General features: G+C 36.0%; 17 protein-coding genes across 17 annotated transcripts; 7 read left to right on the forward strand and 10 right to left on the reverse strand.

Moving 5' to 3' along the window:
* The first annotated feature begins 14414 nt into the window (after positions 1-14414).
* M406DRAFT_320852 (uncharacterized protein) lies at positions 14415-15176 on the forward strand. The gene has a single exon (XM_040919443.1). It carries the CDS (start codon positions 14815-14817, stop codon positions 15007-15009), a length of 195 nt encoding a protein of 64 aa, XP_040779328.1. The 5' UTR covers positions 14415-14814; the 3' UTR covers positions 15010-15176.
* A 3341-nt stretch (positions 15177-18517) lies between these two features.
* On the forward strand, positions 18518-20793 carry M406DRAFT_250781 (uncharacterized protein; the record flags this gene model as incomplete). Its single annotated transcript, XM_040916719.1, has 4 exons — positions 18518-18730; positions 18799-19298; positions 19349-19701; positions 19760-20793. Coding segments are annotated over 4 exons (2100 nt in total), but the record flags the coding sequence as incomplete, so codon positions are not given.
* A 182-nt stretch (positions 20794-20975) lies between these two features.
* Positions 20976-23359, forward strand: M406DRAFT_336893 (uncharacterized protein; the record flags this gene model as incomplete). The annotated part of the gene is made up of 7 exons (XM_040921193.1): positions 20976-21045; positions 21200-21357; positions 21406-21906; positions 21952-22155; positions 22201-22588; positions 22772-23034; positions 23102-23359. The coding sequence occupies 7 exons, from the start codon at positions 20976-20978 to the stop codon at positions 23357-23359; spliced, it is 1842 nt and encodes a 613-aa protein (XP_040779330.1).
* A 1083-nt stretch (positions 23360-24442) lies between these two features.
* M406DRAFT_71408 (uncharacterized protein) lies at positions 24443-25280 on the reverse strand (the record flags this gene model as incomplete). The annotated part of the gene is made up of 5 exons (XM_040925429.1): positions 24443-24481; positions 24522-24615; positions 24819-24996; positions 25105-25139; positions 25228-25280. The coding sequence occupies 5 exons, from the start codon at positions 25278-25280 to the stop codon at positions 24443-24445; spliced, it is 399 nt and encodes a 132-aa protein (XP_040779331.1).
* An 825-nt stretch (positions 25281-26105) lies between these two features.
* Positions 26106-26494, forward strand: M406DRAFT_71409 (uncharacterized protein; the record flags this gene model as incomplete). Its single annotated transcript, XM_040925430.1, has 2 exons — positions 26106-26379; positions 26442-26494. The coding sequence occupies 2 exons, from the start codon at positions 26106-26108 to the stop codon at positions 26492-26494; spliced, it is 327 nt and encodes a 108-aa protein (XP_040779332.1).
* Positions 26495-28306: 1812 nt separating this feature from the next.
* On the reverse strand, positions 28307-29809 carry M406DRAFT_272867 (uncharacterized protein; the record flags this gene model as incomplete). Its single annotated transcript, XM_040918164.1, has 3 exons — positions 29707-29809; positions 29290-29643; positions 28307-29236 (listed from the first exon to the last, which is right to left on the reverse strand). Coding segments are annotated over exons 2-3 (1260 nt in total), but the record flags the coding sequence as incomplete, so codon positions are not given.
* A 555-nt stretch (positions 29810-30364) lies between these two features.
* On the reverse strand, positions 30365-30610 carry M406DRAFT_320853 (uncharacterized protein). The gene has a single exon (XM_040919444.1). The coding sequence runs from the start codon at positions 30576-30578 to the stop codon at positions 30372-30374; it is 207 nt and encodes a 68-aa protein (XP_040779334.1). The 5' UTR covers positions 30579-30610; the 3' UTR covers positions 30365-30371.
* A 160-nt stretch (positions 30611-30770) lies between these two features.
* Positions 30771-31292, reverse strand: M406DRAFT_71411 (uncharacterized protein; the record flags this gene model as incomplete). Its single annotated transcript, XM_040925431.1, has 1 exon — positions 30771-31292. One exon carries the CDS (start codon positions 31290-31292, stop codon positions 30771-30773), a length of 522 nt encoding a protein of 173 aa, XP_040779335.1.
* Positions 31293-32801: 1509 nt separating this feature from the next.
* On the reverse strand, positions 32802-33014 carry M406DRAFT_235052 (uncharacterized protein; the record flags this gene model as incomplete). The annotated part of the gene is made up of 1 exon (XM_040916009.1): positions 32802-33014. A coding segment is annotated over one exon (213 nt), but the record flags the coding sequence as incomplete, so codon positions are not given.
* Positions 33015-34833: 1819 nt separating this feature from the next.
* On the forward strand, positions 34834-35103 carry M406DRAFT_250026 (uncharacterized protein; the record flags this gene model as incomplete). The annotated part of the gene is made up of 1 exon (XM_040916665.1): positions 34834-35103. A coding segment is annotated over one exon (270 nt), but the record flags the coding sequence as incomplete, so codon positions are not given.
* Positions 35104-39685: 4582 nt separating this feature from the next.
* M406DRAFT_249898 (uncharacterized protein) lies at positions 39686-40009 on the reverse strand (the record flags this gene model as incomplete). The annotated part of the gene is made up of 2 exons (XM_040916648.1): positions 39686-39784; positions 39818-40009. Coding segments are annotated over 2 exons (291 nt in total), but the record flags the coding sequence as incomplete, so codon positions are not given.
* Positions 40010-42428: 2419 nt separating this feature from the next.
* On the forward strand, positions 42429-42584 carry M406DRAFT_250811 (uncharacterized protein; the record flags this gene model as incomplete). Its single annotated transcript, XM_040916722.1, has 1 exon — positions 42429-42584. A coding segment is annotated over one exon (156 nt), but the record flags the coding sequence as incomplete, so codon positions are not given.
* A 3354-nt stretch (positions 42585-45938) lies between these two features.
* M406DRAFT_251514 (uncharacterized protein) lies at positions 45939-46142 on the reverse strand (the record flags this gene model as incomplete). Its single annotated transcript, XM_040916769.1, has 1 exon — positions 45939-46142. A coding segment is annotated over one exon (204 nt), but the record flags the coding sequence as incomplete, so codon positions are not given.
* Positions 46143-53724: 7582 nt separating this feature from the next.
* On the forward strand, positions 53725-54543 carry M406DRAFT_320855 (uncharacterized protein; the record flags this gene model as incomplete). The annotated part of the gene is made up of 2 exons (XM_040919445.1): positions 53725-54122; positions 54355-54543. Coding segments are annotated over exons 1-2 (215 nt in total), but the record flags the coding sequence as incomplete, so codon positions are not given.
* Positions 54544-54967: 424 nt separating this feature from the next.
* M406DRAFT_56103 (uncharacterized protein) lies at positions 54968-56062 on the reverse strand (the record flags this gene model as incomplete). Its single annotated transcript, XM_040924567.1, has 1 exon — positions 54968-56062. A coding segment is annotated over exon 1 (334 nt), but the record flags the coding sequence as incomplete, so codon positions are not given.
* Positions 56063-84396: 28334 nt separating this feature from the next.
* M406DRAFT_249556 (uncharacterized protein) lies at positions 84397-84552 on the reverse strand (the record flags this gene model as incomplete). Its single annotated transcript, XM_040916620.1, has 1 exon — positions 84397-84552. A coding segment is annotated over one exon (156 nt), but the record flags the coding sequence as incomplete, so codon positions are not given.
* An 8470-nt stretch (positions 84553-93022) lies between these two features.
* On the reverse strand, positions 93023-93253 carry M406DRAFT_250664 (uncharacterized protein; the record flags this gene model as incomplete). Its single annotated transcript, XM_040916713.1, has 1 exon — positions 93023-93253. A coding segment is annotated over one exon (231 nt), but the record flags the coding sequence as incomplete, so codon positions are not given.
* Positions 93254-144179: the final 50926 nt, after the last annotated feature.

The following is a 144179-nucleotide window of genomic DNA, read 5'->3' on the forward strand; positions in this document are numbered from 1 at the left end:
CTTGAAAGCTTTTACTATTACTATAAGCTTCTGATTAGGAATCTTATAGTTAACTTCTGAGCTGTTTAACTTCTTTGAAAAATTGCTTATAATCCTTAGATACTCTTAGTTGTCTTGCTAATCAAGTTGTTCTCCGAATATATATTCCGATACATTAGTTTTAATTTTAAAGGATTTGTAGAAGTTTGCTTTATACAGAATTAGCTCTGAAATAATATATCTGATAATCTTATTAAAAGCTTCTTATACTTTAGAAATCTATTTAAAAAGCTGCTTCTTCTTAATAAGATTCGTAAGAAGATATACAATTCAGCTGTAGCTTTTAATAAACTGCTTAGAAAAGTTAATATATCCAAGGAAAGATCTAACATCTCTAATATTTCTGAGAACTAGCTAATTTCTAATAGCTTTTATCTTATCTTTCTGTAGCTTAATGCATTCTAACTTGATTATAAATTCGAAATAGTTAACTTTTTGTATATAAAAGTAGCTTTTTGCGGATTTTACAAGAAGTTTCGCATCTTAAAGCATTTACAATACTGTTTCCACATGCTCCTTATACTTCTTCAGCATTTGAGAATAAATAAGAATATTATTAAGATATATAATAACGAACTAATTCAAATGCTTATATAGAATATAATTAATTATTTCTTAGAATAAAGCTAGAGTATTCGTTAAACTGAAGAATATAATTAAATATTTATAATATTCATAGTATATTCTAAAAGCAATCTTTCATTTCTCTTTTTCTTTTATTTTAATCAGATTATAAGCTCCTTTCAAATCCAGAGCTGTAAATCACTATACTTCTTATAATCTATCTTACAGTTTCTTAATAAGTAGCAACAGATATCAGTTCTTGATTGTAATATTATTAAGTTGCTTATAATTAATATATAGCCTGAGCTTACTATTTTTCTTAAATATAAATAGAATAAGATATTCTGCTAATAATTGCAATAATTATATATATTTCTTTTTAAGATTCTTATCAAAATACTCCTCGAGTACTTCTAGCTATGCTTTATCTAATCTATAGATAGGAAAGAACTTGGGCTATTTTCCCTTTTGTAGTGAAATCTTGTAATTGTATGAGCTGTATTCTAGCAATTCTGTATCCAATTCCTTCTGAAATAATTTCTTGAATTTGTAATATTCTTGTAGTATGCTTGCAAGTATTAGTTCTAATTCATATGCTATTTCTGCTATCTGGAGGAATAGTAGGTACTGTTAAGCATGCTTTTTTTCGTTTATTGTTTTTAATGATGTTTTTGAAAGCTTTGAGCGTTTGCTTCGGGCTGGATTAATTATTCGAGAGCTTGGTTTCGAGGTTTTTCTTGTATGAGTTTATAATTCACATTCTGAAGCTTTTCTTTATTACTCTGAAGCGAACCAACTTGCTGAGAGTCTTATTTCCGTTGTTTTGCTAACCTGTTAGCGCTCTAGCACTATTTGAATTCGCTTATCACTAGATCCTTCTTTTTAAACTGCTAGCTCTGCTAGTTTGAAAGTATGTATGAAACTGTTTGAAGCTTCTTTTCTTGAATATTCTTCAATAACTAGCTTCGATCCTGCGCTATTAATTGCAACTATCTCTCTAGATATAGCTTGTTCTCATGAAATCTAGCTAGTAATCCAATTGATTCGAGAATTATGCTCCTTAAGCTATGAAAGTTCTATAATCAGCTCATGCTATGCTATATCCATAATATTAAAGAAAACTCTGATTACATATTCTTGGATTAAGACAGATAGATGATTAGTCTTCTTATCGATTACTTCTTGATTGTATGCAACAGATTATTCTTCTATAGTGCTAAGAATATATGAATGCTTCTTTTATTTCCATTGTAGTTATGCTTAATTAATAATGTATAGGAATACAAAGTTTCTCTGAGCGCCACTATTCAATAGTATGCTATACTTGTATTCTTGAATATATATATCAAGCTTAATATAAGCATAGTTTGCTTTAAAAGCTTTATATAAAAATTGTTTCAGTTTAATTATTTGCAGTTTCTTTATAAGCAATTCTATTCTTTTGAAATTATTAAGAGCTGCTTATTCTTCTTCTAAGCTTGCTTTGCTGCTTCTTAAGCAAGCTTTTTAGCTTGCTTTTGCTTATATCATCGTTATTTCTAATCTTTCTTCTATTAATGCTAATTGCAAACTTTATTATTAATATAAATCATATAAAGCATCGTTCTACATTACTATCATTCTATTTTCTTATTTATATATTATCTGGAGTAGTTATCTGATAATTCTATATATGCATTATTATGCTACCTGTTAAGAACTTCCCTGAAGCAAAGTTCTTATTCTTCAATAGCTTGAAGAATTTGTTCTAATTCTCTAATGGAGAACTATTCATGCTGCATTTTTTCCGAGAAATGCATTTTGCAGCTATAATAGATACAAGAGATCTATGCTAGCTTGTAATATAGATTGTAAAGTAAGCTAATTCAAGGGTTCTCATTTTGTTGCATTTTGATGTTTTGCAAGAGGATATAAGTAAAGAGCTTCTCTAGCTCTATTCTATAGACGAGATGTTCAATCCATGTTATTTCCTTGTTCCACCTAATGCTGAAGGAGAACCTTTCTCTTCAAGCTTCTGTAGGATTGTTGGGTTCGTTGTTCATGTAAGACTCTAGTGAATCGTTAAGTTGTTTATCCTAGCTTGATTCTTCTGTTATCTGAGAAGTATTCTTAGCATTGTTCAAGTATTTGTATCAGTAGCTAAGAGAATACTATTCCTTATTCATATCTCTGATTATAGTACTTAGCATAGATAATAAGAAATAATAAAGAATATTATTGCTAAATCCTTCTTCCAACACTTAGATGCTTTATTCAGTAATATTAAAGCAGTTCGAGTTATTGCTGCTTGCAGTTGTATTAAGCATATATACTCGCTCTGCTATCGCTATCTGCTTATAATGCCTAGATTTCTGAGAAAACTATTCTGAATCTTCCTTACTCGAGAGATGTATTAAGCAGTTATTATTATAACAGAATATCTAGCTGAGATTTCTGTAATCAATAGAGTCTAATACTTGCTTCAAGAGAATGTTTTTGCTTAGTTGATTGGGTTTCTATTGCTAAGCAACATTCACTTAGCGCTCTTTCTGAACTAATTGCTATTTATTCTTTCGAAATTAATAGCAATTGCATGCTATATATTCCTATTTGTTGCAGTTATAGCAAGTAATACTGTTTCTCTTGCTATACTGCTTATTAGCTGTATTAAGCTCTATGGAATCAGCATATATAATACTGCTCTGAGCTGTACTGCTTTATTAATTGCTATTTTTATATTGAAGTTTCTTGCTTGTATTAGCTGAAAATCTTCAAGTCTAGCTTTCTCTCTTCTTAAACTTTTCTATTTGTTATTTGTATAGATGATTATTGATACGAATTGCTTGATTGGAGAATATTGCAAAGTTTTCTAGCTAATTCTGCTTGAAGATCTCATTCTTAATATTATTCTTGAGTTTCTTATAATAATATTTCATAAGATTCTTATCTTTCTACAGAAGTCTTGCTAAGAATTGCTTGAATCTAATTATATAGATAGAAGCTAACTTGGTCTGCTTAAGATTCATAAGCTGCTGAGCTATAATGCATTCTTTATTAAGATTATTAAAAGTTTTCTTCAGAGCTTTTTCAAAGCTTGCAAAGAAATCGAATATATTCTTAATACTCTGGATATATATATCGGAATTATTCTAATACTTCAAATAATTATATAAAGAAAGCTTGTATTAGATAAGAGCATTCTTTTCGAAATAAGTCCCTGCAAGAATAATTTTCTTAGATTTCTTAGTAAACTGAGTTGCATAATATAAAAAGTATGCTTTATAGTAAGTAAGAAATTCATGCAGTATTTTTTAATTGCTATTATACATAGCAAGCTTATTCATCTTATATACCTTTTCAATATTACTAGTAATCATAAAGATAAACTGCGCCTGCTAAGCTTATTAAGCTAGCTAAGCTTGTTAATTAGCAATAATAATGCTTTGAGCCTGCTATTAATTGCGCAGATTCTGAATATGCTAAATAAGCTAATATATCTAATTAATCAGTTCTTTCTGAATAGAAGCATATAAGAACAAAGAGATTTCTTGAGAAGCTATCATATTCCGTATTGCTCAAGAAGTAATACTAAACTGTTCTTAAACAAGAATTATCAAAATGTAATAAGCACTGCAGCAATCCGAAGATTTCAAAATATACAAGAGATTTATGCTAACAAGAGCAGTATCAAAGTATCAAGTTCTTAAATATGAAACTGTACAAGTTCTGATAAGCAATGCAAGTATTCACTGCTTTTGGAGCTACTCAGTATATAAGACTGAATACTTAGATTGATAACTGAAGAGCTATGTACTGAATCTATCTAATGGCAATGAACGTGTGATTATATATTCAGCTCTTCAGTATGGCTCGTTGGGGTTGCTGGCGAGCTTAGCGATTCAAGGTGTGAGGCTCGCTGGGATTGCTGGCGAGCTTAGCAATCCTCCCTTCTTTACAATCCTAACCCTGGATTACGTAATCCTGCCGGGTATCCGATGTTGGGTTGTGACACCTGGTCCCTTTGTTAGCGGAGCCTGTTCTGTGACCTGCATGTTGGATGAGTCATAACAAATAGCTAAGAAATCTGCTATTATAGCTAGAGATTTTTCTTTTAAGAGTTTTAATTGGAATTCTATGAATTTGAAAAGCTTTGTAATAAACTAATTAGGTTTTCTAGTGTTGTGGTGGCCAGGGTGGTAGTCCGTGGGACGTGGAGTACAGTGGGTCAAGGGTTCTCATACATATAAAGGATACCACCCACTTTTCAAATTCTTTAGCTATAAGCAACAATGAAGCATCCTTTCTCTTCTTTTCAATTTTGAACCCTTTGGACAGGTCTAAGACAGGTTTTTCACCCTGTTCTTGCGCCCGTGTGGCCTTAGTTTGCTGTCCTCATCTGTACAGGCACGCTTGGGTTGCACGAGCCCTTGCCCATTGCTTCGGCAGCTGTTTGTCCCTTTTTCTTTCGAGGGCGACGGCGCCCTAGTTCTGGTTCACTGGAGAGTAAGATTTCTGAGATTCCTGGGTTTCAGTTTGGAGCAGAGCAATTGTTTTAAGTGCTAGTTTCTTTTCTTTTCCAATACTCAGCTATTTTTTCCTAAGCATTTTTGATATTTTTCTGTAATTTTCATGAATTCTTGCTTGCTAAGTAATCTTTCCATTTGATAAGATATTCCCTTATGCTATTTATACTTCTATGCTTGAGAATCTTCTCTATCTTATATTCTAGTTCATCATTTTCTATTTCTGCTGTATTATTTGCTAATATTTTCCATACTGCTAGTTCTAGCAGTAAAATATGGAAAACTGAGTATATTCTCATCTTATAAGATAATACTAACTTATAATTAACTGAGAAAATTTATTGCAAGATTCTGAATAATTCTAACTTCTTATAATCGAATTTGTTGCTAGATTTAATTGTTTTAATATTTTTTCGAAGTAAGTAAATCTTGTTTCTCTTCTATGGAATTAATCTCTTAATCCTTTTAGAATTTGTATATTGTATCATTTATTCCTAAATAAATTGTAATTCTAACTAGAATTCCTTCTAAACTTTCTTAATCTTCTTAATTCTTTTATCTACAGCTTCTGTATTTACTTCTAGCAATACTTTGTAATAAGCTATTAGATTATATTTATAAAGTATAAAGAATAATAATTTCTTTATTATACTTATATCTGTACTATTATAAGCAAACTATATAAAAAGCAATAAATTAATCTAATTATTCTATTTCTGATTAATATAGTATTGAAAATACTATTCAACAATCTAATTCATTCTTTCTATCTATTCATCTGTTTGTAAGTAAAATACTATAAATATTCTATAGTATATTCTAAGCTATTTCATAAGCAAAGTTTAAAACTTTGAATTGAATTTTCTGTTTCTATTAGAGATTACTTCTTCTAGCATACTATAATTAGCAATAATTATTCTAAGGAATGTATATACAAATTCTTCTGCTATACTACTTTTCTTATAGAGAAGAAAATAAGCATACTTGCTTAGTCTGCAAACTACTATTAGAATGCTATTATATTATACTTTAATTAAGAATTTTTATAAGAAAAATAGCTTAATAATAAAATTTAGATTAATAAATTGCTAAATAGTTATAAGTATTAATAAGAAGTATAGTAGTTTATAAAGCTTATATCTTTCTGCTTTATTTTTCTTATAGCTATTGTATTATTATAGAATATTCTTAATTCTTTTTCTAAGGCTTAATAAGCTTTAATATCTTCTAATATATTTATAGATTATCTTAACTCTCTAATATTCATATACTGATGCATTATATATATTCTTAATATAATTATCTTATTTATTTAGAATTATTGATTCTGAATTCTTTTCTAAGAATTCAATTCTAAAAGCAGCATTTAGCTCTTTATATGCATTAATAAGATTCTCTAACTTATTTTAAGCAAAGATATTCTATATATCTAAGAAATCTATATTTCAATAATCTAATCTTCTGCTAAAAGCATCTGCTTATTCATTTTCTAAGCTCTTGCAGTATATAATTCTAAAATCAAACTGTAAAAGAAATTCTATCTATCTAACTTATTACTTATTCAAAACTTTAATCATTATAAATATAATCAGATTCTTATAATCCGAGTAAACTATAATCAGATGCTATATACTAATAAGATAATATTATTATTTCTCAAAAGTCTTTACTATTGCTATAAGTTTCTAATCTGGGATTTTATAATTAACTTCTAAGCTATTCAACTTTCTTGAAAAGTTGCTTACAATTCTTAAGCGCTCTTAATCATCTTGCTAACTAAGTTATTCCCTAAATATATATTCCAATATATCAGTTTCAATTTTAAAAGATTTATAAGAATCTGCTTTATATAGAATTAGTTCTAAGATAATATACTTAATAATCTTATTGAAAGCTTCTTATGCTTTGAAAGTTTATTTGAAAAGCTGCTTCTTTTTAGTAAGATTTATAAGAGAATATATAATCTAGCTATAGTTTTTAATAAACTGCTTGTAGAAATTAATATATTCAAGAAAAGATCTAATATTTCTAATATTCCTGGGAATTAGCTAATTTCTAACAGCTTTTATCTTATCTTTCTATAGCTTAATACATTCTAGCTTAATTATGAATCCGAGATAATTAACTTTTTATATATAAAAATAGCTTTTTGCAAGTTTTATAAGAAATTTTGCATTTTGAAGCATTTGCAATACTATTTTTATATATTCCTTATATTCCTTCAGTATTCAAGAATAAATAAGAATATTATTAAAATATATAATAATAAATTAATCTAGATGCTTATATAGAATATAATTAATCATTTCTTGAAATAAAGCTAAAGCATTCATTAAACTGAAAAGCATAATTAAATATTCGTAATATCTATAGCATATTCTGAAAGTAGTTTTTTATTCTTCTTCTTCCTTTATTCTAATTAGATTGTAAGCTTCTTTCAAGTTTAGAGCTGTAAACTACTATACTTCTTATAATCTATTTTACAATTCCTTAATAAGTAGCAATAGATATTAGTTTTTAATTATAATATTATTAAGTTATCTATAATCAATATATAGCTTGAGCTTGCTATTCTTTTTAAATATAAACAGAATAAGATATTCTGCTAATAATTGCAATAATTATATATATTTCTTCTTAAGATTCTTATTAAAATACTTTCTAAATATTTCTAATTATATCTTATTTAGTTTATAAATAGAAAAGAACTTAGGCTGTTTTCCTTCTTATAATAGAATTTCGTAATTATATAAGCTATATTCTGATAATCCTGTATTTAATTCTTCTTAGAATAATTTCTTGAATTTGTAATATTCTTATAGTATGCTTGCAAGTATTAGTTCTGATTCATATACTGTTTCTGCTATCTGGAGGAACAGTAGATACTGTTAAGCATGCTTCTTTTCATCTATTGTTTTTGATAGCGTTTTTGAAAGCCTTGAGTATTCACTCCAAGCCGAACTGATCGCTCAAGAGCCTGATTTCGAGGTTTTTCTCGTATGAATCCACAATTTATATTCTGAAGCTTTTCTTTATTGCTCCAGAGCAGACTAACTTGCTAAGAATCTCGCTTCTATTGTTTTGCTAATCTGTTGATACTCTAGCATTATTTAAGTCTGCTTATTACTAGATCCTTCTTCTTGAGCTGCTAGCTCTGCTAGCTTGGAGATATATATAAAGTTATTTAAAGCTTTTTTTTCCGAGTATTCTTCAATAACTAACTTTCATCCTACATCGTTGATTGCAACTATTTCTCTAAGTATAGCTTATTTCCATGAGATCTAGCTAGTAATTCAATTGATTCGAGAATTGTACTCCTTAAGCTATAAAAGCTCTATAATTAGCTTATACTATGCTATATTCATAATATTAAAGAAAACTCTGATCATATATTCTTGAATTAAGACAAGTAAATAATCAGTCTCCTTATTGATTACTTCTTAGTTATATGCAACAGATTATTCTTTTATAATGCTGAAAGTATATAGCTGCTTCTTCTATTTCTATTGTAGTTATACTTAATTAATAATATATGGAAATATAAAGTTTCTCTAAGTATTACTATCCAATAATGCGCTATACTTATATTCTTAAATGTATATATTAAGCTTGATATAAGCATAATCTGCTTTAAAAGCTTTATATAGAAACTATTCCAGTCTGATTATCTGCAATTCCTTTACAAGCAATCCTATCCTTTTGAAATTATTGAAAACTATTTATTCTTCTTCTAAGCTTGCTTTGCTGCCTCTTAAGCAAGCTTTTTAGCTTGCTTTTGCTCGTATTATCATTATTCTTAATCTTTTTTCTATTAATGCTAGTTACAAATCTTATTATTAATATAAATTATACAGAGTATCATTCTATATTGCTACTATTCTATTTTCTTATTCATGCATTGCCTAAAGCAGTTATCTAGTAGCTCAATATATGCATTATTATGCTATCTATTAAGAACTTCTCTAAAGCGAAGCTCTTGCTTCTTAATAGCTTAAAGAATTTATTCTAATTCTCTAATAAGAAACTATTTATATTATATCTTTTCTAAGAAATATACTCTGCAGCTATAATAAGCATAGAAGATCCATGCTAGCTTGTAGTATAGATTGTAAAGTAAGCTGATTCGAAAATCTTCATCTTATTATACCTTAATATTTTGCAAGAGAATGCAGATAAAGAGCTTCTCTAGCTCTATTCCATAAACGAGATATTTAATTCATATTATTCTCTTATTCCATTCAATGCTGAAGGGAAATCTTTCTTTCTGAACTTCTGTAAAGCTATCGGGTTCGCTATTTACAGAAGATTCTAGTAAATTGCTAAGTTATTTATTCTAGCTTAATTCTTCTGTTATTTAAAAAATATTTTCAGTATTATCTAAGTATTTATATTAATAGCTAAGAGAATACTATTCCTTATTTATATTCCGAGTTATAATGCTTAGTATAAATAATAAGAAATAATAAAGAATATTATTACTAAGTTCTTCCTTTAATACTTAAATGCTTTATTTAGTAATATTGAAATAATTCAAGTTGCTGCTACTTATAATTATGCTAAGCGTATACTCTTGCTCTTTTATTACTATCTGCTTATAGCGCCTAGATTTCTAAAAGAACTATTCTAAGCCTTTCTTACTTAAGAAGTATATTAAGCAGTTATTATTATAGCAGAATATCCAGCTAAGATTTCTATAATTAATAGAATTCAATACTTGCTTCAAGAGAATGTTTTTGCTTAATTGATTAGATTTCTATTGCTAAGCAATATTTACTTAACATTCTTTCTGAATTAGTTGCTATTTGTTCTTTCGAAATTAATAGCAGTTGTATAATATATATTCCTATTTATTGCAGTTATAGTAAGTAATATTATTTCTCTTGCTATACTGCTTATTAGCTGTATTAAGTTTTATAGAATTAGTATATATAGTGCTGCTCTAAGCTATACTGCTATATTAATTATTATTTTTATATTAAAGTTTTTTGCTTATATTAGCTAGAAATCTTCAAATCTAGCTTTCTTTCTTTCTGAATTTCTTTATTTATTATTTATACAAACAATTATTAATGCAGATTGCTTAATTAGAGAATATTACAAAATTCTCTAGCTAATTCTGCTTAAAAATCTTATTCTTAATATTATTCTTAAATTTCTTATAATAATATTTTATAAGATTTTTATTCTTCTATAGAAATCTTGCTAAGAATTGCTTAAATCTAATTATATAAGCAGAAGCTAACTTAGTCTGCTTAAGATTCATAAGTTGCTAAGCTATAATACATTCTTTATTAAAATTGCTAAAGATTTCTTTAAAAGCTTTTTTAAAGCTTTTAAAGAAATTAAATATATTCTTAATATTCTAAATATATATATTGGAATTATTCTAATGCTTCAAGTAATTATATAGAGAAAGCTTGTATTAAATAAGAATATTCTTTTTAAAATGAGTTCTTATAAGAATAGTTTTCTTAGATTCCTTAGTAAACTGAGTTGCATAATTGTAATGAGCACTGCAGCAATCCGAAGATTCCTAAGTACACGAAGAGTTTTATGCTAACAAGAGCGGTGCCAAGTACAGGCCTTGAATACGGAACACAACTGAGTAACTGTGCAAGTGTTCACTGCCTTTGGGGCTATCAGAGTAAGAGAGTAATCTGATACTTAGATTGACAACTGAAGAGCTATGTACTGTATCTATCTAATGGTAATGAACATGTTCTTATATATCCGGCTCTTCAGTATGGCTTACCTTGGCTCACTACTGATTCAGGTGATCCAGGTTCACTGGATCATCTAATGATCCAGTGATCCATCCCTGTCGTAACCCTAACCCTGAGTTGTGTAATCAATGTTTTAGTCAGAACGTTGGGTTCTTGACACCTGGTCCTTGTTACTCGTGACCTGTTCCGTGACCTGCATGTTGGATGGGTCATAACAATAATGCAAAAAGTATGCTCTGCAGTAGATAAGAAATTCATATAGTATCTTTTAATTGCTATTATATATAGCAAGCTTATTCATTTTGTATACTTTCTCAGTATTACTAATAATTATAAAGATAAACTATATCTGCTAAGCTTATTAAGCTAGCTAAGCTTGCTAATTAGTAATAGTAGCACTCTAAGTTTGCTATTAGTTGCACAGATCCTAAATATGCTGAATAAGCTAGTATATCTGATTAATTAGTTCTTTCTAAGTAGAAGCATATAAGAATAAAGAGAATTTCTGAAAAGCTATTGTATTTCATATTGCTTAAGAGAATAATACTGAACTATTCTTGAACAAAAATTATTAAAATATAATAAGTATTGCAGTAATTCGAAGATTCCAAAGTATATAAAGAATTTATACTAACAAGAGCAGTACTAAGTATAAGCTTTGAATATAGAAATACAATGAATAATTGTACAAATATTCACTGCTTTTGAAGCTATTAGAGTAAGAGAGTAATCTAATACTTAGATTAATAACTGAAGAGCTATATACTGAATCTATCTAATGGTAATGAATGTATAGTTATATATCCTGCTCTTCAGTATGAATCGCTGGAATCGCTGGCGAGCTTAGCGATCCAAGGTATAAGGCTCGCTGGGATCGTTAGCGAGCTTAGCGATCCAAGGTATGAGGCTCGCTGGGATTGCTGGCGAGCCTAGCGATCCTCCCTTCTTAACAACCCTAACTCTGGGTTATGTAATTCTGCCTGGTGTCCGGCGTTGGATCGTAACACCTGGTCCCTTTGTTGGCGGGGCCTATCCTGTAACCTGCATGTTGAATGAGTTATAACAAATTGGATTAATTTGTTATTTCTTATATAGTTTGCTTATAATAATATAGATATAAGTATAATAAAGAAATTGCTATTCTTTGCATTTTATAAATATAATTTAATAGCTTATTATAAAATACTGCTAGAAGTAGATATAAAAGCTGCAAATAAGAAAGTTAAGAAAATTAAGAAAGTTTAGAAAGAATTTCAATTAGAATTATAATTTATTCAGAAATAAATAATATAATATACAAATTCTAAAAGAATTGAAAAACTAATTCTATAGAAGAAAAATAAAGCTTATCTACTTTAGAAAAATATTAAAATAACTAAGCTTAATAATAAACTTAATTATAAGAAGTTAGAATTATTTAAAATCTTGCAATAAATTTCTTTAATTAATTATAAACTAATATTATTTTATAAAATAAAAATATATTTAGTTTTTTATATCTTATTATTAGAACTAGCAATATAGAAAATATTAATAAATAATATAGCAGAAATAGAAAATAATAAATTAGAATATAAGATTGAAAAGATTTTCAAATATAAAAGTATAAATAATATATAAGAATATCTTATTAAATAAAAAGATTATTTAGCAAGTAAGAATTTATAGGAATTATAAGAAAATATTGAAAATATTTAAGAAAAAATAGCTAAGTATTAAAAGAAAAAAACTAGTATCTAAAATGATTACTTTACTTCGAACTGAAATCTAGAAGCTTCAGAAGCTTTACTCTTTAGAAAACTAAACTAGTTTATTATATTATTCTCTATATTCACAAAATTCCAATTAAATCTTTTAAGAAAGAAATCTGTACTAGCAATAGCAGATCTCTTAGCTATTACAAACTATATCTCAGCAGCAGCATAAGCTCGCTTAGCCTTAGCTTCTTCTGCTTTCAAGTATTTCAAATCTTAAAGATTTATTAACTTATAACAAATAGTTTACGCTATCTTTTCCCTTTATATTCTCTTTTAAGCTTGCATGCAGCTAATCTTTATATTAAGAATCCAGTACTTCTTCTCGAAATCTTTAATCTCATTTTCTAGTTTTTGATACTAAGAAGAGATATAAAGGAGATTTAACGAATTTATTAATTCAAGAATATTACATTTGAAATGCTAATAATGTATATATTCAGCATAATAAGAAGAATTCTCAGAAAATATTTAATAAAACTTTAGATTTTATATATTACAGAAAGAATAAGAAATTATATTAACAGTCTTAGAAAGAATAATAGAATAAAGAAATTTCTTCTATTTTAATTTATTAGAATAAGAATTAAAAGATTTCAGTTTTTCAACTCTACTGAATATTTTAATTAGAAAAGCATAATAATGCAATAAGGAAATAATAGAAAACTTATAGAAGATTATTAGAAATAATAATTAATAAAAGAATGATAATATTATAATTTATTCAGTATGCAGATTATAACAGAGAAGTAGCATATTATTCAGAAGCAAATTCTTCAATGCTAGAAATGCAATACTAGCTTATAAAAGAATATAAATTAGAATTATATAACTAGAATTAGAATTATAATAATTATATAATTAAAGAAATTAATAATTAATTCTATTAACTAATTAAAGAAATTAATAATCAACTCTATCAACTCATACTAAAAAGCTGAATATATAAGAATATATTCATTATTACTAGATAAACTATCAGAATATAGCTCTTCAGTTATCAATCTAAGTATTTATTTATTATATACTTGAATAGCTCTAAAGGCGAATGATTAGTACTTATACGGATTACTCAGTTATATTTCTGTATTTAGTAAATTCTATTTTGATACTGCTCTTGTTAGCATAAACTCTTTGTATACTTTAGATCTTCGGATATTGCAGTGCGCTTATTACACCTTTTCAATTTTGTTCTTGTACTCAGCAAGAATTAGTCTTGATACAATCAGAGATCTACTAGCTATCTCTTCAAGCCTGTTTTCTGCTTATGTTATTGTGATTTCGCTTAGCTTTCGTATCAGGTGTTCTAATAATTTTCTTATACAAATCAATGATTTGAATTAGAACTAATTAGATAACTAATAAAGATATAACAAAATTTTCTATACGAAACCTATAATAATTTTTAATAGCTATAAAATGGATTTTTTTTTTTCAGTCTTATACATAGTAAAATACAAATTTTTTGAAATTTTGTTAGTATTATAACTCATCCAACATACAAGTCAAGAAACAGGCCAAAGGCTACGGAACGGATAAAGAAACCAGGCGGCTAGATCCAACACTAGGCGGTGGCCTCAAAGACGGTGAGGGCACGCGCTCTAGCGTTTAATTGTTGCGTGCGAGATATGTTTTTGTCCAATGACGTTGGCGGCTTCGAACGATCCGCCCCTGTAGCCCCTAACCCTGGGCTACGTAATCCTTGTCTACATCGGGTCCCTTCATGGAGTGAGCTGAGTCAGCAGGGAGGATGCAGCAATTTTATATCCCCTCATTTCCCCAACTACCAGCCAGCCCCTTGCTTTTACACCACCACCGCAACCACCACATTACAACATCTCTACCACACAACGAAGAACCTTCTCCTACCTTGCGTTCGGGCTGGTGCAAGCCGGTGCTCACAACCACATCATTCTACAGGCTTCTACTCGAGCGCCCACGGCCGCCGAAAGACCCTGGATGTGTTCTCTCGCGTGAAACTGGATCTTGCGGTGCTACACAGGGTAGGAAGAGACGATTTGTTGTGCGCCCTCTTGTTTCCATCCCTTCTGGCCTATCTTTTCCCCATCACGCCTACCATTCCCATCAATCCTGGATCGACGCGTCGACGCTCTCAATCGGAGTCAAGGCTGCTCCTCTCGATTTCAGAATACATCTAAGAGAAGAAAGCCTGGGCGGGTGGGATCTTCTGGGCCCCTTTTCCTTGTCCCTCTTCTATCTCCATACGCATCTATGCTAATTTCTCGCAAGCGCTCTACATCGCAGTATTCTCTCTCTTCTGCTCCGCTCAGCCCGTATCAATATGTCGCACCTCGGCAGCTCTACGGCATCACCATCGCCGTCACCACCAGCCCATGCTGGTTCCTCGACGCAGCCCAACTCGCCTCGTTCGCCTCGTTCTTCATATGCAAGACCAACCAGTCCTGACTCCGTTGTTCAACATAACGATCCTCTGTCTCCACCGCCGCCATCTCAGGATGATCTGGATGCCTGCTCCACCTCTTCAGGGGCAGCATCCTCGAAGAGCTCTGATCTTCACGATGCTGATCTCCACCCGACCTGGCCACGGCCGCAGGATTTGAATATAACAGTTTCTGCAACGGCGAACTGGAAAGAATACAATCTAATCCAGCTCGAGCTCGATATGCACTGGCGTCCCAAGGTAAACTGTGCCTTCTTCAGGATCCACGCGCCAATCCTGTTTCCGGAACCCCCCCCCCCCCCAAGACCGGGGCCAAGCGCCGTCATAATCCCGATGATGGCGACGGCGGAGCCCAGAGAAGGTCAAGGATCTTCATCTACATCCACCCTGAACGAATCCGTGCTCTCTCTATCGCCTCGCACGAGCGGATATCCGGGCAGGATGTCCTATCTTTTACGTGGGAGCTGTCTGAGCCCCCCGTCCTCGTAGCGCCGCAGCCGTCGATGGGCACCTATGTCCATTTCGTTCCCCGGCCAGACAGCCGATCACCACAACAGCGGAATACTGCCTTTCGTTCTCTGGCAAGCCAGAAGCAGTTTACCCTTGTCGCTAATTTTCCGCTGAGAAAACTCAAACTCAGCATCGAGCAGCTAGAAATGCTCTGCAATGCAGCCACGCCAACACAGGTTCCACCAGAACCTAAGATAGGAGGACTCTGTAGTCTTGCCAAGTTCAACGATACAGCCAGCCTTTACTGGGGCCTTGGGGCCCACGTCATCGAGGGACAGAGTTTACTTACTACAGCCACGTCAGAAGATATCGAGAGACCACCCCCACCCGATTATTTCGATGTCCAAGGCCAGCCAGTTTCTAACGCTCATGCGCTGACATCCGGTACGTCTTCCATACGCAGTTTGTACTGTTGGGGTTATTGCTTGTCTATCTTCTCATTATTTGGTTTGGCCAGATGTTCCTGGTAAAAAACGCCTTCGCACCGACAGCAGCGGCTCCAGCGGTTCCTATACCCGAGGAACCCCAGACGAGGACGGCAAGCAGGACTCGACTGTCGATCCCACCATGCGCGCCCTCATCGCCCAGCTCGAGCAACGCCTTCAACAGCGATTCGATGCCTCTCTGGCCGTGCTTCGAGACGACTTTACCAAGCTGCGGGCTGAGGTCATGTCCCAGCTGGATGAGCTGCGGGGTGAGCTGACTAGCGGGCTAGATGCTGAGGAGGAAGCAAGAAACTTGGATATTGCTGAGACAGAGGAAAGTATCATGCGCCGAATCAGCGAGGCCCAGGTAGCTATCATCTTTGATGAGGCACCAAGAGCTACCCTGTCGTTCCCGGATAGATGGTAGATATGAGGTGGAAACCTGGCTGATGAGAGCCTCTGGATCGGGGTCCGAATTTGCTGACCGCGTCGATAGAGCGGCAGACAAGTCCTTATTCAAGGGCTATGATATGCAGGAGTCCGATTATACTCTGTCATTGTATCCTGTCTTGGACCTCCCTTGCCCCCTTGTTTTCTCTCTTTTTCCATTCTTCATGTCCGCAAGTACTGTTTCGGAGAGTCAGATGAGTTAGATGCGCTCCTCGAATTCCCACGCACATTATCTTATTCGTTCGTCCCTACATCTATCGTCACTGCATATCGGCTGTATTAGCAGCACTCATAAGTAACAGCTCGTCCTCCACCCCAGTTATGCACCCCATATTGGTCGGTGTTATCTAATTACTAATGAACAGAAGAAATGTGATCCCGGTCAGGAGGGAAGTAGATCTACGATATATTATATAGAGCGATTTGCAGCAGAGGGCGATGGGACAACGATCTATAGGCCCTCACTCTTCCGCATTTCTTAGTAGTAGAGCGATACATTGTAAGGCGAAGGGAGCCTGGGACGGCAAGCCATATTATGGCAGGATGCACATCACGGACCTGCCGCAGGGTAATTATTGCAGAAGTATATTAGTTTTTACCCAGAGAAGCCAACGATGCCCTCTACCCACCGGCAGAAGCCAGTCCGGTCAAGAGCTGATAGCTCGCGGCGAGATTACCAGTTCCCCAAGAGACCTAGAAATATCAACATAGGCTGGCCCGACGGTATGCGTATTATAACGGGCAAAGAACACCTCCTAGGTATCGGCTTTGGCGAGGATAAGGGGGTTAACAGGCAGATATGAGACAGCAGCAGCGGCTAGATGATTGCCTCGGGAAGACTGTTGTAGTTCAATGAAATATAAAACCCTCTTGAATCATGCTGGTGCCCACAGGCCCAGGTGGAGACAGGCGTTAGCGGCATTACCACTTTCAGTTTTCGTCTCAATAAATACGCCTGCGGGGGCATATAGCAATGGCTTATAGGGCGTCTGGTTGAACATCTTGTATAACGAAATATCCCCTGCTGCTGGCCTTTGGGCGGCTTGCCGCATCTCGGCGTGCGTGGCGACGAACTGGGTGAGATGGCGCGGCAGCGGGTGCAAGGGTGAACTGGGCGTGGGCGTAAGTTGAACCACCCATTTCCGGACACCCCCTAGTTCCGGACACCCCAGTTAGCCAAACCGCCATTTCTACCCCCCTTCTTCAGAGGCTGCATCAATTTGCTTTTAAATAATTTCGTATATTATAAATTTATTTTCTCAAATAAAAATTAAACATATTTATATTTTTAATATATAAAATGTAGATATAAGATTGTTTAATAAAATATTATTCGTAAAACCGCGAATACGGTGTTGGTGCCGCCGGATTTAGCTGGCGCATCCCGCCGTTTTAAGCGGCGTCAGCACCTAGGGGCACAGGGGCCCAACAAGTACCGTGTACCTGCACAGCGCCCGAAGGCTTGGGACCCCACCACCCCACCGCAGTGGAAGTTGATCCGTTCCGACAGTTTCCAGGAGTCTTGGGATGCGTGGGGCTTGTCTTTGGGTCCTTTTCTTGACCCCTCGACTCACCACCGAAAGGACAGTCAGACTTCGAGGAGCCATTTCCGGCCCCTCGAGCTTGCTTACAAAATGCCCTCGCGCGCCGCCTGTTTCGGGGTCCTCCCCTCTTCTCTGAAGAGCTCGTGGTCCCAATACGCACCCATCATCTCTCTCTTCCAGCAACCATTCCCATCCGCCCGTTCTCAAGCCTCGACCCTGTCACCCGACTCGATCCTTTCTCTGGCCGCTTCTCAATCGCCAACCTAATCGATTGTCTTCCAGAATGCCAGCAAATGCTACAGCTAAACGGAAGCGACCCGACTCGAATGGCGGTGCCCCAAATCATTATGCCGATTTCCTTCAGCAGGTAACGGCTCGAGAAGCGAAAGATCGCGCGAGCAACGGGCGGGCACTATGGTCTGTCGAGGAGCATGCCGCGCACCGAAAACAACTGGAGAAAGTTGTTTTCATCAAACCGAAATATGCTGCTGAAACCGAGATTAATGTGAGCGGCTTCTTTGATAAATGGGTTCGGTTCGTGTCCTGTAGCTTCCCTCTGCCTCTTCTCTGCTAACTCCCGCGACAGGTATTGTACCGAGATGAAAGTTGGAGAATGGGAAGAGACGATGAAGAACATCACTCGCGCAACGATGCAAGATTTCTTCCTCTGGGTCTGCGAGAGGTACAGAATCAGGTCCTGGGGCACATCGCTGGTGTATATTCGCCAGTTTCAACAGCTTCATACGACTATAAATGGTCGCTATACGGACCGAAATGACATCAAGGAGTTATACAAGGTTTGAAAAGCCCCTCTCGTTCTCTTTTTTGGATGGCCTCTAGGTGTGCTTTACTGACATGCCAGCAGTACCACGACCGCGTATTGATTCCCACCTTCGAACTGCGAGCGCCCAACATCGATGGCAAGCTGGTACTCAACGTAGACTCCCTAAAGGTTATCCTCATCTTCAATATAGCGTACGATACCAGTATCTTCCCCTCCGAGCGGCAGCGCGTCAATTTATCTGGATGCTACATGATAATCTGCTATACTGGGGTCCGTCCTGCGGAGTTGGTCCACAACGAGAGAAAGCCACCAAAAAATGGATCGCTTGAGAAGCTTTTCGGTAGGAAAGGCGTCATGGTAGCCGACGACGACGATGAGGCGGACTGGGAAAAAATGGATGATATTTCCAAGAAGGTCTGCTTGTTGCTACAAAAAGAGACTAGTCTGCGAGGCCGGCCCAAAGCCCTTTGCTACGAAGATATCCTCATGATGATTGTCCGCCACCCTGTTACAGGGCGAGGTGTTCTAGCTATGTCGATCAAATTCATCCATCACAAAGGATGCGACAATAAGCCAAAACCGTATGTCCCTTTTCGCGTAGCGAGGCTTATTATATGCTGATGGATTCTAGGACTATTTTCTTTTTTTTCCCCGCCAAAAAAGTACTCTTCTGCCCTCTCCTTCTCTTCCTCGGTCTTGCGCTGTCTGACCATGCCTTCGACGCGCCGTCTATTAAGGGCGCGGCTTCGGTGCTTAGTAGTGGGATTCCAGACGGCCTGCAGTGTATTCCGTTACGGTGGAAGGAAACCAAAAAGAAGATCCCATTCTTTCGCCGCGTCTCTAGTGACGGTACCCTTTCCGAAGACGAAGCTATGCTATATGCTACGCTCAGGGACAACATGGGCCGGCAGAGCCTCGATTTGGGCTCTGAGAAGAAATGGACGCCAAGAGCTGGACGCAGAGGCGCCGCAAATGCTGCCAATGGTATGTCGTTGATTCGGCTCGGATGAGATCGCTTGTCGAGCTAACCACTGTTTCTTAGGGGATGCACCGGATGCCGTCCGCGATCAGATGATGCGACACGACCCCAGGTTTTTCACATTCCACTGCGCCTATTTGAACGAGAATGCGAAGTTTGACTTCCAGAATTGCTTCCTGGAAGATGAAAAGGAGGACCAGTTGTTTCGTTTGTTGGCACACGTCAGCTTGACCCGAGATCCCCGCGCCACGAGAGACATGGTTCCCCCCGAGGTGTGGGCCAACTTGCAACCGGATCCAGAGATCACTGCACTTGAGGAGCGGCGAGCGGAGCTGAAGCAGGGCCAGTATCGATTCGACGGCCAGGAGAATGAGACAGAGATCCGGAAGCTCACGGATACCATTCGATCGAAGAAACAACAGCGTGCGAAAAGGGTCGTGAAAGACTACCGCGAGTTCTATTTCTATCATCGCCCAACCTGGGACTTCGAAAGGCAAGCAAGAGGGGAAGTGGTGGAGCAATATACAGAGCCGGCCATTGATCTTGTCATCCCCGAGCGTGCAAGGCTGGCCAAGCTCCTCCGCAGCCAACCTGAGAATTTAAGCAACGAGGAGAGAATCGAGCTAAGCATTGAGATGGTTGACTGCTATATAGCTCTATGCAGCAAGCGAGAAACCGTCAAGCGCAAACGCATTCTGCCACCAGCTGACGACGGATATCCCACGTCAAAGCGCATCAAAGCTGAGGTCGAGTTAAAGCCTATACGCAATTCCTTTCCTCTCCTGATTCATCCCAACCAGTGTTCCGAATGCGCTGGTAATGAGCAGCTGATATATGAAGAACGGACATTCAAGTACTGTCGGCCTACGAAAAGAAATGATCACTTTGATGACCAATATCTGGAAGCAATGGAGCGGACCGAACAGCGTCGAGAGCTTATCGTATGCTACGAGTGCAAGGATGTGGAGCTCTATTCTGTAGATCACTTCCGGAATTATGTTCAGTTGGTTCACAGCTTTAAGCTTCGGATAGCAGATCAAGTTCAGAAGAGACGAGCTCAGAACCTCAAACGCAAACAATCGAAACCATCTAGTTAGTCTCATGTATATATATACATTTATAATATATTTTTATTTTCTCCGTTGAAAATCTCTGCCGCTTGGCATTTGTGTTTGGTTTTTTGTGTTCTACTCTCTATTGACCGCTATCTACTTGCATAATACATTTTCATTCCAGGCATGCTTCTATCCTGCCCCCTGGTGCAGGGTGACCTGGCGTGATGGTAGGCCTCCTGCAGCCACATCGCTTAGCTACCAATCAAAAGCTCAGAACCGAGTGCCAAAATATTCGTGTGAGACATCATTGCATATTAGGCACCGCTGCACCATTAAGTAGTGCCTGGCCCCCCTTCCCTCCTCTTTCTCGAGCTGACTGCATTCCTCTACATATCATCAATCTGCCTTGAACTACTTACAATAGTTCTTGCCACATTTTGATCCGAAGGCTTAAATGGCCTCTCCTCATCGAAGCATATCGAGTTGATGGATACCATCAATAGCCTTCGTTCTAAGGAAATTAATCACTATGTTTCTCTTCCTCAGATTATTGTTTGTGAAGATCAATCGTCTGGAAAGAGCTCTGTTCTGAAGGCGATTTCAGGCGTATCCTTTCCTATTAAAAGCAATCTCTGCACTTGCTTTCTTATCGAGCTGGTTCTATGTAAAACTCCTTGGGTTGGTATTAGCGTTTCAATTGTTCCAGATTACTCTTGCAGCGATTCTGAGAAGGCAGGCCTTGCTGGCTTCTACGCGGAACTAGAGGGCTTTAATAGCCTTGCTAATCTAATCGAGGATGCTAAGAGTGCTATGGGCATATCGATGCACGGTAAAGCGTTCTCTAAGGACCTCCTTCGAGTGGAGATCTCGGGTTCTGATCACTCTTATTTGACTATCGTGAACCTCTCTGGCCTAATTCATTTACAAACTAAGAATCAGATAGCGTTAGATGTTAAGCTGATCCAAGATATTGTTAAATCCTACATGAAACAATCTCGAAGCATTATTCTGGCTGTGATCTCAGCTAAGAACAACTTCGCGAACCAGGTTGTTTTGAAGCTAGCTCGTACAGCAGATATTTCTGGAAATCATATCCTCAGCATTATAATAAAGCCTGATATGCTATATATCGGATCGGAGAGCGAGGCATTATATGTATCTCTTGCTCGGAATTAAGAGATCGAGTTCCGTCTGAGCTAGCACGTGCTGAAGAACTTGGACTCTGAGACCAGCAAAGGGTCTCTTGCTCAACGAAACGCACTCGAGGACTCTTTTTTCGCGCAGGGGATCTGGAGGGAGCTGCCCGAGTCCATCCTTGGAGTTGGGCAGTTACGATATCGCCTGAGCAAAGTCCTCCTTAATCACATCAGGTCGGAACTGCTCAGCCTAGCTCGAGAGATCGAGGTTAAGCGCACCTCTTGCTAGAACGAGCTGAAGAAGCTAGGCCAGCCTCGAGGTACTCTGGATGAGCAGCGGCTCTATCTACTGTGCATCAGTGAATCCTTTCAACGGCTTGTAAAGAGCGCAATCGATGGGAACTGGCATGATTCTTTTTTTCAGAATGCTGAGACAGAGCGGAGCTATCAGCAGCGCATCCGGGCCATTGCTCAAAATCTCAACAGGAACTTTAGCACTCACCTCGGCAGGAAGAGCTATTGCCGTCAAATACTCGGCTCCAGTGACTCATCCGTGATGTATATATCCGAGAGCATCACTTTTCTCATCCGAGACAACTTCATCAGGCATATACAAGTGAAGATGTACAGATCCAAAGATCGAGAGCTTCCAAGCTTATTCAATCCAATGATCATTGCTGATCTCTTCCAGAATCAAGCCAGTTCATGGAAAAGCCTTGCTAGCAACCACGTTTGCAGCATATAGAAAGTGTACAAAACATTCCTCAGGCTTGTTATCGAATATATTGCTGATGTTGGAATCTCAGCTGCTCTTATTCAGAAGATCTTTGAACTAGCAATAGCTGAGATTTTAGCTGCTCTAGAAACTAATATTAATAATATAGTTAAGTTATATCAGATTATTCACTTTATTACTTATAATGCTGAATTTACAGAAATAATTCAGAAGATTAGAGCTGATAGAAAGAGAGCTGAGTACGCTGCAGTAGTAAAACGCTTTTTCAACATTTCCACTCTGCAGCATGCTAGCTTTCATAGTTCAAAGCTCGAAGAGCTGATCGAAACCTTGGTGAGAGAGACTACTGAGCTAGATATGAATCGCTATGCAGCTATCGAGGCTCTGAACTGTATGAAAGCATATTACAAGGTGCATACTAACATATCCTAGCAATATGAAACAGAGCATTTACGAATAACTGGCTTGCTTCTGTCAGGTTGCTAGGAAGCGCTTTGTCGATAATGTTGCGGTTGAGATCATCGAGATCCAGCTTGTGTCCATACTAGAGGATACTTTATCCCCAAGCAAAGTCTATAAGATGGATCCTACTCTGCTAGGCACCATGGCCGGGGAGTCCGAGGAATATCGGACTTTGCGAGAGCAGCTGAAGCAGCAGCTCGAAGTATTAAGCAAAGGAGCTGAGACTTGCAGGCGTTTTGTCGGGAATAAATTTAGCAGTATAGCAGAGGCTTGATATCAAGAACCTGGAACCTGCTCTCATTTACTGACTAACCTAGATGATATATCCAACGAATTCGAGCAGGCAGCACTAGATAGCAACGATACAGCTTCAACTCCGCCAATCCTGGAGACGCTTGCATCTGAAGTGGCTAAGGATCTGCTCGAGGAAGAGCTTGCATGTATTCCAAGCCCAGAGCTTGAGCTGGGGCCAGAGCTTGAATATACTGAGGAACTATCATTTGGTACAATTATATCCTCTGGTTTGAAGGCTAAAAAATCCAAGAAAAAGGCTAAGATACCGAAAACATCGAAGTGGGATGAAGAGGAGAATTAATTGCCGGTATAATATATAGTTGAGAAAGAGCCACCAGTTTAATGCAGCATGCGCTCTGAGTTTGCTAGATACTTGTTTGCCCTACTTGTCCCTGTTTGAATCCAACTAAAGGTGCCCGGCCTCCCTTGACTTTTCCATAGTCTCTCTCCCCTCTTCTCCTCTCTTCTCACGGCTTACGAACGAGGAAATGTGTGGCTGAAGGAGCACTCGAGCGGTCGAAGCGGCCGAGGGGGAATGGTAGCATCGAAGGGCTTCTCAGATAATGGTGTATTTCGTCTCGCCTTTCGCTAGCAGGGGTAAATAGCGCCGTCAGAATACAAGTGTTACGTGCCATGATCGTCAGCTTTGCGAGGGCCGCTTCTTGGCTAGCCGAAGAGATGAAGGAGAGAAGGGCTGCGTGAGAGCATCGAACAGTCGAATTGTTCTCAGAGCTTAGCTCTTCAAGCTGGATCATTCGAACAGCTCGCCTGCTGGACAGGGCCTTGTAGGTATATATCCCCATTGAGGGAGAGGAGGAGCATAACTGAGACCCGTGCCTGCTTTTTGGGAGGGAGACCTTTGGGGGTTAGGATGCCACGGGTCAGGGACAGAGCGCACCCTACCCCAGCTAGTCAGATTAAGGGGCGAGGCAGACTCAAATTGGGCCCTATAAGCTCAGCCTCTTCCTGCCGTACATGTGTGGCCGGTACTAGATCATTAACCAGCCAGGATATATAGCTCGACGGTTATCCGCTTTGAAGCTATCTCTTTATTCTTGCCTTCTCAACACCGGCATTTATCTCGAAAAGGAATACGAAATGGCTGTTTACATTCAAGACGGCTTTTCTGGTTACAGACTTACAGAGGGCGATTTTAGCAGATGATACGAGCCGTACACACCGTAGTGGGTGCTGACTGAAGGGCAGGGCCGAGAAACAGAGGCTTTCCCCAGCATGCTGCCAGCCACCTAAGTATCAATACCGACACAACAACCATATCTTCTTGGAGTACCACTCAGGATAACAGTCCAACCCGCTATGCCAACTTCAATACCTGTGGCGCAAGGTTTACACGCCCTGGAACGGCAAACACGATCGATAACCTTCCCGCATACTCACCGAGGCCTCCATCCTATCACTCCAACATTTCAGATACACACCGCCCAGCTACAGTAGAAGGCAAGACGTTTGCCAGTATGCGAAATCGCGGGAAGCGAGGATACGAGGCACTAAAGAGTAGAGCAAAGAAGATTCGTGAATTCGTGCGAAAAGCCGGCGTGAGAGTGGCGGCCGCGACCGGAAGGGGTGTTATCATTCTTGTCTTGACGGCTACAGCTCCTATTTGGATAGTTATTATCGTTACAGATATCTTTGAGTAGCGAGAAAATATATGGCCGTCGTTCGTCGTCGAACTGCTAACAACTGATCCTCTCGCGTATAACCCACCAACGACGTCGCAAATGAAAGACGATATAACGATCCTGCAATTGCCCAGAAAGTTCAAGTCTCGCTAGTATAGTACTTTCAGACATACCACGGAGGTCCTGGCCAGTATATACCATGGCTTACTTGACTCTAGTCCAACCGATACGAGGAAATTCCGGGATTCCAGAAGGCGCCATCTTTACAAAAAAAAGTCGCAGGTAGGCAGATTCTAGCTTAGGGGCAGCCGTGCTTGTGCCACCGACTCGATTATTCCTCAAGAACTGGTATCCTCTCGGCTTCCCCCCCCCCCCTTCCCCTTACCCCGAGCGTCTTGACAAGGACTTCGCTGTAAAGGCTGTGTAACGAACACCCTTGGCGCCTTTACCCGCCGAAAATTGAAATGTATCTACTTGTTGGCTTGGCAAGGGTTAAGTCGCAGCCACCACTTGATAGTCGCCTCATCATCGCCCATAGTATGGAGCTGAGACTTTAACCAAGGATGCCTGACCGGCTGAGTACATCTTCTGGGACTAGCTTGTAATGACGGAAGAACCGATACGCTACCACGGAGGGATAATGGAGGCGAATCTCAGAGTAGATAAGGACACACGTGGGTAGCCCTGCACGAGGGTGACATGGCCTCTCGAAGGGGGTCGAGAAAGAGGAGGATGTATTTCCGTCACATTGGCCCCTAGTTAGAACCATACCCCTTAGTTTTGAAGGGCAAAGGGGGTGGATGCGGCAGCAGGGGAAGAGAGGAGGCAAAGTGAGGGAGGGAGAGGCAGCCAACGGTAGAATCATCCCGAAACCACCAGATAGCATAGGCCGCTAAGGTCGCTCACGCAGTTTGAGTACTCAGGCGGCTTCTGTGTCAGACTATTTCAATAGCTTTCCCTCCGTCGTCCTTGATTTTCCCCCTTTCTTAACAGTCACCATATCTACCTATCTTACTTATATCATTCTAAATCCACACGCTCGGTATAATGAGAGACTTGGAGGCGATAGTTATTTCAGGTCTAACCATGAACGGTTATACGACATCTGATTACGACGCGATCTATAAGCCCCTGGACTCTCTAGTAGCAGACATTGGAGATGGCTCTATTGAGCGTTTGGAGCCTGTGTTGACTGCTGATTCCTCTTTATACGCCATCCATGGAGGGATCGCATCCGACTTAACACGCGGGTCCAGTGGTGGACCTGGCAAGAGCAACAACATATCAGAACCAGGGTCCCCTTCTTCTATACGTGCTTCTATATATAGTGGCCGCGAGAGTGAAGTCAAGGCTTCCGCCAGTATGTCAAGGTCTAACGGATTTTTCAGTCTCGACATAATAAGTGACTGACTAGCTTAACAGTAACCGGCAAGAATGTTCAACGCTATACTTTAGCCATCGATAGGTATCTCTAAGGATATTCGGCAAAAGATAGAGACAGAATTTGGCCAAGACTTAAGCAATTTCAAGGTAATTCTTCTCCCGAAGACTATTCCTCCCCAGGTCTTTGGCTTCAACCTCATGCACAAAGGTCAAGCATGCCAGGTTAACTTGGAAAGAAAAAAAATCAAGGAATTAACGAAGGAACGATTTCAATTGCTACAAAGAGATGATTCGGCGGAAAAACTGGATACCCACTCAGCCATCTTTATCCGTATTCTTGGCCGATAGAGAACAAGACCAACCCAGAGCTCGAGCCTAAGCGGGAGCCTGAGCCTGGAGAGGAACCACTTGATACAATTATACCGCCTAATACAGAGTTGAGGCGCCAGTGGCTGAAAATTGGAAGCTTTCGTACCTACCTCCAAGCTGTCCTTCCTGCAAGAGTATTCGCGAGCGACAAAGGCTAGGCTTCTGGCCGCGTCTGTCGGCAAACCACCTTCTTCAGCGATCTGGGAGGATGCAACATTAGCCAGAGGCGCAAAAACACTTGAATAGGGGTATGCATACATATTGGCAGCTGTAAAGGCCCTTACACTCGTCGCACGGTAGGAGGAGGCGGCCTATCAGTAGCTGCATTAGTATAATGCTTTGTGATGTGCAACCCCTAGGATCGACGACGAGAGGCGGCTCTAGATCGTTAAGGCACTGGATACAGGGAATCTCAAGCCCCTCAAGCGGGCTGATCCGTACGGCCATGGTTAGTGCCTTCCGACGTATGAGAAAGGAGTAGGTTTTACATACCAGTGGATAGGTGGCTCATCAGCGGTAAGCAAGATCCGAGGTATGTTTGACATGGTGGATAATAGGCGGCGGCTGGGTGAGTAGGATAGATTATTTGAGAAAGTTTTAAGGATTCTGAGAGATCAAATAGCCGGTCCTGGATAGGTATGACATGATAGATAATTTGAAGGGAAAAGTGATTTCTGAAAGCCTCCAACCGATGTCTCTTCCTAATGGGTTTATCTAATAGACCCCCATTTCTGCCAATCCAGGGCCAGGTAAACAATCATAGGAATACCGCAATAACAGATCCTCCCTCCAACCAAACATGACTCCGCCGGGTATAGGCAATCTATTGTTGCACCATCCCTCCTGAGGCGAGCCTCGGCCGTTGTTTCTAGGGCTAGGGTGCTAGGCTCCCGGGTAATTAAAGGTGCCTGTCCTCCCCATCGCTGCCATCGTGTCTCTCCCCTCTTCTCCTCCCTTATCACGGCTTCCGATCGAGGAAATAGCGATGATAGACATGATGTGTGGAATTGAAGGCGAGCACTTAGGTACTATCTGGCGCGGTCGAAGCGGTCGAGGGGGAGTGTAGCCTCAAAGGGCTTCTGAGATAATGGCGCATTTCTTTCCGCCCTTCGTTATCAGGGGTAAATAGCGTGCCATCAGGATGCAGGTGTCAGGTGCTGCCGTCAGCCCTGCTAGGGCGGCACACGCTTCTTGGCTAGCCGACGAGATGAAGGAGAGGGAGGGCTGCGTGGTGGCTTTGGCTGATGACGCAGATGATCTTCGCGGCTGACCGATGTGAAACTCGACGTAAAGCTTGCTGCAAAGCCTGCTGAGACATCGGTGTTGTCCGTAGCATCCTTGCCGTACCCATCGTGAAGAATAGCCAGCCCAACATTCACACCCTGAGTCTCTTGTGTCTCCGGCTCGTCATCTTCCGGTTCGGCGAACATCCGACAATCGTAAAAGTCAAAGGGACTCGAGCCTTCCTGGTGCTCTTCCTCGATTGTACTCGCCAAATCAGTTCCTTCTGTGTTCGTAGCCTCAGCGTGTTGCTTGCGTGCTCTTGCATTTGCTGTCTCAATAAACCGGTCCCGGTAGTCTTTCGCCAATACCCTCAGATTCCTAAAGGCTCCAGTACCCTCCAACCAAACATCATGATCACCCGTCAGAGCATAGGCTTTGAGCTGAGTAGTGTGTTGGCACGGTCTCTGCCCAGGGCCAACAGGAGCAGTGATGTGGTGTGCATATAGCGTAAGTGTCCCGCCGAGGAGTGTTGACGTAAATGCATAGGCATTGCCATCGTAGAGAGGCTCTGCTTGGAGGTAATTCTGCAGAGCATGCATAATGATTGCTCCATGCGCGCCGTCCAAGACTGCCTGTCCGTCTGCCACCTCAACGGTTCCTCCAGAACTCTTAGCCTCGAGGAAAAAGTTAGGCGCCACAGGAAACCCTCCTTTTTTACTCGGTATAATTATCTTATCCAAATCTTCTCTTACTTTCTTATCCAAGTCGCCAGGTCGCGCTCCGTCGAAAAAGTCAGGCACCGGGTTGACAGTGGTATTATTGGTTATCGATTCCAAATTAGTGAACGAAATATGTCCTTCGTTTGGAATGTTGATATTGCCAGCGATCAGTGGAACCACATTGCGCATGATTGTGCCTTCTGACTTGGTCTTGTTCCTGCGCTGAAAGTCTTTAAAGGCTGAGTTGGGAACAGTCGACGGCGAAAGAGACCCCCTAGGCACTTTCAGAGCCTGTCGAATTTCTTCCCAGTTGGCCGGTTCTGGGGGTTCACGGTCATCGGGGAAGTCATAGAGTGGAGGGTAGATATTGTTGTCAATGAGGTGTTGTTCGAAATTCGCATCGTACGCAGAAGATCGCCTGCTTTTGGAGGTAACGGTCGTCGGCTTAGTTGATTGCGTTCGCCTGCTGCTCGCAGACGGCGTGGAGGCCATCGCGCGTGCTATGCTCGTCGGCCCTGGGTACTAAACAAGCTAGTTAGTCCATCACAGGTGAAGATATGGTAATAGAGGCATACCCCTCGAAGATCGCCGAGATCTGGACCACCATCCGTTGCAAACAGAGCAAGCTCTGAAACACCAAATCTTCCAAGCGCAGCAACTTTCGCGCTACGATGTCTTCCTACAAGCCGGCTTGCGGACTTCGATGGGGGATGGTCCTCGTTTCGCCGGTCGAGTTCTCGCTTGGCACGACTCGTGAGCCAAATCGTCGACAAGTTATCGTAGAATTCGGGGGGGAAGTTCGGAGGACTGCGGAACGCACCCCTCGATTTCGCTTTCTTCGATGGGACTGGATCTGGCGGAGGGTCGTCTGCTCGCTGCCACTTTCGTTTCTCCGGCCGCGCCATGGACGACCATTGTAGAGGATGGAACTGTGGGAGATGAGCCAGGATATGAAGCAAGATGGTGGCCGAACACGGTAGGAAGTGACTCACGCGATAAGCAGGTTGGTTTGAGGAATCGACTAAGCTGCTCGTTACGCGCCGAGATGCGCATTCGGAGATGCTGCTTGCCGTGGACCGTTTCAACACGGCTGCTCCACCGAGAAGGCGTTCGTGTAGTGAGCGGAGATAAGGCCCGGACGCTTGCATTCAGGGCACTGGAATGGGGCTGATAACGTGACTTCGTGGGCCCGTGCCTCGCCAGCTCGCTGCGCTGCCCGAAGCTTAGTCATCTTGTTATCCATAGCACTAAAGGCATGGGTGGGTGCCTGTGGCCCTTGATTTGAAGTTGTACCCTGGTGCTGTCGTCCGACCTCTGCTTGGCCCCAAATCGGGCCCCCTGGCCTTCCGGTTCCCCTTCCGGTTCACATGCAGAAGCCGGAGCTGATGTGCCGGGGCCCCGGGACGCCCGGGATATCAGCTCGACGCTGCCCGCCATATAGATGATGAGCCACTGTATAGCCTCGAGCGACCTGGCTTCGGCCGCTTCGTGGCATACAGTAGTTTATGCTATGTTATAACCCACCCGACATGCAGTAGTATATAGCCCGGGGTTGGGGCTACAGCCTTCAGGTAGCCACCGAGAATTGAGTCACCAGATCCCTAACGTGAGCCAGCGAGCCGGAGGTGTTACTGCAGTGCTCAGTACACTACAGCAATCATTGTATGGTATTTCTAATACACTTTACTGCTTTTCCGAACTCCTTGACAGCGTCGTTTGCCTTTTCAGAGTCCCTCGGCTTCGACTTCAACATCAATTGATAGGGAGTGGGAGATCGTGCTCGCCCTGTGAGGAACGTCCTGTGCTGTGGTGCCAGATACGCTTCAAAGCCCCCTCGATCAGGGTGATTGCTGAGCGACTTCATTCTTTCAACCCGCGAGACCGCCTCTAGGCCTGCGCCTGGACAACTTTAGTGGCATGTCTTCTGGCGCGCATATGTCGTTGGGGAGGGAATAGCTCGACCGTTTCTGGCGGTAAACCTGCAAGACGCCGACTCCTACGTGTAGGCCTAGTCTCTGAAGATATGTCAGTTGATACAGTACAGACCAACATGACTTCAAAATAGTGCACCTAGCGAAGTATAAAGCCACTGCTCTATGCGTGCCTTGGTTGCTGGCCAGCGAGCAGCGAATTTCTGCTCTCGATCGCTGTACTCAATATGGTCCTGCAGCGCGGTTGGGTCGGAAGGCTGTGGTGGTGAGCCAAATTTCTCCTGTCGCATCCGGCGCAGCTCTTTCTCGAAGAAGGACTTTCTGCATTGCCAGTAGGAGAGGTCATCTGCACGCGCAGTACAATCTGCCTTCAGGCAAACATGTCCATGGTGGAGTCGTAGTTCGTCGCGCATTATCAGCTGCACGCCTTCGGGCTTGAAACGATTGAGCTGTTGCATCGAATGCTTGATAAGGAATTTGGTTGTTTGGATGCGTTGCTGTGTAGGGAATTGATCGGTATGGAATGACTGTGTACAGGATAGATAGCTTGATCCTGCTGAGACAGATAGGTCGCCCCTGCCGAAATGTGCAAGGTTGGTTTTCGTTAGAGGTAAAGGCGAGCTTGCATGAGCAGTAGCAGCAGCCATTGCGATGAGGCCATGAGTGACTGACCAGAGTGTGGAGGTGCGAGATGTGGATGGCGGTGATCTTAAAATGATTTGTACTGCTTGCTGTCTGGCGGCCGCGCTAGTTGCATGACGTAAGCGTAGCAGCATGCCAGGGGTACTGACTCAAGGTTGTCCCCTCTAACTTTGTTGGGCTGCGTGGCAACAAAGCGCCCTAGTGTAATGAGCACTGCAGCAATCCGAAGATTCCAAAGTACACAAAGGGGTTTATGCTAACAAGAGCGATGTCAAAGTGTCAAGTCCTTGAATACGGAACCGTATAAGTCCTAGTAAGCGATACAAGTGTTCACTGCCTTTGGGGCTACTCAGTATGTAAGACTGAATACTTAGATTGACAACTGAAGAGCTATATACTGAATCTATCTAATGGCAAGGAACGTGTCCTTATATATCCAGCTCTTCAGTATGGACCGTAAGAGTCAACGGCGATAGTTGCGGTCCAAGGTTGCATCGACAGAACCGCTTGCAGTCCTCGCAGTTCATCCCTGCCTAGTGGAACTCGTAACCCTAACCCTGGATTATGTAATCCTTGTTGGTTGCCTGATGTTGAGTCATAACACCTGGTCCCTGCTTGCCTGTGATCTGTTCTCGTGACCTGCATGTTGGATGAGTCATAACATCATCTCCCTTCTATCAGTCGTTATTCCCAACGATCTTCTGTAAGTACTCTGGCAAACCTTTCGTACATGATCTTGCCTTTCTAATCCGGATAATGAGCAGAATCGATAAATCTCGCTACAAAAAAATAGAGCAAAGTGCTTCTTTCTAGCTTGTTACTTTCTCCTGTTGTTCCGTTATGCTTTCTTATTCTTATTGCAAGAGCTGCAAAGCTCTCTGCTTTGCTTCTAAGGAGAATTCGTTATGCTATACTGAGTGCATTCGAAATAAGCGAGGGAATTGCGATATGCATGGCCTTACCCCTGCGCAGATGCAGAAAATCATTGTGCAACATTCGAAGGTGGAGGCTGAGCTGGATGCTGCTGAGGAGGAGGCGATGTTAGCAAATGCTAAGGTATTTCGTTTGCGGAAACAGCGCTGTTTGTAAGCCGAGAAGATGGCATGCGCTGTTCGTTGTAGTCTGAATACAATCGAGGAGCTTGATCGTGTGGAAGCGGAGGAGCTAGCAAAGAAGCAGCAGGCTTGTGTTTCTGTTAGTCCTTTTCCTGAGAGGTTTTCTGCTTTGGTTTCGGGAGAATCCTTCTAGTCTTCTGGTAGTATGTTGGATTATTCCTTTTTAAGCGATGTAGATGATATCGAGGGCGATGGAGGTTCTTCTGATGCTTGAGAGATCCGTTCTGAGTTGGAGGATTTTCCGGAGAGTGAGGTTCCTGAAGCTTCTGGATCTCGGTCCGGGGCGGAGCGATCATCCTAGGTGCTGGTTTTCCTCTTCCAATATTCAGCTACCTTTTCCTGAGCGTTCTCAACGTTTTTCCGTAATTCCTACGAATTCTCGCTTGCTAGGTAATCTTTTCATTTAATGAAGTATTCCTTCGTATTATCTATGCTTCTATGCTTGAGGATCTTCTCTACCTCATACTCTAGCTCGTTATTCTTCACTTCTGCTATATTATTCATTAGTATTTCCTGCACTACTAGTTCCAGCAATGAAACATGAAAAACCGAATATATCCTCATCTTATAAAATAATGCTAACTCGTAATTAACTGAGAAGATCTGTTGCAAGATTTTGAATAATCCCAACTTCTTGTAATCAAGTTTGTTGCTAGATCTGATTATTTTGATATTTTTTTGAAATAGATAGATCTTATTTCCCTTCTGTAGGATTAGTTTCTTAATCCTTTTGGAGTTTGCATATTTGTTATGACCCATCCAACATGCAGGTCACAGAACAGGTCACGGGTAACAGGGACCAGGCGTCAAGGACTCAACATCCTGACAAAGCATTGATTACATAACCCAGAGTTAGGGTTATGGGCACGGCCAATCAGGAAGGATAGCTTCGGATATGTGCTATCCAGAGCTAGCAGGATAACTTGGATATGTTGCTATCCAACATATCCATACTAAAGAGCTGGATATATAAGAACACGTTCATTACCATTAGATAGATTCAGTATATAGCTCTTCAGTTGTCAATCTAAGTATTCAGTTTCATACACTGAGTAGCCCCAAAGGCAGTGAACACTTGCATTGCTTATTAGGACTTGTACAGTTCTGTATTCAAGGATTTGATACTTTGATACTGCTCTTGTTAGCATAAACCCCTTCGTATACTTAGGAATCTTCGGATTGCTGCAGTGCTCATTACATTTTGATAACTCTTGTTCAAGAACAGTTCAGTGTTATCCCTTGAGCAATACGGAATACGATGGCTTCTCCAGGAATCCCTTTGTTCTCGCACGCTTCTACTCAGAAAGAACTGGTTAATCAAGTGTATTAGCTCATCCAGCGTATCCAGGATCTGCGCAAACAACAGCAGGCCCAGAGCGCCACCATCGCCAACCAGCAGGCCCAGCTAGCTCAACAGGCTCAGCAGGCCCAGCTAGCTTAACAGGCTCAGCAGGCCCAGCTAGCCCAATAGGCTCAGCAGGCGCAGTCCATCTCCGCAGCCACCAGTAGTGCTGGAAAAGCATACAAGATGGACAAGCTCGCTATATACAACAGCAATCAGAAGACGCTACATGGATTCCTTACCTACTGCAGGGCGTACTTTTTGCATCATGCAATCCAGTTCACCATGAAATCTGAGAAGATCATCCTTGCGGGAATTCGCCTCGAAAAGGATGCTCTCATTTGGTATAAGCCTTCTCTATACAACTACTTAGAGCATTAGAATAACCTCGGTACATGTATTCAGGGTATCAAGAACATATTCGATTCCTTTGAGAGCTTCAAGAAAGCTCTCAAAGAAATCTTTGGTAATCTCAACGAAGAATGCACTACAGCTTAGCAGCTCATGGATCTCAAGCAGATCAAATCAGCTTCTGCCTATATAGTCAGATTCAAACAGCTCTTAGCAAGACTTCTGTAAGAAAATAAGAATCTCATGGAGCACTATTACAAGGGACTCAAGAACGATGTTAAGAATGAGATCTTCAAGCAGAATTAGCCAGAGAACTTTGCAACGTTCTCCAATCAAGCTATCCGCATCAACAACTGTCTGTATGAATGATGGGTAGAGAAGTTTAAGAAGGGAGGAAGCTAGACTTGGAGATTTCCAGCTAATACGGGCAAGAAACTCCAAAATAAGAATGGCGGTTGATATGGCAGTACAGCTCAGAGCAGCACCACGCACGCTGATCCCATGGAACTCGATGCAGCTAACAGGCAGTATAGCAAGAGAAACAGCATTACTTGCTATAACTGCAACAAACAAGAACACATTGCATGCAACTGCCATCAACTCCGGAAGAACAAATGGTAATCAGTTTAGAAAGAATGCTAAATGAATGTTGCTCAATAACAGAAACCCAATCAACTGAGCAAAAACACCTCTTTAGAGCAAGTATTGGATTCTGTTGATTACAGAAGTCTCAGCTGAACATTCTGCTATAACAACAACTGCTTAACATATCTTTCGAATAAGGAAGATTCAGAATGGTTCCCTCAGAAACCTAGGCGCCACAGGCAGATAGCAACAGCAGAGCGAGGGTATACGCCCAGCACAACTACGAGCAGCAACAACTCGGACTGCTCCGATATTACTGAACGAAGCATCCAGGCGCTGAAGGAAGAGCTTAACAACAGTGCCCTTCGCTATTCCTCATCATCTGTACCAGACACTATAACCAGAGAAATGAACAAAGGATGATACTCTCTTGGTTATTGGTATAAGTATCTAAATAATACCGAAAACGCCTCTCAGGCAACGGAAAAATTAAGCTAGAACGAATAATCTAACGATTTACTGGAATCTCCCGTAAACAATGAACCCAAGAAACCTGCAGAAAGGTTTCTCTTCAGTATTGGATGGAACAAGGAAACAATATAGATTGAATATCTCGTTTATGAAATAGAACTAGAAAAGCTCTTCACCTGCATCCCCTTACAGAACATTGAGATACAAGAGAATGAAAACTCTCAAATCAGCTCACTTCATAATCTATACTACAAATTAGCTTGAATCTTCTGCACCTATCATAGCTGCAGAATGCATTTCTCAGACAAAGTGCAATACGAATGGTTCTCTGCTAGAGAATCAGAACAAATCCTTCAGGCTATTGAAGAACAGGAACTCCGCTTCAGAGAGATTCTTGATAAACAGCACCACAACGCATATATTGAACTACCAAACAATTGCCCCATACAATGTATAAACAAGAAAATAAAATAGTAGCAGTATGAAACAATACTCTGCATAATTCATATCAATAATAAAGTTCGCAACTAGCATCAACAGAAGAAAGATCAGGAATAATAATAATACGAGCAAAAGCAAGCCAAGAAGCTCGCTCAAAAAGCAGCGAAGCAAGCTCAGAAGAACAAGCAGTTCTCGATAAACTCAAAAGAATAAAATCGCCTGTAAAGAGACTGCAGACGATCAGACCAGAACAGTCTCTATATAAAGCCTCTAGAACAGATTACGCTTACATCAAGTTCAACATATATATTCAAGAATACAAATACAGCGCACTATTGAATAGTAGCGCTCAGGGAAACTTTATATCCCCACACATTATCAATCAGGCATAACTACAATAAAGATGGAAGAGATGCCCATATACTCTCAGCACTGTAAAAGAACAATCTGTTGCATACAACCAAGAAGTAATCAATAAAAAGACTAATTATCTACCTATCTTGATTCAAAAATGCGCAACCAAAGCTTCTTTTAATATCACGGATATAGTATAGCATGAGCTGATTATGGAGCTTCCATAGCTCAAGGAGCATAATCCTCAAATCGATTGAACTACTAGCCAGATCTCATGAGAACAAGCTGTACCCAGAGAGATAGTTACAATCAACGATGCAGGATCGAAGCCAGTGATTAAAGAACACTCAGGAAAAAAGGCTTCATACAACTTCCCACATACCTCCAAGTCAGCAGGGCTAGCAGTTCAAGGAGAAGGATCTAGTGATAAGCGAACCCAAACAGTGCTAGAGCGCTAACAGGTTAGCAAAACAACGGAAGCGAAATCCTCAGCAAATCGATCCGCCCCGGAGCGACAAAGAAAAGCTTCAGAATGTGAATTGTGGAACCATACAGGAAAAACCTCGAAACCAGGCCCTCAAGCGCTCAGTCCAGCCCGAAGCGAACGCTCAAGGCCCTCGAAAACGCCATCAGAAAAGAAGCACGCTCAACGATACCTACTATTCCTCCAGATAGCAGAAACAGCACAAGAACCAGAACCTACCCTCGCAAACATACCACGAGAATATCATAAGTTCAAGAAACTATTCCAGAAAGGATTGGAAACAGAATTACCAGAATACAGCCCATACAATCACAAAATCCCGCTACAAGAAGAGAAACAACCCAAATTCTTCCCCATCTACAGACTAAACAAGGTACAGCTAGAAACACTTCGGAAGTACCTTGATGAGAACCTTAAGAAAGAATACATACAACCATTGCAATCACCAGCAGAATACCCCATCCTATTTGTATCCAAAAAAAACAGCAAGCTCAGGCTATGCATTGATTACAGACAACTCAACAATATCACAATCAAAAACCGATACCCATTGCCACTCATCAAGGAACTACGAGATAGATTACAAGGAGCACAGTAGTTTACAGTTCTGAATCTAAAAGAAGCTTATAACCTGATCAGAATAAAGAAAGAAGAAGAATGGAAAACTGCTTTCAGAACGCGCTATGAACACTACGAATATTTGATCATGCCCTTTAATCTAACAAACGCCCCAGCTTCATTCCAGAAAATGATCAATCACGTTCTATGCAAGCATCTGGATCAGTTCGTCATTATCTATCTCGACAACATCCTTATTTACTCTCGAACATTGGAAGAATACAAAAAACATGTGGAAACAGTATTGCAGACGCTCCAGAATGCAAAACTCCTTGTAGAACCAGCGAAGAATCACTTTCACATGCAAAAAGTCAACTACCTCGAATTCACAATCAAGCTAGAATGCATCAAGCCACAGAAGAATAAGATAGAAGCTATCAGGAACTGGCCAATTCTCAAAAACATTAGAAATATCAGGTTTTTCCTCGGATATATTAACTTCTACAGGCAGTTCATTAAGAACTACAGCCGGATCACACATCCCCTTACGAATCTTACCAAAAGAAATCAACCCTTTGAATAAATCTCTAAGGCACAAGAAGCTTTTAATAAGATCATCAAGCACATCACCTCAGAGCTAGTTCTGTATGAAGCAGATCCCTACAAACTCTTTAAAGTTGAGACCGATGCATCAGGATATGCACTCGGAGAACAACTTAGCTAGCGAGATAACTAAGAACGTCTAAGGATTATAAGCAACTTTTCGAAAAAACTGAACAGCCCGGAAATCAACTACAGAATCCCCAATCAGGAACTCATAGCAATAGTAAAGACCTTCGAGAAGTAGCAATACTATCTTATTAGCATACAATATCCGATCATAGTTCACTCGGATTACAAGAATCTGATTACATTCATAACAACCAAGGTTTTGAACAAGCAACAAGTTAGATAGACAGAATTCCTCTTACAGTTCAACTTCAAGATTATGCACTGCAAAGGCTCGGAGAACGGATGAGTAGATGCTCTTAGTAGAAGATCAGATCATTGAAATGTAGATTCTTCGGATATATAGAACATCTTCGCTCAAGACGAGTCAGGAAATCTCGTCAATGCATATAGAGAACTGAATGCTGCTCTCAGAATAGGATCCTCGGAAAGGAATCCAGAATCAATAACTCTGAACGAACAAGATAACTACATCAAGAATATACACAGTACACCAGCACACGAGCACCAGGGAATCAGAGCAACCTATGAATGCATCAAGAGATACTGGAACCCATCAGGCCTTAGGAAAAGGATTGAAAGCATCCTACAACAATGCAACAGCTGCAAAAAGAATAAGGCAGAAAGATACAAGCCTTATAAACTACTGCACTCCTTACTAGTACTTACAACTGTTTAGCAATCCATCAATCTAAACTTTATTACCAAGCTACCTCTCTTACAAGAATCCTTAACTAAGATGCAATATAATAGCATTCTAGTAATGGTTTGCAAACTAAGCAAGTATGCTTACTTTCTTCCCTATAAGAAAAGCAGTACAGCAGAGGAACTTGCATATGCATTCCTCAGAACAATCATCGCTAACTACAGCACGCCAGAGGAAATAATCTCCAACAGAGACAGAAAGTTCAACTCAAAATTTTGAACTTCACTTATAAAACAGCTCAGAACATACCACAGAATGTCTATAGTATTTCACCCACAAATAAATGAACAAACGGAAAGAATAAATCAAGTTATTAAACAGTATCTACAACACTATATCAATCAGGAACAGAACAACTGAATTAACCTGTTACCTCTCGCACAGTTTGCTTATAATAGTACAGATACAAGCATAACGAAGAAATCGCCATTCTTCGTACTCTATAAACACAATCCAACAGCTTATCACGAAGCACTACCAGAAGCAGATGCAGAAGCTGCAGACAAAAGGGTTAAGAAGATCAAGAAAGTTCAGAAAGAACTCCGATCAGAGTTACAATTCGTCCAAGAACGAATAATGCAGTATGCAAACTCCAAAAGGATTGAGAAACCAATCCTACAGAAGGAAGATAAGATCTACCTACTTCGGAAAAACATCAAAACAACCAAACCCAGCAACAAACTCAACTACAAGAAGTTAGAACTATTCAAAATCTTACAACAGATCTCCCCAGTCAACTACGAATTAGCATTACCTTATGGAATGAGAATATACCCGGTTTTCCACATCTCACTACTGGAACTAGCAGCACAGGAAATACCAGCAGACAATACAGCAGAAGTAGAAAACAATGAACCAGAATATAAGATAGAAAAGATCCTCAAGCACAGAGGCACAGACAACACAAAGGAATACCTCATCAAATGGAAAGATTACCCAGCAAGTAAAAATTCATGGGAACTACGGGAGAACGTTGAAAATGCTCAGAAAAAGATAGCTGAATATTGGAAAAGGAAGGCTAGCACCTAAGACAACCGCTCCGGCCCGGAAAGGAGCCCAGAGCTCACCATCTCATCCAAAAACTCAGACCAATCCACCACTGCATTCCCTACATCCACGGAATTCCAGTCAAAACCCTCAAAAGAAGGATCTCCAGCAATCACAGCAGATTTCTCTACAACCATAGAACGAACCCCAGCAGCAATGCAAGCTCGCTCCTCCTCAGCCTCCTCACATTCCAACTCCTCCACACTGGAAAGGCCTCAACGAATAGCTTTCATCATCCTCTCAAACCACAGACGCTTCTGCTTCTGCAAACATCCTACCTCCGCAGCAGCATCGCGCAGCCGCTTCTCAGCACTCTCGAGTTAGTTCTCCAAGCGTTAATACTGAACGCCTATCCAACGAATTTCCGCTGCACTCAACCCTTGAACATCGCACCGAGAGCAATCCAGGCGGACACATTCGGCGCAGCAAGAGGAATTCTCGATGGAAACTTGACAAAACTGAATACCACAACCCTTGCAGAAGGAACAAGAAGGCATGGTAATAGCGTTTTGAAGAACCAAGGAAAGAAGAGAATCCTTTTATTTAGTCTTCTCAGCACAAAAGCAGGATTTGTTGATTCTATTCAACATCTCAATTAGGAAAGCAAGATTATGTATATGGAGAACTTGCTAGAATACTTACAAAAGATCGTTGGGAACAACGACTGATAGGAGGGAGATGATGTTATAACTCATCCAATATGCAGGTTACAGAACAGATCACGGGTAACAGGGACCAGGCGTTAAGGACTCAACATTCTAACAAAGCATTGATTATATAATCCAGAGTTAGGGTTATGAGCACAGCCAATCAGGAAGGATAGCTTCGGATATGTGCTATCCAGAGCTAGCAGGATAACTTGAATATGTTGCTATCCAACATATCTATACTAAAGAGCTGGATATATAAGAACACGTTCATTACTATTAGATAGATTCAGTACATAGCTCTTCAGTTATTAATCTAAGTATTCAGTTTCATACACTGAGTAGCCCCAAAGGCAGTGAACACTTGCATCGCTTATTAGGATTTGTACAGTTCCGTATTCAAGAACTTAATACTTTGACACCGCTCTTGTTAGCATAAACCCCTTCGTGTACTTAGGAATCTTCGGATTGCTGCAGTGCTCATTACAATATTATATTATTTGTTTCTGAATGAATTATAATTCTAATCAGAATTTCTTCTAAACTTTCTTAATCTTCTTAACTCTTTTATCTGCAGCTTCTGCATCTGCTTCTAGCAATACTTTGTAATAAGCTGTTGTATTGTATCTGTAGAGTATAAAGAATAATAACTTCTTTATTATGCTTATATCTGCATTATTATAAGCAAACTATGCAAAAAGCAATAAATTAATTCAATTATTCTGTTTCTAATTAATATAGTATTGAAAATACTATTTAATAACTTAGTTTATTCTTTCTATTTATTTATCTATTTGCAGATGAAATGCTATAAACATTCTGTAATATATTCCAAGCTGTTTTATAAGCAAAATTCAAAACTTTGAATTAAACTTTCTATTTCTATCGGAAATTACTTCTTCTAGCATACTATAATTAGCAATAATTATTCTGAGAAATACATATGCAAGTTCTTCTGCTATACTGCTTTTCTTATAAGAAAGAAAGTAAGCATACTTGCTTAGTCTGCAAACTATTACTAGAATGCTATTATATTGTACTTTAGTTAAGAGTTCTCGTAAGAAAGATAGCTTGATAATGAAGTCTAAACTAATGGATTGCTAAACAGTTGTAAGTATTAATAAGAAATGCAGTAGTTTGTAAGGCTTGTATCTTTCTGCCTTATTCTTTTTGCAGCTATTACATTATTATAGAATGTTCTCAATTCTTTTCCTAAAGCTTAATAAATCTCAGTATCTTCTAATGCATTCGTAGATTGCTCTAACTCTCTAATATTCATGCGCTAGCATATTATATATCTTCTTGATATAATTATCTTATTTGTTTGGAATTATCAATTCTGAATCTTTTTCCGAAGTGTTATAACCCATCCAACATGCAGGTTACAAAACAGGTCACGAGCAACAGGGACCAGGTATCATGATGCAACATCAGACAACCAACAAGGATTACATAACTCAGAGTTAGGATTACAGGCTGTAACTAATCAGAAGGGAACCGGAGCAGTCGACGATCGGTTCTCGCAGTTCAGGCAATGAACCGCGATAATCAACCACCAACTCTTGCAGTCCATACTGAAGAGCTGAATATATAAGAATGCATTCTTCGCCATTAGATAGATTCAGTATATAGCTCTTCAGTTATTAATCTAAATATTCAATCTCATATACTAAGTAGCTCCAAAAGCAATAAATACTTGCATTGCTTATTAAGACTTGTATAGTTCCATATTCAAGGACTTAATACTCCGATACCGCTCTTATTAGCATAAATCCTTTGTATACTTAAAAATCTTCGGATTGCTGCAGTGCTCATTACATTTTGACAACTCTTGTTCAAGAACGGTTCAGTATTATCCTCTTGAGCAATACGGAATATGATAGCTTCTCCAGGAACCTCTTCGTTCTCGCGCGCTCCTACTCAGGAAGAACTGATTAACTAGGTATACTAGCTTACTCAGCGTATTCAGGATCTGTGCGAATAATAGCAGGCTCAGAGCGCTACTATCGCTAGCTAATAAGCTTAGCTAGCTTAACAAGCTCAGCAGGCACAGTTCACCTCTGTAGCTACTAATGGTGCTGAGAAGGTATACAAGATGAACAAGCTTGCTATATACAACAGCAATCAGAAGATGCTGCACGGATTCCTTACTCACTGCAGAGCATACTTTTTATACTATGCAACTCAGTTTACTATAAAATCTAAGAAAGTAATTCTTGCAGGAATTCGTTTCAAGAAGAATGCTCTTATCTAGTATAAGCTTTCTCTATGCAATCACTTGGAGCATCAGAATAACTCTGATGCATATACTCAAAGTATTAAGAATATATTTAATTCCTTTGAAAGCTTCGAGAAAGCTTTTAAGGAAATTTTTAGTAATTCCAACAAAGAATGTACTACAGCTCAGCAGCTCATAAATCTCAAGCAAATCAAGTTAGCTTCTGCTTATATAGTTAGATTTAAGTAACTCTTAGCAAAACTTTCATAAGAAGATAAAAATCTCATGAAATATTACTATAAGGAACTTAAGAATGATATTAAGAATGAAATCTTTAAGCAGGATTAGCTGGAGAACTTTGCAATATTCTTAAATCAAGCAATCTGCATTAATAACTATCTGTATAAACAACAGATGGAGAAGTTCAAGAAAGAAAGCAGCTAGACTTAGAGATTTCCAGCTAATACAAATAAAAAACTCTAATACAAGAATAGCGGTTAACAGAGCAGTATAGCTCAGAGCAGCATTATATACGCTGATCTCATAAAACTTAATGCTACCAACAGGCAATACAGCAAAAAGAGCGATATTACTTGCTATAACTGCAACAAACAGGGATATATAGCATGCAATTGCTATTAACTCCGAAAGAACAAATAGCAACTAGTTTAGAAAGAATGCTAGATAAATATCGCTCAGCAACAGAAACTCAATCAACTAAGCAAAAACATCCCCTTGGAGCAAGTATCGAACTCTATTGATTATAGAAGTCTCAGCTAGATATTCTGCTATAATGATAACTGCTTAATACATCTCTCGAGTAAGGAAGGTTCAGAATGGTTTCCTCAGAAGCTTAGGCGCTATAAGCAGATAGCAACAGCAGAACGAAGATATACGCTCAGCGCAACCATGAGCAGCAACGACTCGAACTGCTCTAGCACTGAACAAAGCATTCAAGCGTTGAAAGAAAAGCTTAGCAACAACACCCTTCATCATTCCTCCTCGCTTACGCCAAACACTATAACCAGAGATATGAATAAGAAATGATATCTCCTTAGCTATTAATACAAATATCTAAACAACACCGAAAACGCTTCTCAAGCAACAGAAGGATCAGGCTAGAACGAACAATCTAACAATCTATTAGAATCTCCTGTAAACAATGAACTCAAGAAGCTTACAGAAAGGTTTCTCTTTAGCATTAGGTGAAATAAGGAAACAATATAAGTTGAATATCTCGTTTATAGAGTAGAGCTAGAGAAGCTCTTCATCTGCATCCCCTTGCAGAACATCGAGATATAATAAGACGAGAATCCTCGGATCAGCCTACTTCACAATCTACATTACGAGCTGGCATGGATCTCTTATACTTATTATAGCTGCAGAATGCATTTCTCGGAGAAGATGCAGCACGAATAGTTTCCCGTTAGAGAATCAGGATAAATCCTTCAGGCTGTTGAGGAGCAGGAACTTCGCTTCAGAGAAGTTCTCAATAGATAGCATTATAATGCATACATCGGACTACCAGATAACTGCTCTATGCAATGCGTGAACAATAAAACAGAATGGTAGCAGTGCAGAACGATACTCTGTATGATTCACATCAACGATAAAGTTCGCGACTGACATCAGAAAGACTAGGAACAACGACGATACGGGCAAAAGCAAGCTAAAAAGCTCGCTCAGGAAGCAGCGAAGCAGGCTCAGAAGGAGGACAGACAGTTCTCGATAACTTCAAAAGAACAGGATCGCCTGTAAAGGAACTGCAGACGATCAGACCGGAACGATCCCTATGTAAAGCTTTTAAAGCAGACTATACTCACATCAAGTTCGATATATATATTCAAGAACATAAGTACAGCGCACTATTAGATAGTAATGCTCAGGGAAACTTTATATTTCCATATATTATCAATTAAGCATGACTACAATGGAAATAGAAGAAGCACTTCTATACTCTCAGCACTATAAAAGAACAATCTGTTGCATACAATTAAGAAGTAATTGATAAAGAAACTAATCATCTATCTGTTTTAATCTAAGAATATATAATCAGAGCTTTCTTTAATATCACGGATATAGCATAGTATAAGCTGATTATGGGACTTCCATGGCTCAAAGAGCATAATCCTTGAATCGATTGAACTACTGGCCAGATCTCATGAGAATAAGCTATATCTAGAGAGATAGTTGCAATCAATGATGCAGGATCGAAGCTAGTTATTGAAGAATATTCGAGAAAAGAGACTTCATATAACTTTATATATACTTCCAAGTTAGCAGGGCTGGCAGTTTAAGGAAAATGTAATGAGCACTGCAGCAATCCGAAGATTCCAAAGTACACAAGGGGTTTATGCTAACAAGAGCGGTGCCAAGTATAGGCTTTGAATACGGAACACAACTGAGTAACTGTGCAAGTGTTCACTGCCTTTGGGGCTATCAGAGTAAGAGAGTAATCTGATACTTAGATTAACAACTGAAGAGCTATGTACGAGATCTATCTAATGGGAATGAATGTATTCTTATATATCCAGCTCTTTAGTTCTGTTGGTAGTGTTGGTTGTTGGATCTCTTGGATCATCTGGATGATCCGACTGATCCGGATTACTATGGATCAGCTACCGATCCATCCTGATCCTGTAATCTTAATCCTTGCTTATGTAAGCCTTAGTTCTTAAGATGTTGAATTCTTTTCTGTCTTTCCGAACAGTTATTCTGAGTATTTTAGCTGGTGATCTGCATGTTGGATGAGTTATAATATCATCTCTCTTCTATCGATTATTATTTCTAATGATCTTCTATAAGTATTCTAGCAAGTTATTTGTATACATGATTATGCTTTTCTAATCGAGATGTTGAACAGAATCAACAAATTGTATTTTAGTTGTTCGGTGAAAACTTAAGAGCATTATCGTCTTGCTGAGCTTATTTCTGCTTTTGGCATTAAAATGCCTGCTTGTGCTCATTGTTGGAAAATGAGAGCTTTCTATTGTTTTGCTGAAAACTCTTCTCGTTGTAAGAAGTGTGTTTCTCTGAATCAAAGCTGTGATACTGGTTGTTTCTCAGCCTCTGCTGGTTAGTTTCTTCGTTTCTTGGTATTCTCCGTAATTACTGATTTTCTTCTTCAGCAGGGCGTTTGATTCGTGAAAAGCGCAAGGTTTTAAGCGAGAAGGCTGAAGCAGAGTTAGCAAATGCTGCTGCTCTACAAGCCTTGCTAGCATTGCAGGCTTGTTTTGATTGTGCATGGAAACAGCGAAGGCTGTTGAAAGAATGTGCTGCAGAAATGATTCATTGTAGCTTCAATTCCTTGGAGGGATTTGCTGATGAGGAGGATTGCAGTCTTTGTAAAGAGGAGATTCATCTGATATCTCAGGGATATCTTGAGATTATTGACTGGAGTTCCTTGGATTTGGGAGGTTCTGTAGTAGATTGGTCAGGCTTTCTGGAGAGTGAGGTTCTCGAGGCTTCTGAGTCTCGGTTCGGGGCGGAGCGACTGTCTTAGGTACTGGTTTCCTTCCTTTTCCAATACTCAGCTACTCTTTCTTGAGCATTCTTGATATTTTTCTGTGATTCCTATGAATTTTTGCTCGCTGGGTAACTCTTTTATTTGATAAGGTATTCTCTTGTGCTGTTTATGCTTCTATGCTTGAGAATCTTCTTCATCTTATACTCTAGTTCATTGTTTTCTACTTCTGTTGTATTGTTCGCTAGTATTTTCTGTGCTACTGGTTCCAGCAGTAAGATATGGAAAACCGAGTATATTCTTATCCTATGAAATAATACTAACTCGTAATTGATTGGAGAAATCTACTGCAAGATTTTGAATGATTCTAACTTCTTATAGTTGAGTTTGTTGCTGAGTCTGATTGTTTTAATGTTTTTCTGAAGTAGGTAGATCTTATCTTCCTTTTGTAGGATTGGTTTCTTAATCCTCTTGGAGTTTGCATATTGTATCATTCGTTCCTGGATGAATTATAGTTCTGATTGGAGTTCCTTCTGAACTTTCTTGATCTTTCTAATCTTCTTATCTGCAGCTTCTATATTCGCTTCTAGCAGTGTTTTGTGATAAGCTGTTGGATTGTATCTGTAGAGTATGAAGAATAGTAATCTCTTTATTATGCTTATATTTGCGCTATTATAAGCGAACTGTATAAGAAGCAATAGATTAATCTAATTATTCTATTCTTAGTTAATATAGTATTGAAGATACTATTCAACAATCTGATTTATTCTTTCTATCTATTTATCTATTTGCGGATGAAATGCTATAGATATTCTGTAATATGTTCCAAGCTGTTTTATAAGCGAAGTTCAAAACTTTGAGTTGAACTTTCTATTTCTATCGAAGATTACTTCTTCCAGTATGCTATGATTAGCAATAATTGTTCTAAGGAATGCATATGCAAGTTCCTCTACTATACTGCTTTCCTTATAAGAGAGAAAATAAGCATACTTGCTCAGTTTGCAAATCACTACTAGAATGCTATTATATTGCATCTTAGTTAAGAGTTCTTGTAAGAGGGATAGCTTGGTAATGAAGTCTAGATTAATGGATTGCTAAACAGTTATAGATACTGATAAGAAATATAGTAATCTATAAAGCTTATATCTTTCTGCCTTATTCTTTTTGCAGCTATTGTATTGTTATAAGATATCCTCAATCCTTTTTCTAAAGCTTAATAGATTTCAGTATCTTTTAATGCATTCATAGATTGCTCTGATTCCCTGATATTCATGCGCTAGTGCGCTGTATATATTCTTGATATAATTGTTTTGTTTATTTAGAATTATTGATTCTGAATCTTTTTCCAAAGGTTCTATTCTAAGAGTAGCATTCAGTTCTCTGTATGCATTAACAAGATTCTCTGATTCATCTTGGGCGAAGATGTTCTATATGTTCGAAGAATCTGCATCTCGATAGTCTGATCTTCTGCTAAGAGCGTCTGCTCGTTCGTTTTCCAAGCTTTTGTAATATACAATCTTGAAGTTAAATTGTAAGAGGAATTCTGCCCATCTAACTTATTGCTTGTTCAAGACCTTAGTTATCATGAATGTAGTTAGATTCTTATAATCCGAATGAATCGTAATCGGATGCTATACGCTAATAAGATAGTATTGCTACTCCTCAAAGGCTTTCACTATTGCTATGAGTTTCTGATTAGGAATCCCGTAGTTGATTTCCGAGCTATTCAACTTCTTTGAGAAGTTGCTTACAATCCTTAGATGCTCTTGATCGTCTCGTTAGCTAAGTTATCCTCCAAGTGCATATTCTGATACATTAGTCTCAACTTCAAAGGATTTGTAAGAATCTGCTTCATACAGAACTAGCTCTGAGATAACGTGCTTAATAATCTCATTGAAAGCTCCTTATGCTTTGGAGGTTTATTCGAAGAGCTGCTCTCTTTTGATAAGATTTGTAAGAGGATATATGATTCAGCTGTAGTTTTTAATGAACTGCTTATAGAAATTAACGTATTTAAGAAAAGACTTAACATTTCTGATATTCCTGGGAATTGGCTAGTTTCTGATAGCTTTCATCTTATTCTTCTGTAGCTTAATGCATCCTAGCTTGATTGTGAATCTGAGATAGTTGACTTTTTGTATGTAAAAGTAGCTCTTTGCAGATTTCACAAGAAGTTTTGCATCTTGAAGCATTTGCAATACTGTTTCTACATACTTCTTGTATTCCTCCAGTATTCGAGAGTAAATAAGGATATTGTTGAGATAGATAATGATGAACTGATTCAGATGCTTGCATAGAATATAATTGATTATTTCCTAGAATAAAGCTAGAGCATTTATTAAACCGAAGAGCATAATCAAATATTCGTAGTGCTCATAGCATATTCTGAAAGCAGTTTTTCATTCTTCTCCTTTCTTTACTCTAATCAGATTATAAGCTCTCTTTAGATTCAGAACTGTGAATCATTATACTTCTTATAATCTATCTTGTAGTTTCTTGATGAGTAGTAACAAGTATCGGTTCTTGATTGTAATATCGTTGAATTGCTTATAATCAACATACAGCCTGAGCTTGCTGTTCTTCTTGGGTATAAACAGAATGAGATATCCTGCTAGTGAGTAGAATGATTATATATATTCCTTTTTGAGATTCTCATCGAGATACTCCCTAAGTATCTCTAATCATGCCTTGTCTAGCCTGTAGATAAGGAAGAATTTGAGCTGTTTTCCTTCTTGTAGCGGGATTTCGTAGTTGTATGAGCTATATTCGGATAATCCTGTATTCAATTCTTCTTGGAATAGTTTCTTAAACTTGTAGTATTCTCGTAGTATGTTCGCGAGTATTGGTTCTGGTTCTTGTGCTGTTTCTGCTATCTGGAGGAACAGTAGGTACTGTTGAGCGTGCTTCTTTTCTGATGGCGTTTTCGGGAGCTTTGAGCGTTCGCTCCGGGCCGAACCGAGCGCTCGAGAGCCTGTTTTCAAGGTTTTTCCCGTATGATTCTACAATCCACATTCTGAAGCTTTTCCTTGTTGCTCTGGGGCGGACTAACTTGCTGAGGATTTTGCTTCTATTATTTTGCTAATCTGTTAGCGCTCTAGCACTATCTGAATTCGCTTATCACTAGATCCTTCTCCTTAAACTGCTAGCTCTGCTAACTTGAAGATATGTATGAAGTCATCCAAAGCTTCTTTTCCCGAGTATTCTTTGATAACTAGCTTTGATTCTGCGCTATTAATTGCGACTATCTCCTTGGATACAGCTTGTTCTCATAAGATCTGGCTAGTAGTTCAATCGATTCGAGAATTATACTTCTTAAGCTATAAAAGCTTCATAATCAGCTTATGCTGTGCTATATTCATAATATCAAAGGAAGCTCTGATTATGCATTCTTGAATCAAAACAGATAGATAATCAGTTTTCTTATCAATTATTCCTTGATTATATACAACAGATTGTTCTTCTACAGTATTGAGAATGTATGAACATCTCTTTCATCTCTATTGTAGTTGTGCCTGATTAATGATATATGGAAATATAAAGTTTCTCTGAGCACTACTATTCAATAGTGCGCTATATTTGTATTCTTGAATATATATATCGAACTTGATATAAGCATAATTTGTTCTAGAAGCTTTATATAGAAATCATTCTGATTTAATCATCTGCAGTCCCTTTATAAGCGATCCTGTTCTTTTGAGTTTATTAAGAACTGTTTGTTCTTTTGAGCTTGCTTTGCTGCTTCTTAAGCGAGCCTCTTAGCTTGCTTTTGCCTGTATCATTATTATTCCTAATCTTTCTTCTATTAATGCTAGTTGCAAACCTTATCATTGATATGAATTATACAGAGCATTATTCTATACTGCTACCACTCTATCTTTTTATCTATACATTGCATGAAATAATTATCCAGTAGCTCGATATATGCATTGTAGTGTTGCCTGTTGAGAATCTCTCTGAAGCGGAATTTCTATTCTTCAACAGCTTAAAGGATTTATTCTAATTCTCTAACAGAGAACTATTCGTATTGTATCTTATTTGAGAAATGCATTCTGCAGCTATAATAAGTGCAGAAGATCCAAGCTAGTTCGTAATATAGATTGTGAAGTGAACTAATCCGAGGATCTTCATCTTGTTGTGCCTTGATATCTTGCAAGGGAATGCAGATGAAGAGCTTCTCTAGCTCTATCTTATAAACGAGATATTCAACTTATATTATTTCCTTGTTCCATCCAATGCTGAAGGGAAACCTTCCTTTAGGTTTGTTGAATACGTTGTTTACAGGAGACTTTGATGAATCGCTGGGTTGTTCGCTCTAGCTTAATCCTTCTGTTGCCTGAAAGGCGTTTTCAGTATTATTCATATATTTATACCAGTAATCAAGAGAGTATCACTCTTTATCCATATTCCTGATTATAGTGCTTAGCATAAGCAATGAAGAATATTGAAGAGTATTATTACTAAGCTCTTCTTTCAACGCTTAAATGCTTTATTCCGCAATATTAGAGCAGTCCGAGTTGCTACTCGTAGAGATGCTAAGCATGCACTCTCATTCTGCTGTTGCTATTTGTCTGCAGTGCTAAGATTTCTAAGGAAACCATCCTGAATCTTCCTTATTCGAGAGATATATTAAGCAGTTGTTATTATAGCAGAATATCCAGCTGAGACTTCTGTGATTAATAGAATCCAATACTTGCTCTGAGAGAGTATTTTTGCTCAGTTGATTGGATTTCTGTTGCTAAGCGATATTTACTTAGTATTCTTTCTGAACTAGTTGCTATTTGTTCTTTCGAAGCTAATAGCAATTGCATGCTATATATCCCTGTTTATTGCAATTATAGCAAGTAATGCTATTCTTCTTGCTATACTGCTTGTTAGCTATATCGAGCTCTATAGGACTAGCATATATGATGCTGCTCTAAGCTGTACTGCTATATCAACCGCTATTCTTGTTTTGAAGTTTCTTGCTTGTATTAGCTAAAAATCTCCAAATCTAGCTTTCTCCTTTCTTGGATTTCTTCACTCATTATTCATACAAATAGTTATTAATGCAGATAGCTTGATTAGAAAACATCGCGAAGTTCTCCAGCTAATTCTGCTTAGAGATTTCATCTTTAATATCGTTCTTGAGTCTCTTGTAATAGTATTTCATGAGATTCTTGTTCTCCTACAAAAGTCTTGCTGAAAGCTGCTTGAACCTGATTGTATAAACAGAAGCTGACTTAGTCTGTCTGAGATTCATAAGCTGCTAAGCTGTAATGCATTCTTCATTGGAATTACTAAAGATCTCTTTGAAAGCTTTTTCAAAGCTTTCAAAAGAATTAAACATATTCTTAGTATCCTGGGTTTATACATCGGGATTATTCTGATGCTCCAAGTGATTGTATAGAGAAGGCTTGTATCAGATGAGAGCATTCTTCTCGAGACAAGTTTCTGCAAGGATAACCTTCTCAGATTTCTTGATAAACTGAGTCTCGTGATGCAGGAAATATGCTCTGCAGTGGATGAGGAATCCATGCAGCGTCTTTTGATTGCTATCATACATAGCGAGCTTATTCATCTTGTATGCTTTTCCAGCGCTACTGGTGATTGCAGAGATAGATTGCGCCTGCTGAGCCTGTTGGGCTAGCTGAGTCTGTTGGTTGGCGATGGTAGCGCTCTGGGCCTGCTGTTGTTCGCGCAGGTTCTGGATATGCTGAATGAGCTGGTACATCTGGTTGACCAGTTCTTTCTGAGTAGGGGCGCGCGAGGACGAAGGGGTTTCTGGAGGAGCTATTGTGTTCCGTATTGCTTAAGAGGGTAATACTGAACCGTTCTTGAATAAGAGTTGTCAAAATGTAATGAGCACTGCAGCAATCCGAAGATTCCAAAGTACACAAGAGGTTTATGCTAACAAGAGCAGTGCTAAATACAGGCCTTGAATACGGAATACAACTGAGTAACTGTGCAAGTATTCACTGCTTTTAGAGTTATTAGAATAAGAGAATAATCTGATACTTAGATTAACAATTGAAGAGTTATATACGAGATCTATCTAATGGGAATGAACATATCCTTATATATCCAGCTCTTCAGTTCTGTTGGTAGTATTGGTTGTTGAATCCCTTGAATCATCTGGATGATCCAACTGATCCGGATTACCATGGATCAGCCACCGATCCATCCTGATCCTGTAATCTTAACCCTTGCTTATGTAAGCCTTAGTTCTTGAGATGTTGAATCCTTCCCTGTCTTTCCGGACAGTTGTTCCGGGTGTCTTAGCTGGTGACCTGCATGTTGGATGGGTCATAACAGAAAAGAATCTAGCGATAGGCGAACTCAAACAGTGTCAGAGTGCTAACAGGTTAGCAAAACAACGGAAGCGAGGCTCTCAGCAAGTCGGTCCGCCCCGGAGCAACAAAGAAAAGCTTTAGAAAGTGAATTGTGAATCCATACGAGAAAAACCTCGAAACCAAGCCTTCGAGCGCTCGGTCCAGCCCGGAGCGAACGCTCAAGGCTCCCAAAAACATTACCAAAAACAACGAATGAAAAGAAGCACGCTCAACAGTACCTACTGTTCCTTCAAATAGCAGAAACAGCATATAAATCGGAACCAATACTCGCAAGCATACTACGAGAATACTATAAGTTCAAAAAACTATTTCAGAAAGAACTGGATACAAGACTGCTAGAACACAGCTCATACGATTACAAGATTCCACTACAAGAAGGGAAGCAGCTCAAATTCTTCCCTATCTACAGACTAAACAAGGCACAATTAGAAGCACTCAAGGAATATCTTGATAAGAATCTCAAAAAGGGATATATACGATCATTGCAATTATCAGCAGAATATCCTATTCTGTTTATACTCAAAAAGAATAGCAAACTCAGATTATATATTGATTATAGATAACTTAATAATATTATAATCAAGAACTGATATCCGTTATTATTAATTAAGAAACTACAAGATAAGCTATAAAGAGCATAGTGGTTTATAGTTTTAAATCTAAAAGAAGCTTATAATCTGATCAGAATAAAGAAAGAAGAAGAATGGAAAACTGCTTTTAGAATATGCTACAAATACTATGAATATTTGATTATGCTCTTTGATTTAATGAATGCTCTAGCTTCATTCTAAGAAATGATTAATTATATTCTATGCAAGTATCTGAATCAGTTCATTATTGCCTATCTCGATAATATCCTTATTTACTCTTGAATACTGGAAGAGTATAAGAAATATGTGGAAATAGTATTGCAAATACTTCAAAATGCAAAACTCCTTATAGAATCTGCAAAGAATCACTTTTACATACGAAAGATTAATTATCTCGGATTTATAATTAAGCTAGAATGTATCAAGCTATAGAAAGATAAGATAGAAGCTATTAGAAACTAGCTAATTCTTAAGAATATTAGAAATATTAAATCTTTTCTCAAATATATTAACTTCTATAAGCAGTTTATTAGGAACTATAGCTGAATTGCACATTTTCTTACAAACCTTACTAAGAAAGAACAGCTCTTCAAATGAACTTTCAAGATGCAAGAAGCTTTCAATGAGATTATTAAGCATATCATCTTAGAGCTAATTCTGTATAAAGCAGATCTCTATAAACCTTTTGAAGTTGAGACTAATGCATCAGGATATATATTCGGAGAATAACTTGATTAGCAAGATAATCAAGAGTATCTAAGGATTATAAGCAACTTTTCGAAGAAGCTGAACAGCTCAGAAATCAACTACGAGATCTCTGATCAGGAACTTATAGCAATAGTAAAAGCTTTTGAGGAGTAGCAATACTGTCAGGGCCGATTGTGCCAGCAAGGCTCAGGGCCAGCTAAGCCAGCTGGATTACGGATGACTAAGCAATATGCGGCTATAAAGCGGCTTTCTAGCCACGTCAGCACTGCTGAGCAGAACTTAGCTCCTTAGGCCTCAATGTTATTCTGGTTGTATGCCCCTGAAAGAGAGAAAAGACCTCGCCACATTGCCTTTGCAACCTTTCCACCTGACAGTTTGAGGCCTGGCCCTTTTAAAGGAGGCAATCCAGCGAGGCTTTCTATCTTTTTTTTCTTCCCTAGGAGCAGCGCTAACACTGAGCAGGAGCAGAGCAAACGATCAGACCACTATTCTTTTCGAACCTTCGAGCCTTTGACCTTCGAGCCTTTAACCTTCGAGCCTTTAACCTTCGAGCCTTCGATTTTCGAGCTTTCGAGCCTTGAATACAGCGAGCAAGCAGTATTGAGCAAGCAGTATGCAAGCAGCGTGCGAGAAGCGTTCAGAAGAGATTCAGAGCATTCGAGTCGCTAAGCTAAAGCAAACAGCGAGCAAGCAGTATACAAGCAGCGTGCGAGAAGCGTTCAGAAGAGATTCAGAGCATTCGAGTCGCTAAGCTAGAGCAAACAGCGAGCAAGCAGTATGCAAGCAGCGTGCGAGAAGCGTTCAGAAGAGATTCAGAGCATTCGAGTTGCTAAGCTAGAGCAAACAGCGAGCAAGCAGTATGCAAGCAGCGTGCGAGAAGCGTTCAGAAGAGATTCAGAGCATTCGAGTTGCTAAGCTAGAGCAAACAGCGAGCAAGCAGTATGCAAGCAGCGTGCAAGAAGCGTTCAGAAGAGATTCAGAGCATTCGAGTCGCTAAGCTAGAGCAAACAGCGAGCAAGCAGTGTGCAAGCAGCGTGCGAGAAGCGTTCAGAAGAGATTCAGAGCATTCGAGTTGCTAAGCTAGAGCAAACAGCGAGCAAGCAGTATGCAAGCAGCGTACAAGAAGCATTCAGAAGAGATTCAGAGCATTCGAGTTGCTAAGCTAGAACAAAGTATGCTCTTCGCTATTCGAGCGAGAGAGCAGAGTGAGCAAGCAGTAGATCTGAGTATCTTCTGTTTTCAAGAGTGTATTCTTTGCTATTCGAGCGAGAGAGCAGAGTGAGCAAGCAGTAGATCTGAGTATCTTCTGTTTTCGAGAGTGTGTTCTTCGCTATTCGAGCGAGAGAGCAGAGTGAGCAAGCAGTAGATCTGAGTATCTTCTGTTTTCGAGAGTGTATTCTTCGCTATTCGAGCGAGAGAGCAGAGTGAGCAAGCAGTAGATCTGAGTATCTTCTGTTTTCGAGAGTGTGTTCTTCGCTATTCGAGCGAGAGAGCAGAGTAAGCAAGCAGTAGATCTGAGTATCTTCTGTTTTCGAGAGTATGCTCTTTGCTATTCAAGCGAGAGCGCAGAGCTGAAGCGGAGTGTCTGCTTGGCAACTGAAGTTGCTTGGATATTAGGTTGCAAACTAATTACCCTTCTGCACCTAGCGGTGGAGCGAAGCGTGGCAACAGCTTCAGAGTTGCTAGAGAGCAACTCTCAAGACGGAAAGCTGTAATTATCCGTTATAGCTGCAGGGACGCTATCCTGAATGCTGGGCTCCTTAGCTGCAAACCAAGTCCCTGGTGGAAAGCTTGCAATCTATATCAAACAGCTTTAAGTTCTGAAGAGTGCCTGGATAAAGCGCTGAGAGAGCAGCGACTGAGCAGCGTATATAGCGCGGGTATTGCACTCGGAAGACTTACGTCTGGAATGTGATTAAAAAGAGATTTTTTTTTTCACAGGCTTCGGGGACGAAGCTAGAAGAGAAGGAGGGAGATGGTGGAGAGGCCTGAGGCACTGAGAGACCTTGAGAGGCCTTGAGGAACCTGAGGCACTGAGAGATCTTGAGAAGCCTTGAGAAGCCTGAGGCACTGAGAGACCTTGAGAGGCCTTGAGAAGCCTGAAGCACTGAGAGATCTTGAGAGGCCTTGAGGAACCTGAGGCACTGAGAGATCTTGAGAGGCCTTGAGAGGCCTGAGGCACTGAGAGACCTTGAGAGGCCTTGAGAAGCCTGAGGCACTGAGAGATCTTGAGAAGCTTTGAGAAACCTGAGGCACTGAGGGATCTTGAGAAGCTTTGAGAAGCCTGAAGCACTGAGAGATCTTAAGAGCCTGAAGCATTGAGAAGGCGTAGGAGCAGCTAGGAAGCAGCGAAAGCCTGGAAGCAACGGAAGCTTGGGAGCAACGGAAGCTTGGGAGCAACGGAAGCCTGGAAGCAACGAAAGCTCGGAAGCCTCAAAGGCCTTGAGGACAAGGCCTGATAAGGGGGGACAATCTGTCAGAGCCGATTGTGCCAGCAAGGCTCAGGGCCAGCTAAGCCAGCTGGATTACGGATGACTAAGCAATATGCGGCTATAAAGCGGCTTTCTAGCCACGTCAGCACTGCTGAGCAGAACTTAGCTCCTTAGGCCTCAATGTTATTCTGGTTGTATGCCCCTGAAAGAGAGAAAAGACCTCGCCACATTGCCTTTGCAACCTTTCCACCTGACAAATACTATCTTATTAGCACACAGCATTTAATTATAATCTACTCAGATTACAAGAATCTAATCACGTTTATAACAATTAAAGTTCTGAACAAGCAATAAGTTAGATGAGCAGAATTTCTTTTATAATTCGATTTCAGAATTATATACTGCAAAAGCTCAGAAAACGGACGAGCAGATGCTCTTAGCAGATGATTAAATCATCGAAATGCAGATTTCTCAAACATGCAGAATATCTTTGTCCAAAACGAGTCAGGAAATCTCATCAATTGTAATGAGCACTGCAGCAATCCGAAGATTCCTAAGTACACGAAGGGGTTTATGCTAATAAGAGCGATGTCGAAGTGTTAAGTTCTTGAATACGGAACTGTACAAGTCTTAATAAGCGATGCAAGTATTCACTGCTTTTGAAGCTACTCAGTGTATAAGACTGAATACTTAGATTGACAACTGAAGAGCTATATACCGAATCTATCTAATGATAATGAACGTTTGCTTATATATCCAGCTCTTCAGTGTGGCTCGTTGGGATTGCTGGCGAGCCCAGCAATCCTCCCTCCTTTACAACTCTAATCCTGAGTTATATAATCAATGTTTCGTTAGAGCGTTGGATTCTTGATATCTGGTTCTTGTTACTTGTAACCTATTTTGTGATCTGCATGTTGGATGAATCATAACATCATCTCCCTTCTATCAGTTGTTGTTCTTAACAGTCTTCTGTAAGTATTCTAGCAAGTTTTCGTATTTATAATCCTGCCTTCCTAATCGAGATGTTAAACAGGATTAACAAAGTTGCAAAACTGAAATCTTCAAATCCTCATTTCAACAAAAAGAGATAGAAAGACTTCCTTCTTCAATCCATTCTCTTAAACAGTTTTAATATGCATTCCTATTCTTATTGCAATAATCAAAGCCTGTAATCGTATATCGTTTCTTCTTATGATTCGTTCCGTTGCTCGGAATGCATTTCCCAGAATCGTGCTAAGTGCAACGTTCTGGAACCGATGAATGCTGCTAAACTCTTTTTTACCTCTACTCAACATTGAAAGCTGAAGAATGAGATAGAAGAGTTGGAGTTAAAATTGCTTCGATTGCATTAATAAAAGAAGATGTGGTATGAAAGGATGTTTCGAGCTATTCGTTGAAGCCTTACGAATCTCGAAGAGCTTGAGAAAGAGGAAGCTGAGAAGGCTGAGGCTGAGAGGGTGCGTATTGCTGCTGAAGTGCAGGCTGTAGTAGCTGAGAAGTCTGCTGTTGCAGCTGAGGATTCTTCTTTTGAGAGTTTTGATTGGAATTCTGTGAACTTGGAGAATTCCGTGATTGACTGGTTGAGTTTCCTGGAGAATGAGATCTCCGAAGCTCCTGGATCTCGGTTCGGGGCGGAGCAATCATCCTAAGCGCTAGCTTTCCTTTTCCAATCTTCAGCTATCTTTTCTTAAGCGTTTTTAACATTCTTTTGTGATTTCCACGAGTTTTCGCTTGCTGAGTAACTTTTCCACTTGATAAGGTATTTCCTTATACTATCTGTGCTTCTATACTTGAGGATTTTTTCTATCTTATATTCTGGCTCATTGTTCTCTACTTCTGCTGTATTATCCGTAAGTATTTCCTGTGCTGCTAGTTCCAACAGTGAAATATGGAAAACCGGATATATCCTTATCTCATAAGATAATGCTAATTCGTAGTTGATTAAGAAGATCTGTTGCAAGATCTTGAATAGTTCCAATTTCTTATAATCGAGTTTGTTGCTAGATCTGATTATTTTAATGTTTTTTCGAAGTAGATAGATCTTATCTCCCTTCTATAGAATTGGTTCTCTAATCCTTTTGGAGTTTGTATATTGCATTATTCGTTTCTGAACGAATTATAGTTCTAACTGAAATTCTTCCTAAGCCTTCTTAATTTTCTTAATTCTTTTGTCTGCAGCTTCTGCATCTGCTTCTAGCAGTATCTCGTAGTAAGCTATTGGATTGTATCTGTAGAGTACAAAGAATAGTGATTTCTTTGTTATACTTATATCTGCGCTATTATAAGCAAACTATATAAGAAGCAACAGATCAACTTAGTTATTCTGTTTCTAATTAATATAGTATTGAAGATACTATTCGATAATCTGATTTATTCTTTCTATCTATTCATCTATTTGCAGATAAAATGCTATAGATATTCTATAGTATATTCCGAGCTATTTTATAAGTAAAGTTCAAAACTTCGAGTTAAACTTTCTATTCTTATTGAAAATCACTTCTTCTAATATGCTATGATTAGCAATAATCATTCTGAGAAATGTATATGCAAGTTCTTCTGCTATACTGCTTTCCTTGTAGGGAAGAAAATAAGCATACTTGCTCAGTTTGCAAACCATTACTAGAATGCTATTATATTGCATTCTAATTAAGAATTCTCATAAGAGAGATAGCTTAATAATGAAGTTTAGACTAATGGATTGCTAAATAGTTGTAAATACTAGTAAGAGATATAGTAGTTTGTAAGGCTTGTATCTTTCTGCTTTATTCTTCTTGCAGCTATTGCATTGTTATAGGATATTTCTAATTCTTTTCCTAAAGCTTGGTAGATTTCAGTATTTTTTGATATATTCGTAGGTTGCTCTGACTCTCTGATATCTGTATGCTAATGCACTATATATCTTCTTAATATAGTTATCTTGTTTATTTGGAGTTATTAATTCTGAATTCTTTTCTGAGAATCCGATTCTGAAGATAGCATTCAGCTTTCTATATGCATTAACAAGATTTCCTGACTCATCTTGAGTAAAGATGTTCTATATATCCAAGGAATTTGTATCTTAATAATCTAACTATTTGCTAAGAGCATCTGCTTATCCATTTTCCAAGCCTTTGCAGTATACAATCTTGAAATCAAACTATAAGAGGAATTCTGCTCATCTAACTTATTGCTTGTTCAAGACTTTGATCATCATGAATATAGTTAGATTCTTGTAATCCGAGTGAACTATGATCGGATACTGTGCACTGATGAAATAGTATTGCTATTCTTCAAAGGCTTTCACTATTGCTATAAGCTTCTGATCAGGGATTCTGTAGTTGATTTCTGAGCTGTTCAGTTTCTTCGAAAAGTTGCTTACAATCCTTAGATGCTCTTGATCATCTCGCTAATCAAGTTGTTCTCCAAGTGCATATCCCGATGCATCGGTTTCAACTTCAAAAGATTTATAGGAGTCTGCTTCATACAGAATCAGCTCTGAGATGATATGCTTGATGATTTCATTAAAGGCTTCTTGTGCCTTGAGGATTTATTTGAAAGGTTGATTCTTTTTGGTAAGATTTGTAAGAGGGTATGCGATCCAGCTGTAGTTCTTAATGAACTGCTTATAGAAGTTGATATATCCGAGGAAAAACCTAATATCCCTGATGTTTCTGAGAATTGGCTAATTTCTGATAGCTTCTACTTTATCTTTCTGTAGCTTGATGCATTCTAGCTCGATTATAAATCTGAGGTAGTTGATTTTTTGTATGTAAAAGTAACTCTTTGCAGGTTTTACAAGAAGTTTTGCATCTTGGAGCGTTTACAATACTATCTTCATATGTTTCTTATATTTTTCCAGTATTCGAGAGAAAATGAGGATGTTATTGAGATATGCAATGACGAACTGATCCAGATGCTTGCATAGAATGTAATTGATCATTTCCTGAAACGAAGCTAGGTGTCAGGGTAAAAAGGGCACACAAGTGAGGTGAAGGGGTGTGAGCTGCTCCCAAGCCGCTCTGTTGATGCTTCCATTCAAAGGGACTACTGAACCTATCTCCCTCCTCCTCTTTTTCGCTGCTGGACCTGTTGTTCCCCTTTCCCTTATGTACACAATTGGCCTGGACTAGATGGGATGACAATGGCCTGATGGCCACGCGGCATCGTACGAGAGCGCTGCTTCGGAGCGAAGCCCTCGCAGCAGCCCTGGACCGCCACCAGGGGTCGCAAGGGCCACCTATTTCCTTTGTGCGCATACAAGCCCTGACACTTTTTCTAGCATGCTATAATTAGCAATAATTATTCTGAGAAATGTATATACGAGTTCTTCTGCTATACTGCTTTTCTTGTAAAGAAGAAAGTAAGTATACTTGCTTAATCTGCAAATTATTATTAAAATGCTATTATATTGCATCTTAGTTAAGAATTCTTATAAGAGAAATAGCTTGATAATAAAGTTTAAACTAATGAATTGCTAAATAATTATAAGTATTAGTAAGGAATATAATAGTTTATAAAGCTTATATCTTTCTGCTTTATTTTTCTTGCAGCTATTATATTATTATAAGATATTCTTAATTCTTTTTCTTAAGCTTAATAGATTTCAGTATCTTCTAATGTGTCAGGGCCGATTGTGCCAGCAAGGCTCAGGGCCAGCTAAGCCAGCTGGATTACGGATGACTAAGCAATATGCGGCTATAAAGCGGCTTTCTAGCCACGTCAGCACTGCTGAGCAGAACTTAGCTCCTTAGGCCTCAATGTTATTCTGGTTGTATGCCCCTGAAAGAGAGAAAGACCTCGCCACATTGCCTTTGCAACCTTTCCACCTGACATAATGCATTTATAAATTGCTCTAACTCTCTAGTATTCATACGCTAGTATTGAACCAGAACTAGGGCGCCGTCGCTCTCGAAAGAAAAAAAAAAAGGGACAAACAGCTGCCGAAGCAATGAGCAAGGGCTCGTGCAACCCAAGCGTGCCTGTACAGATGAGAACAGCAAACTAAGGCCTCACGGGCACAAGAACAGGATGAAAAACCTGTCTTAGACCTGTCCAAAGGGTTCAAAATTGAAAAGAAGAGAAAGGATGCTTGATTGTTGCTTATAGCTAAAGAATTTGAAAAGTGAATGGTGTTCTTTATATGTATAAGAACCCTTGACCCACTGTACTCCACGTCCCACGGACTACCACCCTAGCTACTACAACAGTCCTCCCCCAGCAACTTTCTTCCAAAGTTGCAACAAGTCCAATGATATACCAGATCTGATCAGAGGGAGATGAAGTAAAGAAATAAAGAATTTATTGCAAACTGCTAAAGGAAATACTACAAATCAAACTATTCTCTTCCATTTAATTCTTATGCTTCTCTCTATTGCTTGAGCTATTATACAAATCAATGCAGAAGTATTAGTATTCATCTTCAATCTATTTGTAATACGGATACAATCTGAACAGATCCTAATGCTGATCTTTTCTCTATTTCCGTCTGCTCTCAAACTCTGCTCGAGCAGCAGCAGCAGCAGCAGTTCTCTTCTAATTCTGCATTCTTATTCAACGGATTCTTTTGCAGTCCGCTTCATATATATCTATCTTGATAGCATGATCGAACTCTATTCAGTTTGGAGAATCTACTGAGAGCTTGATAGAGTTAAAGCTATGAAGCTTATTTTATAGAAGCATACAAAGCTTCTGAGATTTATTAGGAAAACTGGAAGATATAATGTTGCTGCTTCTCAGTTTCTGATGCAATGGAGCTTTAGTAGCACGTTCAAGCTTAGCTATTTGCTGCATTAATAGGTTGATTATTAGTTCTGAACTAATAGATATTTCTCAAGATAAAGAGGAGTAAGGATTAGTAAGAGTTTCGAATAGGAGTTGACTTAACTCTAAGCTGATACTATATTCTCTTGATAAATATAAGATCGGGCTAGCTGAAGCTATGCTCTCTTGGAACTATTATCTTAACAGAACTAGGCTGGATGTTCTACTCGCTCTGAAATCCTCTAGAGCAAAGGCTGATATATTCTTTCTCATTCTGTTGAGATCGCTTTTAATAGATAATTCAAGCAAGTCTACAACTCTTCTTATAAAGAAGATAATATTCAGCTTATAGATTATATTTAGTACTCTATTAGCTTCTACTTATACAGCTTTGTATTCTTGAAGTAAAGCATTCCTTCTTAATAGCTAATCAGAATATTGTATATAGTTGCTATATCTCAGCTTATAAAAGAAAGCTTAGCAGTGCAAGCTTATTATAGCCATCTCTGCATCTTATTCTTTCACATTTTGTACAATCTCTCTATAATTAAGATAGAGAGCTTGCTTTCAGTCTGAATAGCTACTAGATAATTAATAGAAATCAGTAGATTTCAGGATTCGAAGGCGAAATAGTTTGATTATATAGAGCAGAGCTGCATTCGAATCATTATCTAGCAGCATAGTTGGAATATTCTTGAAATTCTAATCCTAATTAGCTCTAGTACTTCTGAGCTGATTGTTCAAATAGTGCTTGCTTATATAAGCTAGTAGAATATCGCTGAATTTGTATATAGCAATATAAAATCCTTTTTCAGTCTTTATATTAAGCTAAGATAGAGCATAAGCTGAAATTGCTGTATTGACTGAGAGAAGAATCTATAAGCGCTTCTATCTAGCTTTATATCTAAGCAGATCCTGCTTATTAAGAATATCAGAAAAGCTAAATGAATAAGCTATTAATAGAATACAAAGATATCTCATCAAGAATACATCTTATTAATTATACTAAGCATAATAATAAAAAATAGCTATAGCATACTACAAACTAATATCTTAAAAAACTTCTGCATCTAAGAATCCAATCAGATTATAAATATTGAAAAGATATCTAAAAGAATTAGTGCTGAAGATTGTAAGCAAGTATAACTTACAAGAAAGCAACTCTGGAAAGTACTTCTCAACAAATTCTGCTACTAGATGATTTTCTTCATTTCTTAAACTAAAGTAAAGCGAACAACTCTTAATTACTTCAGTTGGATATAGCGCTCTGAGAAAGATAGTTTGAAAGCAGTAAGCTTTAGTTATTCAGTTTTCTCAGCTATGCTGAACAAATAGAAATAGAGAGTATTTGAATTCAGCTATTGCTGCTGAGTTGAAAGAAAAGTGAAAAGGAAAGAACAGCTTTATCGAAAGATAAGCAATTGCAAGAAGCGTTTGCAAAGATATAAAGTTAAGAGACTGAGAAAGTATTAACTAAGGAAGAAAGATAGAGAAGAATATAGCTTCAGCTAGAAAATCTATTAAGGAAGATAATATTATATAAGCAGAGCAGTTAATAATTTGCTTTATTATTAGTATATAGATCTGAAGCAGTATTAATAAGAAAGAAAAAGAGTATATATATACTTAAGAAAGATAATTATAAAGAAGTTAAAGAAGGAGAAAGAATAGCTAGCTGCAAGTGTAAATAAAATAGCTAATTTATCTTATTTAGCAATTATTCAAGTAATTCACTGCTTTCCGTTTATTATAAAGCAAATAGCTTTACTCTTAGCTAGATAGAAGCTATTCAGCAACAAACTAGATAGAAAGTATAATAACTCAGTTAAGTATATTTATTATTTATTACTATCTTATCAATCTTTAGCAAACTATTTAATAATCTCTCTCTTAGTTCATCTTGCCTTTCAATTCATTCTTTGTATAATAATTTCTCCTTCTATTAATCTTCTCTTATCCAGCTCTGTAATATACTTAAGATATTTCAAATCATTACTAATACTGTTTTCTCTTTGCAGATAAATACTGCTCTTCAAGAGGTTAATAAGATCTGAATCTGATTTTCTTCTTCAGTTTCTTCTTCTCAGAGCAGCAATTACTATTAGCTCAAGAATATTCATATTAATTTCCTTAATATTATGGATTTCAATACTATTAAGAGAAATCTTAGCTTAATATACGCTTCTTGAAATATCTAAAGCGATATTATATTTTGGAATAACTTACTGCTAAGCTCTAGCTTTGCTACTTATTTTGCAAAGCTGAACAATAAGAATTCTATCAAACTGAATCCTATTATAATATATAAAGCTGATTGAAAGCTCTTTAGCGAGTATCTTATCTGCATCTTCTCCTGCTCTAAGCAAGTAAATTCTCTTCTTATTCAGTTCTATAATCAGTATAATCTAGTTTTTTGCAATTGCTGCTTCCATTGATACGCTACTGCTTGCATATTTATATAAAAATAGCAGATTAATATTAACTAGCTTTTTCTAGAATGCATTTCAATAAAGAGCTTCTTTAATAGGAAATGTAGCAATTGCATTTATTATGCAGAGTCTGAATATAATTATACTAAAGATTTTTCTTATATCAAAGAATATAATATATAAATAAGATTTCCATTCTAATATCTTTAATCAGATTTGAATATATACTAATTATTATTCTTCTTGCAATATTAGTACTCGTTTTATTAATTCAGCTTTTAATGTATAATTAAGATAGATTCTTAAATTAATTCCAATGCTAATATTGAGCGTATTATCAAAGCTCAATATAAGCTTATACGAAATAAAAGTATTATATATAATCAGATTAAATAGATTCCTCTTATGCTAAGAAAGTAGTATTTACAAGATATTGTAAGTTTTATAATCAATTATAATTGCAATGCTTAAAAAGATTATTGCTAATTTTATCTATACAGATTAGCAAGAAGAATACTGCTTCTTCTACTTCCAAAAAGAAAATATCTGGATCTGAGCAGGCAGCTCTACAATCTATATCTCGTAGCAAGAATAAAGGCAAGAGCAAAGCTGTAGTAGGATCTTGTATTGAGAAACAAGCTAAGTTCGTTCAATCTCAAGATTCTTTCTCTGTTTTTAATAACGATTCTTCAGCAGATAATACAGATAATATAGATCTGAATAGGATGAAGAAAGAGCTATTGAATGATATTTATAAGTATTCCAATAATGAGAATAATATATAAAAGTAAGGAATTTCTATAAGTTGCAGTATTTCTTTAACGCTTTGCATTTTTCATGTATTGCATTCCAATATACTGCAATTTTTAAATAACAAAAATAGCTTTAGAGCTAGTTAACATGCTCTGTATTGAGTGCTTTGAAATTTTTAGATAGGTTTATAGTATTCTGTAGCGAGTAGTAGCAAACAATACTTCATTCCTCCTCTTTCAGCAAAATATACAAGATAGAATAGAAAAGATGAAAAGAAAACGTATTTTGCAAATAAAAAGGAAATATGAATAGAAAGAAATCAATCTTCTCTATAAGCTAGGAATGCTGATTTAGTTAGAATTGGTATAAATATCTTATTTCTATCTGCTTTCTCCTATTCTTATTTCTTCTTCTTCGCTGCTTATATAAAATGTTCATTATTACTAACTCCATTTCTATTCTTAGCATTATTATCTGCTTTAGTTGCTAAATTAATAATCTCTGAATTAGAACTGGTTTAGCTAAGCATAAGATTATGCTTAATAATATCTAGAATTCAGAATATAGCATTATTGCTTGAATCTATTTTCTAAACTTTAAGGATATTATTATTTAGTTCTTCTTATCAGAGAGCTCTTATCGAATTCAGCTTTTCTGCTAATAATTAGCTAGATTGAAGCTTAATATCTTCTTCTCAAAGTATAAGTATCTTGGATTTCCAAATGCTATCCATATTCTATACAAACTTTTTGAGATTAGTAGCTAAATATATATCTTTTAGCAGAACTCTATCTATAATCTTAAGCTTATAAGTATATTTATCTAGAATCTAAGCAATTAGATATGAACTCTTTCATTTATAAGAGATCTTAGTATTATACAAATAGCTTATTTTCCGAATATAATTATAGATAAGCATGAGATTTCCGATATTCAGTTGAGATTTTCATATCAGACTCTGCATTTGATTTTTAGCTATAATCTTTTAATAATATATCTGAATAGCTTTAATTGCCTTCTGCATATCATCTTTCTTAGCTGCAATTATTCTTAACTGCATTTCAAATGCTTTCTAAGGAGATTAGTTTTCAGTTTATATAAGAACTCTTTATATCAGGATTTCAGTTTTAATTGGAATAAGCAGCTTTTAATCGAAAATCAAATAGAAGGAGCTGTATTCATGCAACTAATAAATTATAATCCTTTTAGCAAAGAGTACAAGTTTTAAATACTGCTTTCATCTCTAGAGTTAAGTATTAGCTAGCTTAGCAAGAGCACTTGCTAAGAAAAGATAATCAGCTTTTATTTATTCTTAAGCATAAGAATTATAACTAGAGATTTGAATAAGCAGGATCTCAAGAGCTCTAATAATCTTAGCTATTTCAGCCTTATTTTCTGATTCTCTATCAATAATAATTTTGAAAGAGCATTCGAATATAAGAATAATCTTCTCTAAAATAAACTTTCTTATTTTCGCAGCTATAGCTTTCTTAAGAGATCTTGCAAGCATATAGCTAGTTAGATTATAGCAAGCTTCTGCAAGATATCTATAACTGCTATTCTCAGCTATATATTGAATATTAATGCTGATTCTTATAAAGAATTGATTTGAAAGAATCGGAATTATTCCTTTCTTTTACATCTTTGAATCAAACTTTGCATACTTCTTGCAATCCGAGATAGCATTAGCTATATCTATTCAAAGATCTTTTCAATAGTAGAATTGCTTAATATAAGCTACTGTAAAATCTTAGCTTCAGTATTCAAATTTAGTATAATATTCTCTAATAATTCAGCAATAAAGATCAGAATTATCTACTATCTATTAGCATAGGAGTTTCGCATTAGCGCAGCGCTATAGAGCCTGATTAAGTACTTGATACTTTAATGCCTTTACTATAAAATTCTTGCAATTTCTCTTGAAAAGTTTTAGTAAAATAATTCTGTAATATAAGAACTCTGCATACTATTTTAACTATTCCGTTTACTAAAGAGTTAAATTTAGCAGTAATACTAGATTAGCTTCATCTAAATTCATACTATTAAGCTGAGCATTATACCAGTTCTCAATATTGCTATCTTCATCTTCCTTAAATAGTATTAAATATAGAGATTGAAAAAAAGCATTAGCTATAGAATTCTTTAATCTAAGAATATATTTAATAATAAAATCGAATATCTTAATTACTGCTATTTATCTATTCAGAAAAGCACTAGATATATTATTCATTTCTTTATTGAATTAGTTTATTAGAATATAAGTATTAATTTCCAGAATAAAATAGTAATTATAAAGATACTGCTAAAGAGATTATAAAGTATAGAGAATAGTGCAATACTCTCTCTTAATAGCATCATACTTCTATGCTGCAACTATTCAGATTCTGCTAACGAAATATGCTAGCTTTCATTTATTCTCTACTATCTGCATCAGTATAGCATCTCAGCTTAACAAGCTTATATTTACTATAAGAACAATCTTTCCAGCATTAGTACTGTAATCAATTGAAATAATAATTGAACGAGATATGAGTATTCGGATAAGTATAGCAACAGCTTCTTTCTATTCCTTCTCCTATCTTCATATAGCATCTTTCTTGAAAAGATTATAAAGTAATCAAGCAATAATTATAAAGTTCTAAATCCAAGCTGCATAATAAATAACTAATCCAATAAAAGAGCGAATATTCTTAATATTCTTGCATTCTATCCAGATCAGAAGCTTTTCTATCTTTCTATTCTGAGATTATCATTTGCTGAAATCAATGATATAACTAATCATATCAACTTTCACTTAGCATTATTCTAACTTGAATGCTGAGATTATAGCTTCAGCTAGCTCTGCATTTATAAGAATCTTATTAAGGTTTCCGATATGCTCAGCAATGTATCTATGCACTCCAAGAAGGCTTGAAACCTCTTCATCCCTATAGATTATTGTGAAATTATAAACAGAAATGTTATTAAGGAAAAGCTAGCATATATAAGAAATAAGATTATATAGAAATCTAATCATTATCCTTATAAACTAAGCAACAGAGTTAGTAGCACTCTGAAATAGAATATACATTCTAAACAAGCTTAAGAGCATTGAGAAAATCATTATATCCCTGCTGTTAGAATGCAATTGCACTTAATCATATTTAGAAAAGAAGTTAAACAATAAAAGAATCTTGTATATAGCAAACTCTTCCGAGAATTCATCTAAGGCAAGCAGCATGAAAGCATTCTTGAAGCTATGCTTATTATACTTTTAAGCATTATTAATCAGATATAAGCTATTATTCTTTTTGATAATAAGAAATCAGTTATTTCTGTATAATGCATAGCATTTCTTAATAATCTCTTATCTGATATATTATTTCAGAAGCTTTATTAACTTTAGCTTAAGAGTATTAGGGATTGAAATGTGCTTCGTTTGAAAAACCTTGTAAGATACAGTTCTGATTTCTTGCAAGAGAGCTACTTTCTCAATAATCTTTCCAATCTCAGTAAAGTTCTATACAAGAGCTTTGATTCTATTTCTCAACATATATTTGAACATTTCCTTTTCAGTCTTAGAAAACCCTTTATAGTTTTTCTCTTGCATAGCAGCTTACTAATCAGATCTCAGATGCTAATTAGAATTCAGATTGCTAAACTTGGATTCAATTCACTTATTATACTTAGTAAGCTTTGTAAATTGCTAAGCTCATCTTATCTTCTCAATCTTAGCAAGCTTTCATCTAATCATCTCTTCTAGTACTGAATCATTAAGCTGAGAATCATTAATTAGCTTAATCTTCTTATCTTTAAGCTTATAAAAAGTATTAACTAAGCTTAAAATATTTTTTCTTTCCTTTCTCATACAATATAGCTAGCATGAATAGCGCTAGCTACTATGCATTTCATACAAGCAAAACCCTCAGATCGCTTCTTCCTTATTTACTATAAAGCAACCCTCCTTCAACTTCCTCTCTATCAGTTCTACCATTAACTTGTTTACAACAGCTGCAATATTTCGTTCAGATATAAACATTACAGCTGTATCTCCCTCCTCCAACAACACTCACTCTGGAACAACTTCTCCGCTAACAGCTCTGCATCCCTCAGAATAGCTGCTAATACTCAGTTTTTTAATATAATTCTGTATAAACCCTTCCCTTTAAGAAGGTTTTAACTGCTAATTATAATAATCAGTTATACTCCTTCAAAGGCGAAGCTTGTATAAAGAAATCCAAGAATGAAGTAATCAAAGAAAAGCTTAGTTTACATTACAAACAGCATTTCTAATAGCATAGAATGATTTAGCAATATTAATCTGTTATTAATAATATAGAATATTATCTATTTAGAGAAGCTGCTATAGAAAATATTAATTTCAAGAACTCCAATAAGCACTATATCTGATTTATTGTATATGTATAAGATAATATTCGATATTAGTACATAAGATAAGCGCATGCTTGAATACAAAGAGAAAGCTATCAAGCTCATTTTAGCACTTGTATTCAGCATTGCTTATACAGATTTATTCTCTTTACTTCTCAGCTGCAGAAGAATATATGCTACTGAAGCGATGCTTCTATTCCGAATGCTGCTGAGAGCAGTTATAAAAGCTATTATAGAAGGAAATAAGAATTTATTGAAAGCTCGAATCATATTAATAGTAAGCTTGATATAGCTAGATTTAGCAATAAAAAACAAAGCTTGAACTGCAAGTAATTGAGCTAGTTTTGAAAGATATTCAGTAATATTCCGAATATTAATAATCTGATTATTAATAAGCTCTTCAGATTAAGAAAGCGTTGAGATTCCGGATTTATGCTACAATGAATTAACTAATCTAGCAGTATCTGCCTTATACAGATCCAAGCTAATTTGATTATCGAAATCAACAACTTTTCGAGCTTCAGAGCTAATTCCTTAAAAAATGTAAATTAGACAAGCTTCCTATTCTAGTAACATAACTATCATCTTCTGGCTTAAGATCTTCAATAAGTAATCTAGAAACTGATTCAGGAGCTTATTACTAATAGCTTGAATTATTAGCTCTTTGTTCAGACTGTTGAATTACTTGTTAGATTTCTTCAGTTTAATATTCCCGAAATATATAGAAATCTCAATAGTTCTCATACTTGCATTTTCTCCAATCTTACTATTATCATACTCAGCTTTTCCAATACAGCGCTTCTTTGCTTTACTCGCGTTTATCTAAGCTTAAACAGGCTCAATATCTACAGCATTGATACTAAGAAGCTTTAATAAATATAGTTCAGCTTGAGCTAGAATAAGATATAACTTCTCTACTTGAATTTTACTAGCATTGCTAAGAATCTCAATATTATTAGTTCTATACTAATTATTATATCTGGGAATAGAATCAGTTTCTTTTCATAATATCTTATTCTTAGCTATCTTAGAATTTCCATATTATTTCTTATTCTCTTGAATCAAGCTAATATATCAAGAAATCCAAGAATTCTCAATATTCTTCAGCTGCTAATCCTTACAGAAATCAAGAATCAGACAGATTATACTGTCTTTAGAATTATCTCGAGCAAATATAATCTAGCTATATAATACTAGTTTTAATCTAAAGTTTAGAAATTCCAAGCAATTGCTAAGATACTATTCTAGCTTTGCTAATATTAAAGCATAGCAAATACTATAGTTTATAATAGTACAGAGTTTTACGCACTCATAAGCTTTATAAGATTTCAATCTACAGCTATAGCATCTGCGCAGAGTTTCGTTCTTCTTCAGAATTTCATTGATCTTCGCTTGCTATACTTCAGAATACTGCTTTCCTTCGTTCTTCAGACTTGTATAGATAATATTCATTTACAAGAAATTTGCATTTCTCTAAAGAGAATTTCTTGCAGAAACAGTTTGGGAATGCCTGATTAGTTATAAGATCTTCTATAGAGCTTTGATTTGATTATATAAGATATTCTGTATCTGTTTGAAAGCATTAGTTTGCAGCTTTAAGAATTTTGCTATTGCAATTTAGTTAATATAGAATTGCTTTATTATTGAAGCTAATTAATTGTATTTTTAGTTGCTTTTCTAAGCAGATTTAGCTTTTAAAATCTGCTTAATTAGTTTAAGCTGAGCTTGCTAATTATAAATTGATTATTGAAGCAATTGATAGTATAATAGCTTTATTGCTTATTCTAATAGATTTATTAGTTAACTAGGAGTATTATATATCGGATGTAGAATAGAAATAAGCTGTATCTGGTTAAGAATTGGTTAAGATAGAGATATAGGAGGATCTTGGAATTAAGCTTATTGATAAAGTTGAAAGTTGGTAGTACTAGAAGCAAGTTAATCTTAAGTTTCTTTCTGAAGCGCTTTATAATGAACCTTTAACAGCTTTTCCATAAGGTAAGGCTACTTCTTATTACTAATGCTTTCAGCAGTAATATCATAATTAGCTCGAAAGCGCTTAATTTAGATTGAAAGAAGCTTTATTTATACTTCTGCTACAGATTAACTGTTTCTAATCTTAAGATGAGTAAAAGCATTATCATAGTTCATAATAAATAATCAGAAGCTAGCAGCATCAGTAATAAAATAGTTATTAATGATATTCAAGCACTTCTGCTCAGGAATATATACCTAGAGATAGTTTCAAGAGCAATAAGCAACTAATAATTACTTCTTCTATTCATTTCAAGTTTTAGCGCTTATAATGAATCTCTTTACTTCTCTAGCAATGATTATATCTATATAGAAGCTTTTTATAAAGTTGAATGCTTGAATATTATTAATCCCTTTGATCTAATGCTATCAGTTGAATTGCTTTAGCTACAAGAAAACTTCTACATAAGCAAACAATATTAACTCACTACTAGCAAGCTCACTGTAAGAAGGGAATCTGAAGTTCTAACTATAGTGATTATTAGCTAGATGGTTAGCTGAACTGAGTATCTGATTGGAAGAGCTCTTAGACGTGAAGGCTATCTTCCCTCTTGGTTGTTGCTTCCTCCGATGTTTCTTTGTCTTCCTGATTCGAGATCCTTGAGTTGAGAGCGCTATAGCCGGAATGCTTTCCGTATTCTGCGGAAAACAATACTGTGAAGATTGAGAGGGTTCAGATGCTTGAGGGAGATTCAGTCTGTGAATAGAGCGTATATAAGATTTGTTTTATAATAAATAACAAGAGATTGAATTAGCTATTCTATATTATATTGAGATTTTCTTTATTAATAATTCTGCTAATTAATAAAGGCATTTCTGATTAGATATAAGGCATTAATTAAAGTTTAATATTAGATAATGTTATTATAATTCTCGATCTCTATTCCTTGTATATACTAATAATTTCTTATCTTTATCTTCTTATATTCTTCGCTTTTGGAATAATATAACTAGCAAGCTTTTGATTTAAAGAATTAATATAGCTAGACGTATTCAGGTAAAGCGTGCTAATTAAACTATTGCAAGAAGCATAGATCTTATTAACTATATTACTTTTCTCTACAGAATACTATTTACTAAAAGCATCTCACTCTGTAATTTAATTATAAACTCATATTCAACATAATTAAACTTTCCGCTGCAGCTTATACAAATCTAAGCTATTTTAGCTTCTATATAGGATTATTGATTGATATAGAAAATATTAGAAAAAGGAATTCGTTTCTTCGTAATATTGGCCTGCGAGCTCAATGCATTGTTCACTAGCCTACAATCAGAACTCATACCACTCCTCCTCTATCCACCCATCTTCTCTCTACAAGAGATCTTAGGCATAACCCAGAGTCCAGATATAATGCACAGCCTATTGTATAAGCATGATAGATAAAGGAAATAAAAGAGCTCAGCAGGGAAAAAGAGTGCGCCCGTCCATAGGGTAAACTTGCTGCTCTTACTGATTCTCACGAACTGTGATGCAAACAGCTCTGAGCTACCAGCCTGAACAGCTAAGTCCATACTCACCGCACCATTGAACCAGAACTAGGGCGCCGTCGCCCTCGAAAGAAAAAAAAAAAGGGACAAACAGCTGCCGAAGCAATGAGCAAGGGCTCGTGCAACCCAAGCATGCCTGTACAGATGAGGACAGCAAACTAAGGCCTCATGGGCACAAGAACAGGGTGAAAAACCTGTCTTAGACCTGTCCAAAGGGTTCAAAATTGAAAAGAAGAGAAAGGATGCTTGATTGTTGCTTATAGCTAAAGAATTTGAAAAGTGGGTGGTGTTCTTTATATGTATGAGAACCCTTGACCCACTGTACTCCACGTTCCACGGACTACCACCCTGGCCACCACAACAGTATATTATATATATTCTTGATATAATTATCTTGTTTATCTGAAGTTATTGATTCTGAATTCTTTTCTAAAGATTCAATTCTGAAAGCAGCATTCAGCTCTCTATATGCATTAATAAGATTTCTCAACTCATTTTGAATAAAGATATTCTGTATATCTGAGGAATCTGCATTTCAATAATCTGATTTTCTGCTAAGAGCATCTGCTTATTTATTTTCTAAGCTTTTGCAATATATAATTCTAAAGTTGAATTATAAGAAGAATTTTACTTATTTAACTTATTGCTTATTCAAAATCTTAGTTATTATGAATATAATTAGATTCTTATAATTCAAGTAAACTATAATTGAATACTATATGTTAATAAAATAATATTGCTATTTCTCAAAAGCTTTTACTATTGCTATAAGTTTCTAATTAGAGATTCTATAATTGATTTCTGAGCTATTCAACTTTTTTGAAAAGTTGCTTACAATCTTTAGATGCTCTTGATCATCTTGCTAACCAAGTTATTCCCCAAGTGCATATTCCAATGTATTAGTTTCAATTTCAAAAGGTTTGTAAAGATTTGCTTTATACAGAATTGGTTCTAAGATAATATATCTAATGATCTTATTAAAAGCTTTTTATGCTCTAGAGATTTATTTGAAAAGCTGCTTCTTCTTAGTAAGATTTGTAAAAGAATATACAATTCAGCTATAGTTCTTAATAAACTGTTTATAGAAATTTATATATTTGAGAAAAGATTTAATATCTCTAATATTCCTAGGAATTAGCTAATTTCTAATAGCTTTTATCTTATTTTTCTATAGCTTAATACATTCTAGTTTGATTGTAAATCCAAGATAGTTAATCTTTTGTATATAAAAGTAATTCTTTGCAGATTTTATAAGAAGTTTCGCATCTTAAAGCATTTGCAATACTGTTTTCATATATTTCTTATATTCCTTCAATATTCGAGAATAAATAAGAATATTATTAAAATATGCAATAATAAACTGATTCAGATATTTGTATAGAATATAATTGATTATTTCTTGAAATAAGGCTGGAATATTCGTTAAACTGAAAAGTATAATCAAATATTCGTAGTATTTGTAGCATATTCTGAAAGCAGTTTTCCATTCTTCTTCTTTCTTTACTCTGATTAGATTGTAAGCTTCTTTCAGATTCAGAGCTATAAACTACTATACTTCTTACAGTTTATCTCATAATTCCTTAATAAGTAGCAACAGATATCAGTTCTTAATTATAATATTATTGAATTGCTTATAATCAATATATAGCTTAAGCTTGCTGTTTTTCTTGAGTATAAATAGAATGAAATATTCTGCTAATAATTGCAATAATTGTATATATCTCTTTTTGAGATTCTCGTTGAGATACTTCTTAAGTATCTCTAGTTATGCTTTATTTAGTCTATAAATAGGAAAGAATTTGAGCTGTTTTTCTTTTTGTAGCAGAATTTCATAATTGTATGAGCTGTATTCTAGCAATTCCGTATCTAATTCTTTCTGAAATAATTTTTTGAACTTATAATATTCTTATAATATGCTTGCGAGTATTAGTTCTGGTTTCTGTGCTGTTTCTGCTATCTGGAGAAACAGTAGGTATTGTTGAGCGTGCTTCTTTTCGTCCGCAGTTTTTGGTAGCGTTTTTGGAAGCCTTGAGCGTCTGCTTCAGGCTGAACTAACTGCTTAAGAGCCTGGTTTCGAGGTTTTTCTTGTGTGGGTTTACAATTCACATTCTGAAGCTTTTCCTTATTGCTCCGAAGCGAACTGACTTACTGAGAGTCTCGCTTCCGTTATTTTGCTAATCTGTTGGCATCCTAGCACTGCTTGAGTTCGCTATTCACTAGATTCTTCTCCTTAAACTGCTAGCCTTGCTAGTTTGAAGGTATGTTTGAAGTTGTTTGAAGCTTCTTTCCTCGAGTATTCTTCAGTAACTAACTTTCATTCTGCGCTATTAATTGCAACTATCTCTCTGAGTATAGCTTATTCTTATGAGATCTGGCTAGTAGTTCAATCAATTCGAGAATTATGCTTCTTAAGCTATGAAAGTTCTATAATCAGCTTATGCTATGCTATATTCATAATATTAAAGAAAACTCTGATTATATATTCTTGAATCAAAATAAATAAATAATCAGTCTTCTTATTAATTACTTCTTGATTATATGCAATAGATTATTCTTTTATAATACTAAAAATATATAGCTACTTCTTCTATTTTCATTATAGTTATGCCTGATTAACAATATATAAGAATATAAAGTTTCTCTAAGCGCTACTATTTAATAGTACGCTATACTTGTATTCTTGAATATATATATTAAGCTTAATATAAGCATAATCTACTTTAAAAGCTTTATATAGGAACTATTCTAATCTGATTATCTGCAGTTCTTTTACAAGCAATTCTATTCTTTTGAGATTATTAAGAGCTGCTTATTCTTCCTTTAAGCTTGCTTTGCTACTTCTTAAGCAAGCTTCTTAGCTTGCTTTTGCTTATATCATTATTATTCCTAATCTTTCCTCTATTAATGCTAGTTACAAATCTTATTATTAATGTGAATTGTATAAAGTATTATTCTACATTGCTACTATTCTATTTTCTTGTTTATGCATTGTTTGGAGCAGTTGTTTGATAGCTTGATATATATATTATTGTGCTATTTGTTGAGAACTTCTCTGAAGCAAAGCTCTTGCTTCTTAATAGCTTAAAGAATTTATTCTAATTCTCTAATAGAAAACTATTTGTATTGTATCTTTTCTGAGAAATGCATTCTGCAGCTATAATAAGTATAGGAGATTTATGCTAGCTTATAGTATAGATTGTGAAATAAGCTGATTTGAGAATTCTTGCTTTATTATATCTTGATGTTTTGCAAGGAGATGCTAGTAAAGAGTTTCTTCAGCTCTATCTCATAGATAAGATGTTCAATCTATGTTGTTTCCTTATTCTATCTAATGCTGGAGGGAAACCTTTCTTTCCGAACTTCTGTAGAGTTGTTAAGCTCGATATTCATGGAAGATTCTGGCAGATCGCTGAATCATTTGGCCTAGCTTGATCTTTCTATTGCCTGAGAAGTATTTTCAGTATTATCTAGATATTTGTACCAATAGCTAAGAGGATATCATTCCTTATTCATATTTCTAGTTATAATGCTTAGTATAGATAATAAGGAATAATAAAGAATATTATTGCTAAATTCTTTCTTCAATGCTTGAATGCTTTGTTTAGTGTAATGAGCACTGCAGCAATCCGAAGATTCCCAAGTACACAAAGGGGTTTATGCTAACAAGAGCGGTGTCAAAGTGCCAAGTCCTTGAATACGGAACCGTACAAGTCTTAATAAGCGATGCAAGTATTCACTGCCTTTGGAGCTATCAGAGTAAGAGAGTAATCTGATACTTAGATTGACAACTGAAGAGCTATGTTCTGAATCTATCTAATGATAATAACCGTGTTCTTATATATTCAGCTCTTTAGTATGAATATGTTGAATAGCAACATATCCAAGTTATCCTGCTAGCTTTGAATAGCACATATCCGAAGCTATTCTTCCTGATTAGCCGTGCCCATAACCCTAACCCTGAGTTATATAATCAATGCTTTTGTTAGAACATTGGATTCTTAACACCTGATCCTTGTTACTTGTAACCTGTTTTGTAACCTGCATGTTGGATGGATTATAACATTATCTTCCTCCTATCAGTTATTATTCCCAACGATCTTTCGTAAGTATTCTGGCAAGTCTTCCGTATACATGATCTTGCCTTCCTAATTGAGATGTTGAATAGAATTAACAAATCTCGTTCTTATGCTAAAAAGACTAAACAAAAGGATTCTCTTCTTTCCTTGGTTCTTCAAAATGCTATCACCATGCCTTTCTGTTCCTTTTGCAAGGGTTGTAGTATTCAGTCTTGTTAAGTCTCCGTTGAGAATTCCTCTCGTTGCGCTGAATGTATTCGCCTGAGTCGCTCTCGGTGCGATATTCAAAGCTTGAGCGCAGCGGAAATTCGTTGGATAAGCGTTCAATACCAACGCCTGGAGGACCAGCTTGAGAGTGCTGAGGAGCGGCTGCGCGATGCTGCTGCGGAGGTAGGATGCTTGCGAAAGCAGAAGCATCTGTAGTTTGAGAGAATGATAAAGGCCATCCGTTGAAGCTTTTCCAGTGTGGAGGAGTTGGAACATAAGGAAGCTGAGAAGGAGCGGGCTTGCATTGCTGCTGGGATTCGTTCCGTAATTGTAGAGGAATCTGCTGTGGTTGCTGGAGATTCTTCTTTCGAGGGTTTTAACTGGAATTCTGCAGATTTGGAGAATTCTGTAATTAACTGATCGGATTTTCTAGAGAATGAAATCTCTGAAGCTCCTGGATCTCGGTTCGGGGCGGAGCGATCATCTTAGGTGCTGATTCTTTCTTTTCCAATATTTAGCTACCTTTTTCTGAGAGTTTTCAACGTTTTTCCGTGATTTCTACGAATTCTCGCTCGCTAAGTATTCTTTTCATTTGATAAGGTATTCCCTCATATTATCTATGCTTCTATGCTTAAGGATTTTTTCCATCTCATATTCTAATTCATTGTTTTCCACTTCTGCTGTATTATCCATTAGTATTTCCTATACTGCTAGTTCCAACAATAAGATATGAAAAACTGAATATATTCTCATTCTATAAGATAATGCTAATGCATAATTAACTGGGGAAATTTGTTGCAAGATTTTGAATAATTCTAACTTTTTATAATCGAGTTTATTGCTAGATCTAATTATTTTAATGTTTTTCCAAAGTAGATAAATCTTATCTCCTTTCTGTAGAATTAGTTTCTCAATTCTTTTGGAATTTGCATATTGTATTATTCGTTTCTGAACGAACTGTAATTCTGATTAGAGTTCCTTCTGAACTTTCCTGATCTTCTTAATTCTTTTATCTGCAGCTTCTGCATCTGCTTCTAGCAGTGCTTTGTAATAAGCTGTTGAATTATATCTGTAGAATATGAAGAATAATAATTTATTTATTATGCTTATATTTGCACTATTATAAGCAAACTGTACAAGAAGCAACAGATTAACTCAGTTATTCTGTTCCTAGTTGATATAGTGCTAAAGATACTATTTAATAACTTAGTTCATTCTTTCTATCTATTTATCTATTTGCAAGTAAAATGCTATAAATATTCTGTAGTATATTCCGAGCTGCTTTATAAGCGAAGTTCAAAACTTCGAGTTAAACTTCCTATCTCTGTTAGAGATCACTTTCTCTAGCATGCTGTAGTTAGCAATAATCATTCTGAGGAATACATACGCAAGTTCTTCTGCTGTACTGCTTTTCTTATAAAAGAGAAAGTAAGCATACTTGCTCAGTCTGCAAACTACTACTAGAATGCTATTATATTGCATCTTAATTAAGAATTCTTATAAGAAAGATAGCTTAGTAATGAAGTTTAGACTAATGGATTGCTAAATAGTTATAAATATTAATAAGAAATGCAGTAATTTATAAAGCTTGTATCTTTCTGCTTTGTTCTTCTTGCAGCTATTACATTATCATAGAATGTTCTTAATCTTTTTCCTAAGATTTAAGAGATTTCAGTATCTTTTGATATATTCATAAATTGCTCTAACTTTCTAGTATTCATGCGCTAGTACACTGTATATATCCTTGATATAGTTATCTTGTTCGTCTGGAGTTATTGATCCTGAATTCTTTTTCGAAGATTCAATTCTGAAGGCAGCATTCAGTTCTCTATATACATTAATGAGATTTCCTAGCTCATCCTAAGCAAAGATGTTCTGTATATCTAAGAAGTTTGCATCTCAATAGTCTAATCGTCTGCTAAGAGCGTTTGCTTGTTCATTCTCTGAGCCTTTGTAGTATACAATTTTGAAATTAAATTGTAAGAGAAATTCTGCTTATCTAACTTATTGCTTGTTCAAAACCTTAGTTATTATGAATGTAATCAGATTCTTGTAATTCAAGTGAACTATAATCGGATGCTGTATGCTGATGAGATAGTATTGCTATTCTTCAAAAGCTTTTACTATCGCTATAAGCTTCTGATTAGGGATTCCATAGTTGATTTCTAGCTTATTCAGCTTCTTCGAAAAATTGCTTATAATCCTTAGATGCCCTTGATCGTCTCGCTAACCAAGTTGTCCTTCGAGTGTATATCCCGATGCATCGATCTCAACTTCAAAGGATTTGTAGAGATCTGCTTTATACAGAATCAGCTCTGAGATAATATGCTTGATAATCTTATCAAAAGCTTCTTGTATCTTGAAGATTCATTCGAAGAGCTGCTCTTTCTTAGTAAGATTTGTAAGAGAGTATGCAATTCAGCTGTAGTTCTTGATAAACTGCTTATAGAAGTTGATATATTCGAGAAAAAATCTAACATCCCTAACATTCCTGGGAATTAGCTAGTTCTTAACAGCTTTCATCTTATCTTTCTGTAGCTTAATGCATTCTAGCTTAATCGTAAATCCGAAGTAGTTAACCTTTTGTATATAAAAGTAACTCTTTGCGGGTTTTACAAGGAGTTTCGCATTCTGAAGCATTTGCAATACTATCTCCACATATTTTTTGTATTCTTTCAGCATTCGAAAGAAAATAAGAATATTATTGAGATATGCAATGATAAACTGATCTAAGTGCTTGTATAGAATATAATTGATTATTTTCTGAAATGAAGCTGAAGTATTTGTTAAACTGAAGAGCATAATTAAATATTCGTAGTATTCATAGCATGTTCTGAAAGCAGTTTTCTATTCTTCTTCTTTCTTTACTCTAATCAGATTATAAGCTCTCTTTAGATTCAAAACTGTAAACTACTATACTTCTTACAGTTTATTTCGTAATTTCTTGATAAGTAGCAACGAATATTAGTTCTTAATCGTGATATTGTTGAATTGCCTGTAATCAATGCATAGCCTGAGCTTGCTATTTTTCTTGAGTATGAACAGAATAGGGTATCCTGCTAGTAATTGCAATGATTATATGTATTCCTTCTTGAGATTTTCGTTAAGATATTCCCTGAGTGTCTCTAGCTATACTTTATCTAGTCTGTAGATAAGGAAGAATCTGGATTATTTCTCTTCTTATAGTGGGATCTCGTAGTTGTATAAGCTGTATTCTGGTAATTTTATATTCAATTCTTCCTGAAATAGTTTCTTGAATCTGTAGTATTTTCATAGTATACTTGCAAGTGTTGGTTCTGGTTTATGTACTGTTTCTGCTATCTGAAGGAATAGTAGGTACTGCTGAGCGTGCTTCTTTTCTAATAGCGTTTTTGAGAGCCTTAAGCGTTCGCTCCGGGCCGGACCGAGCGCTCGAGGGCCTGGTTTCGAGGTTTTTCCTGTGTGGGTTCATAATCCACATTCTGAAGCTTTTTCTTATTGCTCTGGAGCGGACTAACTTGCTGAGAGTCTTGCTTCCGTTGTTTTGCTAACCTGTTAGCGCTCTAGCATTGTTTGGGTTCGCTTGTTACTAGATTCTTCTTCTTGAACTGCTAGCCCTGCTGACTTGGAAATATGTGTGAAGTTGTATAAAGCTTCTTTTTCTGAGTATTTTTCAATTACTAGCTTCGATCCTGCGTTGTTGATTATAACTATCTTCCTGGGTACAGCTTGTTCTCATGAAATCTGGCTAGTAGTCCAATTGATTCGAGGATTGTGCTTCTTAAGCTATGGGAGTCTCATGATTAGCTCATGCTGTGCTGTATTCATGATGTTAAAAGAAATCTTAGCTATATGCTCTTGGATTAAGATAGGTAGGTGATCAGTCTTCTTGTTAATTACTCCTTGGTTGTATGCAACAGATTGTTCTTCTATAGTGCTGAGGATGTAGGAATGCTTCTTTCATTTCCATTGTAGTTGTGCTTGATTAATAATATGTGGGAATATAAAGTTTCTCTGAGCGCCACTGTTCAATAGTGCGCTGTATTTGTGTTCTTGAATGTATATATCGAACTTGATATGAGCGTAATCTATTCTGAAAGCTTTATATAGGAACTGCTCTGGTCTGATTATCTGTAGTTTCTTTATAAGCAATCCTGTTCTTTTGAGATTGTTGAGAGCTGCTTATTCTTTCTTCGAGCCTGCTTCGCAGCTTCTTAAGCAAGCTTCTTAGCTTGCTTTTGCTCATATCATCATTATTTCTAATCTTTTTTCTGTTAATACTAGTTGCAGATCTTGTTATTAATATAAATCATGCAGAATATCGTCTTGCACTGCTATCATTTTATCTTCTTATCTATACATTGCATAGAACAGTTATCTGGTAGTTCGATGTATGCATTGTAGTGCTGTCTGTTAAGAACTTCTCTGAAGCGAAGCTCTAGCTTCTTAACAGCTTGAAGGATTTATCCTGGTTCTCTGACGGAGAACCATTCGTATTATACCTTCTCCGAGAAATGCGTTCTGCAGCTGTGATAGATGCAGGAAATTCATATTAGTTCGTGGTATAGGTTGTGAAGTAAGCTGATTCAAGAGTCTTCGCCTTGTTATACTTCGATATCTTGTAAGGGAATGCAGGTAAAGAGTTTCTCTAGCTCTATTCTATAGATGAGATATTCAATTCATATTGTTTCTTTGTTTCATTCAATGCTGAAGGAAAATCTTTCTTTAGGCTTGTTGGGTACGTTGTTCGCGGGGAGCCTCTGCAGGCTGCTAAGTTGTTTGCTCTGGCTTAATCCTTTTGTTGCTTGGAAAGCGTTCTCGATGTTGTTTAGATGTTCGTATCAGTAGCTAAGAGAGTACCATCTCTTATCTATATCCCTGGTTATAGTGCTTGGTGTAAGCGATAAAGAATGTTAAAGAGTATCGTTGCTAAGCGCTTCTTCCAACCCCTGAATGCTCTGTTCCGCGATATCAGAGCAGTTCGAGTTGCTACTCGTGAGGATGCTGAGCGTGCCCTCTCGCCCTGCTGTTGCTATTTATCTGCAGCGCCTAGATTTCTGAGAGAACTATCCTGAACCTTTCTTACTCGAGAAGTGAGTTAAGCAGTTGTTATTATAGCAGAATGTTCAGCTGAAACTTCCATAATTAACAGAGTTCAATACTTGCTTTAAGAGGATGTTTTTGCTTAGTTGATTGGGTTTCTATTGCTGAGCAATGTTTATCTGGCATTCTTTCTGAACTAGCTGCTATTTGTTTCTCCGGAGTTGATAGCAGTTGCATGCAATGTATTTCTATTTATTATAATTGTAGCAAGTAATGCTGTTCTTCTTGCTATACTGCCTGTTAGCTATATCGAGCTCTATAGGATCAGCGTATGTAGTGCTGCTCTAGGCTGTACTGCTATATTAACTGCTATTTTTGTTTTGAAGTTTCTTGCTTATGTTAGCTGGAAATCTTCAAGTCTAGCTTCTTCCTTTCTTAGATTTTTCCATTCGTTGTTCGTATAAACAGTTATTAATACAGATTACTTGATTAGAGAATATTGCAAAGTTCTCTAGCTAATTCTATTTAAAGATTTCATTCTTAATATCATCCTTAAGTTCCTTATAATAATACTTTATAAGATTCTTATTCTTCTACAAAAGTCTTGCTGAGAGCTGTTTGAATCTAACTATATAAGCAGAAGCTAACTTAGTCTACTTAAGATTCATAAGCTGCTGAGCTATAGTGCATTTCTTATTGGGATTACTAAAGATTTTCTTAAGAGCTTTCTTAAAGCTTTCAAAGAAATCGAATATATTCTTAGTATTCTGAGTATGCACATCGAGATTATTCTGATGCTCCAAGTAGTTGCATAGAAAAGGCTTGTATTAGATAAGAGCATTCTTTTCGAAGCGAATCCCTGCAAGGATAACTTTCTCAGGTTTCATAATGAACTAAGTTGTATAGTATAAGAAGTATGCTCTGCAGTGAGTAAGGAATTCATGCAGCATCTTCTGGTTGCTATCATACATAGCGAGCTTATTCATCTTGTATGCCTTTCCAGCGCTACTGGTAACTACAGAGGTAAACTGCGCCTGCTAAGCCTGCTGAGCCAGCTGAGCCTGTTGATTAGCAATGATAGCGCTCTAAGCCTGCTGTTGTTTGCACAGATCCTGGATATGCTGGGTAAGCTAGTATACCTGATTAATTAGTTCTTCCTGAGTAGGAATGCACAAGAACGAAGGGATTCCTGAAGAAGCTATTGTATTCCGTATTGCTCAAGGGATAACACTGAACTGTTCTTGAATAAGAGTTGTCAAAATGTAATAAGCACTGCAGCAATCCGAAGATTCCCAAGTATACAAAGGGGTTTATGCTAATAAGAGCGGTATCAAAGTACTAAGTTCTTGAATACGGAACTGTACAAGTCTTAATAAGCGATGCAAGTGTTCACTGCCTTTGGGGCTATCAGAGTAAGAGAGTAATCTGATACTTAGATTGACAACTGAAGAGCTATATCCTGAATCTATCTAATGGTAATGATCGTGTTCTTATATATTCAGCTCTTTAGTATGAATATGTTGGATAGCAACATATTCAAGTTATCTTGCTAGCTTTGGATAGCACATATCCGAAGCTATCCTTCCTGATTGGCCGTGCCCATAACCCTAACCCTGGGTTACGTAATCAATGCTTTTGTCAGAACATTGGATTCTTGACACCTGGTCCTTGTTACTCGTAACCTGTTTTGTAACCTGCATGTTGAATGAGTTATAACATTTAGTAATATTGAAGCAGTTTGAATTATTGCTGCTTGTAGTTATGCTAGATGCATATACTCGCTCTTCTATTGCTATCTGTCTATAGCATTTAGATTTCTGAGAAAACTATTCTAAGCTTTTCTTACTCGAGAAATGTATTAAGCAGTTATTATTATAGCAGAATATTCAGCTGAGATTTCCATAATCAATAGAGTTTGATATTTGCTTCAAGAGAATATTTTTGCTTAGTTGATTAAGTTTCTATTGCTAAGTAATATTCATCTAGTATTCTTTCTGAACTAGTTGCTATTTGTTCTTTCGGAATTAATAGCAATTGTATGCTATGTATTTCTATTTATTGCAATTATAGCAAGTAATGCTATTCTTCTTGCTGTATTGCTTATTAGCTGTATTAAGTTTTATAAGATTAGTATATATAGTGCTGCTTTGAGCTATACTGCTCTGTTGATCGCTATTCTTATATTAAAGTTTCTTGCTTGTATTAGCTGGAAATCTTCAAGTCTAGCTTTCTCCCTTCTTAAACTTCTCTACCTATTGTTCGTATAGATAGTTATCAATGCAGATTGCTTAATTAGAAAATATTATAAAGTTCTCTAGCTAATTCTGCTTAGAGATTTCATTCTTAATATTATTCTTAAGTTCTTTGTAATAGTATTTCATAAGATTCTTATTTTCTTATAGAAGTCTTGCTAAGAGCTATTTGAATCTAATTATATAAGCAGAAGCTAACTTAGTTTGCTTGAGATTTAAGAGCTGCTGAGCTGTAATGCATTCTTTATTAGGATTGCTGAAGATTTTCTTAAGAGCTTTTTCGAAGTTTGCAAAGAAATCAAATTTATTCTTGATACTCTGGATATATATATTGGGATTATTCTGATGCTTTAAGTAATTATATAGAAAGAGCTTGTATTAGATAAGAGCATTCTTTTCAAAACAAATCTCTGCAAGAATAATCTTCTTAGATTCTTTAGTAAACTAAGCTATATAGTGCAAAAAGTATGCTTTGCAGTAAATAAGAAATTCATACAGTATCTTTTGATTGCTATTATATATAGCAGATTTATTCATCTTATATATCTTTCTAGCATCACTGGTAATTGCAGAGATAGATTGTGCTTATTGAGCTTGTTAAGCTAGCTGAGCTTATTAATTAGCGATGAACCAGAACTAGGGCGCCGTCGCCCTCGAAAGAAAAAGGGACAAACAGCTGCTGAAGCAATGGGCAAGGGCTCGTGCAACCCAAGCATGCCTGTACAGATAAGGACAGCAAACTAAGGCCACACGGGCACAAGAACAGGGTGAAAAACCTGTCTTAGACCTGTCCAAAGGGTTCAAAATTGAAAAGAAGAGAAAAGGATACTTCCTTGTTGCTTATAGCTAAAGAATTTGAAAAGTGGGTGGTATTCTTTATATGTATGAGGACTCTTGATCCACTGTATTCCACGTCCTATGGACTACTACTCTGGCCACTACAACAGTCCTTCCCCAGCAACTTTCTTCCAAAGTTGCGATAAGTCTAATGGTATACTAGATCTGATTAGAGGAAGATGAAGTAAAGAAATAAAGAATTTATTGCAAACTGCTAAAGGAAATACTGCAAATCAAACTATTCTTCTAATTCAACTCTCATACTTCTTCCTATTGCTTGAGCTATTATTTAAATCAATACAGGAGTATTAGTATTCATCTTCAGTTTATTTGTAATATAAGCACGATCTGAATAGATTCTAATGCTAATTTCTTCTCTATTCCCGTCTGCTCTTAAACTCTGCTCGAATAGCAGTAGCAGCAGCAGTTCTCTTCTAATTCTGCATTCTTACTCAACGGATCCTTTTGCAGTCTGCTTTATATATATCTATCTTAATAGCATAATCAAATCCTATTCAGTTCGGAGAATCCACTGAGAGCTTGATAGAGTTAAAGCTATGAAGCTCATTCTATAGAAGCATATAAAGCTTCTGAAGTCTATTAGGAAAACTGAAAAGCATGATATTGCTGCTTTTCAATCTCTGATGCAATAAGGCTTTAGTAGCATATTCAGGCTTAGCTGTTTGCTGCATTGATAGATTGATTATTGGTTCTGAATTGATAAGCATTTCTCGAGATGAAGAGGAGTAAGGATTAATAGGAATTCCGGATAGGAATTAACTTAATTCTGAGCTAATACTACATTCTCTTAATAAATGCAAGATCAGGCTAGCTGGAGCTATGCTCTCTTGGAACTGTTATCTTGATGAAACTAAGCTAAATGCTCTACTCGCTCTGAAATCCTTCAGAGCAAAGGCTGATATATCTCTTCTTATCCTGTTGAGATTGCTTTTAATAGATAATTCAGGCAAGTCTGCAACTCTTCTTATAAAGAAGATAATATTCAGCTTGTAGATTATGTTTAGTATCCTACTAGCTTCTACTTATATAGCTTTGTATTCTTGAAGTGAGATACTTCTTCTTAATAGCTGATCAGGATATTGCATATATGTAATGAGCACTGCAGCAATCCGAAGATTCCTAAGTATACGAAGAGTTTATGCTAACAAGAGCGGTGCTAAGTATAGGCCTTGAATACGGAAACACAACTGTAGTAACTGTACAAGTGTTCACTGCCTTTGGGGCTATCAGAGTAAGAAAGTAATCTGATACTTAGATTGACAACTGAAGAGCTATGTACTGAATCTGTCTAATGGTAATGAACGTGTCCTTATATATCCAGCTCTTCAGTATGAATATGTCAGATAGCAACATATCCAAGCTATTCTGCTAGCTCTGAATAGCACATATCCGAAGCTATCCTTCCTGATTGGTCGTGCTGATAACCCTAACCCTGGATTATGTAATCACTGCTTTGTTAGAACGTTGGGTTCTTAACATCTGATTCTTATTGCGTGACCTGTTTTGTAACCTGCATGTTGGATGAATCATAACATTATCCCCCTTCTATCAGTTGTTGTTCCCAACAATCTTCTGTAAGTATTCTAGCAAGTCTTCCGTATGTATGATCTTGCCTTCCTAACCGAGATGTCGAACAGAGTCAACAAATCTCAGTCTCGTGCTGAAAAGACAAAACAAAAGGATTCTCTTCTTTCCTTAATCCTTACAAACGCTATTATCATGCCTTCCTGTTCTTTCTGCGAGAGTTGTGATATTCAGTTTTGTTAAGTCTCTGCTGAGGATTCCTCTCGTTGCGCTGAATGTATTCGCCTGGGTTGCTCCCGATGCGATGTTTAAGGGTTGAGTGCAGCGGAAATTCGTTGGATAGGCGTTCAATACCAGCGTCTGGAGGATCAACTCGAGAGTGCTGAGGAGCGGCTGCGTGATGCTGCTGCGGAGGTGGAATGTTTGCGGAAGCAGAAACGTTTGTAGTTTGAGAGGATGATGAAGGCTGTTCGCCGAGGCTTTTCCAGCGTGGAGGAGCTAGAGCATGAGGAGGCTGAGGAGGAGCGAGCTCGCATCGCTGCTGGGATTCGTTCCGTGATTGCAGAGAAGTCTGCTATTGTTGCTGAAGATTCTTCTTTTAGGGGTTTCGACTGGAATTCCGTGGATGTAAGGAATTCAGTGATAGATTGATCAGATTTCCTGGAGAGTGAGATTCCTGAAGCTTCTGGGTTTCGGTTCGGGGCGGAGCGATCATTCTAGGTGCTGGTTTCCTTCTTTTTCCAATACTCAGTTACTTTTTCCTGAGCATTCTTAACGTTTTTCCGTGGTTCCCATGAATTTTCGCTTGCTAAGTAATCTTTCTACTTGATAAGGTATTCCCTCGTATTGTCTGTGCTTCTATGCTTAAGAATTTTCTTTACTTTATACTCCAGTTCATTGTTTTCTACCTCCACTGTATTGTTCGTTAGTATTTCCCGTGCTGCTGATTTCAACAGTAAAACGTGGAAAACCGGGTATATCCTCATCCTATGAGGTAATACTAACTCGTAGTTAACTAGAGAAATCTATTGCAAGATTTTGAATAGTTCTAATTTCTTGTAATCAAGTTTGTTGCTTAGCCTGATTGTTTTGATGTTTTTCCGAAGTAGCTAAGCTTTATCTTCCTTCTATAGAATTGATTTCTCAATTCTTTTGGAATTTGCATACTGCATTATTCATTCTTGAATGAATTATAATTCTGATCGGAATTCTTCTTAAACTTTCTTAATCTTCTTAATTCTTTTTTCTGCAGCTTCTGCATCTACTTTCAGCAGTATCTTGTAATAAGCTGTTAGATTATATCTGTAGAATATAAAGAATGATAATTTCTTTATTATACTTGTATCTGCGCTATTATAAGCAAACTATGCAAGAGATAATAAATTAACTTAGTTATTCTGTTTCTGATTAATATAGTATTGAAGATATTATTCAATAATCTGATTTATTCTTTCTGTTTGTTTATTTGTTTGCAGATGAAATGCTATAGATATTCTGTAATATGTTTCAAGCTGTTTTATAAGTAAAGTTCAAAATTTTGAATTAAACTTTCTATTTCTATCGGAGATTACTTCTTCTAGCATGCTATGATTAGCAATAATCGTTCTAAGAAATGCATATATAAGTTCTTCTGCTATACTGCTTTCCTTATAAAAGAGAAAATAAGCATACTTGCTTAGTCTGCAAACTATTACTAGAATACTATTATATTACACTTTAATTAAGAGTTCTTATAAGAAAAATAGCTTAATAATAAAATCTAAACTAATGAATTGCTAAATAGTTGTAAATACTGATAAGGAATGCAGCAGTTTATAAAGCTTATATCTTTCTGCTCTATTCTTCTTGCAGCTATTGCATTGTTATAGGATGCTCTTAATTCTCTTTCTAAAGCCTGATAAATTCTAGTATCTTTTAATACATTCATAGATTGCTCTAACTCTCTGATATCCGTATACGGATATACCATGTATAACCTTGATATAGTTGTCTTGTTTGTTTAGAATCATTAATTCTGAATTCTTTTCTGAAGATTCAATTCTGAAGGCAGCGTTTAGTTCTCTATAAGCATTGATAAGATTTCCTGATTTGTTTTGAGCGAAGATATTCTGTATATCTAAGGAGTCTGTATCTCGGTAATCTAATCATCTGCTAAGAGCATCTGCTTGTTCGTTCTCTGAGCCTTTGCAGTATATAATTTTGAAGTTGAATTGTAAGAGGAATTCTGCTCATCTAACTTATTGCTTATTCAAGACTTTGATTGTTATGAATATAGTTAGATTCTTATAATCTGAGTGAACTATGATCGGGTGCTGTACGCTAATAAGATAATGTTGCTATTCTTTAAAAGCTTTCACTATTGCTATAAGCTTCTGATCAGGGATTCTGTAGTTGATTTCTGATTTGTTTAGCTTCTTTGAAAAGTTGCTTATAATTCTTAAATATTCTTAGTTATCTTGCTGACTAAGTTGTTCTCCGAGTGTATATTCCGATGCATCGGTCTTAATTTCAAAGGGTTTGTAGAGATCTGCTTCATACAGAATCAGCTCTGAGATAATATGTGTTAGGGCTTGTATGCGCACAAAGGAAATAGGTGGCCCTTGCGACCCCTGGTAGCGGTTCAGGGCTGCTGCGAGAGCTTCGCTCCGAAGCAGCGCTCTCGTACGATGCTGCGTAGCCATTAAGCCATTGTCATCCCATCTAGTTCAAGCCAATTGTGTACATAAGGGAAAGGGGAACAACAGGTTCAGTAGCGAAAAAGAGGAGGAGGGAGATAGGTTCAGTAGTTCCTTTGAATGAAAGCGTCAACAGAGCGGCTTGAGAGCAGCTCACACCCCTTCACCTCACTTGTGTGCTCTTTTTACCCTGACAATATGCTTAATAATCTCATCAAAAGCTTCTTATATCTTGGAAATCTATTCGAAGGGCTGATCCTTCTTGGTGAGATTCGTAAGAAGATGTGCAATCCAGCTATAGTTCTTAATAAACTGCTTGTAGAAGTTAATGTATCCAAGGAAAAACCTAACATCCCTAACATTCCTGAGAATTAGCTAATTCCTAACAGCTTCTATCTTATCTTTCTGTAGCTTGATACATCTCAGCTTGATTATGAATCCGAGATAGTCAACTTTTTGTATGTAAAAGTAACTTTTTGCAGATTCCATAAGGAGTTTTGCATTCTGAAGCGTCTGCAATACTGTTTTCACATATTCCTTGTATTCTTCTAGTATTCAAGAGAAAATAAGAATGTTATCAAGGTATGCAATAATGAACTGATTTAGATGCTTGTATAGGATATGATTAATTATTTCCTAGAATGAAGCTGGGATATTTATTAAACTGAAGAGCATAATTAGATACTTGTAATATTCATAGTATATTCTGAAAACAGTTTTCCATTCTTCTTCTTTCTTTATTCTGATTAGATTATAAGCTTTTTTTAGATTCAGAATTATAAATCACTATGCTTCTTGCAGCTTATCTCATAATTCTTTGATAAATAGTAACAGATATTGATTCTTAATTATAATATTATTGAATTGCTTATAATCAATATATAGCCTAAGCTTGCTATTCTTCTTGAATATAAATAGAATAGAATATTCTGCTAATAATCGCAATAATCGTATATATTTCTTTTTAAGATTCTTATTGAGATATTCTCTGAGTACTTTTAGTTATACTTCATCTAGTCTGTAGATAGGGAAGAATTTGAGCTGTTTCTCTTTTTGTAGTGGGATCTTGTAGTTGTATGAGCTGTATTCTAGCAACTCTGTATTCAATTCTTTCTGGAATAATTTCTTGAATTTGTAATATTCTTGTAGTATGTTTGCAAGTATTAGTTCTGATTTATGTGCTGTTTCTGCTATCTGGAGGAACAGTAGGTACTATTGAGCATACTTCTTCTCGTTTGTTGTTTTTGGTGACGTTTTTGAAAGCTTTGAGCGTTCGCTCCGGGCTGAACCGAGCGCTCGAGGGCCTGGTTTCGAGGTTCTTCTTGTGTGAACTCACAATCCACTTTCTGAAGCTTTTCCTTATCGCTCCGGAGCGAACCAACTTGCTGAGAGCCTCGCTTCCGTTATTTTGCTAACCTGCTAGCGCCCTAGCACTGTTTGGATTCGCCTGTTGCTAGATCCTTCTCCTTGAACTGCCAGTTCTGCTGACTTAAAGGTATGTGTGAAGTTGTCCGAAGCTTCTTTTCCCGAGTGTTCTTTGATAACTAGCTTCGATCCTGCGCTGTTGATTGCAACTATCTCCCTGAATATAGCTTGCTTCCATGAGATCTGGCCAGTAGTCCAATCAATTCGAGGATTATGCTCTTTGAGCTATGAAAATTCTATAATCAGCTCATGCTGTGCTGTATCCATGATATCAAAAGAAATCCTGATTATATATTCTTAGATCAAGATAGATAGATGATTAGTCTTCTTATTAATTACTCCTTGGTTATATATAACAGATTATTCTTTCATAATACTAAGGATATAGGAATGCTTCTTTCATTTCCATTGTAGTTATGCCTGATTGATAATATATAGAAATATAAAGTTTCCCTAAGCATTATTATTTAATAGTACGCTGTATCTGTATTCTTAAATATATATATTAAACTTAATATGAGCATATTCTGTTCTAGAAGCTTTATATAGGAACTGTTTCAGTCTAATCGTCTGCAGTCTCTTTACAAGCGATCTTAGTCTTTTGGGATTATTAAGAACTATTTGTCCTTCTGAGCCTGCTTTGCTGCTTCTCGAGCAAGCTTCTTAGCTTGTTTCTATTTGTATTATTGTTATTCCTAGTCTTTCTTCTGTTAATGCTAGTTACGAACTTTATTATTAATATAAATCGTACAGAGCATTATCTTACACTGCTACTACTTTATTTTCTTATTTATGCATTGTATAGAACAGTTATCTAGTAGCTCGATATATGCATTGTGATATTATCTGTTGAGAATCTCTCTGAAGCGGAGCTTCTGTTCTTCAACAGCCTGAAGGATTTGTTCTGATTCTCTGCTGGAGAACTATTCGTATTGTACTTTTTCCGAGAAATGCATTCTGCAGCTATAATAGATGCAGGAAATCCATGCTAGTTCGTAGTATAGATTATGAAGTAAGCTGATTCAAGAGTTCTTATCTTGTTATACTTTGATATCTTGCAAGGAAATGCAGGTAAAGAGCTCTTCTAGCTCTATCCTATAGATAAGATATTTAATTCATATTATTTCCTTGTTCTACCCAATGCTGAAGGAAACTCTTTCTATAAGCTCTTTGAGTTTATTGTTTACGAGGAATTCTAGCGAACTGCTGAATCGTTTGTTCTAGCTTGATTCTTTTATTGCTTGAAAAGCTTTTTCAGTGTTATTTAAGTATTTGTACTAATAGCTAAGAGGGTATCATTCCTTATTCACATCCTTAGTTATAGTACTTGGCGTAAGCAACAAGGAATGGTGAAGAGTATTGTTGCTAAGCCCTTTCTCCAACGCTTGAATACTTTGTTCAGTAATGCTAGAGCAGTTCGAGTTATTGCTGCTCATGATTATGCTGAGCGTATACTCTCGCTCTCCTATCGCTATCTGCCTATAGCGCTTAGATTTCTGAGGAAACTATTCTGAGCCTTCCTTGCTCGAAAAGTATGTTAAGCAGTTATTGTTATAGCAGAATGTTCAGCTGAGACTTCCGTAATTAATAGAATCTGATACTTGCTTCGAGAGAATATTTTTGCTTAATTGATTAGATTTCTATTATCGAGCAATATTCATCTAGTATTCTTTCTGAATCAGTTGCTATTTATTCTTTCGGAATTGATAGCAATTATATGCTATATATCCCTATTTATTGCAGTTATAGCAAATAATGCTATTCCTCTTGCTATACTGCTTGTTAGCAGCATTAAGCTTCATAAGACTAGCATGCATAATGCTGCTCTGAGCTGTACTGCTCTATTAACTGCTATTCTTGTATTGGAATTTCTTGCTTGTATTAGCTGAAAATCTCCAAGTCTAGCTTTCTCCCTTTTTGAACTTCTTTATTCATTATTCATACAGATAATTATTAATGCAGATTGCTTGATTAAAGAATATTGCAAAGTTCTCTAGCTAATTCTGCTTGGAAATCTCATTCTTAATATTATTCTTAAGTTCCTTATAATAGTATTCTATAAGATTTTTATCTTCTTATAGAAGTTTTGCTAAAAGCTGTTTAAATCTAATTATATAAATAGAAGCTAATTTGATCTGCTTAAGATTTATAAGCTACTAAGCTGTAATGCATTCTTTATTGAGATTGCTAAAGATTTTCTTAAGAGCTTTTTCGAAGCTTTCAAAGAAGTTGAACATATCCTTAGTATCCTGGATATGCGCATCGGGATTATTCTGATGCTCCAAGTAGTTGTATAGAGAAAGCTTATATTAGATAAGAATATTCTTTTCGAAACGAATCTTTGCAAGAATAATCTTTTCAGATTCCATAGTAAACTGAGTTGCATAATGCAGAAAGTATGCTCTGCAGTAGATAAGGAATCTATATAGCATCTTCTGATTGCTATTATACATAGCAAGCTTGTTCATCTTGTACGCTTTTCTAGCACTACTGGTGACTGTAGAAGTGAACTGTGCCTGCTGAGCTTGTTGAGCTAGCTGAGCCTGCTGGTTAGCAATGGTGGCGCTCTAGGCCTGCTGTTGGTTGCGCAGGTCCTGGATACGCTGAATGAGCTGATATATCTGATTAATCAGTTCTTCCTGAGTAGAGGCACGCAAGGATGAAGGGATTCCTGGAGAAGCTATTGTATTCCGTATTGCTCAAGGGGATAATACTGAACTGTTCTTGAACAAGAGTTGTTAAAATGTAATAAGCACTGCAGCAATCCGAAGATTCCTAAGTATACAAAGAGTTTATGCTAACAAGAGCGGTGCCAAGTATAGGCCTTGAATACGGAAATACAACTGTAGTAACTGTGCAAGTATTCACTGCTTTTGGGGCTATCAGAGTAAGAAAGTAATCTGATATTTAGATTAACAACTGAAGAGCTATGTACTGAATCTGTCTAATGGTAATGAACGTGTTCTTATATATTCAGCTCTTCAGTATGGATATGTTAGATAGCAACATATTCAAGCTATCCTGCTAGCTCTGGATAGCACATATCCGAAGCTATCCTTTCTGATTAGTCGTGCTGATAACCCTAACCCTGGGTTATGTGATCACTGCTTTGTCAGAACGTTGGGTTCTTAACACCTGGTTCTTGTTGCGTGACCTGTTTTGTAACCTGCATGTTGGATGGGTCATAACAATATAGTTGCTGTATCCTAGCTTATAGGAGAAGGCCTGGTAGTGCAAGCTTGTTATAGCCATCTTCGCATTCCATTCTTTCACATTTTGTACAATCTCTCTATAATTAAGATAAAGAGCTTACTTCCAGTCTGAACAGCTACTAGATAATTGGTAGAAATCAATAGATTTCAGGATTTAAAAGCGAAATAGTTTGATTGTATAAAGCAGAGCTGCATTCGAATCATTATTTAGCAGCATAGTTGGAATATTCTCGAAATCTCAATCCTGATTAGCTTCAGCACTTCTGAGCTAATTATTCAGATAGTGCTTGCTTGCATAAGCTAGTAGGATATCGCCGGATTTGTACATAGCGATATAAAATCCTTTTTCAGTCTTTATATCAAGCTAAGATAGAATATAAGCTGAAGTTGCTATATTAACTGAAAGAAGAACTTATAAGCGCTTCTATCTAGCTTTATATCTAAGCAGATCCTGCTTATTAAGAATATCAGAAGAGCTAGATAGATAAGCTATTAATAAAATACAAAGATATCTTATCAAGAATACATTTTATTGATTATACTGAGCATAATGATAAAAAGCAGCTATAGCATGCTATAAATTAATATCTTAAGAAACTTCTGCATCTAAGAATCTAATCAGATCATAGATATTGAGAAAATATCTGAAAGGATTAGTGCTAAAGATTGTAAGCAAGTATAACTTGCAAGGAAATAACTCTAGAAAGTACTTCTCAATGAGTTCTGCTGCTAGATGATTTTCTTCATCCCTTAAACTGAAATAAAGCGGATAACTCTTGATTACTTCAGTTGAATATAGCGCTCTGGGAAAAACAGTTCGAAAGCAGTAAGTTTTAATTATTCAGTTTTCTCAGCTATGCTGAATAGATGGGAATAGAGAGTACTTGAATTTGGCTATTACTGCTAAGTTGAAAGAAAAGTAAAAAGAGAAGAACAGCTTTATTGGAAGATAAGCAATTGTAAGAAGGATTTGCAAAGATATAAAGTTAAGGAACTGAGAGAGTATTGACTGAAGAAGAAAGATAGAGAAGAATGTAGCTTCAGCTAAAGGATCTATTGAAAAAGATAATGTTATATAAGCAGAGCAGTTGATAATTTGCTCTGATGTTAGTATACAGATTTGGAGCAGCGTTGATAAGGAAGAAAAAGGATGTATATATGCTCGAGAAAGATGATTGTAAAAAGATTAAAGGAGAAGAAAGAATAGCTGGCTGCAAGTATGAATGAAATAGCTGATTTATCTTATCTAGCAACTATTTAAGTAATTCACTGCTTTTCGTTTATTATAAAGCAAACAGCTTTATTCTTAGCTAAATAGAAGCTATTTAGTAACAAACTGAATAAAAGATATAATAACTCAGTTGAATGTATTTATTATTCATTACTATCTTATCAATCTTCAGCAAACTGTTCAACAATCTCTCTCTCAGTTTATTTTGCTTTTTAATTTATTCTTTGCATAACAACTTCTTCTTCTATCAATCTTCCCTTGTTTAGCTCTGCAATATACTTAAAATGTTTCGAATTATTATTAATGCTATTTTCTCTTTGCAGATAAATACTGCTTTTCAAGAGATTAATAAGGTCTGAATCTAGTTTTCTTCTTCGATTCCTTCTCTTTAGAGCAGCAACTATTATTAGCTCAAGAATATTCATATTAACTTTCTTAATATTACAGACTTTAATACTATCAAGAAAAACCTTAGCTTGATATATACTTCTTGAAATATTCAAAGCGATATTATGTTTTGAAACAACTTACTGCTAAGCTCTAGCTTTGCTGCTCATTTCGCAAGACTGAATAATAAGAATTCTATTAAGCTAAATCCTATTATAGTATATAAAGCTGGTTAGAAGCTCTTTAACAAGTATCTTATCTGCATCTTCTCCTGCTCTAAGCAAGTAAATTCCCTTCTTATTCAGTTCTATAATTAGCATAATCTAGTTCCTTGCAATTGCTGCTCTCATTAATATGCTACTGCTTGCATACTTATATAGGAGCAGCAGATTAATATTAACTAGCTTTTTCTAGAATGCATTTCAATAAAGAGCTTCTTCAATGAGAAATGCAGCAACTGCATTTATTATATAGAATCTAGATATAATTATACTAAAAACTTCTCTTGTATCAAAGAGCGCAGTATATGAATAAGATTTCTATTCTAATGTTTTTAACTAGGTTTGAGTATATACTAATTATTATTCTTCTTGCAGTATTAATACTTGTTTTATCAACTCAGCTTTCAATGTATAATTGAGATAGATTCTCAAGTTAACTCTAATGCTAATATTAAGCATATTATTAAAGCTTAATATAAGCTTATACGGAATAAAGATATTATATATAATTAGATTAAATGAATTCTTCTTATACTAATGTAATGAGCACTGCAGCAATCCGAAGATTCCTAAGTATACGAAGGGGTTTATGCTAACAAGAGCGATGTTAAAGTGTCAAGTCCTTGAATACGGAACCGTACAAGTCTTAATAAGCGATGCAAGTGTTCACTGCCTTTGGAGCTACTCAGTGTATGAGACTGAATACTTAGATTGACAACTGAAGAGCTATGTATCATGATCTATCCAGTTGGTAATGAACGTGTTCTTTTATATTCAGCTCTTTATTGTATTGGTAGTGTTGGTTTTGTTGGATCATTTGGATTACTTGGGTGATCCAACTGATCCGGATTATCATGGATCAGCTACTGATCCATTCTGATTCTGTAATTCTAACTCTTGCTTATATAATTCTGTGTGGTTATCCGATGTTGGGTTATAATATCTGGTTCCTTGTTAGCGGGGCCTGTTTCGTAATCTGCATGTTGAATGGGTTATAATATCATCTTCCTTCTATCAGTTATTGTTTCCAACGATCTTCTGTAAGTATCCTAGCAAGTCTTTCGTATGCATAATCTTGCCTTTCTAATTGAGATGTTGAATAGAATTAACAAATCTTGTACCTTCACTCATTCAGTGAAGACTCAAGAGTGCTATTATCTTGCTGAGCTTATTTCTGTTTTTAGCATTAAAATGCCTGCTTGTGCTCACTGTTGGAAAACGGGAGCTTTCTGCTGCTTTGCTGAAAATTCTTCTTGTTATGGGAAGTGTATTTCTCTGAGTCAAAGTTGTGATACTAGCTGTTTTTCGGCTTCTGCTGGTTAGTCTTTTATTCCTGAATGCTTTTCGTGGTTACTGACTTCCTTTTTCAGCGGAATGCTTGATTCGTGAAAAGCGCAAGGTTTTGAATGAGAAGGCTGAGGCAGAGTTAGCAAACGCTGCTGCCTTGCAAGCCTTACTGGCATTGCAAGCTTGCCTTGATCGCGTGCGGAAATAGCGAAGGTTGCTGGAGGAGCGGGCTGTGGAAATGATTCGTCGTGGTTTCAATTCCTTGGAGGGTTTTGCTGATGAGGAGGATTGCAGTCTTCGTGAAGAGGAAACTCGCTTGATATTCCAAGGACATCTTGAGGTTATTGACTGGAATTTCTTAGCCCTTGATCCTAGCGTGTCTGGTTGGCCTTCCCTTTTGGAGAGCGAGATTCCCGAAGCTTCTGAGTTTCGGTCCGGGGCGGAGCGATCATCCTAGATGCTGGCTTCCTTCCTTTTCCAATACTCAGCTACCTTTTTCTGAGCATTTTTAATGTTTTTCTGTAGTTCCTATGAATTTTCGCTTGCTGGATAACTTTTCTACTTAATGAGGTATTTCTTTGTATTATCTGTGCCTCTGTGCTTGAGAATCTTCTCTACCTTATATTCTGATTCATTGTTTTCCACTTCTGCTATATTATCTATTGGTATTTTCTGTGCTGCTAGCTCCAGCAATAAGATGTAAAATACTGGATATACTCTTATTCTATGCAGTAATGCTAACTTGTAGTTAATCGGGGAGATTTGTTGTAAGATTTTGAATGATTCCAACTTCTTATAATCAAGTTTGTTGCTGAATTTAGTTGTTTTAATGTTTTTCCGAAGTAAGTAGATCTTATCTCCCTTCTGCAGGATTGATTCTTCAATCCTTTTGGAGTTTGCATATTGTACTATTTGTTCCTGTACGAATTGTAATTCTGATTGGAGTTCTTTCTAAACTTTCTTAATCTTCTTAATTCTTTTATTTGCAGCTTCTGCATCTGCTTCTAGCAGTACTTTGTAATAAGCTGTTGGATTATATCTATAGAGTATAAAGAATAGTAATTTCTTTGTTATGCTTGTATTTGCGCTATTATAAGCGAATTGTATAAGAAGCAATAAATCAATCTAGTTATTCTATTCCTGATTAATATAGTATTGAAGATACTATTTAATAATCTGATTCATTCTTTCTATCTATTTATCTATTTGTAAGTAGAATGCTATGAATATTCTATAGTATATTCCGAGTTGTTTTATAAGCAAAGTTTAAAACTTTGAATTAAACTTTCTATTTTTATTAGAAATTACTTCTTCTAGTATGCTGTAATTAGCGATAATCATTCTGAGAAATGCATATGCAAGTTCCTCTGCTATACTGCTTTTCTTATAGAGAAGAAAGTAAGTATACTTGCTTAGTTTGTAAATTATTACTAGAATGCTATTATATTGCACTTTAGTTAAGAGTTCTTGTAAGAAAGATAGCTTGATAATGAAATTTAGACTAATGGATTGCTAAACAGTTATAAGTACTAGTAAGGAATGCAATAGTTTATAAGGCTTGTATCTTTCTGCTTTGTTCTTTTTGCAGCTGTTGCATTGTTGTAGGATGTTCTTAATTCTTTTTTTAAGGCTTGGTGGATTTCAGTATTTTTTGATGCATTCGTAGATTATTCTAACTCCTTGGTGTTTATATGCTGGTGCGCTGTATATATTCTTGATGTAGTTGTTTTGTTTGTTTGGAGTTATTGATTCTGGATTCTTTTCCGAAGGTTCAATTCTGAAGGCTGCATTCAGTTCTCTGTGTATATTGATAAGGTTTCCTAATTTGTTTTGAGCAAAGATGTTCTGTATATTCAAGGAATCCGTATTTCGATGATCTGCTTTCCTACTAAGAGCGTCTGCTTGTTCGTTTTCTGAGCTTTTGCAGTATATAATCTTGAAGTTAAACTGTAAGAGGAATTCTGCTTATCTGACTTGTTGCTTGTTTAAGATCTTAGTTGTTATAAATATGATTAGATTCTTATAATCCGAGTGAATTATAATTGAATACTGTATGCTAATGAAGTAGTATTGTTATTCCTCGAAGGCTTTTACTATTGCTATGAGCTTCTGATCAGGGATTCCATAGTTGATTTCTGAGCTATTCAACTTCTTTAAGAAGTTGCTTACAATCTTTAGACGTTCTTGATTATTCTGCTAACTAAGTTGTTCTCTGAGTGCATATTCCGATGCATTGGTTTCAACTTCGAAGGGTTTGTGAGGATCTGCTTTATACAGAATCAGCTCTAAAGTGATATGCTTGATAATCTTATTGAAAGCTTCTTGTGCCTTGGAGGTTCATTCGAAGGATTGTTCTTTCTTGGTAAGATTTGTAAGAGAGTATGCAATCTAGCTATAGTTCTTAATGAACTGCTTATAGAAGTTGATGTATCTGAGAAAGGATTTAATATCTCTGATGTTCTTAGGGATTAGCTAGTTTCTGATAGCTTCTATCTTATCTTTCTGTAGCTTGATATATTCTGGCTTAATTGTAAATCCGAGATAGTTGACTTTTTGTATGTGAAAGTAGCTTTTTGCGGGTTTCATAAGAAGTTTCGCATTCTGAAGCGTTTGTAGCACTATTTCCACATGTTTCTCGTGCTCTTCTAATATTCGAGAGTAAATAAGAATGTTATTGAGGTAGGCAATGATGAACTGATCCAAATGCTTGCATAGGATATAATTAATTATTTCCTGGAATAAAGCTAGAATGTTTATTAAGCTGAAGAGTATGATTAAATATTCGTAGTATTCATAGTATGTTCTGAAAGCAGTTTTCTATTCTTCTTCTTTCTTTACTCTGATTAGATTGTAAGCTTCTTTTAGATTTAAAGCTATAAATCATTATGCTTCTTATAGCTTATCTCGTAATTTCTTAATAAATAGCAACAGATATTAGTTCTTAATTGTAATATTATTGAATTGCTTGTAATCAATATATAGCTTAAGCTTGCTATTCTTCTTAAATATAAACAGAATAGAGTATTCTGCTAGTAATTGCAATGATTGTATATATTCTTTCTTGAGGTTCTCATTAAGATATTCCCTAAGTACTTCTAGCTATGCTTCATCTAGTCCGTAGATAAGGAAGAACTTGGGCTGTTTTCCTTCTTGTAGTAGGATCTCGTAATTGTACGGGCTATATTCTGGTAATTCTGTATCCAATTCTTCCTGGAATAGTTTTCTGAACTTGTAGTATTCGCGTAGTATGCTTGCAAGTGTTGGTTCTGATCTATATACTGTTTCTGCTACTTGAAGGAACAGTAGATACTGTTGAGTATGCTTCTTTTCTAATGGCGTTTTCGAGAGCTTTGAGCGTTTGCTCCGGGCCAGATCGAGCGCTTGAGAGCTTAGTTTCGAGGTTTTCGTATGAACCTACAATTCACATTCTGAAGCTTTTCTTTGTTGCTCCGGAGCGAACCGACTTACTGGGAATCTCGCTTCCGTTATTTTGCTAATCTGTTAGCGCTCTGGTACTGTTTGGGTTCGCCTGTTACTAAGTTCTTCTCTCTGAACTGCTAGTCTTGCTAACTTGGAAATATATGTGAAGTTGTCTGAAGCTTCTTTTCTCGAGTATTCTTCAATAACTAGCTTCGATCCTGCGCTGTTAATTGCGATTATCTCTCTGAGTACAGCTTGTTCTTATGAGATCTGGCTAGTAGTTCAATTGATTCGAGGATTATGCTTCTTGAGCTATGAAAGTTCTATAATTAGCTTATGCTATGCTGTATTCGTAATATCAAAAGAAATCTTAGTTATATATTCTTGGATTAAGATAGGTAAATGATTAGTCTTCTTATTGATTACTTCTTGATTGTATGCAATAGGTTGTTCTTCTACAGTGCTGAGGGTATAGGAGTGCTTCTTTCATTTCCATTATAGTTGTGCCTGATTGATAATATATGGGAATATGAAGTTTCCTTAAGCGCCACTGTTCAATAGTGCGCTGTACTTGTATTCTTGAATGTATATATCGAATTTGATGTAAGTATAGTTTGCTTTAAAAGCTTTATATAGGGATCGTTCCGATCTAATCATCTGCAGTCCCTTTACAAGCAATTCTGTTCTTTTGGGATTGTTAAGAACTGCTTGTTCTTCTGAGCCTGCTTCGCTGCTTTTCGAGCAAGCTTCTTAGCTTACTTTTGCTTATATTATCATTATTCCTAGTTTTTCTTCTATTAATGCTAATTGCAAATCTTATTATTGATATAAATCGTATAGAGCATTATCTTGCACTGCTACCATTCTGTTCTCTTGTTTATACATTGCATGAAGCAGTTATCTGGTAATCCGATATATGCGTTATAATGCTGCCTGTTAAGAACTTTTCTGAAGCGGAGTTTCTGTTTCTTAATAGCCTGAAGGATTTGTTCTAGTTCTCTGATGGAGAACTATTCGTGTTGTACTTTCTTCGAGAAATGCATTCTGCAGCTATAATAGATATAGGAGATCCATGCTAGCTCGTGGTGTAAATTGTGAAGTAGGCTAATCCGAGAATCTTCATTTTCTTGTGCTTTGATGTTCTGCAAGGGGATGCAGGTGAAGAGCTCTTCCAGCTCTATTTCATAGATGAGATATTCAATCTATGTTGCTTTCTTGTTCCATCTGATGCTCAAGGGGAATCTTTTTGTGAGCTTCTTGAGTTCATTGGAAGACTCTGATAGATTGCTAGATTGTTCGTTTTAGCCTGATTCTTCGGTTGCTTAAGAAGCGTTTTCGATGTTGTTTAGATATTCATACTAATAGCTAAAAGAATATTATCCCTTATTCATATCTCTGATTATGATGCTTAGCGTAAGTAATGAAGAATGTTGAAGAGTATTGCTGCTAAGCTCTTTCTTCAATGCTTGAATGCTATATTCAGTAACATCGGAGCAGTTCGAGTTGTTACTGCTTGTAGTTATGCTGAGCGTATATACTCGTTCTGCTGTTGCTATCTGCCTGCAGCGCCTAGATTTCTGAGAAAACTATTCTGAGCCTTTCTTACTCAAGAGATGTATTAAGTAGTTGTTATTATAGCAGAATGTTCAGCTGAAACTTCCGTGATTAACAGAGTTCGATACTTGCTTCAAAGGGATGTTTTTGCTTAATTGATTGAGTTTCTGTTGCTAAGCAATATTCATCTAGCATTCTTCTTAAACTAACTGCTATTTGTTCTTTTATAATTGATAGCAGTTGCATGCAATATATTTCTATTTGTTACAGTTGTAGCAAGTAATACTGTTTCTCTTGCTATACTGCCTGTTAGCAGCGTTGAGTTTCATGGGACCGGCGTGTATAGTGCTGCTCTGAGCTGTGCTGCTATATTAACTATTATTCTTGTTTTGGAGTTTCTTGCTTGTATTAGCTGAAAATCTTCAAGTCTGGCTTCTTCCCTTTTTAAACTTCTCTATTCATTATTTGTACAGATAGTTGTTAATGCAGATTGCTTGATTAGAGAATATTGCGAAGTTCTCTAGCTAATCCTGCTTAGAAATTTCATTCTTAATATTATTCTTAAGTTTCTTGTAGTAATATTCTATAAGATTCTTATCTTTCTATGAAAGTTGCGCTGAAAGTTGCTTGAATCTGATTGTATAAGCAGAAGCTAACTTGGTTTGCTTGAGGTTTATGAGTTGCTGCGCTGTAGTGCATTTCTCGTTGGGATTATCAAAGGTTTTCTTAAGAGCTTTTTCGAAGCTTTCAAAAGAATCAAACATATTCTTAGTATCCTGAGTGCGCATGTTAGGATTGTTCTGATGCTCCAAGTGGTTGCGCAGAGAAGGTTTGTATTAAATAAGAGTATTCTTTTCGAGACGAGTTTCTGCAAGAATAATCTTCTTGGATTTCATAGTAAACTGAGTTGTATAGTGCAAGAAGTATGCCTTATAGTGGGTGAGAAATCTATATAGCATCTTCTGATTGCTATTATATATAGCGAGCTTGTTCATTTTATATGCTTTTCCGGCATCACTAGTAGCTGCAGAGGTGAACTGCGCCTGCTGAGCCTGCTGAGCTAGCTGGGCCTGCTAGTTAGCGATGGTGGCGCTCTGAGCCTGCTGTTGTTCGCGCAGATTCTGAATATGCTGAGTAAGCTGATATATCTAGTTAATCAGTTCTTCCTAAGTGAGAGTGCATGAGAACGAAGAGATTTCTGGAGGAGCTATTGTATTCTGTATTGCTCAAGAGGGTAATACTGAACTGTTCTTGAACAAGAATTGTCAAAATATAATGAGCACTGCAGCAATTCGAAGATTCCTAAGTATACAAAAGAGTTTATGCTAATAAGAGCGATATTAAAGTATCAAGTTCTTGAATACAGAACTGTACAAGTTTTAATAAGCGATGCAAGTATTCACTGCCTTTGGGGCTACTCAGTATATAAGACTGAATACTTAGATTGATAACTGAAGAGCTATATACCATGATCTATCCAGTTGGTAATGAACGTATCCTTTTATATTCAGCTCTTCATCGTGTTGGTAGTGTTGGTTTTGTTGGATCATTTGGATCACTTGGGTGATCCAACTGATCCGGATCACCATGGATCAGCCACTGATCCATCCTGATCCTGTAACCCTAACCCTTGCTTATGTAATCCTGTGTGGTTGTCCAACGTTGGGTCATGACACCTGGTTCCTTGTTGGCGGGGCCTGTTTCGTGACCTGCATATTGAATGAGTCATAACAACTAAGGAAATAATACTTACAGGATATTATAAGTCTTATAATCAACTATAGTTGCAATGCTTAAGAAGATTACTGCTAACTTTATCTGCATAGATTAGCAAGAAGAGTACTGCTCCTTCTGCTTTCAAGAAGAGAATATCTGAATCTGGGTAGGCAGCTCTACAATCTGTATCTTGCAGCAAGAATAAAGGCAAGAGCAAGGCTGTAGTAGAATCTTGTATTGAGAAACGAGCTAAATCTGTTCAGTTTCAAGATTCTTTCTCTATTTTTAATAATGATTCTTCAGCGAATAATATAAATAATATGAATCTAGATAGAATAAGAAGAAAGCTATTGAATAATATTTATGAATATTCCGATAATAAGGATAATGTATAAAAGTAAGAGAGTTTTTATAGATTGCAGTATTTCTTCAGCACTCTGCATTTTTCATGCATTGTATTTCAATATACTGCAATTTTTGAATAACGAAAATAGCTTCAGAGCTAATTAACATGCTCTGTGCTGAATGCTTTGAAATTTTAAAATAGATTTACAGTATTCTGTAGCAAGTAATAGCAAACAATACTTCATCCCTCCTCTCTCAGCAAAACATATAAGATGGAATAGAAAGAATGAAAAGAAAATGTATTTTGCAAATAAAAAGAAAATATGAACAGAAAGAAATCAATCTTCCCTACAAGCTAGGAATGCTGATTTAGTTGAAATTAGTATAAACATTCTACTTCTATCTGCTTTCTTCTATTCTTATTTCTCCTTCTCCGCTATTCATATGAAATATTCATTATTACTAACTCCATTTCTATTCTTAGCATTATTATCTGCTTTAGTTGCTAGATTAATAATCTCTGAATTAGAACTAATCTAGCTAGATATAAGATTATGCTTAATAATATCTAAAATTCAGAATATAGTATTATTGCTTGAATCTGCTTCCTGAACTTCAAGAATATTGTTATCTGATTCTTCTTGCTAGAGAGTTCTTATTGAATCCAGCTTTTCTATTAATAATTAGCTAGATTGAAGCTCAATATCTTCTTTTCAGAGCATAAGCATCTCGGATTCCCAAATGCTATTTATATTCTATACAAACTTTTTGAGATTAGTAGCTGAATATATGCTTTTTAGCAGAACTCCATCTATAGTCTTGAGCTTATAAGCATGTTTATTTAGAATCTGAGCAATCAGATATGAATTCTTCTATTTATAAGAGATCTTAGTATTGTATAAGTAGCTTATTTTCCGAATATAGTTATAAATAAGCATAAGATTTCTAATATTCAGTTGAGATTTTCGTATCAGATTCTGTATTTAACTTTTAGCTGTAATCTTTTGATAATATATCTGAATAGCTTTAATTGCTTTCTATATATTATTTTCCTTAGCTGCAATTATTCTTAATTGCATTTCAAATGCTTTCTGAAGGGATTAGTCTTCGGTTTATGTAAGAACTCTCTATATTAGGATTTCAGTTTCAATTGGAATAAGCAGCTTTTAACCGAAAATCAAATAGAAGAAGCTATATCCATGCAACTAGCGGATTGTAGTTCTTTCAGCAAAGAGTGTAAGTTTCAAATACTGCTTTTATCTTCAGGATTAAGCATTAGCTAGCTTAGTAAGAGTACTTGCTAAGAAAAGATAATTAGCTTCTACTTGTTCTTAAGTATGGAAATTGTAACTGAAAATCTGAATAAGCAGGATCTCAAAAGCTCTGATAGTCTTAGCTATTTCAGCCTTATTTTCTGATTTTCTGTTAACAGTGATTTTGAGAGAGCATTTGAATATAAGAATAATTTCTTTCAAAATAAACTTTCTTATTTCTGCAGCTATAGCTTTCTTGAAAAATCTTGCAAGTATATAGCTAGTTAAATCACAGCAAGCCTCTGCAAGATATCTGTAATTGCTATTCTTAGCTATATATTGAATATTGATGCTGATTCTTGTAAAGGATTAACTTAAAAGGATTGGGATTACTTCTTTCTTTCATATCTTTGGATTGAACTTTACATACTTCTTGCAATCCAAAATAGTATTAGCTATATTTGTTCAGAGATCTCTTTAATAATAGAGTTGCTTGATATAAGCTACTATAGAATCTCAGCTTTAATATTCAAACTTAGCATAATATTCTCTAATAATTCAGCAATGAAGATCAGGATTATTTACTATTCATCAGCATAGGAGTTTCGTATCAGTACAGTGCTACAGAGCCTGATTAAGTACTTGATGCTTTAATGCTTTCATTATGAAGTTCTTGCAATTCCTCTTGAAGAGTTTTGATAGAATAATCCTATAGCATAAGAACTCTGCATACTGTTTCAACTATTCCGTTCACTGAAGAGTTGGATTTAGCAGTAATACTAGATCAGCTCTATCTAAGTTTATGCTATTAAGCTGAGCATTATACTAGTTCTCAATATTATTATTTTTATTTTTCTTAAATAGCATTAAGTATAAAGATTGAGAAAAAGCATTAGCTATAGAATTCTTTGATTCGGGAATATATTTAATAATAAAGTTGAATATCTTGATTACTGCTACTTATCTATTCAGGAAAGCACTAGATATATTGTTTATTCCTTTATTGAATTGATTTATCAGAATGCGAGTATTAGTTTTCAGAATAAAATAGCAACTATAGAGATGCTGCTAAAGAAACTATAGAGCACAGAGAATAGCGCAATACTTCCTCTTAGTAGCATTATATTTCTGTATTGCAACTATTCAGATTCCGCTAACGAAATATGCTAGCTTTTGTTTATTCTTTACTACTTACATCAGTACAGCATTTCAGCTTAACAGGCTTGCATCTATTATAAGAATAATCTTTCCAGCATTAGTGCTATAATTAATTGAAATAATAACTGAACAAGATATAAGTATTCAGATAAGTATAATAACAGCTTCTTTCTATTCCTTCTCCCATCTTTATATAGTATCTTTCTTGAGAAGATTGTAGAGTAGTTAAGCAATAATTGCAAAGTTTTAAATTCAAGCTGCATAATAGATAATCAGTTTAATAAAGAAGCGAATATTCTTGATATTCTTATATTCTATTCAAGCTAAAAGCTTTTCTATTTTTCTATTCTAAAGTTATTATTTGCTGAAACTGATAATATAATCAACTATATTAACTTTTACTCAGTACTATTCTAATTTAAATGCTAAGATTATAGCTTTAGCTAGCTCTGTATTTATAAGAATCTTATTAAGATTTCCGATATACTTAGCAATATATCTATGCATTCCGAGAAGGCTTGGAATCTCTTCATCTTTATAGATTGTTATAAAACTATAAACAGGAATGTTATTGAGAAAAAGCTGGTATATATAAAGAATAAGATTATACAGAAATCTAACTATTATTCTCATAAACTGAGCAACAGAGTTAATAGCACTCTGGAATAAAGTATACATTCTGAATAAGCTTAAGAGCATTGAAAAGATTATTATATCCCTGCTATTAGGATGCAGTTGCACTTGATTGTATTCAGAAAAGAAGTTGAGCAGTAAAAGAATCTTGTATATAGCGAACTTCTTCAAGAATTCATCTGAAGCAGGCAGCATGAAAGCATTCTTGAAGCTGTACTTATTATACTTTTGAGCATTATTAATCAAGCATAAGCTATTATTCTTTTTGATAATAAGAAACTAGTTATTTCTATATAATATATAGCTTTTCTTAATAATCTCTCGCTTGATACATTGTTTCAGAAGCTTTATCAGTGTAATGAGCACTGCAGCAATCCGAAGATTCCTAAGTACATGAAGGGGTTTATGCTAACAAGAGCGATGTCAAAGTGTCAAGTCCTTAAATACGGAACCGTACAAGTCCTGATAAGCGATGCAAGTGTTCACTGCCTTTGGAGCTATCAGAGTAGAGAGTAATCTGATACTTAGATTAACAACTGAAGAGCTATGTACTGAATCTATCTAATGGTAATGAACGTTTGCTTATATATCCAGCTCTTCAGTATGGCTCGATGGGATCGCTGGCGAGCTTAGCGATCCAAAGTGTGAAGCTCGTTGGGATCGCTAGCGAGCCCAGCGATCCTTTCTCCTTTATAACCCTAACTCTGAATTATATAATCAATATTTCATCAGAACGTTGGATTCTTAATACCTAGTTCTTATTACTTGTAACTTATTTTGTAATCTGCATATTGAATAGATTATAACATCATCTCTCTTCTATTAGTCGTTATTCTTAACAATCTTCTATAAGTATTCTAGCAAGTTTCTATATTCATAATCTTGCTTTTCTAATCGAGATGTTGAATAGAATTAATAAAGTTGTAAAACTGAAATCTTCGAATCCTTATTTCGATAAGAAGAGATAGAAAGATTTCCTTCTTCAATCCATTCTCTCAAACGGTTTCAACATGCATCCCTGTTCTTATTGCAACAGCTGGAGCCTGCAATCGTGTATTGTTTCTCTTTATGATTTGTTCCGTTGCTCGGAGTACGTTTCCCAGAATCGCGCTAAGTGCAACGTTCTGAAGCTGATGAATGCTGCTAAACTTCTTCTTATCTCTATTCAACATTGAAAGTTGGAGAATGAGATAGAAGAGTTGGAGTTAAAGTTGCTTTGATTGCGTTAACAAAAGAAGATATAGCATAAAAGGATGTCTCAAGCTATTTGTTGAAGCTTTACAAATCTCGAAGAGCTTGAGAAAGAGGAGGCTGAGGAAGCTGAAGCTGAGAGGGTGCGTATTGCTGCTGAAGTGCAGGCTGTAGTAGCTGAGGAATCTGCTGTTATAGCTAAGGATTCTTCTTTTGAGAGTTTTGATTGGAATTCTGTGGATTTGGGGAATTCCGTGGTTAACTGGTCGGGTTTTCTGGAGAATGAGATCTCCGAAGCTCCTGAATCTCGGTTCGGGATAGAGCAGTTATCTTAAGTGCTGGTTTTCTTTTCCCAATATTCAGCTACTCTCTTCTGAGCGTTTTTAACGTTTTCCTGTAATTCTCATGAATTTTCGCTTGCTGAGTAGCCTTTTTACTTAATGAGGTATTTCCTTGTGTTATCTGTGCTTCTGTGCTTGAGAATCTTTTCCACCTTATACTCTGATTTATTATTTTCTACTTCTGCTGTATTGTTCGTTAGTATTTTCTATGCTGCTAGCTCCAGCAGTAAGATATGGAAAACCGAGTATATTCTTATTCCATGAGATAATACTAACTCGTAGTTAACCGAGGAGATTTGTTATAAGATTTTGAATAATTCCAACTTCTTATAATTGAGTTTGTTGCTAGATTTAATTGTTTTAATATTTTTCCGAAATAGATAGATTTTATCTTCCTTCTATAGAATTGGTTTCTCAATTCTTTTGGAGTTTGCATACTATATTATCCATTTCTGAATGAATTGTAATTCTGATTAGAATTCTTTCTGAATTTTCTTAATCTTCTTAACTCTTTTATCTGCAGCTTCTGCATCTGCTTTTAGCAGTACTTTATAATAAGCTGTTGAATTATATTTATAAAGTATGAAGAATAGTAACTTCTTTATTATGCTTGTATCTGCATTATTATAAGCAAACTATATAAGAAGCAATAAATTAATCTAGTTATTCTATTCTTGATTAATATAGTATTAAAGATATTATTCAATGATTTGATTCATTCTTTCTGTTTATTTATCTATTTGCAGGTAGAATGCTGTGAATATTCTATAATATATTCCAAGCTATTTTATAAGCGAAGTTTAAAACTTTGAATTAAATTTTCTATTTCTATTAGAGATTACTTCTTCTGATATGCTATGATTAGCAATGATTATTCTAAGGAATGCATATGCGAGTTTCTCTGCTATACTGCTTTTCTTATAAAGGAGAAAGTAAGTATACTTGCTTAGTTTGCAAATCATTACTAGAATGCTATTGTATTGCATTTTAGTTAAGAGTTTTCATAAGAGAAGTAGCTTAGTAATAAAGTTTAGACTGATGAATTGCTAAACAGTTGTAAATATTAGTAAGAAATGCAGTAATCTATAAAGCTTATATCTTTCTACTTTATTCTTCTTGCAGCTATTATATTATTATAGAATGTTCTTAATTCTTTTTCTAAGATTTAATGGATTTCAGTATCTTTTGATGCATTTGTAAGTTGCTCTGATTTTCTGATATCTATATACTGGTGCGCTATATATATTCTTGATATAATTGTTCTATTCATTTGGAGTTATTAATTCTGGATTCTTCTCTGAGAGTTCAATTCTGAAAGCAGTATTCAGCTCTCTATATATATTAATGAGATTTTCTGATTTATTTTGAGCAAAGATGTTCTATATATCCAAGGAATCTGCATCTCGATAGTCTGATCTTTTGCTGAGAGCATCTGCTTATTCGTTTTCTGAGCTTTTGCAGTGCATAATTCTGAAATTAAATTATAAGAGGAATTCTGCTTATCTAATTTGTTATTTATTCAAAATCTTGGTTGTTATAAATGTAATCAGATTCTTATGATCCGAGTGAACTATAATTGAGTGCTGTGCGCTAATAAGGTAGTATTGCTATTCCTCGAAGGCTTTTACTATTGCTATGAGCTTCTGATTAGAGATTCTGTAGTTGATTTCTGAGCTATTTAACTTCTTCGAAAAGTTGCTTACAATCCTTAGATATTCTTAGTTATCTCGCTAATCAAGTTGTTCCCTGAGTATATATTCTGATGCATTAGTTTCTATTTCAAATGGTTTATAAAGGTTTGCTTTATACAGAATTGATTCTGAGGTAATGTATTTAATAATCTTATTGAAAGCTTCCTGTTCCTTGAAGATTCATTCGAAAAGCTGCTCCTTTTTGGTAAGACTTGTAAGAGAATATACAATCCAGCTGTAATTCTTGATGAACTGCTTGTAGAAGTTAATATATTCGAGAAAAGACTTAATATTTCTAATGTTTTTAGGAATTGATCAATTTCTGATAGCTTCTATCTTATTTTTCTATAGCTTAATGCATTCTAGCTTGATTGTGAATCTGAAGTAGTTAACTTTCTGTATATGAAAGTAATTCTTTGCTAGTTCTATAAGAAGCTTCGTATCTTAAAGTATTTGCAATACTGTTTTCATATATTTTTTGTATTCTTCCAGTATTCAAGAATAAATAAGAATATTATCGAGATATGCAATAATAAACTGATTCAGATGCTTATATAGAATATAATTAATCATTTTCTGAAATGAAGCTGGGATATTTGTTAAATCAAAGAGCATAACTAGATATTCGTAGTATTTATAGCATATTCTGAAAGCAGTTTTCCATTCTTCTTCTTTCTTTACTCTGATTAGATTGTAAGCTTCTTTTAAGTTTAGAATTATAAATTACTATGCTTCTTGCAATCTATCTTATAATTCTTTAATAAGTAGCAGCGAATATTAGTTCTTAATTATAATATTATTAAATTACTTATAATTAATATATAGCTTAAGCTTGCTATTCTTCTTGAGTATAAATAGAATAGGATATTCTGCTGAGGATTGCAATAGTTATATATATTCCTTCTTGAGATTCTTATTAAGATACTCTCTAAGTGCTTCTAGCTATATCTTGTTTAATCCGTAGATAAGGAAGAATTTGAGCTGTTTCCCTTCTTGTAGCAGAATCTCGTGATTATATGAGCTATATTCTAGCAATCCTGTATCCAATTCTTTCTGAAATAGTTTCTTGAACTTGTAATATTCTCGTAGTATGCTTGCAAGTATTAGTTCTGATTTATATGCTGTTTCTGCTATCTGGAGAAACAGTAGATACTGTTAAGCGTGCTTCTTTTCGTTCGTCGTTTTTGGTAACGTTTTTGAGAGCTTTGAGCGTTCGCTCCGGGCTGAACTGAGCGCTCGAGAGCTTGGTTTCGAGGTTTTTCCTGTGTAGATCTATAATCTACTTTCTGAAGCTCTTCCTTATTGCTCCGAAGCGGACTAACTTGCTGAAGATCTCGCTTCTGTTATTTTGCTAACCTGTTAGCATCCTAGCACTATTTGAGTTCGCCTTTTACTAGGTTTTTCTTCTTAAACTGTCAGCCCTGCTGACTTGGAAATATATATGAAGTTGTATGAAGCTTCTTTTTCTGAGTATTCTTCAATCACTGGCTTCAATCCTCCGTTATTGATTGCAACTATTTCTCTGAGTACAGCTTATTCTCATAAGATCTAGCTAGTAGTTCAATCGATTCAAGAATTATATTCCTTGAGCTATAGAAGCTCTATAATCAGCTTATGTTGCGCTGTATCTGTGATATCAAAGGAGATCTTAGCTATATATTCTTGGATCAAGATAAGTAGATAATTAGTTTCCTTGTTGATTACTTCTTGGTTGTATGCAACAGGTTGTTCTTCTATAGTACTGAGGGTGTATGAGCATCTCTTTCATTTCTATTGTAGTTGTACTTGATTGATGATGTATAGGAATATAAAGTTTCTCTGAGCGCTGCTATTCAATAGTATGCTGTACTTGTATTCTTAAATGTATATATTGAATTTGATATAAGTATAATCTGCTTTAGAAGCTTCATATAGGAACTGTTTCAGTCTGATCATCTGCAGTTCCTTTACAAGCGATTCTGTTCTTTTGGAGTTGTTAAAAGCTGCTTATTCTTTCTCTGAGCTTGCTTTGCTGCTTCTTAAGTAAGCTTCTTAGCTTGCTTTTGCTTGTATCATCATTATTCCTAGTCTTTTTTCTGTTAATGCTAGTTGCAAGCTTTATTATTGATGTGAATTGTGCAGAGCATCATTTTGTACTGCTACTATTCTATTTTCCTGTTCATGCATTCTATGGAACAGTCATCTGATAATCCGATGTATGCATTGTGATGCTATTTGTTGAAAACTTCTCTAAAGTGAAGTTTCAGTTCCTCAATAGCCTGAAGGATTTGTTCTGATTCTCTAACAGGAAACTATTCATATTGCACTTTCTCCGAAAAGTGCATTCTGTAGCTATAATAGATGCAGGAAATCTATGCTAGTTCATAATATAGATTATAAAGTAAGCTGATCCAAGAGTCTTCGTTTTATTGCGCCTTAATATTTTGCAAGGGGATGCTAGTAAAGAGCTTCTCTAGCTCTATCTTATAAACAAGATATTCAATTTATATTATTTCCTTATTCCATCTAATGCTGAAGGGAAATCTTTCTTTAGGTTTGTTAGGTTCGTTGTATATAGGAGATTCTGGTGAATTGTTAGATTGTTCGTCTTAGCCGGTTTCTTTTGTTGCTTGAGAAGCATTTCCGGTATTATTCAGATATTCGTACTAATAACCAAGAAGATATCATTCCTTATTCGTATCTCTAATTATAGTATTTAGCATAGATGATGGGGAATGGTGAAGAGTGTTGTTGCTGAGTTCTTCTTTTAATGCTTAAATACTTTGTTTAGTAATACTAGAGCAGTCCGAGTTGCTGCTGCTTATAGTTGCGCTGAGTGTATGCATTTGCTTTGCTATTGCTATTTGCTTGTAATGCTTAGATTTCTAAGAAAACTATTCTGAATCTTCCTTATTCGAGAGATGTATTAAGCAGTTATTATTATAGCAGAATGTTCAGCTGAAACTTTCGTAATTAATAGAATTCAATACTTGCTCCAAGGGGATGTTTTTGCTTAGTTGATTGGATTTCTATTGCTAAGCAATATTCATTTAGCGTTTTTTCTAAACTGATTGCTATTTATTCTTTCAAGGTTGATAGCAGTTGTATGCTATATGTTTCTATTTGTTACAGTTATAGCAAGTAATGCTATTTCTTTTGCTATACTGCTTATTAGCTGCATTGAGTTTTATGAAACTGGCATATATAGTGCTGCTCTGAGCTGTACTGCTATATCAACCGCTATTTTTATTTTGAAATTTCTTGCTCGTATTAGCTGAAAACCTTCAAATCTAGCTTCCTCCCTTCTTGAACTTCTCTATTCATTATTCATACAAACAGTTATTAATGCAGATTGCTTGATTAGAGAATATTGCAAAGTTCTCTAGCTAATTCTGCTTAAAGATCTTATTCTTAATATTATTCTTAAATCTCTTATAATAGTATTCTATAAGATTCTTATTTTTCTATAGAAATCTTGCTGAGAATTGCTTAAATCTAATTGTATAAGCAGAAGCTAACTTAGTCTGCTTAAGATTTATAAGCTGCTAAGCTATAATACGCTCTTCATTGAAATCATTAAAGATTTTCTTAAGAGCTTTCTTAAAGCTTGCAAAGAAGTTAAATATATTCTTAATATTCTAAGTATACATGTTGGGATTATTCTGATGCTTTAAGTAGTTGTATAGAGAGAGTTTGTATTAGATAAGAGCATTCTTTTCAAGATGAGTTTCTGCAAGAATAACTTTCTCAGATTCTATAGTAAACTGGATTATATAATGCAAAAAGTATGCTCTGCAATAGATAAGAAATTTATGCAGCGTTTTCTAATTGCTATTGTATATAGCGGATTTGTTCATCTTGTATATTTTCTCAGCACCACTGATAATTACAGAGATGAACTGCATCTGTTGAGTATATTAAGCAAGCTGAGCTTGCTAATTAGCAATAGTAGCGCTCTGAGCTTGCTATTATTTGTACAGATTCTGAATATACTAGATGAGCTAATATATCTGATTAATCAGTTCTTTCTGAGTAGAAGTATATAAGAACGAAGAAATTCCTGAAGAAGCTATTATATTCCGTATTGCTCAAGAGGATAATACTGAACTGTTCTTAAACAAGAATTATTAAAATGTAATAAGCACTGCAGCAATCCGAAGATTTCTAAGTATATGAAGGAGTTTATGCTAACAAGAGCGATATCAAAGTATCAAGTTCTTAAATACAGAATCGTACAAGTTCTGATAAGCAATGCAAGTATTTACTACCTTTGAAGCTATCAGAGTAGAGAGTAATCTGATACTTAGATTAACAACTGAAGAGCTATATACTGAATCTATCTAATGGTAATGAACGTTTGCTTATATATCCAGCTCTTCAGTGTAGCTTGATGGGATCGCTGGCGAGCTCAGCAATTCAAGGTGTGAAGCTCGTTGGGATCGCTGGCGAGCCCAGCGATCCTCCCTCCTTTACAACCCTAACTCTGGATTATGTAATCAATGTTTCGTCAGAACGTTGGATTCTTGACACCTGGTTCTTGTTACTCGTGACCTGTTTTGTGACCTGCATGTTGGATGGGTCATAACAATCAGCTTTAGCTTAAGAGCATTAAAGATTGGAATATACCTTGCTTAAAAGATCTCATAAGATACAGTTCTAATTTCTTATAAGAAAGCTACTTCCTCAATAATCTTTCCAATCTCAGTAAAGTCTCATACAAAAGCTTTAATCCTGTTTCTCAACATATATTTGAATATTTCCTTCTCAGCCTCAGAAAACCCTTTACAGTTTTTCTCTTGCATAGCAGCTCACTGATCAGATCTCAGGTGCTAATCAGAATTCAGATTGCTGAACTTGAGTTCAATCTACTCATCATACTTGATAAGCTTTGTGAATTGCTAAGCTCATCTCATCTTCTTAATCTTAGCAGACTTCTACTTAATCATCCCTTCCAGTACTAAATCATCAGGCTGAGAATTATTAATTAGCTTAATCTTCTTGTTTTTGAGCTTATAAAAAGTATTAATCAAGCTTAAAATATCTTTTCTTTTCTTTCCTATATAACGTAGCTAGCGTAAATAGCGCTAGCTGCTATACATTTCATACAAGCAATACCCTCGGATTGCTCCTTCCTCATTCACCATAGAGCAACCCTCCTTCAACTTCCTTCTCATCAGTTTCACCATTAACTCGTTTACAACAGCTGCAATGTTTCGTTCAGATATGAATATCACAGCTGTATCTCCCTTCTCCAACAATACCCACTCTGGAACAACTTCTCTGCTAATAGCTCTGCATTCCTCAGGATAGCTGCTAGCACTCAGTTTTTTGGTATAGTTCTGTATAAACCCTTCTCTTCAAGAAGTTTCTAATCGCTAATTATAATAATCAGTTATATTTCTCCAAAGATGAAGCTTATACGGAGAAATCCAAGAATGGAATAATTAAAGAAAAGCTTGATTTATATTATAAATAGCATTTCTAATAGCACAGAATAATTTAATAATATCAATCTATTATTAACAATATAGAATATTATCTATTTAAAAAAGCTGCTATAGAAAACATTAGTTTTAAGAACTTCAATAAGCACTATATCTGATTTATTATATATGCATAAGATAATATTCAATGTTAGCATATAAGATAAGCGCATGCTCGAATACAAAGAGAAAGCTACTAAGCTTATTTCAGTATCTGTATCCAGTATTGCTTATACAAGTTCATTCTCTTTATCTTCCAGCTGCAGAGGAATATATGCTACTGAAGCAATGCTCTTATCTCGAATACTGCTGAAAGCAGTTATGAAAGCTGTTATAGGAGGAAATGAGGATTTATTGAAAGCTCGAATTATATTAATAGTAAGCTTGATATAGCTAGATTTAGCAATAAGAAACAAAGCTTAAACTGCAAATAATTAAGCTAGTCTCGAAAGATACTCAGTAATATTCTGAGTATTAATAATCTAACTATTAATAAGCTCTTCAGACTGGAAAAGTATCAAGATTTCGGATTTATACTGCAATGAATTGGCTGATCCAGCAGTATCTGCCTTATACAGATTCGAGCTAGTTTGATTATTGAGATTAACAACTTTTCGAGCTTCAAAGCTAACTCCTTGAAGACTATTGTAATGAGCACTGCAGCAATCCGAAGATTCCTAAGTACACGGAGGGGTTTATGCTAACAAGAGCGGTATCAAAGTATCAAGTTCTTGAATACGGAACCGTACAAGTCTTAATAAGCGATGCAAGTATTCACTGCCTTTGGAGCTACTCAGTGTATGAAACTGAATACTTAGATTGACAACTGAAGAGCTATGTACTGAATCTATCTAATGGTAATGAACGTTTGCTTATATATTCAGCTCTTCAGTGTAGCTCGTTGGGATTGCTGGCGAGCTCAGCAATCCAAGGTGTAAAGCTCGTTGGGATCGCTAGCGAGCTCAGCAATCCTCCCTTCTTTACAACTCTAACTCTGGATTATGTAATCAATATTTCATCAGAACGTTGAATTCTTAATATCTGATTCTTGTTACTCGTAATCTGTTTTGTAATCTGTATATTAGATGGATTATAACATTATCTTTCTTCTATCAGTTATTATTCTCAATAATCTTCTGTAAGTATTCTAGCAAGTTTCCGTATTTATAATCTTGCCTTCCTAATCGAGATGTTGAACAGGATTAACAATGTTGCAAAACTGAAATCTTCGAATCCTTATTCCAATAAAAAAAGATAGAAAGATTTTCTTCTTTAATTCATTCTTTCAAACGGTTTCAATATGCATTTCTATTCTTATTGCAATAGTTGGAGCCTGCAATCGTATATTGTTTCTCCTTACAATTCATCCCATTGCTCGAAGTGCATTTCCTAGAATCGCGCTAAGTGCAACGTTCTGGAATCAATAAATGCTGCTGAACTTCTTCTTACTTCTACTCAATATTGAAAGCTGAAGAATGAAATAGAAGAGTTGGAGTTAAAGTTGCTTCGATTGCATTAACAAAAGAAGATATAGCGTGAAAGAATATCTCGAGCTATTTGTTAAGATCTTATAAATCTCGAAGAGCTTGAGAAAGAGGAAGCTGAGAAGGCTGAGGCTGAGAGGATGTATATTGCTGCTGAAGTGCAGGCTGTAGTAGCTGAGGAATCTGCTGTTGCAGCTAAGGATTCTTCTTTTGAGAGTTTTGATTGGAATTCTGTGGATTTGGGAAATTCCATGATTAACTGGTTGAGTTTTCTGGAGAATGAGATCTCCGAGATCTCTGGATCTCGGTTCGGGGCGGAGCGATCATCCTAGGTGCTAGCTTTCCTTTTCCAATATTCAGCTACCTTTTCCTGAGCATTTTCAACGTTTTTCCGTAATTTCCACGAATTCTCGCTTGCTGAGTAATCTTTCCACTTGATAAGGTACTCCCTTGTATTGTCTGTACTTCTGTGCTTAAGAATTTTCTCTACCTCGTATTCTAACTTATTATTTTCTACTTCTGCTGTATTATCCACTAATACTTTCTATACTGCTAATTCCAGCAGTAAGATATGAAATACTGAATATATTCTCATCCTGTAAAATAATACTAACTCGTAATTAACTGGGGAAATTTGTTGCAAGATTTTGAATAGTTTCAACTTCTTGTAATCGAGTTTGTTGCTAGGCTTAGTTGTTTTGATGTTTTTCTGAAGTAGGTAGATCTTATCTCCTTTCTGTAGGATTGGTTTCTCAATCCTTTTGGAGTTTGCATACTGTACTATTCGTTCTTGAATGAATTGTAATTCTGATTGGAATTCTTTCTAAACTTTCTTAATTCTTCTAACTCTTTTTCCTGCAGCTTCTGCATCTGCTTCTAGCAGTACTTTGTAGTAAGCTGTTAGATTATATCTGTAGAATGCGAAGAATAGTAACTTCTTTGTTATACTTATATCTGCATTATTATTATGACTCATTCAACATGCAGGTCACAGAACAGGTCACGAGTAGCAAGGACCAGGTGTTAAGAACCCAACGTTCTGATAAAGCATTGATTATATAACTCAGGATTAGGGTTGTAAAGGAGGAAGGATCGCTGGGCTCGCCAACGATCTCAACGAGCTTCACACCTTGAATCGCTAAGCTCGCTAACGATCCCGACGAGCTTCACACCTTGGATTGCTGAGCTCGCCAACGATCCCAACGAGCTATACTGAAGAGCAGAATATATAAGAACACGTTTATTACCATCAGACAGATTCAGTATATAGCTTTTCAGTTATCAATCTAAGTATTCAGTCTTATACACTGAGTAGCTCCAAAGGCAGTAAATACTTGCATCGCTTATCAGGATTTATACAGTTCTATATTCAAAAACTTGATACTTTAACACTGCTCTTGTTAGCATAAACTCTTCGTATACTTGGAAATCTTCGGATTGCTGCAGTGCTTATTACATTTTGATAACTCTTATTCAAGAACAATTCAGTATTATCCCTTGAATAATACGGAATACGATAGCTTCTCCAGAAACCTTTTCGTTCTTGCACGCCTTTACTCAGGAAGAGCTGATTAACTAGGTATATCAGCTTATTCAGCATATTCAGAACCTGTATAAGCAACAGCAAGCTCAGAGCGCTACTATCGCTAACTAACAAGCTTAGCTAGCTCAACAAGCTTAGCAGATGCAGTCTATCTCTGCAATCACCAGTAGCGCTAGAAAAGCATACAAGATGAATAAGCTTGCTATATATAATAGCAATCAGAAGATATTACATGAGTTTCTTACTTACTGCAGAGCATACTTTTTGTATCATGCAATCCAGTTTACTATGAAATCTGAAAAGATTATTCTTGCAGAAACTCGTCTCGAAAAGAATGCTCTCATCTAATACGAATCTTCTCTATACAATCATCTGGAGCATTAGAACAATCCCAATGCGCATATCCAGAGTATCAAGAATATATTTAATTCTTTTGAAAGCTTCAAGAAAGCTCTCAAAGAAACCTTTAATAATTTCAATAAAGAATGCATTATAGCTTAGCAACTCATGAATCTCAAACAAACTAAATCAGCTTCTGCTTATACAATTAGATTTAAATAACTCTTAGCAAGAATTTTGTAGGAAAACAAGAATCTTATGAAATACTATTATAAGGAACTTAAGAATAATATTAAGAACGAAATCTCCAAGCAGAATTAGCTAGAGAACTTTATAATATTCTTCAATCAGGCAATCTGCATTAATAATTATCTATATGAACAATAGATAAAGAAGTTTAAGAAAGAAGAAAGCTAGACTTGGAAGTTTCCAGCTAATACAAACAAGAAACTCCAATACAAGAATGGCAATCAACAGAGCAGCACAGCTCAGAGCAGCACTACGCATGCCAGCTTCATAAAACTCGATGCTGCTAACAGGCAGTATAGCAAGAGGAGCAGCATTACTTGCTACAATTGCAACAAATAGAGGTATATAGCATGCAACTGCTATTAACCTCGGAAGAACAAATAGCAACCAGTTTAGAAAGAATGCTAGATGAATATTGCTTAGCAACAGGAATCTAATTGTTATGACTTATCCAACATGCAGGTTACGAAACAGGTTACGAGTAACAAGGATCAGGTGTTAAGAACTCAACATTCTAACTAAACATTAATTGCACAACTCAGGGTTAGGGTTACAACAGGGATGGATCACTGAATCATTAGATGATCCAGTGAGCCTGAATCATTCGAATCAATAGTAAGCCAAGATAAGCCATACTAAAGAGCTGAATATATAAGAACATATTCATTCCCATTAGGTAGATTCAGTACATAGCTCTTCAGTTGTCAATCTAAGTATTCAGTCTTATATACTAAGTAGCCCCAAAGGCAGTAAATACTTGCATCGCTCACCAGAACTTATACAGTTCCGTATTAAGAACTTGACACTTTAATACCGCTCTTGTTAGCATAAACCTCTTTGTATACTTAGGAATCTTCGGATTGCTGCAGTACTTATTATATTTTGACAACTCTTGTTCAAGAACGGTTCAGTATTACCCTCTTGAGCAATACGGAATACGATAGCTCCTTCAGAAACCTCTTCGTCCTTGCGCGCTCCTACTCAGGAAGAACTAGTCAACCAGGTATATCAGCTTATCCAGCATATTCAGAATCTGCGCGAACAACAGCAGGCTCAGAGCGCTACCATCGCCAATCAGCAGGCTCAGCTAGCTCAACAGGCTTAGCAGGCACAGTTCACCTCTACGGTTAGTGGTGCTGGAAAGGCATATAAGATGAACAAGCCCGCTATGTACGACGGCAACCAGAAGACGCTGCATGGATTCCTCACTCACTGCAGAGCATACTTTCTGCATCATGCAATCCAGTTTACTATGAAATCTGAGAAAGTTATTCTTGCAGAAACTCGCTTCGAAAAGAATGCTCTCATCTAATACAAACCTTCTCTATACAACCATTTAGAGCATCAGAATAACTCTAATGCGCATATCCAGGGTATTAAGAACATATTCAATTCGTTTGAAAGCTTCGAAAAAGCTTTTAAGGAAACTTTTGATAACTCTAATGAAGAATGCATCATAGCTCAGCAGCTTATGAACTTCAAGCAGACTAAGTTAGCTTCTGCTTATATGATTAGATTCAAGCAACTCTCAGCAAGATTTCCGTAGGAAGATAAGAATCTTATGGAATACTATTACAAGGGATTTAAGAACAATGTTAAGAACAAGATCTCCAAGCAGGATTAGCTAGAGGACTTCGTGATATTCTCCAATCAAGCAATCCGTATTAATAACCGTTTATACGAACAACGGGTGGAGAAATCTAAGAAAGGAGGAAGCCAGACTTGGAGATTTCCAGCTAATACGAGCAAGAAACTCCAATACAAAAATAGCGATCAGCAGAGCAGTACAGCTCAGAGCGGCACTACGCACGCCGGTCTCATGAAACTCAACGCCGCTAGCAGGCAGTATAACAAAAGGAATAGTATTACTTGCTACAACTGCAATAAACAGGGATACATTGCATACAACTGTTACTAATCACGAAAGAACAAATGGCAGCCAGTTCAAGAAGGATACCAAGTAAATATCGCTCGGCGATAGGAACTCAATCAACTGAGCAAAAACATCCCCTTGGAGCAAGTATCGAACCCTGTTAATTACGGAAGTCTCAGCTGAACATTCTGCTATAACGATAACTGCTTAATACACCTCTCGAGTAAGAAAGATTCAGGATGGTTCTCTCAGAAACCTAAGCGCTGCAAACAGATAGCGACAGCAGAGCGAGGGTATACGCTCAGCACCCCTATGAGTGGCAACTCGAACTGCTTCAATATCGCTGAAAGAAGCATTCAGGCGCTGGAAGAAGGGCTTAGTAACAGCACCCTTCATTGTTCATTGTCATTCACGCCAAGCACCATGATCAGGGATATGAATAAAGGATGGTATCCTCTTAGTTATTAGTACAAATACTTGAATGATACCGAAAACGCCTTACGAGCAACAGAAGAAACTGATTAGAATGAACGATCTAGCGATCTACCGGGATCTTTCGTAAACAATGAACCCAAGAAACCTACAGAAAGGTTTCCTTTCGGTATTAGATGAAACAAGGAAACAATATAGATTGAATACTTCATTTATAGGATAGAACTAGAGAAGCTCTTTACCTGCATTCCCTTGCAAAACATCGAAGCACAAGAAGATGAGAACCCTTGGATCAGCTCACTTTACAACCTATACTACAAGCTAGCATAGATCTCCTGCATCTATTATAGCTGCAGAACGCATTTCTCGGAGAAGATATAATACGAATAGTTCTCCGTCAGAGAATCAGAATAAATTCTTCAGACTATAGAAGAATAGGAATTCCGCTTCAGAGAAGTTTTTAATAAGCAGCACTATAATATATATATTAAACTATCAGATAACTATTCTATGCAATATATGAATAAGAAAATAGAATAATAGCAGTGCAAGATGATGCTCTGCACGATTTATATCAACAATAAGGTTTGCAATTAGTATCAATAGAAGAAAAACCAAGAATAACGACAATACAAGCAAAATCAAGCTAAGAAGCTTGCTCAAGAAGCAACGAAGCAGGCTTAGAAGAACAAGCAGTTTTCGATAGATTCAAAAGAACAGGATTGCTTGTAAAGGAACTGCAGATGATCAAACTAGAACAGTTCCTATATAAAGCTTCCAAAGCGAACTATGCTTATATCAAATTCGATATATACATTCACGAATACAAGTATAGCGTACTATTGAATAGTAGCGCTTAGAGAAACTTCATATCCCCATACATCGTCAATCAGGCACAACTATAATAGAAACGGAAGAGATGCTTATACATTCTTAGCACTGTAGAAGAATAATCTATTGCATACAATCAAGGAGTAATCAATAAGAAGACTGATTATCTATCTATCTTGATCCAAGAATGCATAACCAGGGCTTCCTTTGATATCATAGATACAGCACAGCATGAGCTGATTATGGAACTTCCATGGCTCAAGAAGCACAATCCTCAAATCGATTGGACTACTGGCCAGATCTCATGAGAACAAGCTGTACCCAGAGAAATAATTGCAATCAACAGTGCAGGATTGAAGCTAGTTATTAAAGAATACTCGAGGAAAGAGGCTTCAAACAACTTCATACATACCTTCAAGTTAGCAGGGCTAGCAGTTCAAGGAGAAGAACCTAGTAACAAGCGAACTCAAACAGTGCTAGGGCGCCAGCAGGTTAGCAAAACAGCGGAAGCGAGACTCTCAGCAAGTCGGTCCGCCCCGGAGCAACAAGGAAAGGCTTCAGAAAGTGGATTGTGGGTCCACACAGGAAAAACCTCGAAACCAAGCCCTTGAGCGCTCGGCCCGGCCCGGAGCGAACGCTCAAGGCTTCCAAAAACGCCATCAAAAGCGCTACCAAAAACAACGAACGAAAAGAAGCACGCTCAACGATACCTACTGTTCCTTCAGAAAGCAGAGACAGCACAAGAACCAGAACCAACACTCGCAAACATATCACAAGAATATCACAAGTTTAAGATATTTTAGAAAGAATTAGATACAGGGTTACCAGAACACAGCTCATACAATCACAAGATCCCGCTACAAGAAGGAAAACAACTCAGATTCTTCCCCATCTACAGCTTAGATGAAGCACAACTAGAGGCACTCAGGGAATACCTCGATGAAAACCTGAAAAAGAGATATATACAATCATTGCAATCACCAGCAGAATACCCCATTCTGTTTATACTCAAGAAAAACAGCAAGCTTAAGCTATATATTGATTACAGGCAACTCAACGATATCACAATCAAGAACCGATACCCGTTGCTACTTATCAAGAAGCTACAAGATAGATTGCAAGGAGCTCAATGGTTTACAGCTCTGAACCTGAAAGAAGCTTACAATCTAATCAGAGTAAAGAAAGAAGAAGAATGGAAAACTGCTTTCAGAACACACTATAAACACTACGAATACTTGGTTATGCTCTTTGGTTTAACGAACATCCCAGCTTCATTCCAAGAAATGATTAATTATGTTCTGCACAAGCACTTGGATCAGTTCATCATTGCTTACCTCAATAACATCCTTATTTACTCTCGAATATTGGAAGAGCACAGGAAATATGTAGAAACAGTGCTACAAACGCTTCAGAATGCAAAACTCCTTGTGGAACCTGCAAAAAGCTACTTTCACATACAAAAAGTTAACTACCTCGGATTCATAATTAAGCTAGAATGCATCAAGCTATAGAAAGATAAGATAGAAGCTATCAGGAACTAGCCAATCTCAAAAAACGTTAGAAATGTTAGATTCTTTCTTAAATACATCAACTTCTACAAGCAGTTCATTAAGAATTATAGCTGAATCGCATATCTCCTTACAAACCTCACCAAGAAAGAACAGCCTTTCGAATGAATCTCCAAAGCATAAGAAGCTTTTGATAAGATCATCAGATATATCACTTCAGAGCTGATTCTATGCAAAGCAGATCCTTACAAACCCTTCGAAGTTGAAACTGATGCATCAGGATATACACTCGGAGAACAACTCGGTCAGCAAGACAGCCAAGAACATCTAAGAATTGTAAGCAACTTCTCGAAGAAGCTCAACAGCTCAGAAATCAACTACGGAATCCCTGATCAGGAACTCATAGCAATAGTAAAAGCTTTCGAGAAATAGCAATACTATCTCATTAGCATATAACACTCGATCATAGTTCATTCGGATTACAAGAATCTGACTACATTCATAACAACTAAGATTTTGAATAAGCAACAAGTCAGATGAGCAGAATTCCTCTCACAATTCAATCTCAGAATCATATACTACAAAGATTCAGAAAACGAACAAGCAGATGCTTTTAGCAGATAGTTAGACTATCGAGATACAGACTCCTCGGATATACAGAATATCTTTGCTTAGGATGAATCAGGAAACTTCATCAATACATATAGGGAACTAAACGCTGTCTTCAGAATCGAACTCTTGGAAAGAGATCTGGAATCAATGATTCCAGATGAACAAGATAACTACATCAAGGATGTATACAGCGCATCAGCGCATGAACACCAGAGAGTTAGAGCAATTTACAAATGCATCAAAAGATACTAAAACCCGCTAAGCCTTAGAAAAAGGATTAAGAACATTCTATAACAATGCAATAGCTGCAAAAAGAATAAAGCAGAAAGATACAAGCTTTACAGACTACTGCATTTCTTACTAATATCTACAACTATTTAGCAATTCATCAATCTAAACTTTATTACCAAGCTATCTTTCTTACGAGAACTCTTAACTAAGGCGCAATATGATAGCATTCTAGTAGTAGTTTGCAAACTGAGCAAGTATGCTTATTTTCTCCTTTACAAGAAAAGCAGTACAGCAGAAGAACTTGTATATGCATTCCTCAGAATAATCATCGCTAATCACAGCACGCCAGAGAAAGTGATCTTCAATAGAAATAGGAAGTTCAACTCGAAGTTTTGAACTTCGCTTATAAAGCAGCTCGGAATACACTATAAGATGTTTATAGCATTTTACTTGCAAACAGATGAACAGACAGAAAGAATAAATCAGATCATCGAACAGTATTTTCAATACTATATTAACCAGGAACAGAACAACTGAGTTGATCTATTGCCTCTTATATAGTTCGCTTATAATAGCGCGGATATGAGCATAACGAAGAAATCACTATTCTTCGCACTCTACAGATACAACCCAATAGCTTATTACAAAGCACTATCAGAAGCAGATGCAGAAGCTGCAGATAAAAGGATTAAGAAGATCAAGAAAGTTCAGAAGAAACTCCGATTAGAATTACAATTCGTTCAGAAACGAATAATACAATATGCAAACTCCAAAAGAATTAAGAAACCAATCCTACAGAAGGGAGATAAGGTCTACCTACTTCGAAAAAACATCAAAACAACAAGATCTAGCGATAAACTTAATCATAAGAAGTTAGAATCATTCAAAATCTTGCAACAGATTTCCCTAATCAATTACGAATTAGCATTATCTTACAGGATGAGAATATATCCGGTTTTCCACATCTTACTGCTGGAATCAGCAGTACAGGAAATACTAACGGATAATACAGCAGAAGTGGAAAACAATGAATCAGAATATAAGGTGGAGAAGATCCTTAAATACAGAAGCACTAATAACACGAGAGAATACCTTATCAAATGGAAAAGATACCTAGCAAGCGAAAATTCATGGGAACTACAGGAAAACGTTGAGAACGCTCAAGAAAAGGTAGCTGAATATTGGAAAAAGAAGGAACCCAGCGCCTAGGACGGTCGCTCCGCCCCGGACTGAAACTCAGAAGCCTCGAGAGCCTCATTCTCTAGAAAGCCCGACCAATCCACTACGGAATTCCCCAAATCCACAGAATTCCAATCAAAACCCTCAAAGGAAGAATCCCCAGCCACAACAACAGACTCCTCGGTCACCATAGCTTGCACTTCAGCAGCAATACGCACCCTCTCAGCCTCAGCCTCTTCAGCCTCGATGCGATCCAGCTTCTTCACATTATCAATGCCGCGACGAACAGCGCGCATCATCTTCTCGAACCACATCCTTTTCTGCTTGCGCAACCGAAGAACCTTTTCCTCGGCGGTTTGCAGCTCATTCTCCAGTTCTTGATGCTAGGTAGCGATCTTGCGCAGCTCCGAAGGACTAACGCCCTGCACATCGCATCGGGAACGGTTAAGCTGAATGCATTCAGCGCAACAAGAAGAGTCGAGAGGAGAAACCTGACAGGAGGAAATGCCCCAACCCTCACAAAAAGAACAGGAAGGCATGATAAGAGAATGTTGAAGGATAGCGGAAAGAAGATTTTCACATTCCTCAGTTTTTCGAGAACGAGGTTTGGAAATATGAGATTTGTTGATTCTGCTCGATATCTCAATTAGGAAGGCAAGATTATGCACACGAAAGACTTGCTAGGATACTTACAGAAGATCGTTGAGGACAACGACTGATAGGAGGGAGATGATATTATGACCCATCCAACATGCAGGTTACGAAACAGGTTATGAGTAATAAGGATCAGATGTTAAGAATCCAACGTTCTGACTAAACATTGATTGCACAACTCAGGGTTAGGGTTACAACAGGGATGGATCACTGGATCATTAGATGATCCAGTGAGCCTGAATCATTCGGATTAATAGTGAGCTAAGGTGAGCTATACTGAAGGGCTGGATATATAAGAACACATTCATTCCCATCAGGTAGATTCAGTACATAGCTCTTCAGTTGTCAATCTAAGTATTCAGTCTCATACACTGAGTAGCTCCAAAGGCAGTGAACACTTGCATCGCTCATCAGAACTTGTACGGTTCCGTATTAAGGACTTGACACTTTGACACCGCTCTTGTTAGCATAAACCCCTTTGTGTACTTAGGAATCTTCGGATTGCTGCAGTGCTCATTACACTAATCAACTAAGCAAAAATATCCTCTTGGAGCAAGTATTGAATTCTGTTAATTACGGAAATCTCAACTGAATATTCTGCTACAATGATAACTGCTTAATATACCTCTCGAGTAAGGAAGATTCAGAATAGTTCTCTCAAAAGCCTAGGCGCTACAGGCAGATAGCAACGGCGGGGCGGGAGTATATACTCAGCGCAACTACAAGCAGCAGCAGCTCGAACTGCTCCGACGTTACTAAACAGAGCATTCAGGCGTTGGAAGAAGAACTTAGCAACGATACTCTTCAGCATTCTCTATCACCTATGCTAAGCACTACAACCAGGGATGTAAATAAGGGATAATACTCTCTTGGTTACTGATACAAATACCTAGACAACGCCGAAAACGCTTCTCAGATAACAGAAGAATTAAGCTAGGGTAAGCGATCTAGTGATTCACCGAGATTCCTTGTATACAACGAACTCAACAAACCTAAAGAAAGGTTTCCCTTCAGCATTAGATGAAATAAGGAAACAATATGAGTTAAATATCTTATTTATAAGATAGAACTAGAGAAGCTCTTTATCTGCATTCCTTTACAGAATATCGAAGTATAACAAAACGAGAATCTTCGGATTAGCTTACTTCATAATTTATACTACAAACTAGCATAAATCTTCTACATCTATTATAGCTGCAGAATGCATTTCTCGAACAAGATGCAACACGAATAGTTCCCCATTAGAGAACCAGAGCAAATCCTTCAAGCTGTTGAAGAATAGGAACTCCGCTTCAGAGAAGTTCTCAATAAGCAGCACTACAATGCATATATCGGACTATCAGATAACTGTTCTATGCAATGCGTAAATAAGAAAATAGAATAGTAGCAGTACAAAATAACGCTCTGCATAATTCATATTAATAACAAAGTTCGCAATTAGCATTAATAGAAGAAAGATTAGAAATAACAATAATATAAGCAAAAGCAAGCTAAGAAGCTTGCTTAAGAAGCAGCAAAGCAAGCTTAGAAAAATAAGCAGCTCTTAATAATTCCAAAAGAATAGAATCGCTTGTAAAGGAACTGCAGATGATCAAATCAGAACAGTTCCTATATAGAGCTTTTAAAGTAGATTACGCTCATATCAAGTTCGATATATATATTTAAGAATACAAGTATAGCATACTATTGAATAATAGCGCTCAGAGAAACTTTATATTTCCATATATTATCAATTAAGTACAACTATAATAGAGATGAAAGAAATGCTTATACACTCTCAGCACTGTAGAAGAATAATCCGTTGCATATAACCAAGGAGTAATCGATAAAGAAACTAATTATCTATCTATCTTAATCCAAGAATGTATAACCAGAGCTTCCTTTGATATCATGAATACAGCACAGCATGAGCTGATTATGAAACTTCCATAGCTCAAGGAGCACAATTCTCGAATTAATTGAACTACTAGCTAGATCTCATGAGAACAAGCTATACCTAGAGAGATAATCGCAATCAATAATGGAAGATCGAAGCTAGCAGTTGAAAAATACTCAGAAAAAGAAGCTTTATACAACTTCATATATACTTCCAAGTTAGCAGAGCTAGCAATTTAAGGAGAAGAATCTAGTAGAAGGCGAACCCAAATAGTGCCAGGGCGCTAACAGGTTAGCAAGACAATGGAAGCGAGGCTCTCAGCAAATCAGTCTGCTTCGGAGCAATAAGAAAAAGCTTCAGAAAATGAATTGTGGATTTATACAGGAAAAACCTCGAAACCAAGCCCTCGAGCGCTCAGTCCAGCTCAGAGCGAACGCTTAAAGCTTTCAAAAACAACGAATAAAAAGAAGCACGCTCAACAGTACCTACTGTTCCTTCAGATAGCAGAAACAGCACATAAACCAGAATCAATATTCGCAAGCATACCACAAGAATACCATAAATTCGAGAAACTATTTCAGAAAGAATTGGATACAGAGTTACTAGAATACAGCTCATATAATCACAAGATCCTGCTATAAGAAGGAAAACAGCTCAAATTCTTCCTTATCTATAGCTTAGATAAGATACAACTAGAAGCACTTAGGAAGTATCTCAATGAGAATCTTAAGAAGAAATACATACAATTATTACAATTATCAGCAGGATATCCTATTCTATTTATATCTAAGAAAAACAGCAAGCTTAAGCTATGCATTGATTATAAGCAATTTAATAATATTATAATTAAGAACTAATATTTATTACTACTTATTAAAAAACTATGAGATAGACTGCAAGAAGTATAATAGTTTATAATTCTAAATCTAAAAGAAGCTTATAATCTAATTAGAGTAAAGAAAGGAGAAGAATAGAAAACTGCTTTCAGAATATGCTATGAATATTATGAATATTTAGTTATGCTCTTTAGTCTAATGAATGCTCTAGCTTTATTTCAGGAAATAATTAATTATATTCTATATAAGCATCTGGATTAGTTCATTATTGTATATCTTAATAATATTCTTATTTACTCTCGAATATTGGAAGAATATAAGAAATATGTGAAAACAGTGTTGCAAATGCTCCAAGATGCAAAACTCCTTGTAAAACCTGCAAAGAATCACTTTCATATACAGAAAGTTAACTATCTCGGATTCATAATCGAACCAGGATGCATTAAGCTGCAGAAAGACAAGATAGAAGCTATTAGAGATTAGCCAATCCTCAGAAATATCAGAGATATTAGATCTTTTCTCAAATACATTAACTTCTATAAGTAGTTCATCAAAAACTATAGCTGAATCGCACATCTCCTTACAAATCTTACTAAAAAGAATTAATCTTTCAAATAAACCTCTAAAGCATAAGAAGCTTTCAACAAGATTATCAGATACATTATCTCAAAGCCAATTCTGTATAAAGCAGATCCTTACAAATCCTTTGAAATTGAAACCAATACATCAGAATATGCATTCAGAGAACAGCTTAATTAATGAAATAATCAAGAGCATCTAAGGATTATAAGCAACTTTTCGAAGAAGTTGAACAGCTTAGAAATCAATTACAGAATCTCTAATCAGAAACTCATAGCAATAATGAAAGCTTTCAAGGAATAGCAACACTATCTCATTAATGCATAATACCCGATCATAGTTCACTCAGATTATAAGAATCTAACTATATTTATAATAATCAAGATCTTAAATAAATAATAAATCAGATAAGCAGAATTTCTCTCATAATTCGATTTCAGAATCATGCATTACAAGAGCTCAGAAAACGAATAAGCAGATGCTCTTAGCAGGAAGTTAGATTATCGAAATGCAGATTCCTCGAATATGCAGAACATCTTCATCCAAGATGAATCAGGAAATCTTATTAATGCATATAGAGAGCTGAATGCTGCTTTCAGAATCAGACTTTTAGAGAAGAATTCAGAATTGATAACTCCAAATGAATAAGATAATTATATCAAGAATATATATAGTATGCTAGCATACGAATATCAGGGAATTAGAGCAATCTATATATATATTAAGAGATACTGGAACTCATCAGATCTTAGAAAAAGAATTGAGAATATTCTATAATAATGCAATAGCTATAAGAAAAATAAAGCAGAGAAATACAAGCTTTATAAACTACTGCATTCCTTACTAGTATTTATAACTATTTAGCAATCTATCAATCTAGACTTTATTACCAAGCTATCCCTTTTATAAGAACTCTTAACTAAGATGCAATATAATAGCATTTTAGTAGTGGTTTGCAAACTGAGCAAGTATGCTTACTTTCTCTCTTATAAGAAAAGCAATATAGCAGAAGAACTTGCATATGCATTCCTCAGAATGATCATTGCTAACTACAGCATGCTAGAAGAAGTAATCTCTAATAGAAATAGAAAATTCAATTCAAAGTTTTGAATCTTGCTTATGAAATAACTCGGAATACATTACAGAATGTTTATAGCATTTCATCTATAAACAGATAAACAAATAAAAAGAATGAATCAAATTGTTGAATAATATCTTCAATACTATATTAATCAGAAATAGAATAATTAAATTAATTTATTGCTTCTTATATAGTTTGCTTATAATAGCGCAGATATAAGCATAATAAAGAAATTATTATTCTTTATACTCTATGAATATAATTCAACAGCTTATTACAAAGTACTGCTAGAAGCAGATATAGAAGCTGCAGAAAAAGAAATTAAGAAGATTAAGAAAATTCAGAAGAAATTCTGATCAGAGTTACAATTTGTTCAAAAACAAATAATGCAGTATACAAACTTCAAAAGAATTGAGAAATCAATTTTATAGAAGAAAGATAAGATCTATCTACTTCGGAAAAACATCAAAACAACCAGACTTAGCAACAAACTCGATCACAAGAGGTTGGGATCATTCAAAATCTTATAACAGATCTTCCTGATTAATTATGAGTTAGCATTATCTCATGGAATGAGAATATATCTAGTTTTTCATATCTTATTGCTAGAACCAGCAGCACAGGAAATATTAACGAATAATACAGCAGAAGTAGAAAACAATGAATCAGAGTATAAGATAGAAAGGATTCTTAAGCACAGAAGCATCAACAGTATAAGGGAATACCTTATCAAGTGAAAGGGTTACTCAGCAAGCGAAAATTCATGGAAACCACAGAAGAACGTTAAGAATGCTTAGGAAAAAATAGCTGAATATTGAAAAAGGAAGGAAGCTAGCATCTAAAATGATCGCTCCGCTCCGAACCGAAACTCAGAAGCTTCGAGAACCTCATTCTCCAGAAAGCCTAACCAATTCACTACAGAATTCCCCAAATCCACAGAATTTCAATCAAAACCCTCAAGAGAAGAATCCCCAGCTACAACAGCAGATTCCTTAGCCACTACAGCCTGCACTTCAGCAGCAACACACACCCTCTCAGCCTCAGCCTTCTCAGCTTCCTCTTTCTCAAGCTCTTCAAGATTCTTGAGACTGCAACGAATAGCCCGAGATATTCTTTCACGCCACATCTTCTTTTATTAATGCAGTTGAAGTAACTTTAACTCCAATTCTTCTATCTCATCCTCCAGTTTTCAATGTTGAGTAGAGATAAGAAGAAGTTCAGCAGCATTCGTTAGTTTCAGAACATCATACTTAGCGCGATTCTGGGAAATGCATTCCGAGCAACGGGATAAATCATAAGAAGAAATAATATACGATTGCAAGCTCCAACTATTACAATAAGAACAAGAATGCATATTGAAGCTATTTGAAAGAATGGATTAAAGAAGAAGGTTTTTCTGCTTCCTTTTGTTAGAGCAAGAATTCGAAGATTTCAGTTTCGCAACTTTGTTGATTCTATTTAATATTCTGATTAGAAAAGCAAGATCATGAATACGAAGGCTTGCTAGAATACTTACAAGAGATCATTGGGAACAATAACTGATAGAAGGGAAATAATATTATAATCCATTCAATATACAGATTACAGAACAGATTACAAGTAGCAAGAATCAGATATTAAGAATCCAATATTCTAATAAAGCATTGATTATATAACTCAGAGTTAGGGTTATAAAGGAGGAAGGATCGCTGAGCTCGCTAACGATCCCAACGAGCTTTATACCTTGAATCGCTAAGCTCGCCAACGATCCCAACGAGCTTCACACCTTGGATTGCTAAGCTCGCCAACGATCCCAACGAGCTACACTGAAGAGCAGGATATATAAGAACACGTTCATTACCATCAGACAGATTCAGTATATAGCTCTTCAGTTGTCAATCTAAGTATTCAGTCTTACACACTGAGTAGCTTCAAAGGCAGTGAACACTTGCATCGCTTATCAGAACTTGTACGATTCCGTATTCAAAAACTTAACACTTTGATACCGCTCTTGTTAGCATAAACTCTTCGTATACTTGGGAATCTTCGGATTGCTGCAGTGCTCATTACAATTATTATAAGCAAACTGTGCAAGAAGCAACAGATTAATCCAGTTATTCTGTTTCTAATTAATATAGTATTAAAGATACTATTTAATAACTTGATTCATTCTTTCTATCTATTCATCTGTTTATAAATAAAATGCTATAAATATTCTATAGTATATTCCAAGCTATTTTATAAGCAAAGTTTAGAACTTTGAATTAAACTTTCTATCTCTATTGGAGATTACTTTCTCTAATATGCTATAGTTAGCAATAATCGTTCTAAGGAATGCATATGTAAGTTCTTCTGCTATACTGCTTTCCTTATAAGAGAGAAAGTAAGTATATTTGCTCAGTTTGCAAATTACTACTAGAATGCTATTGTATTGCACTTTAGTTAAGAGTTCTTATAAGAGAGATAGCTTGATAATGAAGTTTAGACTGATGGATTGCTAGATAGTTATAGATATTGGTAAGGAATGCAGTAGTCTGTAAAGCTTATATCTTTCTGCTTTATTTTTCTTGCAGCTGTTGCATTGTTATAGAACGTTTTCAATTCTTTTCTAATATCTAGTAGATTCTAGTATCTTTTAATGCATTCATAGATTGCTCTAACTCTCTGATATCTGTACGCTAGTATATTATGTATATCTTTGATGTAATTATCTTATTTATTCAGAGTTATTGATTCTGGATTCTTTTCTGAAGATTCAATTCTGAAGGCAACGTTCAGTTCTCTGTATGCATTAACGAGATTTCCTAACTCGTTTTGAGCAAAAATATTCTGTATATCTAAGAAATCTGCATCTTAATGATTGGATCTTCTGCTGAAAGCATTTGCTTATTCATTTTCTGAGCTCTTGCAGTACACAATTTTGAAATCAAACTATAAGAGGAATTCTGCTTATTTAACTTGTTGCTTATTCAAAACTTTGATTATTATGAATATAGTTAGATTCTTGTAATTCGAATAAACTATAATCGAATGCTATATGCTAATAAGATAGTATTGCTATTCTTCGAAAGCTTTTACTATTGCTATAAGCTTCTGATCAGGGATTCTATAATTAACTTCTGAGCTATTCAACTTCTTTAAGAAATTGCTTATAATTCCTAAATGCTCTTGATTGTCTTGCTAATTAAGTTATTCTTCAAATACATATTCTAATGCATTGATTTCAATTTTAAAAGATTTATAGAGATCTGCTTCATACAGAATTAGTTCTAAAGTAATATATTTAATGATTTTATCAAAAGCTTCTTATACCTTGGAAGTTCATTCAAAGAGCTGTTTCTTTTTGATAAGATTTGTAAGAAAGTATGCAATTCGGCTGTAATTCTTAATGAACTGCTTGTAGAAGTTAATATATCCGAGAAAGAATCTAATATTTCTAATATTCTTAAGAATTAGCTAGTTTCTAACAGCTTCTATCTTATCTTTTTATAGCTTAATGCATTCTAGCTTAATTATAAATCCGAAATAGTTGATCTTTTATATATAAAAGTAACTTTTCGCAGATTCTATAAAAAGTTTCGCATTTTGAAGCATTTGCAATATTATTTCTATATGCTTCTTATATTCTTCCAGTATTCAAGAGTAAATAAGAATATTATTGAAATAAGCAATAATAAACTGATCTAAATACTTATATAGAATATGATTGATTATTTCTTGGAATGAAGCTGAGGCATTTATTAAACTAAAAAGCATGATTAAATATTTATAATATTTATATTGTATTCTGAAAGCAGTTTTCTATTCTTCTTCTTTCTTTACTCTGATCAGATTATAAGCTTCTTTTAGATCTAGAACTATAAACTACTATGCTTCTTGCAGCCTATCTTATAATTTCTTAATAAGTAGCAACAGATATTAGTTCTTAATTGTAATATTATTGAATTGCTTATAATCAATATATAGCTTAAGCTTGCTATTTTTCTTGAATATAAACAGAATAAGATATTCTGCTAGTAATTATAATAATTGTATATATTCCTTTTTGAAATTCTTATCGAGATACTCTCTGAGCGCCTCTAGCTGTGCCTTATCTAATCTATAGATAGGGAAGAACTTGAGCTGTTTTCCTTCTTATAGTAGGATCTTGTGATTGTATGAGCTGTATTCTGATAATTCTGTATCTAATTCTTTCTGAAATAGTTTCTTGAATTTGTAATATTCTTGTAATATATTTGCGAGTGTTGGTTCTGGTTCTTATGCTGTTTCTGCTATCTGGAGGAACAGTAGGTACTGCTGAGCGTGCTTCTTTTCTGATGGCGTTTTTGAGAGCTTTGAGCGTTCGCTCCAGGCCGAATCGAGCGCCCGAGGGCCTGGTTTCGAGGTTTTTCCTGTATAGATCTACAATTCACTTTCTGAAGCTTTTCTTTGTTGCTCCGGGGCGAACCGACTTGCTAAGGGCTTTGCTTCCATTGTTTTGTTAACCTGTTAGCGCTCTGGCACTGTCTGGGTTCGCTTGTTACTAAGTTCTTCTTCTTGAACTATCAGCTCTGCTAACTTGGAGATATGTATGAAGTTATATAAAGCTTCTTTTTCTGAGTGCTCTTCAATCACTAGCTTCCATCCTGCGTTATTGATTGCAACTATCTCTCTGGATATAGCTTGTTCTCATGAGATCTAGCTAGTAGTTCAATCGATTCGGGGATTGTGCTTCTTGAGCTATGGAAGTTCTACAATCAGCTTATGCTATGCTATATTCGTAATATTAAAAGAAATCCTGGTTGTATATCTCTGAATCAAAACAGATAGATAATCAGTCTTCTTATTGATTACTTCTTGGTTATATATAATAGATTGTTCTTTTATAGTGCTGAGGGTATATAGGCGTTTCTTTCATTTCTATTGTAATTGTGCTTGATTAATAATATATGGAAATATGAAATTTCCCTGAGCGCCACTATTCAGTAGTGCGCTATACTTGTATTCTTGAATGTATATATTAAACTTGATATGAGTATAATCTGCTTTAAAGGCTCTACATAGAGACTGTTCCAGTCTGATTATCTGCAGTTTCTTTATAAGCAATTTTGTTCTTTTGAAATTGCTGAAAGCTGCTTATCTTTTTAAGCCTGCTTCGCTGCTTCTTAAGCAAGCTTCTTAGCTTGCCTCTGCTCGTATTATTATTATTTCTAGTTTTTCTTCTATTAGTACTAGTTACAAATCTTGTTATTGATATAAATCATGCAAAGCATTATCTTGCACTGCTACTATTCTATTTTTTTATCTATGCATTGCATAAAGCAGTTATCTAGTAGCTCGATGTATATATTATAGTGCTATTTGTTAAGGATTTCTCTGAAGCGAAGTTTTTGCTTCTCAATAGCTTGAAGGATTTGTTCTAGCTCTCTGATGGGGAACTACTTGTATTGCATCTTCTCCGAGAAATGTATTCTACAGCTATGATAGATGCAGGAGATTCATGCTAGTTCGTAGTATAGGTTATGGAATGAGCTGATTCAAGGATTCTTATCTTATTATGCTTCGATGTTTTGCAAGGAAATGCAGATAAAGAGCTCTTCTAGCTCTATCTTATAGATGAGATATTTAATCTATATTGTTTCCTTATTCTACTCAATGCTAAAGAGAAACTTCTCTATAAGCTTTCTGAGTTTATTGTTTATAAGAGATTCTAGTGAATTGTTAGATTATTCGTTTTGGCTGATTTCTTCTGTTGCCTGAGAAGCGTTTTTGGTATTGTTCAGATATTTGTATCAATAATCAAGAAGATACTATCCCTTGTTCATATTCTTAATTATAATGATTAGCATAGATAATAAGGAGTAATGAAGGGTGTTATTGCTAAGTTCTTTCTTCAGCATCTGAATGCTTTGTTTGATAATATTAAAGCAGTTCGAGTTGTTGCTACTCGTGGTTGTGCTGAGCGCATATTCTCGTTCTGCTATTGCTATCTGTCTGCAGCGTTTAGATCTCTGAGGAAACCATTCTGAACCTTTCTTACTCGAGAGGTGTATTAAGCAGTTATTATTGTAACAGAATGTTCAGCTGAGATTTCCGTGATTAATAGAGTTCGATACTTGCTCCAAGGGAATGTTTTTGCTTAGTTGATTGGATTTCTGTTATTAAGCAACATTCATCTAGCATTCTTTCTGAATTAGTTGCTATTTGTTCTTTTGGGATTGATAGTAATTGCATGCTATATATTCCTGTTTGTTGCAGTTGTAGCAAGTAATGCTGTTTCTCTTGCTATACTATCTGTTAGCAGCATCGAGCTTTATAAGACCAGCATGCATAGTGCTGCTCTGAGCTGTATTGCTCTGTTGATTGCTATTCTTGTAATAAAGTTTCTTGCTTATATTAGCTAGAAATCTTCAAGTCTAGCTTTCTTCCTTCTTGGATTTCTTTATTCATTATTCATACAAATAGTTATCAATATGGATTGCTTAGTTGGAAAACATTGCAAAGTTCTCTAGTTAATTCTGCTTGGAAATTTTATTCTTAATATTATTCTTAAATCTCTTATAATAGTATTTTATAAGATTCTTATCTTTCTACAAAAGTTATACTAAGAGTTGCTTAAATCTAACTGTATAAGCAGAAGCTAACTTAGTCTGCTTGAGATTTATAAGCTGCTAAGCTATAATACATTCTTCATTGGAATTACTAAAGATTTTCTTGAAAGCTTTCTCGAAGCTTGTAAAGAAATCGAATATATTCTTAGTATCCTGAGTATGCACATCAGAGTTATTCTGATACTCCAAGTAGTTGTACAGAAAAGATTTGTATTAGATAAGAGCATTCTTTTTGAAATAAGTTTCTGCAAGAATAATTTTCTCATATTTCTTAGTAAACTGAATTATATAGTACAAGAAGTATGCTCTGCAGTAAGTAAGGAATTCATATAGCATCTTTTAATTGCTATTATATATAGCGAGCTTGTTCATCTTATATGCTTTTCTAGCGCTATTAATAGCTACGGAGATAAACTGTGCCTGCTGAGCTTATTAAGCAAGCTAAGCTTATTAATTAGCGATAATAGCGCTCTAAGCTTGCTATTATTTATACAGATTCTGAATATGCTAAGTAAGCTGATATATCTGATTAATTAATTCCTTCTGAGTAGGAGCGTGCGAGAATGAAGGGATTTCTGAAGAAGCTATTGTATTCCGTATTGCTCAAGGGAGTAATACTAAACTGTTCTTGAACAAGAGTTATCAAAATGTAATGAGTATTGCAGTAATTCGAAGATTTCTAAGTATACGGAGGGGTTTATGCTAATAAGAGCGGTATCAAAGTATTAAGTTCTTGAATACGGAACTGTACAAGTCTTAATAAGCGATGCAAGTATTTACTGCCTTTGGAGCTACTCAGTGTATAAGACTGAATACTTAGATTGATAACTGAAGAGCTATGTACTGAATCTATCTAATGGTAATGAACGTTTGCTTATATATTCAGCTCTTCAGTGTGGCTCGTTGGGATCGCTGGCGAGCCCAGCGATCCTCCCTTCTTTACAACCCTAACCCTGAGTTATGTAATCAATGTTTCGTTAGAACGTTGGATTCTTAATACCTGGTTCTTGTTACTCGTGATCTGTTTTGTAACCTGCATGTTGGATGGGTTATAACAACTATGAATCAGATAAGCTTTTCATCTTAATAATATAATTATTATCTTCTAGCTTAAAATCTTCAACGGATGATTTAGAAACTGATTCAGAAGCTTGTTATTAATAGCTTGAACTATTAGCTCTCTATTCAGACTGTTGGATTGCTTGTTAGATTTCTCTAGTCTAATATTCCCGAAATATATAAGGATCTCAATAGTTCTTATACTTGCATTTCCTCTAACCTCATCATCATCATATCCAGCCTTTCCAATACAGCACTTCTTTGCTTTACCAGCGTTTATCTGAGCTTGAATAGGCTCAATACTTATAGCATTAATGCTGGGAAGCTTTGGTAGATATAGTTCGGCTTGAGCTGAAGTGAGATATAACTTCCCTACTTGAATCTTACTAGCATTGCTAAGGATCTTAATATTGTTAGTTCTATACTGATTATTGCATTTGAGAATGGGATTAGTTTCTTCTTATAGTGTTTTATTCTTAGCTATTTCAGAGTCTTTATGCTATTTCTTATTCTCTTGAACTAAGCTGATATATCGAGAAATCCAAGAATCTTCAATACTCTTTAGCTGTTAATCTTTATAAAGATCGAGGATTAGACGAATTATATCGCCTTTGGGATTATTTCGAGCGAATATAATCTAGCTATATGATACTGATTTTAATCTAGAGTTCAGAAACTCCGAGCAATTGCTAAAATGCTACTCTAGCTTTGCTAATACTGAAGCATAGCAAATGCTACAATTCATAATAGTACAGAGTTTCATATACTCATGAGCTCTATGGAACTTCGATCCATAGCTATAGCATCTGTACAGAGTTCCGTTCTTTTTCAGGATTTCATTGATCTTCGCTTACTATGCTTCAGAATACTGCTCACTCTTATTCTTCGAACTTATATAGATAATACTTATTTGCAAGGAATTTATATTCCTTTGGGAAGGATTTCTTGCAGAAACAGTTTAGGAATGCTTGATTAGTTGTAAGATTTTCTATAGAGCTTTAGTTTGGTTATACAAGATATTCTGCATTTATTTAGAAGTATTAATCTGCAGTTTTAAGGATTTTACTATTGCAATTTGATTAATATAGAGTTGCTTTATTATTGAAGCTAACTAGTTATATTCTTAATTACTCTTCTAAGCAGATTCAGCTTTTAAGATCTGCTTAGTTAGTTCAAGCTGAGCTTGCTAATTATGAATTAACTATTAAAGCGATTAATAGTATAATAGCTCTACTGCTTATTCTAATGGATTTATTAGTTAACTAGGAGTATTATATATTAAATATGGAATAGAAATGAGCTGTATCTGGTTAAGAACTGATTGAGATGAAAGTATAGAAGAATCTTGGAATTGAGCTTGTTAATAAAGTTAAAGATTAGTAGCACTAAAAGCAAGTTAGTTTTGAGTCTTCTTCTGAAGTACTTTATGATAAATCTCCAACAGCTTTTCTATAAGATAAAGCTACTTCTTGTTGCTAATGCTTTCAGCAGTAACACTATAGTTAGCTTGAAAGCGCTTGATTCAGATTAAAGAGAGCTTTATTCATGCTTCTGCTACAGATTAATTATCTCTAATCTTAAGATAAGTAAGAGTATTATTATAATTCATAATGAACAATCAGAAGCTAGCAGCATTAATAATGAAACAGTTGTTAATAATGTTCAGATGCTTCTGCTTGAAAGTATATATTTGAAAATAATTCCAAGAGCAATAAGCAACTAATAATCGCTTCTTCTATTCATTCTAAGTTTTAGCGCTTATAGTGAATCTCTTTATTTCTCCAGCAATGATTATATCTGCACAGAAGCTTTTCATAAAGTTAAATGCTTGAATATTATTAATCTCTTTGATCTGATGCTACCAGTCGAATTGCTTCAGCTATAAGAAAACTTCCACACAAGCAAACAATGCTAACTCACTACTAGCAAGCTCACTATAAAAGGAGAACCTAAAGTTCTAATCATAGTGATTGTTAGCTAGGTAATCAGCCGAACTGAATATCTGATTGGAAGAGCTTTCAGATGTGAAGGCCATCTTCTCTTTTGGTTATCGCTTTCTCCAATATTTCTTTGCTTTCCTGATTCGAGATTCTTAAGTTGAGAGCGCTATAGCCGGAATGCTTTCTATATCCTGCAGAAGATAATACTATAAAGATTAAGAGAGTTCAGATGCTTGAAAAAGATTCAGTCTGTAAATAGAGTATATATAAGATCTGTCTTATAATAAATAATAAGAAATTGAATTAGCTGTTCTATACTGCATTAGGATTTCCTTTATTAATAATCCTGCTAATCAATGGAAGCATTTCTAATTAGATGTAAGGCATTGATTAAAGTTTGATATTGGATAATATTATTATAATTCTTAATCTTTATTTCTTATATATACTAATAGTTTCTCATCTTTATCTTTCTATATTCTTCGCTTTTGGAATAATGCAATTAGCAAGCTTTTGATTCAAAGGATTAATATAGCTAGATATATTCAGATAAAGCATGCTAATCGAATTATTGCAAGAAGCACAAATCTTGTTAATCATGCTACTTTTCTCTGCAGAATACTATTTATCAAAAGCATTCCACTCTATAATTTAATCATAAACTCATATTCAACATGATTAAACTTTCCGCTGCAGCTTATACAGATCTAAGCTGTATTAGCTTCTATATAGAATTGTTGATTGATGTGGGAAATGTTGGAAAAAGAAATTCGTTTCTTCGTAATATTAGCCTGCAAGCTCAATGCATTATTCACCAGCCTACAACCAGAACTCATACTACTCCTCCTCTATTCACTCATCTCCTCTCTACAAGAGATCTCAGGCATAATCCAGAGTCTAGACATAATGCATAGCTTATCATATAAGCATGATAGATAAAGAAAATAAAAGAGCTCAGCAGGGAAAAAGAGTGCGCCCGTTCATAGGATAAACTTGCTGCTCTTACTGATTCTCACGAACTGTGATGCAAACAGCTCTAAGCTACCAGCCTGAATAGCTAAGTTCGCACATACTGCACCATTGAACCAGAACTAGGGCGCTGTTGCTCTCGAAAGAAAAAGGGATAAACAGCTGCTGAAGCAATGAGCAAGAGCTCGTACAACCCAAGCGTGCCTATACAGATGAGGATAGCAAACTAAGGCTACATGGGCACAAGAACAGGGTGAAAAATCTGTCTTAAACCTATTCAAAGGGTTCAAAATTGAAAAGAAGAGAAAAGGATGCTTCCTTGTTGCTTATAGCTAAAGAATTTGAAAAGTGAGTGGTATTCTTTATATGTATGAGGACCCTTGACCCACTGTACTCCACGTTCCACGGACTACCACCCTGGCCACCACAACAGCGATGGTAGCGCTTTAAGCTTGCTGCTGATTATGCAGATTCTGGATACATTAAATGAGCTAGTATACCTGATTAACTAGTTCCTTCTGAGTAGAGATGCGCAAGAACAAAGAAGTTCCTTGAGAAGCTATTTGTTATGACTCATCCAACATGCAGGTCACGGGACAGGCCTCACCAACTAAGGGACCAGGTATTACGATTCAACGTCGGATACCAAACAAGATTACGAAACCCGGGTTAGGGTTGCTAGCGCAACTATGTTGATTATGGATATAATTAACCTATTTGAAGAAATGACTATAAGGAATCGAAGCATAGTTAGGATAGTCAGGACTGAAGAGCTGAATATATAAGAATACGTTTATTACTATTAGATGAATTCAGTATATAGCTCTTCAGTTATTAATCTAAGTATTCAGTCTCATATACTAAGTAGCTCCAAAAGCAGTGAATACTTGCATCGCTTATTAGAACTTGTACGGTTCCGTATTCAAGAACTTGATACTTCGATATTGCTCTTATTAGCATAAACCTCTTTGTATATTTTGGAATCTTTAGATTGCTGCAGTGCTTATTATATTTTGATAATTCTTGTTCAAGAATAGTTCAATATTACCCTCTTAAGCAATATGGAATATAATAGCTTCTTCAGGAATTTCTTTATTCTTATGCGCTCCTATTCAGAAGGAACTGATTAATCAGATATATTAGCTTACTTAGCATATTCAGGATCTGCGCAAATAACAGCAAGCTTAGAGCGCTATTATTGCTAATTAATAAGCTTAGCTGGCTTAACAAGCTCAGCAGGCGCAATTTATCTCTGCAATCATCAGTAGCGCTGAAAAAGCATATAAGATGAATAAACTCGCTATATATAATGATAATCAAAAGATACTGCATGAGTTTCTTATTCACTGCAGAGCATACTTTTTGCATCATACAACCCAGTTTACTATAAAACCTGAGAAAGTTATTCTTGCAGAAACTCGTTTCGAAAAAGATGCTCTCATCTAGTATAAACCTTTCCTATATAACTACTTAGAGCATCAGAATAATCCTGATATACATACTCAGAATACTAAGAATATATTTAATTTCTTTGCAAGCTTTGAGAAAGCTTTTAAGAAAATCTTTAGCAATTCCAATGAAGAATGTATTATAGCTTAGCAGCTTATGAATCTTAAACAAACTAAGTTAGCTTCTGCTTATATAGTTAGATTCAAGTAGCTCTTAGCAAAACTTTTGTAGAAAGATAAGAATCTTATGAAATACTATTACAAGGGATTTAAGAATGATATTAAGAATAAGATTTCCAAGCAGAATTAGCTAGAGAACTTTGCAATGTTCTTCAACTAAGCAATCTGCATTAATAATCATCTATATGAATAATAAGTAAAGAAATTCAAGAAAGAAGAAAGCTAAACTTGAAGATTTTCAGCTAATATAAGCAAGAAATTCCAGTATAAGAATAGCAGTCAACAGAGCAGTACAGCTCAGAGCAGTACTACGCATGCGAGTCTTATAAAGCTCAACGCTGCTAACAGGCAGTATAGCAAGAGGAACAGCATTACTTGCTACAACTGCAATAAACAGAAATATATTGCATACAACTGCTATTAATCCCGGAAGAATAAATAGCAGCTAGTTCAGAAAGAACGCTAAATAAACGTTGCTTAGCAACAGGAATCCAATCAATTAAGCAAAAATATTCCCTTGAAGCAAGTATTGAACTCTATTAATTATAGAAGTTTTAGCTGAATATTCTGCTATAATAATAACTGCTTAATATACCTCTCGAGTAAGAAAGGCTTAGAATAGTTTCCTTAGAAACCTAGGCGCTGCAGGCAGATAGCAATAGCAGAGCGAGGATATACGCTCAGTATAATCACGAGCAGCAACAATCCGAACTACTCTAGCATTGCTGAATAGAGCATTCAAGCGTTAGAGGAAGAATTTAGCAACAATACTCTTCACTACTTCTTGTTATCTATGCTAAGCACTATAATCAGGAATATGAATAAGGAATGATATCCCTTTAGTTATTGGTACGAATATCCGAACAATACCGAAGACGCTTCTTAAGCAATA

The sequence above is a fragment of the Cryphonectria parasitica genome, assembly GCF_011745365.1.
Source record: "Cryphonectria parasitica EP155 unplaced genomic scaffold M406scaffold_2, whole genome shotgun sequence".
Classification (NCBI taxonomy): domain Eukaryota; kingdom Fungi; phylum Ascomycota; class Sordariomycetes; order Diaporthales; family Cryphonectriaceae; genus Cryphonectria; species Cryphonectria parasitica.

What these genes read in the sequence shown, in the direction of transcription:
- M406DRAFT_320853 (XM_040919444.1), bottom strand. Translation starts at nt 30,578, where the DNA reads ATGAAGTCGCTCAGCAATCACCCTGATCGAGGGGGCTTTGAAGCGTAT.
- M406DRAFT_320852 (XM_040919443.1), top strand. Translation starts at nt 14,815, where the DNA reads ATGCTAATTTCTCGCAAGCGCTCTACATCGCAGTATTCTCTCTCTTCT.